Raw genomic sequence first — 133,488 nt, forward strand, 5'->3', positions numbered from 1 at the left:
CCGACGTTCACGTTGTTTTGCTGCTGAACACCGTTGACGATGATGATTCTGAACGGGCCTCGCTCCGTCACCATCTGCACAACTAAGTCCTGATAATTGTTTGTGCCGGGAATTGTGGGTATTGGTGGGATGAGGTACGTTGTGCCGAGTTTGTCTGTAGGTATGACGACAGCAGTCTGCAGACTGTCTTCTTTACGGCTGATGGCTTGAACGGTGATATCTTTGTTGCTGTCAATGGTCAGAGTTTTGTTGGAGATGTTTTGCTTCCCGAGTTCCAGCTTTGCATTCGCGATGAATTTCCAAACAACTCCAGCGTCCAGGACCCGTGGCTCAGACTTGTCGTACTCTTGAACTCGGACTGTTGTCCCGTTTCTCAAAGCAGTGATTATGACCATGTTTGTGGGCGGGCTGGGGTAGTAGCTGGCGATGTTCTCCGGAAACACAACGATAAAGTTTTGGCCAACGGTGTCGTAAGGCACAGGGCCCGTGGACTCTGGTGAAAGAAAACACAGCAGCTGTCTAATGAGGAAGAAACAGAACCGTCTTTGTCCTTCCTTTCTACCACATTTTCAGGAATTCTGGTGAAAATTATTCCAAATAAAAAGAGAATTCTGGATGATTCAGCAGAAATATTCTGAAAATCAAAAACCCTGCCTGATTTAAATTTGGCTTGATCTATCCCAGCATCCTCCTCTGTCACACCAACCCTCTGCATCACCTCTTTCCTCCTGCCTGCAGCTCCATCTTTATCCTCCACCCTCAAACCACCTCGTCCCTCTGACTCATTTCTGATCCTGTCCTTCCCGCTCATGAACATCGAGCCCGTGTCTTTGTCATCGTGCTACGACGTTTGTGTCCATGCATCACAGCAGGTCTCACTGACTCACAGAATAAACTGTGCAGGTGATCGAGTGGGTAAATGTAAATGACATCAAGAACATGTAAAAACACGGACAAAAGATCACAGATTGCAGACTGTATATTAAAGATGGCCGTGGCCGGCCTTTGACACCTTTTGGCCATCACCATTTTTGTTTTTAAACCACAGCTGATTATCATATTGAACAGCAGCTAAGCTTGAAAACTTCAGTCAGGTGATCATTTCTATAGCAACAAGCAGACTACAGACTGAACACACCCATCGCCGCCTCAGAGGAAGTGTCCATGCCCCTGAAACAGAGCCCTTCACTTCATTGGCTGGTTTGAGAGCAGGTGGGTGGAGCTTCTGTTTATTTTCATAAAGACCAAAGAGCAGAAAAGCTGAAGGCTAACAGGGATGACGTTACACTGACACCCTGCTTTTAAGCCGTGTTGAAGCTCGAGCGACACGTTTAAGCCGAGCACAGAAACTCAGGTACACTCGATCAGCTGAGCAGGAATAGAAAAGCCCCCCCTCTGTTGTTATGAAGACGCAGCATCTGCAGCCCTTTTCCCCTTTATCTGCCCGGGTTGACTGCTTTTCCTTTGCAACCCACCACGACCGTGTGTACATGCTTGTCGTCATAGAAACATGTCTGCGACGTCATTATTATGTGACACAAACACTACAGCAAAGGTGGAGGTCGAAGCGAACGTAAGCCCGCCGCTCGGTCTGTGGCTTTCCTCACACTCGTTGTTTGTTAGCCATTTCCTTCGTTCCCGAGTTTCATAAATGGCGGTTTTGATTTTGGTGAACGAGATGCTACCGACCAGCCAATCGGTGGCGTGCAGTCTGACGACGTCACATTTTAGTGCGTGTTTGGATGGCTTGGAGCCCCGGCTGAGCAGGTGCTGAAATAGTACCGGGTACTATGACCTAATGGGAAACCCTGGAAACCGGGGCGAGTGGATCCGAGGAGGTACTAATGTAGGGGTGGGCAACTCCAGGCCCCGAGGGCCGGTGTCCCTGCAGGTTTTAGATGTGTCCATGAACCAACACAGCTGATTTAAACGGCTAAATTAGCTCCTCAACATGTCTTCAGTTCTCCAGAGGCTGGTAGTGAACTAATCATGTGATTCAGGTGTGTTGACCCAAGGTGAGATCTAAAACCTGCAGGACCCCGGCCCTCGGGGCCTGGGATTGCCCACCCCTGTACTAATGGAAAAGGAGCTTATGTTTCACATCGGGCTGTAAACGTGTTTATTTCTGATGCTCATGTTAACGGTGGCATCTACGCTGAAGCCTCTGGTGGACAGAAGGGGAACTGCAGGTTCACAGTTGGATTATCAGTGTTTCAGATCAAACTGTAAGCATGCAGATTATACTGGAGAATAAAATGATGGGTTCCAACGAGCTGCAGTTTGTTAGTAAAGATGGGTTAATGACAATAATGTCAAGATTAAATGTCAGTAATGAATGTTCGGTTTGAGTTTTGAATTCTTATTATAATTTGGATCCTAAAGCTCTTTTGCAGTGAGCAGGTGGGAGGAGTGATACTCTTCATACAGTCTGTAATATTTCACATGTAGCATCTATGACCCCAAACTGCAGGTGACCCAAAAGAAGCCCAGGTGTGCTGATCGTCGCGTTTACCTGAGCTCCTCGCTCCCAGCAGCAGCAGGAGGACCAAAGGATACATGATGGAGGAAAAACACCAACGTCTCCCTGCGACGTACAAAGACACGTAAAGAAACAAAGGATCACATGAGGTTAATGTCCTGCTGCTGCTTAACTTTGAGTTCAAAATCATCTGAGATATGACGTCACATTTACCTCAGTTTATCATCAAATTACAGAAGTGGCTTTGTGTGCGTTTGATATGAAGCTTCTGTCGACACAAAGGAAAAATATCAGGAAACACTGAAAAACTGCAAACACAAACTCAAACACGTTTAATGCTTAAATAATAAATCAGAAAATAGATCACATGCAATAAAGTCAAATATTTTAAAAGTACAAAAACATTTTATCAAAATACAAATGTATGAAAAAGAAAACCGGGCCGAGCTAATGTTCAATCAAATCTGAAGAAGCGTGAAACAACAAACGGCTCTGTGATCGATCGAGCTGCAAACGGGTCAAAATCAGAATTTGTGCCTTTGAGGAGAAACCCGAGTCTTACCTGCCGGTCTGCGGTCAGCGGCTGACTGTGGGGAGTTTTCCACAGTCACCTTCTTTCCTGTCCTTCAGGTATGGAAACGATCATTTGTGAGTCAAACTCGCAGTGATTTGGAAGACATTTGCATGCCATGCACATCAGTGCAGGTGTGGCTGGGGCCTCGCGACTGTGCGAGCTCCTGCAGCTAAAAGCACCAAATCGATCTGTCAGAGCTTCGATTCATCTTTGATCCTGTCGTCACATCTGAAATGTCTCATCTTGTACTTGGTGTGGTCGTTCGGACAGACAGGAGAGAAGCCGTCAGCTGTTAAACCTGGATGATATTTCCTGTGGTCAGAAACGTCCAACCACGAACTGACCTCGGCTTCAGTCGGCGTGCACATTAAACACGTGCTTTCCTCTGATCAGCTGATGATAATAATCAATCAATCAAAATGTATTCATATAGCACATTTTAAAGACCGCAGTACACCAAAGTGCTTTCCAGTAAAATCCTGATACAGATAAAAAAAATCACAATATAAAATATAAATTACAGATATAAATAAAATAAATAAAATATAAAATAATTACATAATCTGAATGCAGAGCCAGATGTAAATTACCCTAATTAGCCCTGAACGGCAGGTTAAACAAATACGTTTTTAGGCGTGATTTAAAAGACTGAATGGAATCTGATGCACGAACATGAAGAGGAAGAGTATTGCATAACCTGGGTGCAGCAACGGCACGGTCTCCCCTGGTCTTCAGCCGAGACCAGGTTGCACTAAGAGCAGCTGGCCCGATGATCTCAATGCTCTCTGAGGGCTACAGACAGAGATCAGTAGTCAGGTGCCATATTGTTTAGGATTTTATAAGCAAACAATAAAATTTTAAAATCAATTCGGTATTTAATAGGAAGCCAGTGTAAGTTGGCCAGAACAGGAGTGATGGAGTCGTACTTTCTAGTGCCGGTCAAGAGACGTGCTGCGGCATTTTGGACCAGCTGCAATCGCTGAAGAAGAGAAGACTGGAGGCCCGAGTAGAGCGAATTACAATAATCCAGTCTTGAAGTGATGAAAGCATGAATGTGTTTCTCCAGATCTTTGTGTGGTATATAAGGTTTAGCCTTAGAAATTAGGCGTAGTTGGTGAAAGCTGGTTTTTACCACAGTAGAAACCTGTTTATCTAGTTTGAAGGAGCTATCCATGAAAACTCCAAGATTCCTAACAGCATCAGTGAGGTGGTTAGCAACAGGCCCCAGTGTGCCGGTCAGTTGTCCCAGAGGCATATTTCTATCAAAAACGATAATTTCTGTCTTCTTTTCATTTAAAGTAAGAAAGTTACGTGATAACCAGTCTTTGACATCGCTCAGACAATCAAACAGAGGATGTAGTGAAGATGAAACATCCCCAGTCAGGTGGAGGTAGATTTGAATATCATCAGCACAGCAGTGAAAAGAGACTTTATGCTTTTCAAAAATGGAGCCCAAGGGCAGCATGTACAGGGAGAACAACACAGGACCGAGCACCGAGCCCTGGGGCACACCACAGCAAAGAGGGGCAGAAGAAGAGGAATATTTTCCCATCATGACAGAGAACGACCTCTCAGAGAAATATGATTTAAACCATGAGAGATTTCCTTTAAGGCCTACTACTTGTTCCAACCTTGCCAAAAGGATTTCATGGTCAACCGTGTCAAAGGCTGAAGTCAAATCCAATAGAACTGAGACCGCAGAGCGCCCAGAGTCGGCGATGAGAAGGTCATTGAAAACTCTTAGTAGGGCAGTTTCGGTGCTGTGACGCGGTCTAAATCCAGACTGGAGTTTATCACTTATACCGTTTCTCTCTAAGCGGGTCTGTAGTTGCTGAAGCACTAGTTTCTCTAAGACTTTTGACATGAAGGGAGTTTAGAAATCGGCCTGTAATTTGCTAGAGTGTTACGATCAAGGCTGCTTTTCTTGGTAACAGGTTGCACGACTGCATGTTTACAGACAGTCGGAACACAGCCAGATGACAGTGATGAGTCCATTAAAAATAACAATAAAGGTGCTCAGCTCTTTCTTTTAGCAACTCTGCTTCTACACGCAGCGCTTCAGCTATCAGAGTGCAGGCCACCTCCTGCCAAACGCTCTTCCTCTCCACCTTCATCAGGCGCTTCTGTGGACTTGCTCCCCCCCCCCGCGGGGATAATCGAGTCAAACAGTAATTAATGGACGAGGTTATTTTAGGGAAACAAAGGTCTTTGGGAGGAACTGGGACATATTTTAAAATCAGTGACTTTTTTTAACATTTTCTGATGAGAATAGAAAAATCCAGAAAATGTATTATTTTGTCCTGTTATCTGTTCTCACAAATGTGTCCACCCGTCTGTGCCTTTCTTTCCTCTAACAGACGCTCACAGCTAACCTATTTAAACCTGTTTCTCTGCACGTGTTTTCCATGCAGCTCTTTCTTATCCAACACTTGCAGCTGTGTGTAACAGTGGTGTGGCTGTGAGCAGTGTTGTTGCTACAGGCTCTGCTTCCTGATCTCATCTGCAGTCAGTTTGAAAGTCAAATGAGGCTGAGCTCGCTCTGAGCCGTGTTTTACAGTCAGCGTCCATTTAAATGATCCCTGTAACCTGTTTAAAGGACAGCGCGTCCCGTCTGTGCTGTTTAAATTAGTTTGACTGGAATTAAAACAGGAAAGAGTAAATTCAGAAAACAGAGATCAGCTTCCTCATTTTTTTAAACATCATGTAAAAACACTTTCATCTGGATTTGGTATCACAATTAAAATTATTTTTGTGTGTGTGTCCCGTTTGGATCTTTAGCCATCAGAATTGTTGTCTTAAGGCCAAGAAAGATGCCACTGCAAAGCTCTCTCAAAAACATTTTGAGAGAGCTTTGCAGATTATTTTAAGGTCTACATTAATAAGGGCTATTGGACGATAGCTTGAAGGAAATACAGGGTTGTCCAGAATTCTTTGTAAAAATCTGGACCTGGAGCCTTATTATTGGGCATACTTATCAGGCTTCCTGGAGTTCACCTGGCGTCAGTGGCGAATCCAGTGCCACTGCTTGGGTGTCTAATAACTTTGGAAGAGTTATGTTGTCGAGAAATTGATCAATTTCGTTTTTAGACGGGTTTATTTGTGGTGTATATAAAGTTTCATAGAAATCCCTAAAAATGTTGTTTATTTTTTTAAGATCATATATTGTGTTCCCAGATAAATCTTTAACAGCACATATAGTTGTTTTTTCTTTATTGATTTTTAACTGGTTAGCAAGAAATTGTCCTGATTTGTTACCGTGTTCATAATTTTGCAGGCGAAGTCTTTGTACTAAGAATTTAGTCTTTTTATTAATAATTTCATTTAATTCTAGTTTTGTCTTGCGTATTTTGTTTAATATTTCTTGATCTTGGTGTGACACAAAGGCTTTTTCACAATTAAATTTAAGCTAAAAACAACAACAAAGTATTACATAATGGGATCGTCACTGGTAGTTCACAATTTGTCCACATGGGGGTGCAGTTTCCCCTCATTAAGATTCAACAATTAATGTCCTCATTACTGCCTGCTGGGTTCCTGTTTCTCTCTCTCTCTTACACACACACACACACACACACACACACACACACACACACACACACACACACACACACACACACACTGTAATCCTCCTTGTTGCCCTGCCTGTTGTGTAACTGTGAGAGCTCTTATCTAACGACTGTCTAACAGCTGCATCACCAAAGACTTCAAAGTCATTGTTGTTAAAAAAATCTCAGGTGTGTTCGAGCTGTGATTATACATCATTACATTATACATTGATGTGTGATAACTCACTTTACCACACATCGACACATCTGTATACATGTAGCACATCAGTATATCTGCTCATCTATATAGCAATATAAACATCTGTATACTCATTTCTACATAATCTGTCATAACTGCTCCCAGCTGTTATCCTAACCGTATCTGTATATAATCTGCTCCTACTGAACTTACTGCTCTTGCAAACTGTATTTTGTTTTCCTGTAGTCATACATGTGTAATGACAATAAAGTTGAATCCTCAAACAGTCACACAGAGAACTCAGACGAATAACTCTCATCATCTCATTCGATATGAAACTCTAAGCAGAGCTCACATTAGTGTCAGACGGAGAACAGCTCACACTGACAGTCGGTAAGCTCGCTCAGCAGCCGCGGAGCAGAAGCCAGGGGGAGTTGCAGTGACGCGCCCGTGAGCTCCGCAGGCAGCCAGCCGTGCCTGAGTGACCGAGCCCCAGGCCGAGAGGCCGGGGGCACCCCACCTCCGAAGTGGCCCGAGCGAGCCCCAGGCTCCAGGCCCCGATAAGCGGCCACCAGGAGAGAGCCGGTGTGTACCTGGACGCCCACCCCCAGACACAAAGAACCACCAACGCACCGATGTCTGAGGGAGTCCACCACTGGCAGGGGAAGTGGTGGTAGGGGGAGATAGGCCTCCAAACCTTGGAGGGCCTGAGATGTCCCCAGAGAGGTGGCGCCTGACACCCAACCTGACATATAGACACAGACATACAGGCACACACAGACACAAACATCCATTCCCACCCTCATGCTCTCATATGCACTCACTCCACACTCAACCAACGTGGAGACAGACATAAAGAGACGTTGTACACACGATCACACTCCCCAAGCGTACTCTACGAACCGGGTCTAGGTACCCCCGCCCCTGGAGGGGGGAACTGCACCCAGACCCAGGTGGTGTTACCCTTTTCCCTGCGGTGGGGAGAGGCAGACCGCCCCGACTCCGCAGCAGCAGGGAGGCCCCACACTCCAGACCGCAGTCGGACGGCCAACTCCTTCACACGCCCCCGTCCTCTGCTGCCTGTTGTGTGCAGACATGTACCTGTAAATATATGCTGCACAGTGCCCTCTGTAGTATTATTGCAGCTGCTTCGTCTCTTTTTCCTTTGAAGTAACTGGCATCGTGCTTTGTGATTGCTCAGAGTTACAGGTTTCTTACTCTCATCGGCTCATCTTTGTTTTCTGTTTCATTCAGGGTTTCAGTTTTTCTCACGTTGGTTTGTTTCTGCATCCAGGACAAAAACAGAACAGTACATATTCCATCTATCACAGTCACGCGCAGGTAAACCTGCTGTGCGTACTCTGCAGGTGTGCACACCTGGAACATCTGTCCGTGTCGTCAGACGCACAGATCAGGTCGAAGCAAAGGTGCCGCCGCGACGTGATGTGAAAAACCTGAAGACTTGAGAGTGAAACACGATCCTAATAACTGCTGTTTTTGTGCAGCTGCTGTAGAGTCGTGATTCATATCAGAGACACCATGTGACCTCTGTGGCGACAGCTGGACGCCGCGGGTGATGGCGAGGCCTCCGTTACTGTCTCGCTGCACGTTATAGTTTTATATGTTTACAGTCAGATACAGTTACGACCTTTGAACTTTGTTCTCACAGACCTGCAAATATCAGCCTTAAATCCTGTGTGTGTGTGTGTGTGTGTGTGTGTGTGTGTGTGTGTGTGTGTGTGTGTGTGTGTGTCTTCTAATCTGTAATCTGCCTCTAGATTACAGTTTGCAGGAAGTCTTAAATAATGACATCATTGTGTGGCTGTGGCCCCGCCCCCTGCATGATATCACTCAGAGCTGGATGGTCTGTGAGAGCAGCAGCATGGCCGCCTTCGTCTCAGTGAGTAATCTTCATTTTATTCCATCTGTTTTGTGTATTTTGTGTCTTCGATCATCGAGAGCTTTTTCTCTGTTTGTTTTTTTCTTTCTTCATATTTAGAACAAAGAGTCTGATATTTGATCCTGTCACTTTTTAATCAGGAGCTTTTCTTATCTCACTGATTTTCAGCAAATAAAAAAGCAAAGTAAGTAAGTTTAAGTTTTAGTAACATTTCATTTATTAAAAGGAAAATAAATTCAAGCTCTGGAAGTTTTATGTTAGTCGACGCTTTTTGGAGATGATTTTTGTACGTTGCTGAGAAACTTTTAGAAAGTGAAGAAAATGTTTCAGGAACATTTTTTATTTTTATATTTGTTTAAAGTTTTGGGCTTTTTAGAAAAAGAGGAGCTTTTTGAGATGGGACGAGTTTAATCTTTGATCTCAATTAAACTCACCAACATGAAATAGTTTTTACAGAAAGTAATCCAGGTAAAAACAAATCACTGAGACTCAGCAGCAGCTTCCTGGTTGTTTTTCTAACCACATCAGGATAATGTGACGATGCTCCACCTTTAAATGGGTCTGACAGATGCTGCTGCGAGGAAGCAGCCTGTATCTGGTGGCCTCTGTGTGCTGCTGCTGGTAAACGAGGTCTAATTAAAGCAGAAGTAGGTCTGTGGCGGCGGCGGCGGCTCCTGGGAGCCGTCCTGCAGACGGAGCGCTCGATTTAGACCCAGCGTCCTCTGAGATCAGCTGATCCAGTCCGTCCTTCACAAACATGTAGATTAAACTTCCTTCCTTGAAACGCAGCGAGCTGTCCTGCTGCTCAGGGCGTGTGACCAGGGACTATTTTCAGCAGCGGAATAATCCACGTTTGGTACGCGTTGTGTGACCAGTTATCCCTCTGAAGGATGTCCTCCTCTCGTTTCAGCTGGTAACATGTCAGCACTGCCCCGTCACCTCCACCCGCCGCGGCCTCATCTACAGAGACTCTCTCTCCGCTCTGTCCAGGAACCTCAGGGCCCCCGGGGGCCCCCGTCAGCCCCCGGGCCCCCGGCCGCAGGGCTTCGGCCTCCAAGGCGGACGCCGCTGCAGGCTCAACAGGTACGGCGCGCACATCTACAGACACAACAAACCAATAAAAACAGATCACCTGATGTAATCGCAGCCGCCGTCCGTCCCCACAGACCTGAGCTCCCAGAATCCACTGCTCTGGCTCGCTCCAAGCAGTCTGGCAGCATGAAGCACCTGGTCCTGGCTCACCTGAGGAGGATGCTGACTCCGAGCCCCGCCCAGCAGCAGAGAGGCCTCCGCCTGCCAGGCTGACCTCTGACCCGCTGCTGGGACGCAGGAGGTGGTCCGGAGTCGCAGTGAGAGCTGCTGGACACCAGAGGGCGACAGAGGTTCAGACTGGGTCTGAGGTGGAGGAGAACTGGTGTGGTTGCCTTTCCCTTTTCCCTCACCTCCACCCAGCACCTGTGGGAGGAGGCCAGACTTACCGAACATCCTCATCCTCCGCAGGGAGGAAGAGCGCAGCAGCTGTCCACAAAGTTCTGAGCAGAAGCTCCTCAGCGTGGTGGGTCTGAGCCCCACGGCACTGTGGGTAATGACTGCAGCTGCTCAAGACACAATTTTCCTGCTGCAAATGAACAAAATGTTAATTATTTGTGTTTCAGAGATTCAGCCGTCGCTGTGATGGCTCAGATCTGTGTGTGTCAAACTGTATTTATTAAACAGACTTTAGACATTCATGTTAAACTTAAGTAAACGAGTTGGATTCAACAGTGTTTCTGTTTCCTGGAGTTACTTTAGGTTCTGTGATCAGTGTTAGATGATTATAGTGTGTAGCTGCAGATCGGAGCAGCTGACTGTCTCGTGTCCTGCAGCAGGAGAATGAACCCACAGCAGCCAAACAGCTGATTGTGTTCAGGCTTCAAAGCTTTATGGTGAGTTTGACACTGAACTGCAGAACCTCTGAAATAAACCCACTTCCTGTTTCTCTGCGTCATTGTTGATTGTTTGCTGGGTAGTGTACAACCGCAGCTCTGAAAAAGTCAGGATGCTGTCAATCAAAGCCAGTGTCGTAAAGTCACATTTGATTCAAATTAGAAAACATTTAAACTGAGGGAAGGATTCGTTACACGAGCTCGTGCTGAGTCTGATGTCAGCGTCACGTCTGTAAAGCAGGACCAGTCTGCGCTCTGACATCGGTCTGTGATGGTCTGCGATGGTCTGTGATGGTCTGTGAGCCGACGACAGCAGCTGTTCCGGTCTGATGGAGGTTTCCAACTGCTCGGCAGGCCCGGCTCTGCTTCGTCCTGTTGTTGTTGCAATGATGCTCCAGATGTTCGCAGCTGGTCAAAGGTCTGGACCGCAGTCTGCAGTTCGGCACGGCCCTGCTCGAACACATCTGGATGTTGCTCTCAAACGTGCTTATACATTTCAGCCTTTCCAGATGTGCCAGCTTCCAGGTCCAGTTCCACAGGCACTGGTTTCTAGTCCCAGTGACTTTTCAGCCTTTGGTTTCCAACATTTTAGAGTTTTGGTTTTCTGGGTTGGATAACGTGGATTTCTGAGACCTGCAGATCATTGCATTCTGTTTTTATTTACATTTGCTACAGCATCCTGACTTTTCCAGAATTGGGATTGTGCACCCACTGGACACTTTATTAGGTACATCTTGCTAGTATCCGCTCTGCTTCCACTCGAGCGTGCTCTGCTGAGATCTGTGGCTGTGGAAGTCGTGTCATGTTTGAGAAACCAGTTTGTGAGGATCTGAGCTTTGTGACACGGAGCGTCACCCTGCTGGAAGCGGGATGGTACACCGTGGGCACATCACTCAGGTAGGCTGTGGAGATGAAACACAGCGTCGCAGCAGCTGCAGCTCATCGATGCAGGTAAACTCTGACCTGCCGTCTGCCAGGTTTAATAAAAATATTAAACTTATCAGCAAACACTACCCCCCCACCCACCCACATCACCAACCTGAGCCACGGTCTGAGGAACCCTCATCACTCAGGACGCACAGACCAAGTCCTGTTGCACTTCCTCTGCGATGTGTGCCTTTCTACAGTTTTTGGATGCATGCCTCCTGTTTGTTATTTCTAGTTTGAATAAACAATGAGAGGCTGCTAAACTCAGATTAATGTTAACGACTGCACTTCATCGTGTGCACTGATGAATGTTACTCCCGCTGCTTCGTCCGCCTTTCTGAAAATAATCGGAAACACGTCTGAGGCAGTTTAAGGTGGAACTGCTCCAGCTCTCCTTTGGCTTTATGTTCACGATTCGCAGCGTGCGCACCGCTGTGATGTCTTTACAGAGAGGCCGAGGACTGAACAATAAAGAGGACAGAGTTATGTAACTCCCAGCAGGTCAAAGGTCGTTTGAAATATTAATTAGAAAGTTGTGCAGGCTCGGGTCTCCTGCTGACAGCTCACGTTTAATCTGCTCTGCTAATGAAAACCAGAACGAGCGGCGCTGCTTTAAACTGCAGAGCGGCAGGAAATGACCTGAGCCTAATGTAGCATGTAAGCAAGGCCCGGATGACTTTGAATAACTACATCACACGTTCAAGTATTGTAACAATCAATATTAAATACACTATTATAGGCTGGTGTGTCACAGGTACAGTGATTACTTTAACCTGTTTGCTCTCTTCTCTCTGGGTCGTTCTTCCACTTCCTGTGTTGGAGACTCGTGTTAAACATCAAAACAACAGGATGTGTCCTCAGTAAACGTTGTCATGGAAATGAGGCGTTCCTCAGGGTTCCGTTCTGGGACCTCTGAGTTTTGAAAGGGTGCGGTGACCTTTGAACCTTTAAAGGAAACCTGTGCTTTTCTTTAGTCCACACATCACAGGGCAGGTGTAGAAGCCGAGCCGTGCTGTCGGCCTGCAGCCATCGTGTGCATCACTGCTGTTACTGCCAGCAGCAGCTCAGCCGTCAGAGCAGAAACTTTGTCTTCTCTCGTTGTTATTTCAATAATCAGACTCAATTAAGAGAAATCATGTAGAAGAACGATGGATGAAGGTCTTTCTTGAAGTTTGTTTTTGGCTTTTTACAGTCATATGATTTAAAAACTTCAGATTTTTTATTTCCTCGGGTTTATTATCAGGTTAGAAATAAAAGAAGCTCAGAAGCGACTGAGAAACTTTGAATTTCTCATGATTAAAACTGTAAACACAACATGGTTGTAAAAAACAGTGACAGCGCCGGCGTGTGTGCCTCGCCGTCACATCCATTTATGCTCTGTGTGTTTCATAGTTTTTGTCACTTTTATTGACCTCATGATTCACAATGACTTGATGATTCGAAGAGTTTCAGTACATCGAGATACGGTTTCATGACTGTTTCTTGTGATAATAATTATTTGCTTCATGAACCCAACACTGCGTCCAGACTTCTCTCACAGGGAGACGCTCGAGTATGAGGGACGTTCTTCGGTGTGTCACGGAGCGCCCAGGCCTCCCGTCTCATCTCCTTTCGTGTCATAATACCAATAAATCCTCTGAGCGCTGACGGCTTCTCAGCTGGACCAGCTGGACCAGCTCTACCAAAGCGTTCCTCTTTGAGTCCGCAGTGATGTGCAGCATCACGTAAAACCACCTCCGCTGTTGTTTTTCTGAAGGAAAACCCTGAAAAAGCCTGCGATGGTTGCCAGGAGCTGTTTTGTGGCTTTGTGGGAACAACAATGACTTTTCTGTAATGAAATAATCTGTCAGGATTACAGAGGCCGACCGCTCCAGCAGGAGGGAAACGCTGCACAAACACTGATCTGCTAATCACAGATAAGCTGTGAGAAGGCCGGTTTGCTGCGAAACTGTGTCAGGGCCGAATCGTCCAGCGTGATTTAATCTCACGGTAACAATTATTCTTTGTTTTCCATCCACAGCTGAACTCCGTTAGGATCTCTCAGAGTTCCCACAGCAGGAGGAAGACTGCTGCCTTCATGAGCCGTCCTACAGAGTGGGAAAAATGCCTATTTTTACAGACACATACGTGAACGGGGGTCATGTTTATAAGTGTACCCACCCTCAGGTGTTCATACAGGGCACTGGCCCTTTAGCATCAAAGACAGGTTTTTGTAACAGCTGTGGATGGCTCTGTATTTCCTCACACCTCGCTTTCTTCCTGAGAACGACTCAAACTGAGGTCAGAAGACTGAGACTGGAGGACCTCCACTAATGGCTCCACTTGGCCTGGCGCTTGTCTGACAGCCCAGCAGTGTTTTCTGATAATGGGCTACATACAGCTTCCATCAGGTCTGCTGCCTCCAAGCTTCACAGTAGAGAAGGAGCTTTTCTTCACTTTTCTCCAAACGTTTCTGGTTGTGACCATAAATCTCACTGTTTTGTTGCGCAGGTGAAGTTTTATAGGCGCATGTTCCTCTGGTCTCTGATGGCACTCACCACCCCGACAAACTCACTTCATTTTAACTCAGTCGGGCATGAGAGCTCGAGTGCACAGAGCTGGGCGACCTCACCATGACCTCGGTCTGAATCTGCATCTGTGTGAGTTTATCAGGTTAACGTGTGATTCAAACGAGCTGCAGGTCTGAATCCATCAAGTGATGAAGACCCTGCAAAGCTTTGTTGAATTTTCAAGATTCAAAGCGTCTTGAATCTTGAAAATTCTGTGAAACGTAGAAGCAGGAAATCACCAGTTTGTTTGCACGTTCTACAGATTAATTAAGAGACGCTATTTTGTTTACTCAAACATGTATTTTATATTATTTTACAATTGAATGTTTTTGTGTAGTAATTTTATTTGTCTTCCCTGTCTGAAACATTTTGAATGATTGTGCATGAATATCAGAGCTGACTGTCGTTATGTGGAGCTTGTTCCTGATTACGTGTTTATGGGGAACAAAACGACAAAGACACAAGAGCAGAAGACATAAAATTAATTTACACTATAACAAAACCCTCTGATTAATGAATTTGACTTGTTTGTCCTTCTTATTCCAAACCAGATTTTTTTGTTGTTGTTACTGAAAATGTGAAATAACAGAGTACGAGAGCAGACTTTATGCAAACACAGACCTGACGCACAAAAACAGCCTTTGAATGAGACACAGCTGGATGTTGACGTTTTTATGGGAGCTCTTTGGACTTTCCTGATTCCTCTGAAAACATCTTTAAACGCTTCTGTCAGAATCTGCTTTAAACATGCATACATGTATACATGCATGCATGCATACATGTATACATGCATGCATGCATACATGCATGCATGCATACATACATACATGCATACATACTGCTGCGTATGCATGCATGTATACATGCATGCATGCATACATGTATACATGCATGCATGCATACATACATACATGCATACATACTGCTGCGTATGCGCAGCAGTGAGCAGCGTTTATAAATATTAATATTGGTTAAATCAGAGTTAGGAAGGAGAAGCATTCTGACCTTTCCCTTGAACGACCACAGCTCAAAAACTCCGCTAACGTGTAATAAAGTATAGGAAATATTAATATTCATCAGCAGAGGTCTGTACGACGAACTGTTATTACATGCTGTTTATTATTTATAATTCTGTTATACTGTCATTGATATCGTGTTTTATATTTAATAGTATTTATCATTTCGGCAGGTCGGAGGTACAGCGGGTGCACAGCGCAGGCTTTCCCTCTGAGACTTTACGATTACCGGTTTAAATGAAGGTAAAACTGCGCGGACTAGTCCGCTTTCTTCGCTGCTTGTTTTTACCGGATTCGTCGGAAAGTTTTCGTTAAAACCAACAAACTGAAGGGAACGCTCACGCTTTGTTACCGGCACGACTCCGCCCACTGCACGCTCCCGCTCGCCGATTGGTGGTAGTAAAACCACCGCCGCCACGTCATTGGAAAGCGGAACTGCCAGTCAAAAAGGGGCGGGACTTACAGCTGGAGTTAATATATTCCAGGCAGACGTAAAGTAGTGGCGGCGGAGAAGCCTTAAGAATAAAGAAGAAGGAGGCGGAGAAGGACCGGGAGCCGGCGGCTACACTCTAAACTCGGATGATCCAGCAGCTCGCGGGTGAAAGGAAGAGGAGCCTGCGCTGGAAATGGAGGAAGAGCGCGAACAGATGAGACCGCTCCTCACATCTGTAAGTTCCCCCTGAAGAGTACCTGTTAGCCGGCGGCTAGCGCCTCCTCCGCGGGCTCGGACGGCTCGCAGCCCGCGGAGAAGTTCTGGACCCAACATGGTGTCCACTGTCAGGGAAGCCTCCGGGCCGCCTCACCAGTCCCCGGTTGTCCCCGGGGAGGCCGCTCACCCGGCCGCAGACAAAAGGCTGGCAGCCGACCGCTTTTGTTTTTTAGGGACCACGCTGCTGCCAGGAAGTGAAGTAATGATGCGCGTTGGGCCAAACTGCATTCAAAAATAGGCTAATTATACGCGAACATGCTCCAGGCAGGTCTGTGAAGCCGCTGCAGTAACACAGAAGGGTGAATTTATCTGTGACGAAGTGAGCTTAAATTCGGCGTGCATCACATCCACACACGGGCTTTACTTTCTTTACTCTCCCCCTTCTTCTTCCGGCTTGTCGGTCTCTCTTCCCACCATCTCCAAACCCGAAATGTGCAGTTTTTACTCCTTTAAACAAGATTAAAATGTCCTTCTCGATAATCAAACTTATCCTTTCATGGCGACTGGAGAGTGCATTTAGGAAAGAGGGGCACGTGTCTACTGTGCGTGCGTGCACTGTGTTTGATTGCTGCCGATCGCACCGGGTAAAATTAGCCGTTTTTCCTATAGACTTTGGCGTAGGCTGCCCACCCCATCAGTTATATGTGGATAAAAAACGTTGATTTTAGGAATGAAGCCGTCAGGACCTGTCAGTTCATTCATACCGCGTGAGGCCCGGGCAGGACAGGCTTACCTCCCTCCTGTGGTACAGTCAGCAGGCCGCGTGGAGATGAGTGTCTGTGTGTGGCGTGATTCACGTTTCGTTTGGAGGACACTATAGCGATGCTGCGCCGTGACCGCTCTCTGTGGAGTGGACTTCATAGTGAGGCTGGACTTTCTTGGCTTGGAGCATCCTGCTCAGGAGGGCTGGATGCTGCCCTGCTGTTACCATGGAGACAGAACCTGAAGCAGGGTGTTTAACTGAACACGTCACCGATGGACCCTGCTGTCTGTCTGTGTGGAAAGGATGCTCCAGACTCATCAAACAGCCAGGCGTCAACTCTCAGCTCGTGCTGTTGTTTCAGGTGTTTAGAGTTTTCTGACAGCTTGCCTCTTCGGGCTCGTCTCATGTTGAATGAGTCTGGTGTGTGACTGGACTGCAGGTGCCACAATGGAGGGTCAGATTTCTTTTATTCTGTTATGAATCCTGCAGCAACTTCGCTGTGCAATATTTCATGCATGTGATGCATTAAAAACACTCACTGCAGGACAAATGGACTTTGTGGTGACTTGTTGTTTGCAGACATGCTGGAGAACACTTTGATGATTCACGTACAAGTTTTTATGTCCTGTTCAGCTGGATAAAACATCTGGGACAGATGGTCTCTCAGAGCTCTGTAGTGTATAAACAGAGTCAGGTTTCATAAACGCTGAGAGGTATGTCATTCAACCCTCACAGCACAGAGCCATTTAAACCATTTACAGCTGAAGAGCGGCTGAGTCCTGTAAGCAAACAGTCCCACTTTTATTTAATTTGTTGTTGTGCATTCAAGTATATTTTTGCTGCCATGTGTGCAGACTGTGCTGCAACTAAAACACTTTCTGTGTAAACGACCATGAATTTTGTCTAAACTCCAAATGCAGGTAGAGTAACGGTTCGATAAACTTGTTTTGTGCGACGAGGCCCATCTGACCAATCAGGGCTGTCGGGGTCAACATCAGCAGGACGTACGTAAGCTGCTCTGTCAGCACATCTAACAGAGCAGGAGAAAGACTTCTTCAGTCGTCACGACGGGTCAGTTTGCTCTGTAGCACCATGTGCACGTCGTTCCAGTGCACGTTCCTGCTCCATGAGAGGATCCAGCTGCTGCAGTGCCTCTTAAACCTTCGGGCTCACCTGCCTGCGACCCAGATCAGCTTTCAGGTCTCATGTGATAAAGCAGCTCAGCCCTGCGTGACGTCAGGTTACTCCAGCCCAGTGCTTCTCGGGCCGGCGGTATCCCCGTTTCTAACATGTTTTCAGCCAAGTGTCCACCGACCAGAACACTTTGATCCACTAGGGTTCATCGTGTCGCCGCTCTGAGACGATGCTGTGCTTCACCGAGGAGCTTTAGTCTCGCTGGTAGAGAAGAGTCGGGCAGATATCTCGATGTCTGGCGTGTGACTGAACTGAGCATACGATGTGCTTCACATGTGTACAGCAGCAGGACACCCCGTGCTGTGTTATAATGGGTCTCTGTGGGAGCTGTGGCAGGCTCGCGGTGCACACACAGAGGATTCGTGTCAAACGCACAAGTCGTGTTGTTTCTCCTGAAACTGACTGTGAAAGATATCAAAGCTGCTTGTCAGTCATCAGAAGTCCCGGTGGCGTCTTGGTCACGTTCTGAAGTTTTGTTGAGGTTCTTGCAAAACTGCACGCCAAGTTTGCACCAAATATTCACGAGTGTGAAAAAGCTCTGTGTTGAGTAGCGTGTGCTCCAGTGTTAGCTTCAGGTAACTAATGAACGAGCACCTTTCTCCACTTCCCTCCGCCCTGTCTCGTGGCTCCTGTTCCAGTGCTGGATGTTCGCATCAAACACGGCCAAACTCCCAATAAGAGCTCCGACGTTTCTGCTCCTGGACCCGTGTGACGAAGAAAGAGGCGAGTCCTCTGTAACTGAGTCATACAAAGCTGCAAGAAAAGAAACGGGCCTGAAGATAAAGAGGTCCAGACTAAGAAGCCCTCACCTGCAGAGCGGGAGTCAAACTGAGCTGCAGATTTAAACATGAAACGCTGCGTCACGGCTCATAAAGCCTCTCCTGGTGAACCTGCAGGTTTGTACCCTCGACCTCCGGTGTTTGTGCGCGTCTTTGTCTCAGCAGATGTGATTCGTGTTTAATGTGCTGCTGACTTCCTGTCTGTGGAGGCTCCGGGGAAGCCGAGGTGCAACTTCATTGTAATGGGCCTCAGCTGTGAACAATGCGAAGGCCGTGTGGCGGCCGCGGCGCTCCCATGGAGCAGGTTATCGTTGGTGCAGATGGAGGAGGAAGTGAAGGCGTCTGGCTCGGTGATATTCGACTCTTTGATCCAGAGCAGCAGCAGGTCCACACAGGTGGGGCCAGACCTGCGCCTGAGCCACAGCTGCTCCACGTATGAGCCACAGTCGGTGTTCACAGTGGGGCCTGAAAGGCTGAGGTGCTGTGTACGTGTGAACTCCTGGCAGGTCAGATTTCCCTGAGCTGTTTCTTTCCGCGGTGGCGGTGATGGCGTTCAGGTGTCGGCTTGCAGCTTTTGTTGCAGGTGTCCACATAGCTGCGAGAGAAAGGCTGCGCTGTGATTTCTGCCCGTGTTTACCGTCACACAGAGAAAGTTGGTCGTTCACGCGTGAGCGCAGACTCGCTCTGAATCGCCGGCACTCGTCTTACATTTGGGCGGCTGGACGTCGTAGGGAGGCAGCAGGTTAGCGACTGGAGAGAATCACGCTCCAAAGATTTTCCTCCTAACTAGGTCATGGTGCACCTGAGGGACTCGTGCTGACATCAGCAGACTCGTCCTCGGGAGGCTCCACGCTCTCCGGTGGGCAGTTAGAGCGAAACCCGGCAGGAAACTCCGTCTGCAGGGAGTTTCCTGTATTACTATAGATGCACTGATGCAGACTGACTCACTTCAATTTTATGCTGCGTGGAGAAGAAGCCCTCAAAGGAAAGAGGAAAGTCTGCGACGTGGAGGTGGGTGTAGGCCTCGCTCACACAGGCGCACAGACCGTACGGGGAGTGTTGGTTGGAGGTTGTTGGAGGTGAAGTCGCTGCAGACGGGGTGCTGCTGATGCAGCTGTGGTGCCACACAGACTGTAAATCCTCCGTGCTTTAATAGAAATGTGGCGCCACCGTGTCAGTGCCGCGTTATCGGCCACATAAACGTGTCTTTCCAGGAGGCTGAAGAAAGTCTCATGTTTGCTTTAGATTATTTCCATCTTGTGAAATAAGAAATACAAATTTGTGCCGATTAGATAAACCGCCAGAGACGAACGCTTTTACTCTTGATCTACGAAACGTTTGGAGGTTTGGTTTTGTGGAGGAAACGTGGTGCTCACAGCGTGGAATATAATCCAGAGTATTCAGGTTGTGACCGATAACCTTTGATGATATCAGGTGATGCATCTCAGTCTGAGCTGGTTGGTGTGAAATAAATTCTGGTGACTTTACTGGACAGGTGTGATAATTAATGAAGAGGATGAAGAGTAGTAACTGATGATGAACATGAAAGAGGGACGGAGGATCAGGGAGCAGCAGTGTGGAGGGTGGTGCACAAAGTGTGTGACGACAGCGGTGAGGTGTGGAGTAGGAGTGACGGACGAGGGCTGGGATTTGGTGACAGACAGGACTCTCTGTGGATGAGGACGCTGGGAGAGTAGAGAGCAGGTGGAGCAGAAGCCCGGAGAGGTGGAGGTCTGCGCCGGAGAGAACGGGGATGAAAGTCAGAAGCAGTCATTCGTGTGTGAATGAGAGGGAGGCGGGTGGAGAGGTGTAGCTGGTGGAGGTCGACCATCCGAACCTCTGCTCCTGCCTGTTCTGATTTCACAGAAATTGCTGGAACTCATTTCCAGATGTGAAGCGTGCAGAGAGAGGCATCCTGGGTAATTAAGTGGCGTTCGGGGCTCAGGTGGTGGTGCGTCGCCCCCTAATTACAGTCCTGATGGTTCAGTGGCAGCTCTGATTGGAGGAACGGCGTCCGTGTGGCCTCGAGCCGGGTCGTGTAGGAGGAAGCTGCTGCTGATTTGCCTCCACGTGGGCGTGTTTTCCTGCTCGCATTTCTGATCGTTTCACTGTGAGACGCGCTGCCTCCTCAGGCCGGGAGCGAGGGTGAGTTTAAAGCTTTGGAGATGTGGGAGCAGCAGATGTGTCGCATTTCATTCCTCAACACGTTCAGCTGTAACTACACCAGCTAAAACAACTAAAACATGATGCTACCTCTTTACTTCTTTGTTTTCTTTGCTAAACAATTCTGGAATTTGTACATGCATGTATCTTAACCCTTTAAGACCGACCATAGAACCAAGTCCACCAGAGCTTATATTATATTTTTACATGCTGTGGAGACATTTTTGGAGCATTTCAAGTTGCTATACATCAATACAACCATTACAGCCTAAATTTTAATAATATGTCTGCATTAAGTGCATAGTAATTACATAAAATGCAAAAAAGTGCAATAAACTACAAAAATATTGAAAATCGTTTTTTTAACATATATTTCTAGTTACAGAAATTTTAGAGGCTTGTCCCTCAAAACTGTAAATACAAAAAAGTTGCACAAACTAGTTTCCCACCACAGGAAATTTATTTTACGTGTCTTCATAGTTTTATTTTTGAAATACACCAATTTTTATACACTGCAGGAAAAACGAAAATAAATATTATAGTGCAAATTTGCAAAAAAAACAGCAAATGCATCAAAATAAACTATTTCCAGCAGTGCAATATGAGTCCTCAGCATCCCAGAAATGACACAGAAAGTCATAAAGTCAAACATAACTTTTAAAAACACCAGTATAGGCTCATAAGGCCACGATGGTAAAAAACTACATTTCCGCAAAATGACATCACTTCCGGTTTCGGGCAGGTCATGGCGGACATGCGATAGTTCGCTGATGGATGTAGGAAGTGTTACAAACAGCTGATCGGATTGGCAAAGCGTGTTTCTGGAATATTATGTATTTGTTGCTGCAAGTGCTTTTATGCAGTTTTTGTAAAGCTATATGTGGAAGGAAACTGTGACCGAGGACAAGCTGATGGCATCAGATGTAAGTACAACTCCTCCAGTTTCATATGCAAAACAAATGATTGCGCTAGCTTACGTGGTTGCAGAGCTACGGGATTTAAAAATAGTTACGCAAAACGGAGCGTGCTGCTCCGACCGGCTTTAAAGGGTTAAATATAGTTTCCCCGTTGTTTAACAGCGGTGCATGGATCAGCTGCCTCACCTGCTCCTCTCATGAGCTCCGCCTATCAGCAAGGTTATTATCGTTAACAAAAACTAACGAAATAACGAAAACTAGAAGTGAAAAAACATTTTCGTTAACGGAAATAAAAATAAAAACAAAAAAGGAAAACTAACTAAAACTGTAATGAGTGTTCACAAAACTAACTAAAATTAACTGAATTTATAGCAAAAATGTGTTTAGTTTTCACTGATGTGTGCGTGTCATACAATAGTCGAGGGTGAAAATGAAGTTTAGTTTCCAGATTTTTCTTGCTGTGTCTCATTATGCCAGCAGGTGGCAGCACGTTAGTCGAGTCGTTTGTGTCGCTGCTCCGCCCACGCGCAGAATCATGTCAGGAAAAGTCGGGAGAAAGCGCCAGAGTCCAATTTGGGATTACTTTGAATATGACTGTGTTTTGGATAAAGCAAGTGTCTTGTAGTGGAAAGAGACAAATTATGAGGGACATTTCTAAAGGGGAAAAATCCCACAAACCTTAAAGTGCACTTGAAAAGCTCACACAAGAAGGCTAACCTAGCTTAGCTTGAGAAGGGAGCACACTCAACCCTCATCCCAGAAACAGAAGCTAACCCAGGCAAGGCAGCGTGATGCATCCCGAGACAACAGGACGGGGATATCTACACAACTGTGTGAGTCAATTGCCTTCAAAGAGTTTATCAATTCACTTGAACCAAAATTACGAACACCCGGTGCTGCAAGAGTTAATAGTCTCATTGGGGCCAAGATATACATTTTATAGTTGCCTGGTATCAATGGTTGTTCATCTGCCTTTATTTATTTATTTATTTATTTAAAGAACCCATAGGTGGGAATGTGAGTTGTCTGTCTCTGCGTGTTAGCCCTGCGACAGACAGGCGACCTGTGCAGGGTCTGGTAGCTGGAATAGCAACATACCCAAGGATGAGCAGAAGAGCATGACTGATATGATGAAACTGGGATTTTGTTGCACTTAATTATTGCAAACAACTAAAACTATAACTGAAACTAATCAAAACTATACTGAAACTAAGGATTTTCAAAAAACTATAAACTAAACTAGCAAACAATTGGTAAAAACTAATTAAAACTGATATAAAATTGAAAATCTGAAGTCAAAACTAAATAAAAATAAAAACTAGAGAAAATTGCAAAACTATTAAAACCCTGCCTATCAGTTCTCCACCCTTGTCATGTTCTAGCTAGAGCGCCCCCTGCAGCTCACAGGAAACTCAAACTGAACACTGCGCTGCAGCAGCCTGGCTGTAAGGACTGAAACAAGAGAATCCACCCCGGAGACTAAACTGACTTAAAAACCAAAGGTCAAAACGAAAGAGAGAAATAAACTATAATCACTATAACAGGAAGGCAGCGACTGAACCTTCAAAATAAGAGTGAGCGGCGTTTTCCAGACATCAGGTGATCACACCGTTGTCTTAGATGGTCGAAGGAGATGAAAACGATGCATCATGATGTCATAAAGCGATTCAACAATCGTATTTATCTGCACAAACCCACCAGCAGGGGGCAGCGTCTGGCTGAGCTCAGTGAGCTGTGAAGCTGCGATCTGCTGTCCTGACTCTGAGGAGGCGTTTGCAGGAACGATCCCAGCTGGGAACTCGTTATTCTCATTATTCCCACATCACGGTCGAGCGTCACGTTCGTCTGTTTCTTTCTGACTTCCTGTTATAGAAGCCACATTGAAACAGAAGAATGGAGGTCCAGCCTTGGTCATCCCTCACAGGCAGACACACATGCCGCCATAACACAATCATGTCACATTTCCGCACTGCGGGGGCCACTCCTCCTCCTCGGACTCACTGAGGCTTTGTTCTGCCATGGCGCCTGATGGTGTCTGAAAGTTAACAGAGCGAACCGCTGCGTGCTGACGTCAGCAGTCGCGTGCAACGATGCATCGGTGGCCACAAGTTTGAATGTGAATGGGAAGCATTTGATCTTTGGGGAACAAAGCCTTTTATTCAGGATCGTCTCCGCATCCTGGTAACTGAATACCTGCTGTTGCACCAAACAACAAGGTTCAAACCATCATTTTAGCCTTCACAAATCTGTGCGAGCTCTTCACTCAGGACGTTTTATCAGTTGCAGGCTTGGCGTGAGGAACGCCAGCATCATCAGTTTTACCCTCTTAAAGCCCCCCTCATTAAAAACAAGGTCAAATACGTATTAAGGCTTGTAGTTTGTATTGTTAGGGGCGTGGCCTTTTTGACTGACAGGTGGATGCTGACACAGGTGGCTGTAGCTGCTAGCTGGCTGCTTGGCTTCACTTCGGCTAACTTTGGACTGCACCTGTGGACCAGGTTTGTGCTGTTGGAGCCTTTATTGACCTAATGTGACCTAGAGCTGGGCGATATATCGAGTTTTTAAAACATATCGATATATTTTTATACGAGATATAAGATGTGACAATATCCTTTATATCGATATAGTCTATGTTACGTTATAATTATAGTTGTGGAGCCGCAAGTTTGCCTCTCTTTCGTCCACTTTTGTCTCTACGCAACGTTACTCCGCCTCGCCTTCACTGAACACAACTCCCCCTCCTACCCCATCGCTTCACGTGCAGGCAGCGACAAGACGGACACGGCAAATCTCCGTTAACGAGTTACTGCGCATCGCCCCATGCGTGGGGCTGGACGGCGTCAACGTGCTAACGAGCTAAACATGCTAACGAGCTAACCGCGCTAACCCTAAAATCCTTTCATTCTCTCAAAAGTTGATAGCGCGCCTTATGTATGAATTCTGGTTGTGCTTGATGGCCGCGAACCGATTTTATGTGGTACACGGCGCTCAGCAATCTGTCACAAATGTTTGAGTACGACTTTGGTAAGCTACGGAGCTGCACCGCTTGATAGATTGTCGGCGCATTACGGCTACCGAAGAGCTTCGCGGAGTGATACGTACTGTGCTTCAACGTAATATTACCGTACTGTGTGTGTATAAGGACCATAAATGGCACCTGTAAGAGACGTGGTTATGAAGCGGATTTCAAACTCCAGGCTGTCAGTCACGCAGTAAAACTTGGGAACAGAGCTGCTGTGAAATCTGTCTGTCTTTGTTATTACGCTCAGCGTCTTTTAGTTTACATTTTGACTGCACAATTGTGAGCTCTTTGTTTAGCACAAAAACAACCTTGTTTTCTTTTATTTATGGAGCATGATTATTTAATGAATGCTCATAATTTAATTTTGAGTAATTTTTCATGTACATCTGTGCTGTATGTTAATAAAAGTGCCTGTGTGACATCTGGGACACAGCTTTGACTAAGAACTCTCTTTTTGTTCTTACTTTATGGCTTAAAAAAAAATATATCGAGATATATATCTTATATCTCCATCCAGCTAAAAAATATCGAGATATGAATTTTGGGTCATATCGCCCAGCCCTAATGTGACCAATGAAATGGCTGCTATGAGGTCGCTGTGCTAACACGCTTCAGTTCTGGTGAAATTCTACTTGATTTATTTTTACTGAGCTCTAATCGGCCGTTATCTTGTCTGTGGATGCTAATTAGCATTAGCTGATAGCTTGCCCCTCCCCCCTCTGTTTCCAAATATGGCACTTCTGGCAATAATGCTAAACTCTGGGCTTCCTAATGTGAGTGATGTCATGCTGCTGCTTTCTGATTGGCCCTCTCAAGTACTTTGATCTGAACGGAGTACTTCCCTTTCAGAGTACTTTCTGTCTAAATCAGCCTCCTTTGGCAGCCCCACACACACACACACACACACACACACACACACACACACACACTGGGTGAGCCCAGACCACGGTCAATAATAGACTCACTAGCTGTGAAATTAGCCAATCAGAAAGCTGCGGTGGGGCATCAGCACACAGTTTAAACACAAGGTACACTGTGTGTGTGTGTGTGTGTGTGTGGTGTGAATTTTCCCACAGTTGCTGATGTGTTTAGTAAATGCTGCTGCAGTCCAGATGTTTTTCCTCCCTGCTGGTTCTCCTAATATGGCAGCATCAGCACAGACTCTCTCTGGTCTCAGGGGAGTCGTGTGTGTGTGTGTGTGTGTGTGTGTGTGTGTGTCATTATATTTTCATTGCAAAGATTTCCAAAAACATTCTTCCTCCCTGTTGCACTTCCTCTTTCTTTCTCTCTTTGCTGGAATCATAGCTGAAGCCTGCAGCAGGTTGTGGAGCTTGAGCTTCAAACTTAAATGTTTTCATGCATAAAAGAACATTCGCTCCATGTTCCCTTCTTTCATACTTTTGCCGTATTATTTTTCATCCTGCTGCTTGGTTAATGACGGGTTCTTAGCAGCCAGGAAGCGGCGGCTGGCCGTTATCAGCTGTAGAAACCAAAACTGATACAAGAACATTAAATGTCATGATCTCCAATATAAAGATACAATAAGACATAATAAAATAAACAGGTATTTTTTTAACGTAAATAAATAATGATTCAATAAAATCAGCAGAAAGCCTGTTTAAATAAAAGCGCTTAAACCTGCTCTTTGTGACGGCGCCTCAGGTGGACGTCAGAGGAACTGCAGCTCCGATTGAACAAAGTCCCAGTTTAAGACCCCAAAAAGTCATGGTCCCAGTTTGAAGGACAAATATCTGCCACCGTTCTTCATGTGGGTGTTTGTAGCACGTACATGTATGTGTATTTCCACATGCTGCTCAGCGCCGCTGCTGTGGGGCCTTAAGGGCAGATTTGAACCACCTGACCTGCTCTGTTCCTTTGTGCCAGCGCAGCTCGTCTCTCCTTAAGTAATCCGAGTCCCATGGGACCGTTTGCCGTTCCTCCTGTTGTCTTCCGACCTTTGACCTCGCTCTACGGTTGCTTTTTAATCTCGGTGATGCAGGAAGCCGATTCTCCTGACCTGGGAGTCCCTGTGGGAGAGTCGGGGTGGGTAAATTCGATTTGCTCGCAGGGAGAATCGGCAGCGCTGGAAAGAGTAAATGAAGCCGTCTCGTGTTTCTCAGCATGGACAGCGTCCCGTTTCACCACCGGGACGGCATTCAGCCTGGAGTTTTGCATCTGAAAACAATAAATGGAGCGATACTGCGTACGTGCCTCTGAGGCCACACCAGTTCTTTTCCACTCAGCTCAGGAATTCTAATGAGAACCGAGAACAAGCTGCTGCATGAACACATCAACACATGACCAAGGAGCTTTTACATTTCCTCCACAATGCACTCATCTGGCCTCTGACAACCACAAGTGGCCGACTCGGCCACGTGACCAGAGCAGAGAAACTCCACATGTGAAATGGAAACAGACTTTCCTGACTTCCTCACTTCTCGGCCTTAAACGCAGTGACCAGCTTCCCTGCTGCCGTGCTCCTCTCAGCAGCTCACGCTCGTCTTTTAAGGTCAGTAAAGGATCGTCAGCTGACCCCACGGCTCGTCTCGCCACAGAGGGTTTCCTCCCATGCATGTCGTCTCTGCCCTACAGGCAGCTGCTTTTAGTTTGAGAGGAACTCATTTGAAAAGCTTCCTCACACAGACAGTGGACTGGTGGAGCCCAAAAACTGGGACGACAGAGGGAGAAATGCTGGACCGAACGAGACTCTGAGCATTAGGCTGAGACAGTAAATCAGAGTTTTGTCAGAAGCACCACACCCTGCACTTCCCCCAGCATCCAGCAGGGGCTCCAGCGGGCTCAGGCCCCACGTTAAACATGTGTACAGCCTGATACCAACTGTTGGGTCTCTGTGGATCAGCTGTCCCCAACCCCCGGGTCATGGTCCGGGCCGTGAGAGTTGAGACTCGGTCGTGAAATTTTATGGTTTTCAGGGTTTTAATCGTGTGCTCGGTCTCCCTGGGTCTCTCCCGTGTTGTAGTTGTGCGTCTTATTTTGAAAGAAATATTTATGTGTTGCCATAGCGACCTGAGAGCATTAAGGGGCTGAGCGGAGGACGCTGCTAATAAAGTTACACAATCACACAGCAAATTTGCGTTTATTATTATATTTACAAAACCCCACAGTGTTTGTCTCGGTTGTTGTATTTATCTGCCACACCGGAAAGGCCGCAATGCTGTGGACGATTCCCAGCTTGTCCCTGTATTTTCTAACTCGCCTGCTTAAAGGCTTAAAGTTTGCATTGTGACTGGCAGCAGCCAACAGCCTGCACTGTGGACTTTGTGACAAACTGCCTAAACTAACAAGAACTAGTTTCAACTTGCACCTCTTTATATAATTGAATAAATGGGGATGTATATGTGTTTATCTTTTCAGTAACGATGTATTGAATTGAATATGTTTGTTATTTGTGCAGCTTCACAGCAGTGACCTGAGGCGGTTGTTTCAACTATGAGGAGTTTGTAACATAACGACTTGTCATGTAAATTCATTAAATAAACAAATCATAAATACATAAGGAAATAAATGCGCTAGACAATAAAATAATATGGAAATAAAAAATGGGAAGTGGCAACTTTAAAGAAGTAAAACGTAATTACAGGCGTCAGTAAGCGTACAGCAGTAAGTACAGGAGGTGAATCATTAGAGGCGTAATCATCTTATTTGGTTCATTTCATGTTGATTTGAACATCTGTGACTATAAAGGAGTCTCGTGTGTGTGACCTCTGACCTGGAAAGTAAACACTGCGGGTACGGACGTGTCGGGGTGGAAAACGGGGCGGCTGAGGCCGGTTTCAGGTCAGCAGTTTCAGTTTGCTCTCGCTCTGTTTGCCTTTTTTTCCTGCTCAGAAATGTGGATGACGCCTCTGTCAGCAGATGCCCCGCCTCCTTTTTTTTCAGTGTTTTTTTTTTTTTTTTTCTTGCTGTGTTTGCAGACTTCCAGGCTGGCTGCTCGCTCAGTGAAGCAACAGCTCTGCTATAAATACTTGAATCGTATCCGAGGCTCTGCTGGCAGCTCGCTGTCTGGATTCACTTACTGTCCCGGGGACACTCGCACATCCACGCTGTGTTCGAGCTGCAGACGTACAGACCTGGTGGATTTGATTTTCACAGCTCTGTGGGACACTTCCACCACAGTTTTTCTCTCGTGTGGCAGGATTTCTTTGACCCTGAGGAGTCTGTGTTTTTGGACTGAGCAGCTATGGGAGACTTCTGGGGAGACATTGCCAGTCAGAGGGTGGCCCGGGCCATGTCTCTGGTATGTATCTGCTTATAGAAGCAGTTTCTGTTTCACGTCATCAGATTGAAAAGTGGGTTTCTGATGTTGATAGTCGGGCAGCTTCTCCTTTGGTCGGCTGTTCGTGGTTGTGACTGAGCTCTGAGCAAAGGTGACGAGCGTTAGTGGTTTCCATGTGTCTGTTGGTCGCGCAGCGTTGAAGGAAATGAGTTTAACAGGAAAAGAGCTGAAAGCGTGTGTGCAACAGCGACAACACAAATGGCAACATCCTGCCTCTGCACACACGCAGTGTCGATCGTAGCCCAGACTCCGCTCTGATGTTTAGAGTCCACCGGCCGCTGCATCGGCGACCGGCCGACTGCTCTGCATCTAAACGCAGCCACAGGTGCACCTCGAGAGCGGCGGGTGTCTGCTGCGTTGCAACATCTGGCCACATCTGTTTTGCACGGTATCCGCTCACAGGTACCGGCTCACCTTCAGCTCGAGCCGTCGGTGGACAGGATCCATCCTCAGGAAGCAGATCTCTCCTGATCTCGCCCTCGTCTGGTGACGTGGGCGTCTCTCGCCGTGTAGCTGAGCTACAGAACAGAAGAAAAGCTGCGTAAGCGCCGGCTCTCGTAATGTTTCCCCGTCTTTGTGTGAGGCGCACAAGTGCAGTCAGACTGCAATGATGGACCCAGCTGAGGTTACCACATGTCGGTTTGTAACTCTGACCCCTCGTGGCTGCTGCGCACGTGAAGCCCCACACAGAAGTGACGCAGTCAAAGGTAAGAGGTCATGCTCGTGGGGAATGACGCGCTGGATGTTTCGTACTGCCTCGCTCTCTAAAGCTGAAAGCCGATCTTGAAGTGTGAGCGATGTTCTCGATCCTTCGGGGACAATTTATATTTTTACAAGCCTTGAAGTGAAAGTTTGTGTATTGCTCCGCTCCGGTGTCCAGGATCCAGAGTTCATCTCTGAGGTCAGAAGGTCAGACCTGGCCGTCTTCTCCAGGTCTCTGCAGTGCTGATTTCCACCGAGGGCCGGGCGATCGAGTTTAGTTTGAGTCTGGACGCCGCAGCTGGAAGCGGCGGCTGTGTTTTCAGTGTGTGTGCTCGGTGAGGAAAGAAGGGAGCCTCGTCTTTTCCTTCCTTTAAGTTTAGTGTAAATTAGTAGAAAGTCCTTTCACTCTTACACACAGGACAGTTTATTAGGTACAGCGGTTGAACTGTTCTTTAACGCAAATTTCTAATCGGCCAATCACAAGGCAGCACAAGCCGACCTGCTGAAGTTCAAAGTGATAAAGGTGACTTGAAGCTCTCCTGGTCTGAATCTTTGTGCTGTGATGTTCGGATGTTGTACATCACCACGGTAACTGAACCGGCTCTTATACAACACTTGTACGTACAACCACAGCATCAGTGGTGCAGGCCGGTGGCGTGGTGGGTCGCGGTGAGCCCCACGATACAAACGGAGCATCATTTAAACTTGCGGACCAGCGTCTTCTGATTGGCTGCTTCCAGCAGGATAACACACAACTTCACCAAACTCTGATCAGGCCAGCTGATGGATGTTGCAACAGCTGTGCGATGATGTCATATTGACGTGGACCAGTCTCTGAGGAGCACGAGTATAGTGTAACTAATAATGTGGCCGGCGAGTGTATATTTGTCAGCTGAGGTCAACTTTGCACACCCCCCCCCCCCCCCCCCCCCCCCCCCTCGGTTCACTTCCCAGAAGCATCTCTGAGAGTTTCGTAGCTTCTCAGATGTTGTGAAAGAGAAGAAGAGTCCACGTGTGTGCGCTTCCTGTGGGCCGATGTGGCATTGGCAGCGTGCGCTAACAGTGTTTGTAATGACAGGAAACGGGAACCCGTGTGTGTGTGTGCGATCTATCTTTAACCCTGCTGAACCGGATGGATCTGTCGCTCTGCTCTCAGGCACTTGCAGCTTATTTGGACCGAGAGCTGCAGGCGTGTACGCTTTCACCACATCAGGCTTGGGAGGCTCCTCCTCCTCGTATGTTTGGGTCTGTCAGCGCCTCAGATCTGTTCCTGCGGGGCGTCCAGCTCTTACTATAAATAAACACAAACATTTTACTGACGTCTAAGTTCATCCCTGTGATGTAGAGGTATCAGCATGACATCTAAGAAAGCCTGCTGATGATTTTTATGGCTGAATGTTTTTGGCAACGTCCTGCTCCAGCAGGCAGGATCGGTGCGCCCCTGACCGCGCTGCCGCGTCCCTGACCGCGCTGCCGCGTCCCTGACCGCGCTGCCGCGCCCCTGACCGCGCTGCCGCGTCGTATCCACTGACAGCAGAGCTCCGACGTAACCACTAAAGTAACCAAATTGTTGTTTTCCCGGGAAATTTAAAGTAACAATGTAACTAAACAGCTAACCCTTGAGCAGTAACCATAGTAACACTGGTCCTGACATGAGATGTCACACCTGCGACGACGTTGGTCTTCCTGTTATCAGTAACTCGTCCTCTGTTTCTCAGCCCAAAGTGACGACACCTGGCTCTTACTCTCAGACATGTTCGGGCTTGTTGTGTTTCTGAATGTCGATGTGTGTTGTTGCTATAGCTGCAACGATATCATGAGCATCATATGCTGTACGATCATATCTGTACAGTAATGGCACGGCTGTGATGGAGCACTCTTAGGGATCTGAAGCGTTCGCTCCGAGTTTAAACGATAAACCGTTGGAGAGCGGCCATCTTTGTTGTCACTTGCCGGCCTCACAGTGACAGCAGGTCAGTGAGAGGCAGGACGTTAGCATCCACCCATCAGAGCAAACACATGAGAGACTGCAGCTGACGTAAATGGGCAGAGGTCAGCTGACTCGCTACCTCGCACCTGCTGGCTCGTCCTGTCTGTAGAAACTCTCGGGGCCTCTCACCAGCTCAGCTTCATCTTCTTCATCTTCCTTCTTTTTTTTCATGACTCAGCTGTGTCTCCACGCACACACAAATGCAGGCACATGAGAGACAAACGATCTTCAACTTTATTCTAGGAGTCTGCAGCGTGCCCAGACCTGTCTGTGAAACTACAGAGGCGCAGCTTCGCTGTTCTCAGACGTGATGAGGAGGGGCGGGGCTAACTGTCAAACTGTGTGATCGTTCGCTAGTGACGATTAATCACTGACAGAACTCGGCGGTGTTTTGAAGCGTCTGCGGTCTGAGTGTCTCTGGGTCGGTTCATTAAACAGAGGAAGGTCTCTGTGTCGATGAGTGATGTAACAGATCCACAGTGATGCGGGCGTGCATCGACCCGCCGTGGTGAGGACTCTGCCGGGTCGTGAGCTGTGGGGAAGGTCACCTGCAGGGTTTCCTTCGGTCTCCTGGCTCGCTCTGCGAGCACGTGCTCGCTTCAGAGATTCTTCATCATTATTGGGATGAACAAGCTGAACTGAAGGGCGAGTTTAAGCTTTCTGCCAAAGGCAGCGTGAGACAGAAGTGCGAGCTTTGCAGCAGGAATGATTGTTGGGAGGCCAAAATGAGCCCAACCTCACACAGACGGCTCAGCGGAGCTCGTATACCTGAGATCAGCTCGGGGTGAGTGTCAGGAGCTCCGACGTGCAGACGGAGAGATGCTGCTGAGCGGGAACGTTTTCCAAAGAGGTCGAACTCAAGCAGCTGCTGCTTTTATGACTGTGTGTGTGTGTGTGTGTGTGTGTGTGCGTGTGCGTGCGTGCGTGCGTGTGCGTGCGCGTGCGTGCGTGCGTGCGTGTGTGTGATGTGCTGCTCTGCAAACAGACAGCTGGTTGTTAAAAAGCAGCCAGTGTGGAGCTGCACTTCCTGTTTGACACACCAACATCAAACTTGTGTGTGTGTCTCTCTCTCGGGGCGGTTGACATAGGTCATTATGGTTAGTGGAGCACGCTCAGTTTAGCGTACGCGGGTACGCGTCCTCTTCTTTCCTGGTTTTTTTTGTTTTGTGTTTGTCTCCATCTCACCCTACTGATGTCCAGCTGTTGCTCCACTTCCTGTTGTACAGTTAGTAACGCATTCCCATCAGCTGTGGGCGGAGCCAGACTCCTTGGCTGACAGTAACTTCCTGCCCGTTCACTGTGACATTGTTTGGTGATTGATTTGAGTGGCGAGGCGTAATCTGCAGCCGATTTTGGTGGAGGCGTGTCGGTGTTTAAAGCTGCAGACGCTGTGATTGCGATGACTCTGCCGGCCTCCCGGTGCCAACTAACACGCCGTGACCTCAGCAGCCGTCCTCACGTCACTCACGGTCTGTCTCCAAAGCCTCGCCGTTGTTTTGAGGCAGACGCGACCGTGTTTACACAGAGTTGGAAAATGAGTTTGATAAACACTCATTTAAACCCACTCTCAGGTCACCTGTGGGTCTGTGTGTGTTCTGCAGGGGAACGATGAGGAGGCCGTGCTGGACCAGGGCAAGACCAGCTCCACCCTTTACACCAACTTTGAGAAAGAGGAACTGGAGAGTGAGTTTATACACCGACACACACAAAGGTGCCTCAGTGTGTGTTTACAGTCAAACACACAGTAACAAAATGACTCAGCCCGCATTTACACACACACACACACACACACAGCCTGAGGCTCGAGAAAATGATGATTTAAAATATTTCAGAAAGAATTATGTCAAACTTGGAAACAGCCGTAAACAGTCTGCAGTGTGTCGACGTCATTTCTGCAGAAAAAGTGGAAATGAAATCTCGTGACGTGTACACGCCAAACATGGAGTGTGACTCACGTGACCTCAGCTCTTATTGTGAGGTGGCGTGTTCAGAAAGAGGAACTAAGGCACGTACGAACCCCCGTGTGGTGCTTGTGCTGCAGCTCCTGTCATTTTCAGCTAAGTCGTTAACCCTTTGAAGCCCAGCTTCTCTGTATGTTTGTACCTGCCGTAGTGCCATCAGTGCAACCGTTATATCCCAGAGTTTCATCATGTGTGTGCATGAAGTCCACAGAAGCTACGTGAACTGCAAAACGGTGCAATTAACTACAGAAACTGTTTTTACAGATATTTCAGAGGTGAATCCCTCAAAACTGTAAATGCAAAACGTTGCATGAAATAGTTTCAAACCGCAGGAAATGGATTTTGTCTTCTTAGTTTCATTTTTGAGATGCAGCAATTTTTATAAACTGCAGGAAAAAACAAAAATAATTATTTTTGTGCACAATTTGCCAAAAACGGCATCAAATCAAACGATTTCCAACAACCGTGCAGTTTGAGTCCCGAGCCTCCCGGAAACCTCTGAAAGGCCCTGCAGGGAAACACGAATAGTGAGGTCACGGTAATTACAAGAAGCATCTTTAACTCAAACGGAGCTTCAGTTCACATCTCGTTAGACGCTGTAGGTTGTTTCCATGTTATTACTAGTTTATTACAGTCCTGTTTTAAACAAACAACTGAGTGAGAGGTCGACACGCAGCCAGAGAAAATCCGATGAACGTTACTGAGGTAAGGAGAAACGGAGCGTGCAGTGCGAGCTGTGCAGCACGCCTCCCGTGTTAGCAGCGCCTTCAGTGTTTCCCTCACGTGTTTGTTTCCAGCGTTCTGTTATCACTGGAGGTGTAGAACAAACTCATGTGACCCCTCTGCTTCTCTCCGTCAGGTCACAGGGCGGTGTACGTTGGCGTGCACGTTCCGCTGGGCCGCCAGAGCCGGAGAAGACACCGTCACCGCGGACATCGACATCACAGGAAGCGCAGAGAGCGCTCGGATCGGGAGGACGGGCGAGAGTCGCCGTCATACGGTCAGGTTTGAACGAGGATAAACAAACACGGGCCAGCTGTAGGACGGCGGCGTGCTGAAGCGTTTGTGTCCCCGCAGACACGCCGTCTCAGAGGGTCCAGTTCATCCTCGGCACCGAGGACGACGACGAGGAGCACATCCCCCACGACCTGTTCACCGAGCTGGATGAGCTCGCCTTCAAAGACGGAGCCATGCAGGAGTGGAAGGAGACGGCCAGGCAGGGCGCTTATGCTCTTTCTCTGCTTTGCGTTCAGACGTTAATCTTTCCAATAACGCTGCAGAGCTGTGAGGAGCGATCCTCCCGCCGTGCAGGGGCGAGGCCTGGTTTGTTCAGCGTTTCTGACTCGGGTTAAAGAGGTTTCCTCTCTAATCCAGACTCTGCAGAGCGCTGTGAGGACGAGGAAGACGAGCCTCACTGGATTTGAGAGGAAACCGATGAAGGCGGGCCGAGTCGTGTGGTTTGGAAACCTTCAGATTAACTTATTTACTCAGCAGAGCAAAGTGGATCAGCCCACATTAGTGTAGCATTATAGCATTAGCACGAATCAGACGCCTGGCGTTCTTCAAATGTCAACACTCGGCTGTGTGTGTGTTTGTTCAGGTGGCTGAAGTTTGAGGAGGACGTTGAGGACGGCGGCGAGCGCTGGAGCAAACCCTACGTGGCGACGCTGTCACTGCACAGCCTGTTCGAGCTGCGCTCCTGCATCCTGAACGGCACCGTGCTGCTCGACATGAGAGCCGGCTCCATCGAGGAGATCGCAGGTCAGAGCGCCGTCGGGAACTCGTCCCATCACTCGATACGCTGCTCCAAAAACGACCTTTGTGTTTAAATCTAGAGGAGGTCGGAACGTGCTAAAACCACACTTGAGCTCTAAATCTAGTTTGGATCAGCTGCTGGAGACGAAGAGCGCCACGATGAAAGCGCAGCTCTCTGGTTTCCTCCTGCTGGTATAAGCTGCCCCTCAGCAGGCTTCCAGGCATCAGCCAATCTCTAGAAAGTTGGTATTCAGGGCGAGTTCTGACGTCTTGTTTCAGAGAGAAGAGGAAGTGAAAGGCTGCTGCGAAGGCGTTTGATAAATGATTCTGCTGCACGCCTTTCATTTCCTCCTCAGAACATAAACCTGCAGTGCGTTTGTGTCCATCAGCTGACCTCTTGTCCTCCTTCCTCGCAGACATGGTGATTGACAGCATGCTGGCGTCCGGTCAGCTGGAGGAGGGCGCGCAGGAGAAGGTGAGGGAGGCCATGCTGAGGCGCCACCACCATCAGAATGAGAAGAAGCTGAGCAACCGCATCCCGCTGGTCCGATCCTTTGCCGACATAGGCAAGAAATACTCGGAGCCAAACTTACTGGAACGCAACGGTGAGACCGCAGCGCTCTTGTCATCCTCGCACCTGCAGGTCAGGAGACGAGCTGCAGGAGGCCAGTTCAGGTTGACCCCTCCTGACCTCTGGCACTGCTCGGGCTCTGCAGGGTTTAGTTCTGCACTGTTTAAAAACCGGGGGGGGGTCTAAATGACCTCAGCGGGTCGGTGGCACGCTGCAAACCAGCGTGGCGGTAGGTTTACGAGTTCTTTACTAAGTAATGCACTGTTTTCTTTCATAGTTCTTTGTCTCTGTTGTCGGGCAGAATGTAGAGTCTGTCCGTCCTGATTGGTCGAGGTAAAGGGGTGACAAGACGACGGGTCTCGTATTGCTGCATGGTGCCGTTGCCGTGGTTTTTGAGTGATTGTGATGAGTGATGGCTCCGGTTGGTTTCTCACCTGCCCGTACCTGAGCTGCTGTGACCTCACCCTGTTTATTATTGACCGGGACTCCCTGACCTGGCCGGACCCGCTGACTCGCTGAGCTAATAACCAGCTAACAGCATGAGCGAAGTCGGCGTTTTCATATCCGCACTCCTGGATCCTGTTTGTGAGAGAGGAATGTTTTAATGCTGCTCGGGCCGAACGCCGTCTGCAGGCGCTGAGCCGTCTGACGTGCGTGTGACCTACGTGACCGATCAGCTGCAGCTTTTACCGTTTGCTCGTTCGTTCAGGAGCTTTTCTTCAGATTGACTCTTTCCTACAGTTTATAAAGCTGAAGACATCAGAGCAGAGCTCAGGGTCAGACTTTGACTGCAGCTGTAATCAGCTTCACGAGGTCATCGCCTCCAGCACGACGCTCCCGGCTCGGTGTGTTTCCTCTGCTCTCCACCACAGTGGACTGAGTGGGCTGATGCCCAGTTACAGCAGCTCTTCCTGCATGTGATGGAGTAAACATTCAGTAATTGGCGTGTTCACTGCAGACGGGTAGTTAGAGCGAGGGTGACCCTCCTGCTGCCTTTACCTGAACAAAGACTGTAACTAAAAGACAGAAAGTGTTTGCTTCTTAAACTTTTCAAACAGGCTGAAAGCGCCAGGTTCATCCTAGCTTGGTGACTGTCCCTCGGGTCCGGAGGCAGCCGGACGACTTCTGTGTCCAACTGACACGATGGGAGGGTGAGGCAGCGACGCCCAAATGTCCTACCGCCTACAAAGTGACCACCCCTGTACAGGTGCGATACCTGAGACGCCCTCAGATGGAGGCGAAACATCGTCCAGAACCCAGAAGTCGCCCGGCTGCCCTCCGCTTGAGCACTTCGGACGACCGGGACAACCGAGAACCGGCACAACCGAGAACCGGCACAGACCGCTCTGCATGAAGCTGCTGTGGCTCGTTCAGGACTAGCAGGACTTGGTTCTAATAAAACGCGCCCTGAGGTTTTGCTGCTGTGTAAATCAAACTGAATTGAATTGGTCCCGGACCGATCCAGATGTCTTGGATTTGATGGTAGGCGTAAAGAAAAGGCGGAGCTTCGTGATTGGTGGAGGAAGGTTTAGCTTTAGAAGGCCGATGTTGGTGTGACGTGCGTCCTAACTCACTGATCCATGCACGCTGGCTTGGTGTTTCCTTCTTCATCATCATGATCTTTCTCCTCCTCTTCCTCCTCAGGGGAGGGTCTGTCCTCCTCTCGTCTCTCTCTCCTCCGTCGTTGCTCCATGGGCTCCGTGGTGGTGCACCCCCCAGAAGAGGAGGAGGAGGAGGTGTTCCACCTGGGAGATGAAGACGACGTGGTTCCCCAAACAGGCAAATACGGCACGGCTTTCCTCCGGCCGTTTCCACGCTCTGACACTGAAGCATGCCCGCTAACGTGCTGATGAAGCTGGAGGCGGATGATTGGACGAATGTTGGCAGACTGGCAGCTTATTTGGGGGCGGGGTTATTTTGCATGTTTTTGGTTTATTTTGCTGCCGTCCGTCTGTTGGAGACTGAGCTGCGTGAATGTTGGACCTGCAGTGTCGTACAGCCGCCTGTCCGAGCCTGGGTTTGTGTTCACATCCAGTCTCGTTCGAGTTTTTCTGTTAACAAACTTTTTTAACAGGTGAAGGTTGAATGGCAGCGTCCTCTGGATCCTCGGTCTCCTTTAGCCTCTGCTGGAGTTAACAAACCGGCCTCTGGTCACACGTGAAGCGCCTCAGATGTTGTTTTCAGCCAATCAGAAAGGAATCAGGCGGCTGCCTATCATTAGCAGGCTGTTAGCTGTTAGCTGCAGCGACTTAGAGTCTGCATGTTTGTTTCCTGTTTGTTTCCCTCGCTCTGACAGGCGGCTCGGGTCCGATCTGAGTCCATTTCCCTCCTTTATGAAACATTAAAGATCTGGAAATCAGGACGTCTGAACTTTTGTGGTCCTACTACACAAAAAAACAAAACCCACCAAAAACTACATGTTTCCTTGTATTGTAAACTTGTTCACCGTCTGTGTCGCCGTCAGAAGCGCGGTCAAATGAAAGTTTATTGCTATAGCACATCTTAGAAGACCATCGATCAGCAGCTCGATCTTAGTGCTCTCCTGGCGTTGTACGAGTGGAGGAGATCAGTTAGGTAGCTAGGCGCCAGGTTATTTCAAATTTTAAAAGTGTGCAAGAGAAATTAAAATCAATCCCGTATTTAACGGGGAGCCAGTGTAAGCTAGCTGGGACTGCAGTGATGTGATCGTACCTTCTGATGCCGGTTCAGAGGCGCGCAGCAGCATTTTGAAGCGACTGCTGAAGGAGAGAGTGGGAGGCCAGTCCAGAAGTGCTGAGAGCGGGGAAAAGTCTTTCAGTGGGACGTGGCGCTTTGCTTTGGCACTTTGGTGTAGCTGATGCTAGGGCTGCTCAGTTAATCGAATTTTAATCTCATTACGATCTGGGCTTTCAACGATTATTAAAGATGACTGAGCCGATTATTAGCCCCTCCCTCGTGCTTTACTCTCGCGCTGCTCCGTGTGGCAAATCGAGCGCACCTCTCTGCGTTTCGAACACGCGTCACAACAATTAAGAGGGAAGCTCAGCAGAAGTTATTTGGAGAGGAGAGTGACGGCCGCTGGTTGAAAAGAGGTAAAAACCTTCAGTGGTGTGGAAACATTACAGGTTCAGTCAGACGTGGATCAAGTGGACACAGTGTGTGAACTTTGCTACGGTGTAGCTGCACCACAGAGCAACACTGCAAAGTTCACGAAACACAGATGTTTATATTTTTCATTTATTTTTATATTGCAAACATTTGCACTATTTTATATTATTTTTTAAAAGTCATTATTCAACACATTGTTATTAAATAAATATCGTCAAATAATCGAGATCTCAATGTCAGTGAAAATAATCGTGATGATCATTTTTGCCATAATCGAGCCGCCCTACTGATAGAAACTAGTGCTTCTCTAATTTGAGGGAGCTATCCAAACATACTCCAGTGTTCCTGACAGTGCGAGAGGGCCGGCTGGCTCAGAGGGCTGTCGCCTCTAAAGCTGTCATTTCTGTTTTATTTTCATTTGGGGTGCGAACATTATGCCACAGCCAGGCTTTAACGTCCCGCAGACAGTCAACACAGGCTGGAGGGGGCAGAGGCATGCAGGTCCAGGGGCAAGTGGATGATTTATTAAAATGCATCCCAGCAGGTCGGCTTGTTTTCTCTGCTGCGTCGCGGTGTTTCTGCGGCAGAGAACTCTGGACGCTCGAGTGACTCCCGGCACTTCCTGTTCATTAATGATCCGTGAAAGAATCAAAACTCGCTGACGCTCGATCACCTGACCACCGACTCATCACTCTGTTCAGGTGCTGAAGCGTGAAAAGCTGACGTGAAGCTGATTTGTGCTGACCGCGTTCGTGGAGCCGAGACTCTGCTGCGCGGCGCTCTGTGACCACAGGCGTGCTGCGCACCAACTAACAATGATGTAACCGAGGAAACCGCGTCACTGCCCGCACCGCGCTCGGCTTCAGCGTGAGCGAGCAGGAATCGCATTCTGAGACTGAACTCCGCGGGTCAGGAGGCGGTGATGTCACGTGTGTCAGTAACACGGCTGTGTGTTTGCAGACAGCTGCTGCAGATGTTGCGTGTGACTCTGTGGTCTTTGTGGCTCTGCAGGTCTGCTGGCGTCGCCTCAGTCGGCCCCCGGAAACCTCGACGACAACAAAAACGCCGAGAGTCGCGGCAACGGCGGCAGCGGCAGCCGGGAGAACAGCACGGTGGACTTCAGCAAGGTAAACGCGGGGCTCCGCCTCACACGCAGGTTGGGTGGTTTATAGGTCGGCTGCTGCTCCCTGCAGCTTTCCAATGTTTGGAGCTTCAGGGAGGTGAGAGATGCTTTAATGATGAGAGGTCAGAGCTGCACCACTGTGACCTCTGACCCCTGCCAGCTACATGAAGCCTCACACATCAGCTGGTGTTCAGATGGGACTGAAACATCCCTGAGCTGTGGGCTGGTGGGTGTAGGAGGCTCCACCCTGACGCTGCTCCGCCTATCAGACGCACTGCGACAGATGCACTAATGTTTAAAACTAATAAATGTCAGAAGCACCGAGATGGATGAAACGTTCAGTCTGTGAGTCTCTGACCCAATCAGAGATGTTTACCTTCAGACGGTGAGCGTCTTCAGAGGTCCGGCCCTTTAAGTGCACAGAGCTGCACAGGAAATGACCACATGAAACTTCTGAAGGGTTAAAAACACGTTTTTAGCTCCGACACCCGGAAATCTGAGGCTGGCGCTACGTCAGAACTAAATCCAGGTTACACGGTGGCCTCGCAGCTCAGGGCAGGTTCCCACAGTAACCTGCCAATGTGGCGGAGTCTAAACTGACTGTCACCGAGCCTCCACTCCTCGAGTCGTAGGCATAACCTGCAGAATTAAAGCTGTGATGGTCCCGAGTGACCTCATGGACGGGTCGCTTTAATTCAGTGGTTTATGTTTGACTTTCACACATGAAAGAGAAGCTGTGGGTGGAGGAACCTGCCACCTGCTTCCTCCACGCCGCGAACGAACACAACGACATCGTCGCAGATTAACGTGCACAGTAATGCGCTGAAAGGCAGCACGAGGCGTTCCTGCACAGCAGAACATCCGTTTGCTTTTGCAAAGTGTTGGAGACGAAAGTGTAAATCGAATGCAGATTTGATCAACTCTGCGCAGATCTGAATCAAGTAGATCAGACTCTGCGTCGGGATCAGCCTGATGTCCGATCCAAGCATCGGATCGTTGCGTCCGTGGTTCAGCAGGTCATCGGGTATCTGCTTACATTAAGGATGAAATCAGGAGACTTGGTCCGTCACAGTAGAAAATCCACAACACAGAGATGAATTCCACTTCCTGCTTCAGTCTGTGACGCTATTGGACGATGGAGCTCAAACTCCAAAGACTTTGGTCTTAAAACCATCCAGTGAGCATCCAGCTGTGCAGCCACACCTGCCTCCAGGTGCAAACAGAACCTGAGCTTTCGGTCACGTGACGGCGAGTCCCCGAACGAGCCAATCAGAAGCTGTGTTGTGTTTCCCAGCAGGACTGCGACTGCGTTTGTTTGCTGCCAGCGGCCAGCAGGAAGCCCGCAGTAAGTCGCATGTCAGTCGCCGGCCCTCGGCCAATCAGTGTAGCCTGTGCTGTGACTCATCGTGGTGGTGCTCTGTGATTGGCTGTCTGTGGCGTTCTGTGACCATCAGCTGTTTCAGTGTTGGATGGAAAAATGTTTTTATTGATTTATTCAATCGAACTTTATTTACACAGGAACTCAGATCCATGACAAACTCATGGATCTGTTCACTCCTCCATCTGCCCCTCCTCCTCCTCCATCTCCTCCTCCTCCTCCTCCACCCTCCTCCTCCACCCTCCTCCTCCTCCTCCTCCACCCTCCTCCTCCATCTGCTCCTCCTCCTCCGCCCTCCTCCTCCATCTGCTCCTCCTCCTCCGCCCCTCCTCCTCCATCTGCTCCTCCTCCTCCGCCCCTCCTCCTCCATCTGCTCCTCCTCCTCCGCCCCTCCTCCTCCTCCTCCTCCTCCATCTGCCCCTCCTCCTCCTCCTCCACCCTCCTCCTCCTCCTCCTCCTCCTCCACCCTCCTCCTCCTCCAGGCTCACTGCAGGTCTCATCTCACAGTTAAACGTGTAAAAGCAGTTTTCATGTTTCAGTCGTTGATGTGAAACTTTGAGCTTTTTTTTCCACATCTTTGCTTCACCTCATGATGTTTCCCGTGGAGGTCAAAGGTGAAGTCTGTGCATTCAGCTGCTTCCTGTCTGTCAGGTGTAAAAATGAGCTGCAGGCAGCTGATCCACTGCTGTGGCTCAGGCAGCCTGCAGCGAGGATCACAGAGGTCCTAGACCAGGAAGTGAAACCAACGAGGAACTACAAAATAAAACGAACACTGTGTGTGTGTGTGTGTGTGTGTGTGTGTGTGTGTGTGTGTGTGTGTGTGTGTGTGTGTCAGGTGGACATGAACTTCATGAAGAAGATTCCTCACGGAGCCGAGGCCTCCAACGTCCTGGTGGGTGAAGTGGACTTCCTGGAGCGGCCCATCATCGCCTTCGTCCGGCTCTGCCCCGCCGTGCTGCTGACCGGCCTCACCGAAGTCCCGGTGCCCACCAGGTAAGCCGCGACCGAGCCGCCCTCGGCACGCCGTTCCGTGCGTTTCCTCTGCTGAAAGACTTCCTGTCCCTGCAGGTTTCTCTTCCTGCTGCTCGGTCCGTTTGGAAAAGGTCCGCAGTACCACGAGATCGGGCGCTCCATCGCCACACTGATGACAGACGAGGTGAGCGACGCTTTCACACACAGACATTACAGGAATAGATGTAAGGATGGCGTCTGAAGCCCAGAGTGAGCCTGTGTGTGTGTTTGGGGTTAAACTACGCCCAGACTGGCAGCAGACTCAGGCAGGAAGTCTCCATGGTCACCCGGTTTGGTCGCCTCCTCGCGTCCTGATAGTTTAAAGGTGAACGGCTCAGTGACGGCGCGTGTCTGTAGAAGCAGCGAGGTCAGCTGGAGCACGCTGATCATCACACGCTTGTTTGCACTGAGCGTGCAGCGTGACGGAGAGCTGCAGGTCTGCAGCTGATGATGGTGTTTAGAGGCCGTGTGGGACGATGAAGGCTCACCGCGCTGCGTTTCAGCCGGCTGTGTTTACCTGTTGTGTGTCTGTGGTTGCTGCTGACGTTGTTCCCGCCTCTGCAGACACAGACGTGTCAGTGTGACGGCGTGCTCGTGAAAAAGCTTCAGGAGGCGTAATCTCGTTTGAAGCGCAGACAAAAAGTTGTTGACGTGTGGCGGCTCTGCTGCAGGTTTTCCACGACGTGGCGTACAAGGCGAGGGACCGCAACGACCTGCTGTCGGGGATCGACGAGTTCCTGGATCAGGTCACCGTGCTGCCGCCGGGAGAATGGGACCCCAGCATCCGCATCGAGCCCCCGAAGAGCGTCCCGTCTCAGGTAAAAGATCCGAACCCGCCACGCCAGCTTTGATCTCTCAGAAGTGACGTCCCCGCCCCCGTCTGTCTCCGCAGGAGAAGAGAAAGATAGCGTCCTTCCCCAATGGCTCCGCCCACAGCTCTGAGATGGGCAAGGAGGCGGAGCATCACGCGGGACCAGAGCTGCAGAGGACGGGGAGGTGAGTGAAGCTCAGCAATATTAATAAATACTGCGAGGAGATTTTCAAATTAAAACAGGAAACGTGTTGAACGTGGGATTATTCCGCTGCCGAGTCCTGGCTCGCTGTGTGTTGGGAATGACGGGGAATCCCTCGTGTGTCCCACAGGATTTTTGGCGGTTTGGTGAACGACGTTCGGAGGAAGGCGCCATTCTACTGGAGCGACATCAGAGACGCCGTGAGCCTGCAGTGCCTGGCCTCCATCCTCTTCCTGTACTGCGCCTGCATGTCGCCCGTCATCACCTTCGGAGGTCTGCTCGGGGAGGCCACCAAAGGGAGCATAGTAAGAACCCCTGTGTGAGCTCATCCTGGGCCCTGATTGGTGCATCCGGGTGTTACTCCCCTCTCTCTCTCTCTCTGATAGAGTGCCATTGAGTCGCTGTTTGGCGCGTCTCTGACGGGCGTGGCCTACTCTCTGTTCGCCGGGCAGCCTCTCACCATCCTGGGCAGCACGGGCCCGGTTCTGGTCTTTGAGAAGATCCTCTTCAAGTTCTGCAGGTGAGTCGTGACCCAAGAGCGGCCAGACAGGTTTGCATGAAAGCTTTGCTCCCATTGGCTGTTCAGGTTGTGATGACATCACAGCGGGCTGCTGAGCAGAGAGAAAAAATGCGTTTGCGTTTGTTTTTAAGGTTTTTCGTGTTTTATTTCCGTCCTTGTGCCTTTGGGTTCGTCTCCTCTGTGTTTGCAATGCTGCGGCTCCCCCTGCAGGCGCATCCAGTGCTGTGCACGGAGCTGCGAGCTGGCAGCGGGTCACTCGCTTAATCTCAGCGTCACAGATTAACGTGATCTGAGGGATTTTTGGAGCAGCTGTGGGAACGTTGTGCTTCGGTGCTCTCAGCTGTTTCATGTTGTTGTATAATTTTTTGGTGGATTAAAAAAAGCTTTTTGTGATGCACAAAGATGTTTTGTAACAGTTGCATAAAAGCCTCGTTTTTTTTAACCTGCTCCATTTTCATCTGGATTACATCATCCATGTTTGTCACGGAGAGCAGAGAAGCTGTTTAAAGGTGAGCCAGAACAGGAAGCGTTTAAACTGCAGCAGTCACAAACCGTCTGTTAATCGAGCTTCACCTCAGTGTTTCAGTCTGAAACCTTCCTGCTTCGTGGCGAGATTGAAAAAGCTGATCCGGAGGATAAACAAAGCAACGACGTCTCTGCCGTCTTTAGAAGTCTCTATGGCTTCAGGAGGAAGTGACGTGTCGCGGAGCCGCTGTAGGGTTTGGGATCACGTGTCGATGCTATAGGGCGTTTGTCGGGGTCACGTAGAGGTCAGGAGAGCTTCAAACAAAGCGGCGCTCAGGAGGTGTGACATCAGTTATTGCAGGGATGTCTGCTGGGTTAGAGAGAGCGAGCTTACAGAAGTGCCCTCGGCTGACCTTTGACCTCCTTTCCTTCCCATCCTCAGTCAGTACCATCTGTCCTACCTGCACCTGAGGACCAGCATCGGACTCTGGACCGCCTTCCTGTGCCTGCTGCTGGTCGCCACGGACGCCAGCTCTCTGGTCTGCTACATCACCCGCTTCACAGAGGAGGCCTTCGCCGCGCTCATCTGCATCATCTTCATCTACGAGGCGCTGGAGAAGCTGGTCCGCCTCGGGGAGCTCTACCCCATCAACATGCACAACCAGCTGGACAACCTGACCTTCTACAGGTGAGGCGACTGTCCGACGTCACCGTGGTCGTTTCAGCTGGAATCTGCTCGGGGCCAGAATCCCGGGCCGGTGCTCCCACGGTTGGAGCTAAGAGGGTGAAGTGGTCATTTAGCTCCGAGTTGACGTGAGCGCTGCTGCTCTGTTTCAGATGTCAGTGTGCTCCACCCGCCAACGCCTCGGCCGAAGTCCTGGGTGTGTGGAGCAAAAAGAACGTGACCCCAGAAAACATCACCTGGGATCAGCTGAGCTCGAAGGTAAGAAATAAACTTTGTTTGCTGTCTGACGCTGCCGTCAGCGGCGCCTTTCAGTCAGAACAAACGAGCAGCAGCCTCTGCTGGTCATCAGAGGAACTGCGGCTGACGCTTCCCTCTCCCCACAGACGTGCAAGGCACTCATGGGGGAGCTGGTCGGCCCGGCGTGCAGCCACAGCGGTCCCTACGTCCCCGACGTCCTCTTCTGGTCCATCATCCTCTTCTTCACCACCTTCTTCCTCTCCTCCTTCCTCAAGCAGTTCAAGACTAAGAGCTACTTCCCCACCAAGGTCAGTGACACCCTGAGAGAGGAGCCGATGGAGTGCTCACAGACTCGGTCCTCTTTAATGTTTCTCACGTGTGATGAAGATAAAGGATTTATTGGATCCACAGGAAAACATCACCACTCGGTTTAATATTTGTGCAGAGCTGGAGGTCTGAGACGTCGCGCTTTACCGTTCGATAAGAAAATATCGATGCTGTTTCCCGCCCGCAGGTTCGATCGACCATCAGCGACTTCGCCGTCTTCCTCACCATCATGATCATGGTGCTGGTGGATTATCTGGTGGGAGTTCCTTCACCCAAACTCAACGTGCCCGACCGCTTCAAGGTAACGCTCGCCTCTCAGCATGCGCAGGTCCAAACGGCCTGCGGGGGCGCCATTTGCCCTTTATTCCAGTAATAATGTAATCCAGCTTCAGTGATGGATGTTGGGGGGAGGTTTAGACTGAGCGAGGGCCCTCGGCAGCTCGCTGTGATAACAGGTCAGAGGTCGTTCACTGGGTTCGGTTCTCATTTAGGTCTCAACTTTGGATTCGTTCTTCATCTTTCACAGTTCGGATCTTTTGAACTGTTTAACTATGAAAACATTAAGTGGTAACATGTAACATATTTAATGTTACAAAAAGTGTAAAATCATCAAGCGTGTGGGCGCCGTCGGCTCACACCTGCTGACACGATGCTCACTCAGAGGTTACCGTAGAAACGGTCTCGCGCTGCTTTCAGCCCACGTCTGAAAATCGGGGGTGGCTGATTTCCCCGCTGGGCCCGAACCCGTGGTGGACGCTGCTGGCCGCCGCCGTCCCCGCGCTGCTCTGCACCATCCTCATCTTCATGGACCAGCAGATCACCGCCGTCATCATCAACAGGAAGGAAAACAAGCTGAAGGTCAGAACTGACGTGAAGCCGCGTGCCGTTGTCCCCGCGGGGTGACGACCTTTACCTCACTGTGTGTGTTTGTGTGTGTGCGGGCTGCAGAAAGGGTGTGGCTATCATCTGGACCTGCTGGTGGTGGCGGTGATGCTGGGCGTGTGCTCCATCATGGGCCTGCCGTGGTTCGTGGCGGCGACGGTGCTCTCAATCTCCCACGTCAACAGCCTGAAGCTGGAGTCGGAGTGCGCGGCGCCTGGCGAGCAGCCCAAGTTCCTCGGTATCAGAGAGCAGCGCGTGACCGGCTTCATGATCTTCTTCCTGATGGGCTGCTCCGTGTTCATGACCTCCGTCCTGAAGGTGAGTCGTCAGACGGTGCGTGCTGCGTTCACGCCTCGCTCCCTCGCTCCCTTCACAGATCGCTTCTTTGCTTTTACAGTTCATCCCGATGCCCGTCCTGTACGGCGTGTTCCTCTACATGGGCGTGTCCTCGCTCAAAGGCATCCAGGTACGTCTCTGCGTCCGAGCGTCCGTCCGGCCGATGGCGGCGTTAAAGCTGGTCTGACCTCTCGTGCGTCTGTCTGTCCCACAGCTCTTTGACCGCATCAAACTGTTCGGCATGCCGGCCAAACACCAGCCCGACCTGATCTACCTGCGCTACGTGCCGCTGTGGAAGGTGCACGTCTTCACCGTGGTGCAGCTGTCCTGCCTCATCGCGCTGTGGGCCATCAAAGCCTCGCCCGCCGCCGTCATTTTCCCCATGATGGTGAGACGCACTGAGAGACACTGCATCTCCTTGTTTCCTTGGTAACGCGGGGACTCACCTCCTGCTGCGTTCTGCAGGTTCTCGCTCTGGTTTTCATCCGGAAGCTTCTGGATTTCTGCTTCACCAAGAGAGAGCTGAGCTGGCTGGACGACCTGATCCCTGAGAGCAAGAAGAAGAAGGAGGACGACAAGAAGAAGGAGAAGGAGGTGAAGGGCGCTGGTGTGTGCACGTGACCCTGCTTCTGTGTCCTCATTGGCTCAACCGTGTGTGTGTGTGTGTGTGTGTCCAGGACGCTCGGCGGATGCTGGAGGAGGTGGAGGAGGAGCTGCCGTACGACAGAGGAGGAGTCCTCAATTTCCCCATCAAAAACCTGAAAAAGCGGTGGGTCTGAACTCAGGCACGCTGACGGCTGCGCGCACTCTGCAGCAGAGGCTAACGTGTTTGTGTTTGACTCAGCAGCGACCCGTCAGAGGTGAACATCTCTGATGAAATGGCCAAAAGCGGCATCTGGAAGTCTGTTTCCAAAAACTCCGACAGCAGCAAAGCTCTGAGGCGCACCTTCAGGTACGCCTGCCTCACCACCAGCGACATCACCTGCGATGCTCTGTGATTGGCTCTCTCTGCACTGTGTTTATGTCCTTAAGTGATGACGTATGAACCCTGCTTCTGCGTTTAATAAGGCTGTTGTGTTTTTAACATGTTCGAATATTTTGTATGTATTTAATCTCAACAAGCCCCTAAAAACAGTGATCAGTGTCGGCCTCTCTCGGTTCATTACCGCTAATCGTTTTAAAGCTCAGTGTTTAAACCTCACGATGTAACTCCAGCCCAGCAGCAGTACATTAATGACTAGCCTCGTATTGTGGATGAATAATCTCAGTTGTTCTCCTGACTGAAGTTTGGTCCGTTTACAGCATCCTGCCATGCGATTGCATTTGTCTCTAACCATGAGGAACCTTCACGTTAACTTTTATCAAGTGGAAAAAGGTTAGCGTTCATCCTCCAGCTTCACTGTGTTTATGCTAACATAGCTGTGTCGCTAGCAATCACGTAGCACATCATTATATAGCAGCTAGCCCAACTTCAGTAACCCTACAAACGTCACTGCTGTTTAGTTTTCTGTCTTCATTTATGCTGGAAGTGATAGCAGAGCTGTACGTTTGGATTGTTTCAGAAATCTCTCAGTCAGAACATGCTATATCATGCTTAGGTGGAAGCTAGCGAGCTAACTTCCTGTTAACTTGTAACTCCTTTAAATTTAATAAATCCTGTTTTCATGGATGTTAAACGTAATTGTTACACCTGGTAAAGCAGCAACGCTGATCATTTTAGTAAAGATGAAAGAATTTAGACAGTTTTTAGCTCGGTGTTCGTTTGACTCTGGACCCGGACACGACTGATGACGTCAGACATAAACAGCAGTCCTGTAACCATTAAAAGTGAGCGCTGGCAGGCGTGTCTGTGCTGTGGAGGGCTGGACGATGTGGAGTAAGAAAAAAAAATGCAATTGTGATGTTTTCAGGCTGGATGTTTTAGACACGATAAACACGGCTTATTCATGTCCCTGCTCTCTGTTTCCATGAAGATGATTTTTTTTTTCCACGTAGACAAAGATTTCTGTTTTCCACTTTTTGTTAATTTTCACGTTCAGGGTCTTTATGTCAGATTATTTTTAGTTTTCATTATAAACTTCAAACACATGAAAACGAGTCGCTGACAGCTCGGTCAGAACAGCGGAGACGAGCTTCCTCCCAGAGCCACAAACCAAACCTCAGAGACGTCACTCCACCTGCTGCTGCCACACCTGTGCTGTGAGCACAATCAGATCTCAGAACTGCCCCAAACTACAGGAAGTGGAAGTAATTTAACGTGTCTGTAAGACGTGTCTGACTCTGGTGCCAGTAAAGTTTCTGTTCTCTTTCAGCCACGACAAGCTGCCGAGCGTCCGGATAAACGTGGAGAACGAGGACGGGCAAAGAGTCGTGAACGCCGAGACGTCGCTATGATCCACCGCCCGGGGCAGGAGGGTGAGGCGGGGGCGCTGCAGCTCCTCCGCGTGCTCTGAGGGAGGCGAAAGGTCGCGGGGGGACCAATCGGGCTTCACCTGAGCGTGCCGTACTTCTGACTCTGCGTTGTCTCGGACGAGGCGAACGTTTTATTTTCTCATCGTTTTAAGGTGAAACATGAGACTCCACTTCTGGAAACGGCTTCCTCAGGTTTCTTCTGCTGCCGTTTTTGTGTTTTTAACTCGGGCGGCCTGTGATTGGCTGCCGAAGCGTCAAACTGAAAAAGAAAGGAGGAAAAAAAACAGCCGCCTGAGTCTCCGGACGGATGTCGTCAGAAATTTTAATTTCATGGTTTGAACTTTTGTTTCAGTGTTCGTGAAACGGGCGAAGCGCCGACACGTTTTAATTTAACCCATCATGCTGATTTAGGGTGTGTGTGTGTGTGTGTGTGTGTGTGTGTGTGTGTGCGCGTGTGTGTGCGCGTGTGTGTGCGTGCGTGCGCGGTCTCTGTACAGCACCTGGTTGCCTACAGCAGAAAAATGAATGACGTCACAGCTGCTATTGTCGTAGTTTCTTTGTAAAGTTTAATAAATCAGTTTGGTGGCGACGATCACAGCGAGTCACGTGACCTCTCTAGTCGTCTCCATCATTTCAGGAGTCGCTGCTGATCTCTGATGGATTTATTTCAACAATTTGACAATAAAGAGATTTGATGCAAAAGCTGCATTTCCTTCCACATCCACCAGAGGCTCCCGCAGTCCTCACAGTATCAGACACAACCTGATAAAATGTCCAACCAGCGTTCAGTCTGACCGAACGGAAACGCCTCCGAGAGGAACATCAGGTGAAACACATGTTAAAAAGGAAACAGAAAATAAGCCTTTAAAAATGTTCACGTTGTTCATGTTTATTGGAGAAGCAAACGTTACAACATTCAGAGTGAAAGTAAATGAGGAAACCGCTGACTCCAGCTGTAGGTCAAACTGATCCTGGACCAGTTACAGCACGGCGAACATGGACAGCAGCATGGCCAGCAGCAGAGCCACGGACAGCCGAGCTCCCTGCGATCCAGCTGGAAAGGAAAGGAGCGTCGTGGTTAACGTGCACGTCACATGATCTGCACTCAGAGCTGAAAGCTAAGCTAGGCTAGTTTTTACCTGGTCTTATTAAACTCTCACTTATGATATGAAATAATTCTTTGATTGGACTGGAGACGCCTTCAAAAGCTGGCTGTAGGTTCAGCATCTTGTATCAGTGGTGATGAGCAGTGGGCGGAGCCAGAGTTTTTAATGTGAATGCCTGACGACCAATGGCACCAAATGATACGGACTTACGACAGGTCTGTAAGCAATGTACAGAATTCTACCTTTTTATAGATGAAATGATTTATTTCATCTTCAAAAGTTGTGAGGTGGCGAGTTGATCTGCGAGAACGTGAACTGACCCTGAACTCAAGCCAGACTTAAAAGACGAGTCTACCTGAACCTTGGATAACAGACCGCTACTCTAGAAGAGCGTCAGATGAGGGCAACACACCTGTGGTAAAAGAGCCTTGCGGCGTTGTGAGCGAAGGCTTGGCCGTAGTGGTGGTGGGGAGCAGCATGTCCTCGGTCACGCTCAGGGACCCGTTGTGCGGCGCTGGTTGGATCTGCAGCAGTTTGCACATCAGAGGGTAGATGTGGATGCTGTCGAACGGCTCGGACAGGTAGCTCCTCTTGAAGCTCGGGCCGAAGGCCCTGAAGATGGTCTTCATGTCCATCTCAGTGTTATGGAAGCCGTGGTCACCTTTATTCACGTAGACGATGAATCTCTGGTGTGAAACGATATGAAGTCGATATACGTTCTCTAGATTTGTTGAATTTTGCTCTTGGTTCTTGGAGGTAAAACGTTGGGGTACTTACAGAGTTCAGGTTGAATCCCAGATCTGCGATGATCACGATGGGAGGCAGACGCTCACTTTTGGCGAGATGGAAGCTTTCTGGAATCTCGTTTTTCTTGTACACCGTGATATTGGGCACGTTGGAGAGGGCGTCAAAAACTTCCTGCTCCTTCCCCGGACGTGGCGTCAGGATGCCAAACCCACCGTAGTCGAGAATTTCAAATTTAGCGACCTCGAATAAATTCAGGTATTTGTTGAGGATGACCTCGTCTACCTGCGGCTTCTTCTTTACTGTGGTCATGCCGTGGTCAGAGGTGATGATGACATTCAGCCCGTCGGTCAGGTTGTGGCGATCGATAGCGTCCTTCAAGTAGCCGATGGTGCGGTCGATCTGACGGATGATCTCTTTCCGGTCCGGCGTGTCCGGCCCTTTGGCGTGGCCCACGTTGTCTGGCTCGCCGTAGTACAGCGTCACCAGGTGGAAGTCCTCCTCGGAGAACCAGCTCATCACCGTGTCGATCTTCTGACGCCACTCGGTCTCATTGTCGTCGGGGTGGCCGGACTCCTCCAGTAGCACTCGATTGACCCCTTGGCCACTGTAGTTGGCTCCGCCTCCGGGGAAGGAGAAGGAAGCTGTTTTCAGACCCTGAAATTAGAATAGTTGAACAGAATGGTAAGCACCACATCGCACTCCTGCTCTGTGATCATGTTATGGCTGCAAACAGCCCAGAAGTGTTGGAAGTAGAGCAGGGCGATATGGCCAAAAATATTTATCACGATATATATTTGAAAATTTGCGATAACGATATAACTGACGATATAATTGATGCGAGACAAAATACAACTCCACAACATTACTAGCGCAAAAAGACAACCTTCCATTTATTTTCACTTAAACAAGAAGCTGGTTTTTATGTACATTAAAGCTTTATAAAAATGTAACAGTGCAAATGCAAATTCCTTGCTGAAAGTTTAACCAAAAGGCATTTCCAGTAGAAATGGGCTGACATATCCTGAGCATAACATGTATAATATCCACTGAAGTTAAAAAGAGGAGCTTTGCAACATTAAACTGCAGTGTGCAGTACGCATTTTTCGGACCATAAGGTGCACGGGATTATAAGGCACATTAAGCGAAACAAAGCAGTCAGATAAATCAAACTTTATTAAACTCATTCTTCTTGCTTCCTCCACTTCTGTACCATTGATTCATTAATGTTGAATTCTCTGGCAGCTGCTCTATTCCCATGTTGTTGCAGGATAAAATGGTAAATGGCCTGCATTTGTATAGCGCTTTACTAGTCCCTAAGGGCCCCAAAGCGCTTTACATTACATTCAGACATTCAGTCATTCACACACACATTCACACACTGGCAATGGCAAGCTACATTGTAGCCACAGCTGCCCTGGGGCGCACTGACAGAGGCGAGGCTGCCGGACACTGGCGCCACCGGGCCCTCTGACCACCACCAGTAGGCAAACATGGGGTTAGTATCTCGCCCAAGGATATTTGGCATACACCCAGGAGGCAGCCTGGGATCGAGCCACCGACCTTCTGATTAGTGGCTGACCTGCTCTGCCACCTGAGCTACAGCCACCCCTAACCTCGTATTGTGGATGGATTATCTCAGTTGTTCTCCTGACTGAAGTTTGGTCCGTTTACAGCATCCTGCCATGCGATTGCATTTGTTTCTAACCATGAAGAACCTTCACGTTAACTTTTATAAGTGGAAAAGTGTTAGTGTTCGTCCTCCAGCTTCACTGTTTATGTTATGCTAACATAGCTGTGTCGCTAGCGATCACGTAGCACATCATTATATACCAGCTAGCCCAACTTCAGTAACCCTACAAACGTCACTGCTGTTTAGTTTTCTGTCTTCATTTATGTTGGAAGTGATAGCAGAGCTGTACGTTTGATTTTTTTCAGAAATCTCTCAGTCAGAACATGCTATATCATGCTTAGGTAACTAGCGAAACTAGCGAGCTAACTTCCGCTAGCTTCCTGCTAACTTCTAACTCCGTTAAATGTAATAACTTTTGTTTTCATGGATGCCTGGAAGTTAAACTTTATAGTTACACCTGGTAAAGCAGCAATGCTGATCGTTTTATTAAAGATGAAAGAATTTAGACAGTTTTTAACTCTAAGTGATGCTGCAGTGTTGTTTGACCTGAAGTATACGGAGTTTAGGACCCAGATTACTCCCAGATTTAAGAGCATCTTAGTCCGACAAATATGACAATAACGACGGCCGCTTGCATGTTCTGCAAAAAAATGTGCTTTGTTGTGTATCTGACGGACAAACACCAAACCAGTTCCACATCACTGAAGTTGCACCATTTTTACAAACCAATTCTGGATCATCTGTTTCACTCAACAATCGGCCACGTGCGTATGAAAACAAAGGCACTGCGCATGCGCGTTTTACTCCCATTCTATCGCGATATTTCATTTTCCTATCGTTGCCTAACATTATACCGGTATTACCGTGAACGGTATAATATGGCCCAGCCCTAGTTGGAAGCACTCTCGCGTTCACAGGAAGCAGCCAGATTTCATCCAGCTTGGTTTCCCGTTTTTTATCAGTGATGTTCCTGAAGAATCCAACTTTTCCTCGAATTAGACAAACATAGAAATCGCACCTTTAGATGTGGTCTACTTTCTACATCTGGTGCTCTCCTGCGTGTTTGGTAAAATAACCACAGTGTCCTCCTGTGTCAGTGCAGCTCATCCTTCACCCCGACTCACCTGGTTCTGAGCGGTGATCCACAGTGGCAGAGCTCCGTTGTCCCACCACTCCGATCTTTTCAGCGTCTCTTTGTGAGGAACTTTCAGGTTCGTCTCTTGGTTGAACATCAAGTTATGGACGACTTCATGATCCTCCACCCATCGGCCTAACGAACACACAGGAAGGTTTTAGCACATTTCACTGCACCGCTCTGGAAACTGAAAGCAGACAGAAAGTAAGATCCTTTATTTGAGAGGGACTATCAGAGGTCGGATATTAGTGATCTTTTTATTTAGGAGTTGGAGACTATGTGAAACGCCGACAGAAGCTGAGCCAGATTTTAGGTTGTGCATGGCCTTCGCTTTCTTTCCCCACAGGTAAGGAGGTAAATAATCTACAGATTGTCTGGAGGGATTTGCACACATCTGTGTTTTACTCTATGTGCAACTTCTGAGACATAAATGCATGAGGTCACAGGCTTGAATCCTGGACAAGCAGCAAAGCAAGCAGAGATGTTTGTGCTGCACAGCCGATCTACACTGTGCAGGCTGAATCAGCAGGTATCACCAACTAAACCAATAAGGAAGCTTTTATTGGCTGAAAGGCCACGAGGGAGATGCATTAGCGAATGTTCCTCCCATCATCACAGGCTGTCCTCCAGGCACAGCTAACAGACCAGACCGTGGGATGGGCGTCACACACAGTCTGCAAAAGGTTCAAGTTGAATGTCAGAAAGTGTGGCGGCGTCAGCAGCTGGTTAACATCATCGTCGCGTGTCCGTGACCCTCGGCTCAGATTAAACCTGTCCCCGGAGCAGCAGTCGCTGGACTCTGGTCCCAGACGGGTTTATTTCCCAGCAGCACCGTCACAGCTTATCTCTCTGGCTTCCTTAACTACATGGACCTAATCTGAGGTCACTGATTTGATGCATTATAAATCAAACTGCTCACATACATGACAGCTAACCCGTCTGATAGTGCCTGTGAAAGCAGTTTTTAAATCATGTATTTATTACAGATTAAAGCTGCACTCAGAGGCGTATTATCAGCAGCACGTACTGATACATCAGCAGTAAACTGACATGTTATGGAGGAGCGTGTCTGCTCCAACTCGCTGATCCTGATGATCACAGTCCAGCTGAGGCCGGTTATCAGCCCGACTCTACTGTGTGTGGCTCCTATCCAGCTGTTTTTAGCACCACGTCTGCACAACCTGTTCTTTGCTGCTCCGGTCTCGTTGTTTTAATGTCTTGGTCACAGAAATTAATATTTTCAAAAAGCCTTAAAATAGTTGTAAAGCAGCTAAAGCAGACGGCTCTCGCAGTTTGTAAATTATAACATTTAAGATATTGATTTTTTTTCTGGAACATCTCTCCCAGATTTTTCCGAATCAGAGAGACTTTATTAATCCCAGGGGGAAACTGAGTTTTCATACCTACAAACATCCAGCATAGGGCTGGGTATCGTCACTGATTTCTAGAATCGATTCAATTCCGATTCACAAGGTCCCGAATCGATTCGATCCACGATTCGATTTAAATCTGGGAAATTTTGACAGTCAGAAATATTATAATTCAGATCAGTACATTTACATATTTCTGTATCAATAAAAAGGAAGCTGACACTCGCAAGACTTTATCAAAGGTGTGAGCATCACAGCAGAGGCCTTTGTGTCAAAGTAGCTGAAGATAAAACAGAAAAACATGAAGGTTTTCCTGTTCTGGGATTTTATAAAAATATTCTGCAGTAGATCAAAAACGAAAGAAAACCATTAATCAACACATGATTGTAATCTGAAGTTACAGAGGTTTTATTAGAGACACGGCGTTTTGCATTTTGAATAATTTTAAAAAGTTTACATTTCTTCAGTATTGAACGGCAGAAATGAGGTTTTCTTTTCAGAAGAATGTAAAAGGAAAAAAACAGCGGCCGACAGCCTGTAAACAACAGTAGACTGGTGCGTAACAAGCAAGCGAATAATGCAGAAAACAGAGAGAGAGAGAGAGAGAGCTGTGCATCGCGGTGGAAGCAAAACAGTGAAAGAGTGAATCATGACGATGTTCATGTGAAGCGTAGTTTGGATCTTCTTTTGCTGCTGGTTCGGTCAATATTGTTTGGAGAGACATCAAACTAACAGCTTTAGAATCGGCTCATAAAGGACGTGAACACAAAGCGCCGACAGATCAGAGTCAGCGAGCTGTCGGCTTCCAGCCCCGACCGTGAGAAAGTCACATCTCACTGATTCTGATCCGCGGGTCGCGCTGTGTGTTTACGTCTTTGTGCAGAAGCCGTGTTCCTGCTCTCATTTACTGTCTTAGCTGTTTGGTGGTTCTTGAAATTTTGTGAGGTTTCACCAGAGATTCTGGCATTTCGGGCAAAATAAATTTATATTAGAAAATCGATTCAGGATTTTAATGAATCGATTTTACGTTATCCAAGCCAGAATCGATTTTAATCGATGAATCGATTATAAAAACCCAGCCCTAATCCAGCACTCATGTAAAGTGCAGAAACAGATATTAGTAGATAAAGACAGAGGTATAAATACAAAAGGACACAAATATATTTCCGTTCATGTTGATCAGACAGATTTCAGCTGCATCATGAGACTCCGTTCGAGTTTTGTTGCTCCTGTACAAACTGGAACTGGCAGGTTTGAGTCTCTCACTCTTATCCTCACTGACCTGCACTGGCTTCCTATCAAATACCGTATTGATTTTAAAATACTATTGCTTACCTTTAAAGTTACACACCACATTGCTCCCAGCTATCTTGTTGAACTTCTCAGCCTCCTAGTAGAGCACTGAGATCTCTTGGGGGAACCAAGGGCACGGTTGGAGACCAGAGGTGATCGTGCTGTTGCCACAGCTGCAGCCAAACTCTGGAATGACCTTCCTACTGCTATTCGTGAGTCTGAATCAGTCCAATCTTTGAAATCGCGATTGAAAACCTTTTTATTCAACCCAGCCTTCCCTAGTTAGTGTCTGTATCCTGCAAATGTTCTTTATGTAGTTTTAATCATTTAAATTTCATTTTGTTGTTGAATAGTCGAGTTGTTTGTATTTTCTTTTACATATTTTCACTGCGCTGTGGCTGATTAGTGCTCTCCACCTGTTGGTGTATTTATTCCCTGTAAATGTTGCCTTTCTATAAATGATTGTGTTACTGTAAAGCACGTTGGTGTACTGCTGGTTTTAAATGTGCTATACAAAGTTGTACTGTATTGTCTTGTACAAATATTAAGTACTTTCAGGTATTTAATATTTGTACTTGTACAGTGTGTGTACTTTCCAGCGCATGCAGTATTCCTAATGCAGTACTGGCTGTGACCGCTGCAACTTTGAAACTAAATTGATATTAAAATGAAGTTGTCATGGTTACCGGTGATGGTGGTGAAGTGGGACGGCGAGGTCATGGTCAGCATCGGAGGGGTGATGTATTTGGCCTTGACCCCGTCCGCAGCCAGCTGGTCCAGGTTCGGCGTGTCCACGTCCTGGTCGTAGTCCCACCTGAAGCCGTCGAAGGAGATCAGCAGCAGCTTGTTACTCGTCATCGCCGCCTTGCTCAGAGGCTTGGCGGCAGCGCAGACGACCGCCGTCAGAACCAGGAGCAGCTGCGGCCTCATCTTCATCTTCACTCCGACTGACTGCAGCTCGGAGCGAGGCTGTAGCTGCTTTACCTGTCCTGCACACCTGTGGACCACCTGGTTAATGTGTAACCGTGTCTGATAGAGATCAGCTGACATGTGTGAAGCACGAAACCTTGGAGCCTCAGCCACTTATCAGGACTTGAGCTGACCTTCTTGAATCGGCTCTGGCTGAAAACCCCATTGCAGAGTAATTACAGAGTCTGAAACCAAAGTGCGCCACCTGTACTCCTGAACTGATAACAGAGCCAAATGCAATAAAAACAGAATAATACACAATGATAAGCAGGAAAAAACACATTTAAATAAGTGTTTAAATAAAGTGTTGGTGACGATGACGTTTATTACAAACTGTAGAATACAATGAAAACGTACAGAGAAGCTGCGAGGAGATGAGTCGTGATTTCTGACAGGAGAGCGGCACGAGTGAAAAGGAAGGTTTAAAGACCGAGGTGAGGCCTGCTGTGAAGGTCTGAGCATGTGCGGAGGAGGGAGGAGAAGAGGAGCTCAGGAGGTTCATGGATGGACGGCAGGAGGAAGAAGAAGAAATCAGGAGAAACGCGAAGTGACCCCGTCCGCTGGTCCTGGGGCGCCTCTGTCAGTGCGCCCCAGGGCAGCTGTGGCTACAATGTAGCTGCCATTGCCAGTGTGTGACTGTGTGTGTGAATGGGTGGATGTAGTGTAAAGCGCTTTGGGGTCCTTAGGGACCGAGTAAAGCGCTATACAAATGCAGGCCATATTTCGTCCTGCAGGGGGCAGTAATGCGCCAGTGGAGGCCGCACTGACAGCGGAAGGATTTCCGGGTTGTTGAGAGGTCGTGGTGCTCGTGCCGCGACGTCCTTGATAGATTTCACTGGAATGCCGTCAATACTTTGACCGGTCAGAGTTCCGATTCCTTCCGCCGGCGCGGAGGCTGTTTGTCCGGGACTCTCAGCAGGTGTGCGTGGAGCGAGCAAACTTCCGGTAACCCCTGTGTGTGTGCGCGTGTGTCCTGAAGCTAGCCGATGTTAAGCGTTAGCCACGCTGTCTACGTATAAACATCAGCGCGTGCACAGGTGTGCTCCTTCCACAGGAGTTTAGTGCAGGGGTGGGCAACTCCAGGCCCCGAGGGCCGGTGTCCTGCAGGTTTTAGATCGCACCCTGGGTCAACACACCTGAACCACATGATTAGGAGAACCTCTGGAGAACTGCAGGAGCTAATTTAGCCTTTAAATCAGCTGTGTTGGTTCAAGGACACCGGCCCCGAGCCTGGAGTTGCCCACCCCAGGTTTAGTGGAACAACTGCACGCGTTCAGTTCTCGTGAGTTTAACAGACGTTAAACGCTGACGCGTGCACGAGGACCCACCGAGAGCTGCTGCGTGCTCGCGCGTAAAAACAAAGGTTTAATCTGCAGTAATTCTAGAGAAGCCACGGAAAGCTCGTGTCCTGCTGCCAAGACGAACCTTTTAGTTTCTTTTCAGCTTCTTTGTAATCAGATGAATTCATGTTTCATATCGAGCAGGTTAGATTATGGTAACACGTCACTGGCTCCCAGTCCTGCACAGTCATCTTTTAAAATGGTTTCCATCAGCTCAAAGCTCTCAGCGGCTTGTTCTCCGAGTACGCCACCAGAACCCGGACACACCTGTCGGCCACCAGCTGCTGGTCTTTGTGCCCAGATCAGATCTCAGAGCTGAGGATGCTTCTAGTTACTGTGGTGCTGTTCTTGGCACACACTTCCTGCTGACCTGAGGTCAGTTAGAGAAACTGTTGTAGCTGTGACCAACCAACACCACCTGTACTGAAACGAGATGGCTGTAAACATGCTGTTAAAAACTTTATAAAGCACTATTTCTTAAATCCAGCTTCACACACAGTCAGTTCTAGAGAGCAGGGCTCCATGATGCAAATGAGCCTTTATACACAACGTGTTTCACGTGCAGTCTAACAGCTGCAGAGCTGCAGTTTTATGTTTTTGTACTGTTACAGGTGCTGACGTGTAATAACAGCCAAACTGACCTCGCAGGGAGGAAGTAAAGTTTCACAGCCGATGAGCGAGTCCAGCTGTCAGTGAGCTGTTTGATTTATAACACGAGACACAAGCCGAGCTTTGCGCCGACGCTCGTCTGACGGACAAAGACGAGGACCGCTCTGTTTCCTGAATAAATGCCAGAGTCCTGTGACGAGTCGTCCCAAACGCGTCGCAAACGTTTGATTTTAAAGTGCTGATGAAAAGTTTGGGCGGAGCTGACGTTAAAAGATGCAACCCGCTGAGGGGTCAGGTGACCCAGCCCAAAATACCAACCTGAAATAATGTTTCAGTATAGTATAATAGTATAATAGTGTTTGATGTGGGCGTGTCAGCTGATGGTTGACGGTCTCCTGACAGATGTTCTCGTCTGATGTTTCAGGAATGGCGTCTCTGTGGAGTCTGAGACCGGCACTGACGTCGCTGATTCAAGGTGTGTGTCAGACATCAGGTGAACAAGCGCCGACTTTATTTCAGTGTTTAACCATAAACCCCTCCCTCTGCAGCGTCCCAGCACGCCTCTGCATGGACCGCCCCCCTCCTGTCCAGGACCATGGCCACGCTCAACCAGATGCATCGCCAAGGGAAGCCCAAAGTCCCTCCCAAAGCCGTTGGAGCCACGTTTGGCCGCCCCCAGCTGAAGGCGGTCATCCTGAAGACGATGATCCGAAAGCCCAAGAAGCCCAACTCCGCCAACAGGAAGTGCGCCCGCGTGCGGCTGTCCAACGGGAAGGAGGCGGTGGTGTTCATTCCCGGGGAGGGGCACAACCTGCAGGAGCACAACGTGGTGCTTGTGCAGGGGGGTCGGACACAGGACTTGCCCGGGGTCAAACTCACCGTGGTGCGGGGCAAATATGACTGCGCTCACGTGGTGAAGAAGAAGCAGTAGACTGACTGTGGGGGGAGGGGTGCAAGGTGTGTGTGGTGACCTCCTGCCAGCGGCGGCGACGGTCCTGAGCTTCACTCAGCTCCATGTTTGTGATGATCTGCTGTCAGTGTCCAGAATTAAAGACACTTCCTGTTCATCCTAAAAAAAACCCCACACTGTTGTTGTTGTCGTCACTTCAGTTTGAGTTGGTGTTTGTTTACAGGACGTGTCGAGGTCACATTTCAGAGGGAAGTCCCTAAAAAACAGGCAGCGCCGCCTTTCACAGAGGCAGCCTCGCCGCCGTGTTGCATATTTGATGAAGAGATGAATAAGCTCAAATATTCAGTTTGCCTTCATGTGGGAGGAAGAATAAAATAAAGGCCTTGGCTTGACCTGTGTGATAACCTGTCCATGAGTTCCAGGTGAGTAACCTCCAGGTTGTTGCAGTCTCACCCGCAGAGTTCACAGGTGACTGTGAAGCTGCTGCAGATGTTGGTGAGGCTGAGGTGAAGTATGATGACGTAGATGGAAACATCTGGCTCCTTTTGTGTCACCTCAAGTGTGCGTGAGCGGACGCCCGCCTCTCGCTGCAGTGTTGTTGTAGTTCACCTTCCGGCCAGCGGCGGCAGCACTGTTGGGTTCAGTTGGGACTCACCTGCTGTCTGGCTCTTCATTTTATTAAAAACATTCTCTGGTTTTCAGTTCTCCTGGAGTCGGTGTGAGTGCTGCTGACAGACAGGTGAGAGCTCCATCCGTACTCCTGTAGGTTAGCTCGCCAAAGGCGGCTGTGAAGCCTTTAAACCGGCGCTCCGCCTCCATCACAGCTAATTAGCGTTAGCATGCGCTAGCCGCACTCACAGCTAAGCATCAGCCGCTCTGCTGTCAGGGATGCTCCTGTAACACCGTCGGGTTTAGATCCTTTTTCGGGCGTTTCTTTGCCCATTCTGTACGGACGAGTGTGTTTGAAGCTCCGGGCTTCTCTCTGAACGCTTTACGTTAACATAGCGGGCTAGCTCCTAGGCTAGCTGATGGGCTAGCTGGCTGTCCGTTTGATGCTCCGAGTTAAAGCACCAAAAACCATCAGCGTGAGCTCCGAGCTGCTGTCTGTGTGATCAGGAAGCTCCGAACACACACTTTAATGCTCACCGTGCGGTAAAGGAAGAAGAAACAGACAGTGAGAGCAGACAAAGACACACAGCGCTGTGCAAAAGTCTTGAGCCACCTCTCATTTCTTTATGTTCTGTGATGAAAATGTGAAATATGTGCAAACACTGAACCACTCGGGCAGCTTCCTCCAGCAGCTCTCCAGCCTGCTGCTTTGGATGTTTCTGCCGGTTGTTCTGTTCCCTGTCAGGATGATCCCACACTGCTTCAGGGGTCCGGGCTCTGGGGAGGCCCATCCATGACTTATGGTGTTCCACAGTGACGGTCCCACACCTGGGGCTCAGGTGGGGCACAGAACAAGAGAAGAGGGCAATTTCTAATTTATTTGGAGCACAAACAAAATTAATTGAACATTTAAAAATAAAACGTACAAATGGATTTCAAACATACTGTTCATGTGGACAATACACATTTGAACAAAGTTTACTTTTTGTATGAAAGATATTTTTGTTGGTTTGTATTTATTTTGTTATAAAGTGACTTTTTAATAGCATGAAGCTTAAAGGTACATTCACATTTTCTGTTCAGTCTCTTTCGTCCTGTAGCGCTGGCACAGTGTCCTGTAACGTTATAATAACAGTGTTCTTACAAACGCACCGATGTGTTTCTTTATCTCAGCTCCCTGTGACCAACAGAGCGCAGCATGCGGTACCCGCGGAGTCGAGCTCGGCTTCCCGTGTCGTTTTGCCGTCGACTGTGCGGCAGCATCACGTTGCTCACGACTGTTCAGTACTTAATCCCACAATTGATCTGAGTCTAAAACTGCCTGTGGCGATCCACTGCATGTGTTTCTATCCAGATGTGCTTTCACTGCGTTGGCAGGTGCTGCCAATCAGATGTTTCTAGATGTTCCTGCATGGTGGATCAAACTCTGATGATCATACTTGATCAGTTTGATCAAAGCTCTCCAACGCTGGCTGACATGCAGCTGAAACCAGGACAGAGCCTCCACCATGTCTCACAGATGGCTGCAGACTCACTTTTGGACCTCCTGACCACCTCGCACATACTGACCATGATTTGAACAGATAAAGGTTAAATTCTCCTTGTTTCCCTTCTGTTGGAGAAGTGGCCCCCAGTAGGGTAGCGGTCTGTGGGGAGGAGGCGTCCAGTGATACGTGGAGAGGTCCGGAGGATGATGAAGTTAAGCTGAGTGATGCTGTGTGCAAATGGAGAGGAGGCGGGGCTGCGGTGTATCGATCTAGCTGATTCAAAGCGACCGATCAGTGAAACATCCGTCAGCGTGGAGCGCCGAGGCTTCTTTTCAGGTCACGAGGACAGAGGAATGAGAGAAGACTCCTGATGATGGTGAGCCACGCTGGCTCATCGGTGTGTCATCAGGACAGAGTGGTGTCGCAGACGCTGACGAACGTTTAAGGTTGATTAATGTTTGCTTCTGTCTCAGTGTGAGGATTCACTCCAGCCGGGCGACGGCGGCTTCATGCGGCTCATCTCAGAGGAAACCAACCAGGCTTCAGGTACGTCTGCACACTAACACTCTGTGGTGCTTTCATTGTGAGCAGGAAGCTTGTGAACAATTGTTTATTGGTCGGAGCGAATGTGGTTCAGGGACCGGAACCACCGTACCAGCAGACTGAGAGACAGCTTTTTCCATCAGGCCATCAGACTGCTGAACACGTCATAGACACCTCAGCTTCACTACTGGAACTTTAACATTATGCACTCCATACTGTATATAAATGCCACTTGTTTTGCACATATTCAACTCTGTATATTTTATATATTTTATTATTATTATTATTATTATTATTATTATTATTATTATTATTTATTTGTTTTTTTTAATTTTTTTTTAACTATTTAATTTGTAAAAATGTGCATACACACACACACACACACACACCCCACACACACACACACACGTAGGAAAATATTTAGTATACACATCCAGAAATGCATACACTATTATATATTGTACATATATTTATTAGTTTCAGGTTGGCCATTCTTGTATTTTGCTCGTTTGTGTTGTTGTGTTTGCACATCTCTGTTGCTTGTGGGGCTCGCACACAAGAATTTCACTCGCATGTGCTGTGCCAGTGTGCCTGCACATGTGATGTGACAATAAAAAGTGATTTGATTTGATTTGATTTGGAAGGTCGCTGGTTCAATCCCCAGCTCTCTCTGTCCTGGTCCTTGTGTCCTTGGGCAAGACTCTTCACCTACTGCCTACTGGTGGTGGTCAGAGGGGCTGATGGTGCGATATGGCAGCCTCTGTCAGTCTGCCCCAGGGCAGCTGTGGCTGCAGCTGTAGCTGCCTCCACCAGTGTGTGAATGTGAGAGTGAGTGAACAGTGGGATTGTAAAGCGCTTTGAGGGTCTCGAAAAGCGCTATATAAATGCAATTATTATTATTTCAGAAGCCTGAAGGAGACGCATCAACACTGAGGAGGAGGAGAGCATGAGGAGATGAATGGAGTGAAGGAGGAGCCTGAGGAAACAGGAGAGGACTGTCAGCAGCTCCCTGCTCAAGGTTAGGGACCCTCGTTGGGTTATTTTAGTGTCAGAGCGGAGTTACGGGGGGAGCGCTGATATCAGGCCAAGGCTGGATCCAACAGCTCTGCAGGTATCAGCAACAGGCTGCAGGAGGAGCGTCTGCCCAGCGTCCTCCTCTACCGCTGCTCTTCTGATTGGTTTTCACGTGATTCATATTGAAAGTTGAAATCCTTTAAAACGTGATTTCTCTTTCTCCCCTTCTTTCCCCCAGTCAAGTCTGTCCCGCATTCAGTAAGTGAAAATAAAATAAACAATAAAAGGTGAATCAAATGGACCATTACGGCAAGGCTGGGATGGTCAATTTGGTAAAGTAAATCTGTTGGGCATCTTTCTTCGCCTTTAGACAATAATTCTGATGCAAAAGAGCCAAACGGGACAGGCAAAAAAAAAGAAAAAAAAAGAAAATAGGAAACAAAATTGAGCTTCTACTTTTCTATAGCAAATAGAAAAATATGCAAGACATTGTGTCCACCTGACTAGTCTATGTTCATTTAATGGGGATTTGAAATACTAAGTTGATCCCACAAAACTTTAAAATATATCTTTATACATTTTTTTTATTCCTCCCAGTTTGCAGATTATGCAACCCCACTGTGTGCCCTTCAACTGCCACAGCAATGTCAGTGTCATTACTGTAAAAGGACATTTTAAAAGCATGTGTAATATTCTTCTGATACATTCTTTCTAGGGTGTGCATAATATTACACGGCTCTTTGCGAGTACAATTACATGGCACTGCCTGGGACTGCGCCATATGAAATGAGAATGATTATGGCCAGTCTGAGTGGTTATGTTGGGGAAAGAACAGCGGGACTGTAACCTTCAGCACTAGGCATTGCTTATCTCTTCTACACACTGGGGAAAATGTGCTAATATAATTACTTTATAAGTATAAAGTATCCATGCTAAGATAATCCCAGTGGTCTCATCACTGTCCTCACCCATTACTATCTTCACATTTCATTCAACAGTCAAAGGTTAGATTTTAAAAATAAACACTCCAACATCAAAAAATAAATAAATAAAAATAATAAAATAAAACGTGATTTTAATGATCATTTATGTGTTTGTGTCCTGCAGGGGCGGGGCTCGATCCAGGTGTGCAGAGTCTCTCTGTACCAGATGAACCGGCTTCAGACAGCGCTCACCGGTCAAAGCGCCGCCACCGGTGCTCGGTATGCGGCCGGGAGTTTTCGCGTCCCTCCCGCCTGGTCGATCACATGACCGCCCACACGGGCGAGAAGCCGTACAGCTGCTCGCTGTGCAGCAAACGCTTCACAAAGAAGATAAACGTGGCGGTCCACCAGCGGGTTCACACCGGAGAGAAGCCGTATTCCTGCCCCGACTGCGGTGTCAGCTACGCCCAGCTCAGCTGCCTGCGGCGTCACCGGCTCGGCCACGCCGCAGAGAAACCCCACTGCTGCTCGGTGTGCGGGAGAGGATTCGTCCAGCGGCGCCACCTCGTCCAGCACGAGCGCACTCACACTGGAGAAAGGCCGTTCCTCTGCTCGCTGTGCCCCAAGAGCTTCGCCTCCAGGACGGGGCTCGTCGACCACCAGAAAACCCACACGGGACAGAACCTGTACTCCTGCTCCGTCTGCGAGAAGGTTTTCTCCACGGCGTCGTCCTTCAGGGATCACGTGAGGCTGCACACGGGGCAGCAGCCGCACCCCTGCTCGCTGTGCGGCAAGAGCTTCAACAGGCCGGGTCTGCTGAGGAAACACCTGCAGAAGCACGCCGAGCAGATCCAGGTGGTCAAAGTCGAAGGTGTCGACGGAGAGGTGAGTGTTACACAGGTGTGGTCACATGACTGCTGGAAGAGTGTGAAAGGAGGGATTGGTCTGTGTGAACAGTTTCCTTAGAAGTGTCACATTTTCCTTTTGTGTCGTGACTTAAAGTAGGCGAGAGGCTCGCTGTGATTGGCTGTTTCTGGCTCACGCGCCGCTCCTCGCAGTTTCTGTCTGTCATAAGCAATAAAATCAGGTTCAAGCTCAACGAACTGAAGCTTAAATTCACTTAGTTTCACTTAGTGTCACGCTTTGCCCTGACCTCCTCCAACTTCACACTGAAATCCTGGGAAAAGAGGCGGGAATTCATTTGGACCAGTCAAGCAGAATTCAGGACTCGGACGGATAACAGGAGAAACACCAAGTCCGAAGTTCTGTTTGGAGGTGGAGCTCACAGCGATCCAATTCAGTTTTAAAGCTCCAAAGGTTCTTTATATTGTACAGTAGACCCTACAACAATACATACAGAGAAAACCCAACAATCATATGACCCCCTATGAGCAGCACTTTGGCGACAGTGGGAAGGAAAAACTCCCTTTTAACAGGAAGAAACCTCCTGCAGAACCAGGCTCAGGGAGGGGCGGGGCCATCTGCTGTGATTGGTTGGGGAGAGAGAAGGAAGACTGACGTTCTCTGAGGAAACATCAGACAATTCCCAGTGAAGTCGAACAGTAACGTGTCCCCCCACAGCTGGAGAACCAGATGTTGAACACCAGGTGTTAACCTGACAGCAGAGCGCTGGGACAGGGTCCCCTCTGCTCTCCTGGTTCCTCTCAGGGATCATTTTGTCTCTTCAACTCCAGGTCGGACTCATTATCGTAGTCGACGCCCTTCTGACCCCCGAGTCTGCGATTCGATTCTCAGGTCTTTATTTTAAGACACAACGTGTCGCCACAGAGGGCGAGATATCGGGTGTCTCGTCTGCACTCAGACAGACATTATCAGCATTACCTCTGTTTATTCTCTGCTTTCTCTTCCCGAGCCTGGTTCTGTCTTCCTCCTTGTAAAGATGTAAAGCTGCTGCTGTGAGTTGGTTTGAGCTAAAAGTTGAAGCTTCAGGTTGTTCTCCGTCTGTCTGAAACTCAGGGGGAGATGAATCTTCACTGCTTCCTGTGTCAGAAGGACTTCTTGTCTGTGGAGAAGCTGCTGCAGCACCGGCAGCTCCACCAGAGGGCGCAGCAGTTCACCTGTGGCGTCTGCGGCCGAGAGTTCAGCCGAGCGTCGCGGCTGAAGGAGCACATGCGCTCTCACACCGGAGAGAGGCCGTACCAGTGCGACGTCTGCATGAAGCGCTTCTCTGTGCTCAGAGTGCTGAGGAAGCATCAGGAGATCCACGGCAGGGAAGAGTGCAGCACCGCCGCCGCTGACGACCAATCACAGCCTTCAGACCAGCCGGTGAGCAGTCAGCCTCGACTTCAGAAACATGCAGAAATTGGAAATAAGTGCAGAATGTAAGAGGATTATTTGACGTCCTCAATGGAGGACGTGTTTGAAATGTAGGAGCCGCAGGTTAGCTTCATAATCTGCTCACAGCTGATGCAGGTAAACTGACCTCAGATCTGCGCTCTGTTCCAGAAAACGGGTGAATCGCTCAGCGGGATGAAAGTGGAGAACGGGAACGCAGACTCGGCGACCGGTGAGAAACTCCAGCTCCTCGTTTCAGACGGGTCGGCCCGTTCGCGCTGCGGCAAAGCAGCTTTTCATTTCATGCCACACGTTATGTTCTCCACAGTTTAGCTGTCCGTCCTTTTAGTCTGTGAGAATCCACGGAGGCTTTTTCTCCTGAATGACTCCAGAGTGTAAACGTTATCCCTGAACATCCGTCACATCTCAGCTAACACCTTTCCTCGGCGCCGGTGTGCTGCTGTTGGATGTTGGCGTGCTCCTGCGTGTCCTACAGCAGATTAGCTGGCGAGGACTCGGGCGTTAGGCAGTGTGGTGAGATCGAGACTGAGCTGTGTGAGTGAATTTAGTGCGGCATGAACTGAGTGATGTTTGGAGAGAGCAGTGAGGTCTGAACAGCTGTGGAGGACGTTTGCAGAGGGTTGTCAGGTCCGGTGATTGTGAATAATTCTGCATCAGGGACCAAAATAAGAAAAAGGATGTGACATTTAAAGTGACTGAGCTTATTGTTGTGTTTTAGAAAGTGGAACAAGTTCCTCTCACACTGGTCAGCGTCACTCGGGTGGGCTGTGGCAGTGGGTAAATCTGTGTGGGTGGGAACAGGCTGAAGGAACCGTGGAGCTCAGGTTTACACTGAAGCGAGCTTTAACGATACGGCACCAGGTGACATGAACAGCTGAGTTACGCACGTCCTTCACTCCCTCTTCCTGTTCGTCCTCAGACGGGAGCACCGATACTCCGAAGGGAAGCTCCTCCCACAGCTGCCTCAGCTGTGGGAGGAGCTTCCCGGGGATGTCGGCTCTCTTGGAGCACGCCAAGGTCCACGACTCGGAGAAGCCGCACCGCTGCCCGGTATGCGCGAAGATCCTCAGCAGCGCGGCCACCCTGCGAGTGCACAGGAAGACCCACATGGCCGACAAGCCGCACGCCTGCAGCATCTGCCCCCGGAGCTTCCTGAAGCCCTGCCTGCTGCGCCAGCACATGAGGACCCACATCAGGGACGGGCTCATCGCCGACCCCGCCGACAAGGTGACGCCCAGACTTCAAACCTCTTTCATCTGAGCGTGCGTTTGACTGAAGGCGGGAGATAGAAACTGCACTCAGATCAGATTTTGTGCATCTTTCAGGTGTTCTGGTTCGACATGAAGATCGAGGGCGGGAAGGTGGAGCTGGGGATGAAGAAGAAGAAGGAGGTGGATGAAGGCGTGAATGAGCAGGTAAGAAAACAGCTGGTCTCAGGTGAACCTGTGTGCAGGTCTGAGGTGCAGAACGAGGTCAGCACAGAACGCAGCAGCTGTAAATGTAAGGCCTCACCGACAGACGCTCCGGTCCTCTGTGTGAACCCGCGTGCTCGCCATTCACATCACGTCACACTGATTTTAAATTACTTCCATTTATCTGGAGACATAATCACGCTAACATTTAACTGTAGTTTGATTTCCTCCTGTCTTTGTCTACTTCTACAGACCTCCGTAGATGTTTTCACCGGAGTTGAGCCCTCTGTTAACAAACCCCGCCCCACTGAGGGGCGGGGCAACAGCGAGGAGCATAAAGAGCCAGACGTGAGCGGGCTGATAAACTCTGATGGTGAGGAAGAGGACTGGAGGCCAGCGCGCGGCAGTGAGTCTTCATCTTTAACTAATTAGTTATTGATTGTTCCCGACTGGCTCTGTGAGGGCAGCGGCAGTTTGGTTTTTTTCTAAATGATGATTGGATGGCTGCATGTTTGACCCTGAAACGCTGACTGCCCTCATAAAGCCTGCAGGCACTCTCCTCTGAGTTCTCTCTGATGTCTCTGACAGACCCTGACGGGCCCACAGACCCTGACGGATCCACAGACCCTGACGGGCCCACAGTTCCTGATGTACCTTTACACCCTGATGGATCCTTAGATTGCGATGGGCCCACAAGTCCTCGCGGACCCTTGAATCCACAGGCCGACAGTGGGGCTGATGGGAAATCACGGCACTGCTGCCCCGTCTGCGGGCGCGACTGTTTCAAAGCGTCGGCGCTGCAGAAGCACCTGCGGATCCACTCGGGCGAGCGTCCCTTTCAGTGCCCCACCTGCAGGAAGAGCTTCATCCAGCACGTGCACATGACAGAGCACCAGAGGATCCACACGGGAGAGAGACCCTACACCTGCAGCATCTGCAGCAAGAGCTTCACCTTCTCCAGCGCGCTGCGCCGGCACCAGCGTCTGCACACCGACGCCCGGCCGTATCAGTGCCCCATCTGTCCCAAGACCTTCAAGCAGCGCAGCTCGCTCAAAGAGCACCAGCTGACGCACTCGGGCGTCCGCTACCAGTGCCCGCTGTGCAGCAAGAGCTTCAGCCGCGCCCTCGAGCTCACCTACCACGTGGACGTGCACTCGGAGGCTCGGCCGTACTTCTGCGACATCTGCCAGAAGAACCTGAGCGGAGCCCGAGTCTTCAGGAAGCACATGAAGAAGCACGAGCTGCAGCCAGCCGGGCTGAGGGAGGCCGGGACCTCCTCGACCAATGAGAGTCTCTGAAAGCGGTGAGAGAGGGAGGCCCGTGCTGGGAAAACCAGTGTGGACAAAAGTCAGCGAGTAACCAGTGAAACCAGTGTGAGTTCAGCCTCAGATATTAGAAGGACTTCAGAGGACGCGCTCAGTTAAATCTGCGTTAAAGGAAAGGTTCTGAGATGCTGTTAGCCCCGCCTCAGCTCACTTCCTGTTGCAGCTGTCATTACATTCCTGTCGTGGACGCAGTGAAGAAACAGGAAGAAGCATGAGCCTTCAGCTTGTATGCTAAGCTAGGCTAACAGCATCCCAAGTAACAGAACGAATCTCTGCCTCCAAACGAGCCACCGGTCCACGATCCGGCCGGCTGATTGGACCACACTGACCCTTTAACCAAAGTGCTTTTGGTGCCTGAACCACAGACGCGTGTCCGGATGTGACCCCTGAACTTTGCCGACAGCTTCTCATTTGGAGGTCACGTGTTTCAAACGAGAGGCGTGGTCACGAAGGGTTTTTCAAACTTTTAGTGCTCGTTGAATATTTGGTGTTACACATCAGCAGCCCTGGTTCTGATTTCATTTCTATAGAGGTAAAACAGCTGATACACGAAGGTCAAAGGTCAGCTACACAGAGGCCTTCGTGCTGTTGTAGAGTCTGAACTAAAAAACTGTCCCTGGACCAGTTTGTACACTTTTAAAGTCACCACGTCTTTAAAGCCTCTGAGCTCACCTGAACCTGAACCTGAGTTTGTTTCCGGAGCTCGAGCAGCTGCGTGTTCCTGCAGAACCACAGATTCCTCCACTACAACCAGGAAACACTAAAAGACGAGTGCTGAACGCTCCAACACTTCATCGCATCCTGAGGAAAGATCTGTGGAATTATGTCAACAACAGAAATATTCCCGTCACACGACTGATATTTTTCTACCAGCAGGTGGCAGTACGCCTCTATGAACTCTATGAAGTTTTATATCTACACTCACTGCCCACTTTATTAGGTACAGCTGCTGAGTTTACAGAGTACAGATCTCTGGAAGAAACTGCTCGGGTGGTGCCCCAGATCAGAGGAGAATGACCAAACTTATATAACTTATTATAACAAAGGTATGCAGAAGAGCGCCTCTGAGCACATCACACCCTGAAGCAGATGAGCTACAGAATATCTGCCACAACATCCAGGATCTCTCTGTCGGGAGGGCGTGATGGTTTCTTGGCACGTCCGTGACAAGTTCACCGTCCTCCAAACGCCTCCACAGTCACCACATGTCATGGATGCGGTCCACAGCTCTGCAGTAAGTCTGTGATGGTGTCACGTCAACACGGAGAGTCTCTGAGGAATGCTTCCAGAACCTCGTCGATGCTGGGAAGAAGAAACAGGGTCCAGTCCTGTACTGGCAAGGTGTAGCTAATAAAGTGGCTGCTGGGTATGATTTATCTTCTCTTGTTACAGCAGCTCAAGTTAAATACAACAACGTGTAACAGGGAGCTTAAATGAGTGGGATTATGTGGCGATCGTGGCTCAAGAGTTGGGAGTTCGCCTTGTAATCGGAAGGTTGCCGGTTCGAGCCCCGGCTCGGACAGACTCGGTCGTTGTGTCCTTGGGCAAGACGCTTCACCCGTTGCCTACTGGTGGTGGTCAGAGGGCCCGGTGGCACCAGTGTCCGGCAGCCTCGCCTCTGTCAGTGCGCCCCAGGGTGGCTGTGGCTACAATGTAGCTGCCATCACCAGTGTGTGGATGTGTGGATGATTGTGTATTGTGTAAAGCGCTTTGGGGTCCTTAGGGACTAGTAAAGCGTCATACAAATACAGGCCATTTACCATTATGTCCATGAATGAAACTGAAATCTCCGCCAGGTGAGAATACCTGTGAGAGTTTCTACGTCACGTCCAACAAACCTTTCACTTCCCCATGAGGGATTTTCCCACGAGTTGTAGATATTTCCTGTGTTTAAATGTTTCCATGTTCAGTCTGTGGGAAGCAGACAGGAATCTGAGGTGTCCCAGCATGGAGAGAGTTTATAATCTGAAACATTAAACTGAGACCTTCACAAACTGTTCGTGCATTTTATTATTTACATATCAAATGCATTTATGGGGTAAACGACCGCCGTCTCTGGGCTGTTCGGTGGTGTGCAGAGCACCACCTCTGATTCTTAGCTACATCTTCGCTCACCCCAACCGGCTGCAGCAGATGGCCCCGCCCCTCCCTGAGCCTGGTTCTGCTGGAGGTTTCTTCCTGTTAAAAAGGAGTTTTTCCTTCCCACTGTCGCCAAAGTGCTGCTCACAGGGGGTCATATGATTGTTGGTGGTTGTTTCTGCTGATGCAGAGTTTTCACTCTACAGTACGAAGCACCTGGGAAGGAAAAACTCCCTTTGAACAGGAAGAAACCGCCCAGCCTCAGGGAGGGGCGGGGCCATCTGCTGCGACCGGTTGGGGTGGGTTTAATGTGTAAGCACACTGTTTTTTTTTCTTTTTGGCGTGCCGTTTTGGACTGTGGGGGTCCATCAGAGAGAGCTTCACCAGATTGGGCATTTGCCAAGAGGCCTGGTACCACTGGATGGCACCGGAATTAAACGATTCTGTAGCAAAGCAGTAGGAGGCCAGGATTGCTCCAAAGCACCAAAACAGGACAGCTCAGCGTGAAGAAGCCGCTCTCAGCTCTTTAAACGCTCCGACGCGTGAAAGCGCCGCCGAACGATTCTAGGACGAGGCGTGGTCTGTTCCACTCCTGATGTGTTTTGGTCATCTAGTGATGTCACGAACATAGATCATTCATGGCAGTGAGACACAAACAAACAAATACCACTGAAGCTCTTCCAGAGTAAAAGCTCTGCTGATCCTGCTGACTCGGCTCCTGTTCATCAGGCGCTGGCTCGTGTCTGTTGCTGTGAGCTTGGAAGAAGCCAAACACCTGCTCACAGAGCCTCACTGACGCCTCCAGGTGTCAGACACCTGCAGCACGGCCTTCAGGCTGCTCGCGTCAACACATCTGGAGATGTTCTGCATATTTTTAGTTCACTGGGTTTTTCCTGAAGTCATATTTATTTAGTTCTCTCTTAATTATGTCCCCCATCTATTTACTTACCATGTTAATTTCACTTCCTGTGTCTCTTCCTCACGTCACCACAGCTTGTGGAGGCCTGGTTACTGCCTGTTACTACAGTTCACAGTGCAGGGGCTAACAGCAGCTAACGTGGTTAACTCGACACGGTGCTGCATCTACTTTTAATTTCTTTTTATTGTTTCTAGCTTCACCTTTTCTTCAACTTCTTCCACAATAATTTTTTTCTACAAGCTGGAACAGCAACTAGGGGAGGGGCCTGTGTCATTAAGGACTCTGATTGGATATTCCAGGCCAACCCTGTGGGCTGGTAATTGGGCCTGCAGCCCGGCTCATCGGCCCAAAAGTGCGCTGGCCCAGGGGGAAGATGCTGTGTGTCCCAGATCAATTTTGTTTTTATAATTATTATTGAAGACATTGTTGAACATCTTTGAAAAGGGGGCAGCTCACAGTACAGAAGCACATGTGGCACAATCGAGCCGATCATGTCAGAGTGTGTCTGTGACGGTGGCGACCCGGGTAGTGAAGATTATTCGAACATTAAAGATTATTAATAACACAACGCAGATTAGTTTGCTTTGCAAATTCCATCAGTTGTATTTAACAGAAATGGATATATATCCTTTGTTTTTGTATCCTTATTTAACAGATTTTTGACGTCTTGGACTTTGAGTTCTTAATTCAAATTCATCGTCTTGATTTTATTTTTGTACATATTAAAAATGATAAGCAACATCTTTGCAGGAGGTCTCCTCTCTCCAGGAGCTCACTGCTGGTGGGGGAGAGGTGTAGGAGAGGTGGAGAATGAGCTCAACCTGGGTGTTTATTGTCTAGTGTAGTCTGAGAGATGATTGGATGATGGGTCGGGTGCAGTTTTCTCTGCAATGGGGTCGGGTGGGGCTGCCCGGGGTTATGTGGGGCTGGGCGGTGCCGCTGCCGGGTGCCCCAGATGGGCTCCGGATGGGCCTGGGCCCCCTGGCCTTGGTGGACTCCAGGGAGCGGGGGTGCCTACTGGGGTCAGCGGGGCAGCTGGCCCCGGGGAGGGGCCACTTCCCCTTCCTTTCTTCCCTCCCCATCCTCAGGTGCCTCCCTCTTCCCGCTCCACCACACCCACACACATGCAGGGCTTGGGGTGCAGGTGTGTCACTAGGGTGGGGCACTCCCCCTCTGGACGCCTGTGCCTCAATTTTATTCCGCAACCTAGACATCCACATTACTCACGCTCTCACATAACACCTACATATAGGGTCTTGGGGCTGGGCACGCTACACGGCATCCAGAGGATGGTCTGTGTATTCAAACCCACCTCTGGCGCCGGTGCCCACCTCTCAATTTGAAACACGTATAGACACTGAGGGTTTGGGGAGGAGCCATGCTGCTCTCTGGCAGGAAGCACCGTGACCAACGTTCCCTGTAATGTTTCACGTGTCTGAACACACAAACTCCCTGAGCGGACACTCGGACCACTGTGAGCGACAGCAGACGTGCACTGTGGTCACGCCAGCATCGAATCATCCAAGTTACATGTTTATTAAAATAATCAAATTACAGCATTAAAGGCTGGGAGGAGGTTTGTCTTTGTTCACAGGCTTTCGAGCGTTTTCCTTATCAAACGCAGTTTTTACCGTTTCTTCCTGCAGTAAATATAAACAACGACAGTATTCGGGGGGAAAAACCAAACATTGCAGATATTTTATCATAACTCTGGTTTTACGCGGCCGATCAACACAATTTAAAAACTGGTATAAAGTCCACACTTTGTCCGTCAGATGTTCCGTCTGTCCTGCTCACATCTCCAATGGTTGTACACGTTGTCATTAACGTGGCTTCACTCCACATCAGCCGCTTTGCTAAAACACCGGTGTCGCACATAAGGACGCTGTCAGAGCCTGTCAGCGACGTTGATTGGCTGCGTATATACGAATGTGAATCGCATCATTGGCTGGACTTTGGGATGAGGTGGCATCGTTCTGATCCCATACGGGAGCAGCCAGTCACTGACTCACACTGCAGAACAGGATTGTTAAAGTTTAAGTTTCAATTCAGGTTGGATTTTTTTGTGCGCAGAGACGTGCCAGCAGTGCGCAATTGCGCACGCGCGCAGCTTAGAGGGAGCATTGACCATGCGCTCCTGTGTTTTAAATGCACTTTAGAACAGCACGCAGCAACACTACATATCAGTGTCTTCACTCACCCCTGTTCTCTGTTAACCGTCGGGGCTGGGAGGAGGTGCTGGCCGTCAGATTGGGGTCTGGGATGCGGGGCCTACCTGCTAATGGAGATAAGGGGGCGGTCTGCTTGTCTCCACTTCAGGGAAAAGGGTTACATCTCCTGGGTCTAGGTACGGTTTGCCCCTTTGTGGCGAGAGTACCTGGACCTGGGATGTAGAGAAAGTTTGGGGAGTGTCTGTCTCCATGTCAGGTGAGCGCCGAGGATTTGTTTATGTGTATATGGGGGTGGGAATGCATGTTTGTGTCTGCGTGCGCCTGTTCGTCTATATGTCAGGTTGGGTCTTAGACTCCACCTCTCTGGGAACATCTCAGGCTCTCCGAGGTATGGAGGCTTATCTCCCCTCACCACTCTCCCTGAATAAAATAAATACATAATTATAATAAAGGTCAATCAAATGGACCAACATGGCACGGCCATGATGATCCGCTTGGCATCTTTCTTCAGGGAATAGTTCTGATGGCTAACGATCCAAACGGGACAGGGAAAAAGATCAGCAGTTCCCTCAGGAGTCCTGAGCTAATACATAAAGTATAAGTAACTGAAAATACTGAGCATATCACACAAGTACTGGAGTAGAAGTACTCACAGCTGCTGCGTCTTCATTTAATTATTTATTCAATTTAATAAAAGCGAAGCTGCGGCGTCGTCAGGCAGGTGGGTATTCCCCTCACGGGCAGGGGGCGTGGTCAGAGCCCCGGGGGCGGGGTCAGCGGATACCGTGCCATCCCGCAGGATAAAAGCTGGTCCCGACAGCCTACGGGAGGCTCAGCTGACCGCTCCAGGACCAGGCACGATCACGTGACCTTCTCACCTTCAGCTTGATTATCTGAAATGCTCAGAGAGTTTCTGATGTCTTCAGACGAGATGATTATGACCAACCACACAGCAGCAAACACCACCGGAGCCGAGGACTGGACGCAGGTGAGCTCATCGCGATCAGCACCTCCTGTGCTCTCAGAATCACTGCGCACATTCAAGCACTTTAACGAGCTCAGCAGCTTTACATGCGGCTGGATAAACGGTGTGACGTGGAAATAAACTCGAACTATGTGTTATTGTGGGATCTACAACAATACAATAACAATAAACAACAACAGTCGTGATTTGGTGCTGCATGAATAAAGATAAGCTGTTTTCCATACTCGTATTATTAGATTATATTGATGTAGACGCGTGATGCCGCAGCTCGTTCTGTGCCTTAAAGGGACAGTACACCGCGCTGCTACTCTGTGTGAACAGACCATCCAAGTGTGATTTACTCTGAGCCACGTCCAGGATGTGTTCGGCTTGTTTTCTGTGGTGAGTCTCGGTTTGTTCCGTCTGCACTCGGAGACTCCGTCAGTTCAACATCTGCCAAAAGTCCAGTAAAACAATCAGCTCGTACTTTTGTGCTGCTGCACTAAATCGAGCATCTCTCACTGAAGGAAGTGAAATAAATTCACAAATTTCACTTCCAATAAAAGCTTTGAAGTGCTCGCGCTCACCGCTGAACAATAATAACCTGATGGTTTAATGCAGAAGCAGAGAAAGCAGTCATCATAAACACACACTGGGTTCCTCTCACTCTTCATTTGGTGCGCAACTCATTAGAGACAGACTCAGTGATGAGAAACAGGGTCGCTGTATGAAGAGTTCCATTAAGTAATGATGAGTCATATTTATATGTATTTATTCTCTTGTACATAATCATGGATTTGTTTATTTTAAAATGTCTATTGATCTTGATCATAATTAAATATATATTATATGTATTATATTTATATAAAGTAAATATAAACATTTACTTAAAACATTTTATTCATATTTATACTTTGATGTATTCTCACAGACTGTATTTAAAAGATGGGTGATTCTTAAAACAGGAAGTTAGCATTTTCTCGTGCACAGGGTCTATTCCCCGAGTTATGTGACGCGTCCATCGGAGTGTGAGAGCGTCAGATAAAATGACTTTCGTGAATGTTGAAAGCTGTCACCTGCTAACTGCTGCTCACTAACGTCCAGATAAATCTGCGAATTACACTTAGCAGTGAGGTTACCACGGTAACGTCACTGCTGCAGCCTCTGCTGGACGTCAGAGGAACTGCAGTTTGTGATGTTTGGACCGTGTTTAGTTTTATTCTGTGTAGGAGGAGGCCGCGGTCAGCGGTCACTTTGAGGGTTGTGCGCACTCGCCGTTATCTTGTTGGTCTTTTTGTGTGTTGAAAACTGAATTTCAACCCTCATCGGTGTAAGACGGTTAAACTGACATCTTAAAAAGAAGTAATAATGAGACTACAACGGTTTCCTTTTTCTCCTCTCGGAGTGAATTTCTGAACTTCCTCTGGGGTTTTTTGTGTTTCCCCCACAGTTTGTTTGTCTCTATTTTTAACACTTTCACTCCCACATCTGCAGCTGATGTTAACTGACCTCACCGAGAGACGAACACTCACTGCAGCATCGATTAAAGCACAATCGCTTTAAGAGTCACGCAGCTCTAAGAGCTCGAATAAGTAACAAAAGAGCGTTTGATGTTTGTGCTTCATCGTGAAGAAATGTGAAGTTTGCAGTGTGTGTGTCTGTGTGCGCGTGTGCAGACACCTCAGTGTGTGTCTGTGTGTGTCAGCCTGCTGACCGCCTGCCTGTTTCCCTGCAGGTGTACGTCGTGGTCAGTTGGATCCAGCTCGTCATGGCTGTGCTCAGGTCAGTGTCTTCATCCTCCACAGGCACAGCTGGAAAGTAAAGAAAAGCCATTCATGAGTAATTTAGAGCTTATTTGACTTCAGTCAAGTTCAGCAGCAGTAACTGTCGTCATTACTGTTTTTATCAGGAGTAAAACTGGAAACATGACTGGGAAAGTCAAGATACTCTAACTACATTTTAGTGACACATACATTTGACCTTTTGATATGTAACGTAGGCAAACTGAGTAGGTGACCCACAGAGCTACTGTCTAAAACCTGAACACCTACACGCTGTTTTTTACTGTAAAACTCTGAAATCCTGCATTTTTAATAATCCGAGTCGTCGTCTCGGCCGGACTGTTGGACGTTCCTGTACAGAGGCTTGTTTGTAATGGGCTGCGTCAGAGCACATTAGGCTTTTATTGCTGGTTCATTTACCCAGTGTGGGACCAGTGGGAAAGACCTGAGGGGTCAGAGGTCACAGCGCTCAGACAATAGAGGCAGGCGCAGTTCCAATCAGCTGTTTTTCTTTCACGCCATCTTTATTAAACACCGAGCTCTTCCAGTGAGGTTCCACTCATCATGTGTGTTTGTGTTTGCAGCATTCTGGGTTCAGGCTCCATCATCTGCTGCCTGATGTTACGGGGACTCAGCCGGAAGCCCGAGGTCAGCCGCTTCTCTGTTCTCTGACGCTTTGCACAAACTGTGTGAGATAAACTGTGGTCTGAACTTTAAAGTTAAAATAATTAAGAGGAAGTGCTTATAAAAGCTGGACGTGGCCGCTGTGAAATCACCCTTTGTGTTATCGAGTTCTCTTTTCCAAACCTCAGCCCGAGCCGCTGATTTGAAACTAGGCGTGATGAGAGGGGGCTGAACGCTGACACTGTGCCTATTGTTCAACGCTGCAACGAGGTCAGATTTCCCCGGCGCAGAGGCATCACTTTAGGACACTCAGATGTAAAGATGTACTGTCATTCACATGTTTACATTCAGTTCTGCTTTCTAACCTTCATGTGGATAAGAATGAAAACATTACGTAACCGCTGGGTGCACTCATCGTTTTATACAGAAGAGTCTCTAAGTAGGACAAAGACACCCGATCAGCCACAAAGAAGCCCCGCCCTTCTCGAGTCCTAATGAGGTTCATAAAACCGCCGTCGTGTTTATTGAGTGAGACGCGAAACCCACCAGAAAGGTCTTCAGGTGAACAGGAGACTCGTTTTCTCCTAAGCTTCTGTCCAATCAGACTTGCCTCTACAACCAGGAGTCGCCCCCTGCTGGTCATCTACATTAGCCTCGCTCCGTCCTCCGTCCAGCTTTTAAAATCCTTTCTCAGCACGCTGTAATCCGTGTGTGTGTGTGTGTGTGTGTGTGTGTGTGTGTGTGTGTGTGTGTGTGTGTGTGTGTGTGTGTGTGTGTGTGTGTGTGTGTGTGTGTGTGTGTGCAGCTGCAGCCTCTGATGCTGCTCAGCGTCGCAGACCTGCTGCTCGCCGTGTGCTGGCTGATCGGCTCCATCCTGTTCTTTAAAGACTGCACAAGCCGGAGCACGCACTGTTACTACCTGCACATCGTGGAACAGGTGAAACAACACTACACTGGACTGCTGTGGTTATACTGTAAGACAAGGTGACCCACGGAGTACAATCAAACTGAAAGTCCCGAGGGTCCCGAGGGTTTGTGTGTGTGCGGACCCCAGGCCAACTTTATTGATAAAGCTACTAAAATAAAATAAACAGAGACCGATCGCTGGCACGAACTCCGATCTGACGGAGCAGCAGCTCTGACAACACGACGCCACACACGATTTTCCAGATGGGTTAGGTGATTCCAGCGCGGTGGTCAGACCACACTGGTAACACTTCCACCTTCATCACGTGACCCCAACATGTTCAAAACCAAGCTCCGCTTCAGACGGGCTGCCTTTGTTCTCTTTACTTTGTTTCAGGGGAAAGTTTTCAGAGTGAAGCGTGGAGCTGCCGAGGGATTTCCATATTCTCAAAGCAAAGTGTTTCCTGAGAAGTCAGCCAAAGTCGACCCCACACACAACTGAAATAGCATGTTCCAAGAACCAAAAAAACAAGAACTTTCACACAATAAAGTCAAATGTTTAACACGTGGAGCACATTTACAGCTAAAAGCAGTCATCAGATTATATCCATAGTTATCAGAAAAGAGTTTTTTAACCACACAAGAGTAAGTTTACCAAGAGGATTTGTGCTAAAGGGCAAATCACCGAAAAAAGGAAAAGGAAGTGGCAGGAAAAAGGTCGGGGCAGCAATCGTGATGAAAAATTGAAAGAGAAACAAACATAAATTCAATCAGCTCCAGGGAAACAAAACTAAAGAGAAACTGGGAGAGCTGCAGAGCTGAGCTGCGTCTCGTCCGGATCGTAACCTGCTGAGCTTCTCTCCTCTAAATGTTTCATCATCAGTGACTCATCCAGCTCGTTCAGTCCCGTTTACATCAAATAAAACTGGGTGCGGTTTTACCTCTGTTTCTATGACAACCAATCCAGCACCTGAGGACGAGCGGGTAAATGACAGCTGTGTCCCAAAACGTCGGCTGCATCCTCCGGAGGCCGCGTTTGAAGGCCGATCACGTCACAGCCAGGCGACGAAGGCTGTCCCAATTCGTCGACTCCTTCAAATGCGTCCTTCATTTCCCCGAATTTGAAGGATGGGTCGGGTGTGTCCTTCGTGGCACACCATATCCCAGAATTCATAGCGCGGCCCAGCCAAATTTCAGCTGCCAACAATGGCGGCTGCTGCTAAGTTTTAAAATTACTCTTATTAATCTTTCTGGGTCACAAAATAAACTTTTAGCATATTTCCAGGCGAGAAAGTAGCTGTGTAAACTTCAAATATCTGCTCGGTTTATCAAGACATCGCATATTTGCAAAAGTGCGCCGACGTTTTCGGAGACGTCTGTTACCCACCAGCTCGATAGCAAGCCGGGGGGTTCAATGGTCACTCCAGCCGGCGAGAGCAGCGGACTCCCGGCTTCATCGTTTTCAGACCCCCGCTCTGTCGCTACTCAGGTTAAACATGATATTTAAGTCACTCGGAGAACTTAAAAATGTAATTGTTTTCCTTTTTTCTGTGTTTTATTTGTTCCGGAGTAAATCGTTTGGCTGAGATCAAAGTTATTAGACTATTAGATTAAATAAAACTTTATTAATCCATCGGGTTGGTTCCTCCAGGGTTTTCACACAGCTGAATAAACGTCAAACAGAAAACTGATTAAACAGAAGTGTGAGACGGTCGAGAGTTTACGCCAGTGTCCTGTTATATTTTAGACAGCAAGGAGCAGACAGCCGAGTTTATTAAACTCCACCCACACAGCGCTGACGCTGATCTGAAGGCTGGACCGTCCCATTTCACCGTCTCGCACCTCGAAGGACCCGGCCCACGTAGACCGCGAAGGCCGGGTCCTCCGAAGGATGCGGCCGACGTTTTGGGACACAGCTGACGTCTCTGTTGCCAAATATCTATCGAGTGAGCTATTCTGGCCCAGATGACCAGGTCCAGATCCTGAACTGGGTCATTCTGGGATGAAATGGAGCAGCAGAACCAGGACAGAACACAGCCTGGAAGCAGAAAAACATTCCTGACCCACATCTCCCACTCAGAGCAACAACCCCGGGTCAGCTGCCCCTTTTGGCTCTCGCGCTCTATTAAAGTCTGAAAAGGGGGCGGGGTGTCAGGTGACCTGTTTAGAAAATCAGCGCGGCGAACGTGAGCGAGGATTTGGCTCATCACAAACTCTGTTTCAGGTTTTCTACATGGCCTCCTTCTTCTACACCCTCTACTACATTTGGAACCTCTACAAAGGAATCAAGGAGAAGTACTGCAGCTGCATGGATGGATACTCTGTACAGGTACAGACACATCTGTCCAGCTGCCAGGGCAGCAAAACACACACAACAGGTAGTAAACAAAGCTTTCAGGGTTTTGTTTGCAGCTCATAAAGCTTTAGAATAACACAAAGGGCAAACCTGACAGGGTCAAACTCTGCGCGGCCCACAGCTCCCAGAGGCTCGGTAAAAGTAGAATGGTGGGGAAACCTAAGAGGATAAAAAGATGCTCCAGTGTCCTGACGGGGCACAGACCTCCCCATGTTTGGTCCTGATGCTTCAAAATAGTTTTGATCTGGTACCTGATCACTTCGGTGCAGCATGAACAGCTTTGTTTGTCTCAGTAAACATGAGGCTTTAAAATGATTTTAAAGGGCCTTGAAAAGCTTATGCACACATCCAGACTGGACGTCTGTAACTGCTCTACTCGGGCCTCCAACACTCTTCTCTTTACCAGCTTCAGTTAATTCAAAATGCAGCTGCGCGTCTCTTAACAGCTACGAGAATCTACGAACGCATCACTCCAATTTTAGCCAAACTACATTGGCTCCCTGTCAAATATCGCATAGATTTTAAAATTCTTTTGTTCGCTTTTAAAATTCTGAATAATTTAGCGCCCAGCTCTCTCTCTGCGCACTTAGATCGGCCAATCACAGGCTCCCAGCACAACCTAGGTCTCGGTGACCGGGCCGTTGCAACCGTGGCACCCAGACTCTGGAATAACCTCCCTGTTCATGTTCGTACCGCCGAGTCGATCCAGTCTTTTAAATCACGTCCTGAAACGTATCTTTGTACTGTGGCTGTTGGTTCTAACGAGTTGGCTGTTCTAGCTTGTTGTTGTCGCCTGTCTCATGCTTTTACTGTGAAGCACTGTGGTCAACACTGTTGTTTTAACATGTGCTCTATAAATACATTCTGATGTGATATTTTGCATCCTTGTGCAGGTTTCCAACCGAGTGAGCACGGCGGGTAAAATCGTTGCTCTGGTTTCATGGTGAGTGAGCACCAAAGCCTCACTCTGTGGATGCATGCAAACACACACACGGTGGTACTGATAACAGTGTGTCCTGCTCTGTGTGTCTGCAGTCTGCTTCCTGTGCTGCTGATGCTGCCGGTAATCATAGAGGGGAACATCAGCCACTGTCAGGCCAACCTTACCGAACCCTACAGGTGAGGCCAGAACACAAAGTGTTCACGCCGCGAGCAAATCCACCGATTGCTTCCACGCAGAAGCTCAGTGGGCTTTTTTCCACATCCGACCAGGTGTCTGATGATGCACACCGGAGCGCTGTTCCTGATGTCGGACGAGCAGCCGATGAGCCGAAGCTGCCTGTACCTGCACACCTACCACATCACCGTCTTCCTCATCACCGTGCTCGTCACCCTCCTCAGCATCACGGTGAGTTCACGCTCGTCGCACAGACGCGTCTTATTCTACGAACATCACGTGGAGGTGACCTCCCCTCTCCCCCCCCGCAGGTCCTCGTGGTCAAAGCGCGCTGTATTTACAGGCGCATCGTGACCTCTAACGGTTACCTGGGCAGCGAGCAGCGGGCCTCGTTCAGCGTGATGGACCGGAGGATGGTCCTGTACCCGCTGGTCTTCGTCTTCTGCTGGGGTCCAGGTTTGTTCGGCGCGGACTCTGATTGGTTCTTGTTGGCGACAGACGCAGTCAGCGAGGTTTCAGCGTGTCTTTGTTTGTTGTGTTGTTTCCTCAGCGGTGATCCTGGCGTTTCTGCGAGTGGCGGATCCCGCGGCGTGCCAGGGCAAAGCCGGGGTGGTGCTGTACATCCTGCAGGTGAGTCGGTACCAGAGAAACACGACGGCGTTTACGCTCTGAGCTCGTTCAGCCTGTTTTTGGTGGCGTGTCGTCTTTTCCTGTTGAACAGTTTGTTTGATTTGGATCTTTTGACAGCAGTCGAACATTTTGTGGTTGAATTTGTGTGTCGGGCTCATTTTGTGGTCTTTGAATGTTCTCTTTGTGTAACTGTGTCTCTCATTAAGCTTCCTTTTTGTGCCGTCTCGACTGCTTCACTGGTCTTTTGTTGCTTTCTGTGCGAGTCATCACGTAGGATATCTCAGGCTCATCGTTGTGGTTCTTTTTGTCGTACTCACACGCCTCTCTCAGGTTGTTTCACGTGTCTTTCGTGCAGTGACCCGAGCGTGTCTTGTGTCCTCAGGCGTTAACCTCGGCCTCTCAGGGCTTCTTTAACTGTCTGGTCTACGGATGGATTCGCGTGTACCTGCGGCGAGCCCGCAGGACGTTTTCGTCTCGAGACGCGGACACTCAGACGCCTCTGCTGCGAGCGCAGAAGAGGAGAGGCTACCAGACCCTGCAGACGCTCGCCTGAGACACACTGAGACCGAGGGCGTGTCTCTGCCAGCTGCCTCGAGAGGAGAGTCTGAACTTTCGCTTTCCTCGAGGGGGGAAACACTTTGTTTCTGCATCAAACTTCCACCTATGATCCTGAACCACTGAGGCGAGAAAAAAGGGAAGAAGCAGGAGGGGGGGGGGCTTTACACCGAGAGGAAGAGCGACGCCGAAAACAGGATTTGAAAGAGACGCGACATCGTCACCTGTGAGCTCCGTCGCACGGACGGGCCTCACAGGGGTTTGTTCAGGCAGCTCACATGACCCCTGCTGGTCACCGGCGCACAGTGAAAATGAAGACGCGTTTCTTTGGACGTTTGTATGTTTTATGAAATGTGCAAATGACAGAAAATTATTCCTTGTGTTTAAAAAAACAGATTTAATCTCTGAGACTTTTTGTAAATATGCTCCTTTAATCACATCTGAATTTGTTTTCCTTTTATTTCTGTTGACTGCATTAAAATAGAGATTTCTACAGAACGCAGTCGTCGTTTCCTTCCTGTCATTTGCGGCTCCATTTCCACTCTTAGACTCCAGATGCTTTTCCTTACTCTTCTTAGATCAGCTCATCTGTCTGACACCAGCTCTCTTTAGACCCTCCCTTCCCCTGTGGTGGGTCTGCGCCTCCACAGGCCCCACTGGTTTAGAAACTTATTCTCAACAACAACACAATCAGCGATCGATCGATTTTACTTGCTAGCAAGGGAAGGCTGGTTGGAACAGGCTCTTGGAGCTCAACGCTCCTCACCCGACTCAACCCAACTTCTTCAGAGAGGAGCCTTCCTCACAGCTGTTTACTGAAAACAGTTACACAACAGTAAACACAAGCACCTCCCCTCACAAACCCCCCTATGGTTCTAAAAGATAAGGCTGTGTGTGTGTGTGTGTGTGTGTGTGTGTGTGTGTGTGTGTGTGTGTCATGGTTGTGCGTTTGTGTGACCTGCTGATCACAGAAGGACCATAAAAGCAGGAAGCTTACCACACAGGAAACAGATCTGCCTAATAAAGCCTCCCCCAGCACCAGAGTAGCTGGGGGAGGTGGTCAGGATCAAAGGAATGTCTTTGATCATATAGTTTAAACTAAGACTTACAAATTTAAGAAACACAATGACAACAATTAACAACTTGACTCCAACACCCTGCCTGCTTTCTTTTGATTGGGAAGCTTGTGGAAGCCTGCTGAGGGGCTACGTGTGCTCAGTGCCTGTAGAACAGGGGTGTCGAGGGCCGGTGTCCTGCAGGTTTTAATATCACCCTGGGCCAACACACCTGATTCACATGATTAGTTCATTAGCAGGCCTCTGGAGCACTTCAGGACATGTTGAGGAGCTCGTTTAGCCGTTAAATCAGCTGTGATGGATCAAGGACTCGTCTAACAGCTGCAGGACTCCGGCCCTGAGGCTGAGTTGGACGCCTGTGCTGTAGAAGATGACTGTGTCAGGAAATCTGTGACAGTAGGAAAAACACTTGAAGCGTTTGGCTTACAGCGATAGTTTGCTGCCTCAGTGTTTTTATCATAGAATGAAACATTTTTAATATTTATTTGAAAGAAATAAGGAATATGTCTCCTCTAACGCCTGTAAGGAAAAGAAAATTCAAAGGTTTTCTGAATTTGAAAAGTGGACATCTGTTCCACGTGGAGGTTCAACGAGCAGCATCGGCTGGGCTCACAGGACCAGAGCGTTTTACATTCATGACAGTCTTCTGATCTTTCCTGGAGGCAAAGATGAACGAACACATAATTATGTGTATGTAGGACAGCGTGCTGTGTTTAGAGACGCTCCATTGGAGTCATAGACGAGCAGCTCTGTCGAGTCTGATGTGCAGGACTCCTGCGTCTGCACACGGTAAGGATGTAAGGATGCATCCTCGGCGTGTGTGTGTTTGCACGAGCGGAGATTCCTCAGATGTGTGACGTCAGAGGCTTTCTGCGCCTGCTGACCAACCGAGGCCGTCGCACCACACTACCATCGCTTCTTTCACGTCGCTGCCTGACCTCACTCATTATGGGATGTCCCGTTCAGAGGGATCCCTGCCAATTCCCATCGTCTGCTGCGGGCGTTTCACGGCAATCTGCACAATAATCAGTTTGCTCTTCAGGCCGACGTCAGCGTCTCTGAAGTGTTGGCGTCCGTGACGTGACTGCAGAAGAATCTGAGCCCCGTGGGAGAGTTTGCAGAGCTTCACTTCACGAAGAACTAAAGAGGCTTCAAAAGGTCTCCGGGTGAATGTTTACCGCCACGTTCACACCGACACACAGGAAGTGTTTGATTTGAAATGTTGGTTTGCTCTCGTGACATTAATGAGCTCGTTTGGATTTACGTCATGAATGATTCACAGCCTGTGAACACGAATACAGTGCAGAGACAACAGAGTCAGAATACTAAAAGACTGAACGGAAACACGTGCACACACAGACGGAAACTGGTTTAGCATTAATGTTTTATTTATGACACTGATGTGTTGTTACGCAGTGATTGGGACGTATGTTGCTCTAAGGCAGCAGTAGGCAACTGCAGGCCTCGAGTGCCGCGTCCTGCAGGTGTTAGATGTGTCCTTGATCCATCACAGCTGATTTAAAGGGCGAAATGACTCCTCAGCATTTCCTGAAGTTCTCCAGAGGCCTGCTAATGAGCTAATCATGTGATTCAGGTGTGTTGACCCAGGGTGCGATCTAAAACCTGCAGGACACCGGCCCTTGGGGCCTGGAGTTGCCCACCGCTGCTCTGAGGAGTTTATCATAATGGGCATGTCTGAACTTAGAAACAAACACCAGGGGGCGCTGCAGGCTGTGTGTAGTCTTCGTTAAAACTGCACAGATTTAATGTATCAGGATCTTTACCAGGTAGTAAACTGAGAACAGCACATGACATCTTACACCGTGTGGTCGTTCAGATGCAGATTCAGTGAAGTTTGAGTTCATGAAGCGGACTGTGTGAACGCTGGAACAACAACATCCACCTGTGACGCTGTCTGGGAGCTTTCACCTGTATCATGAAGAAATCAGGTTTACTGCAGCATCATTGTAATAGAAGCTACAGTTGAAGAGGGCGTTGTAGGTTTGTCCTCCACGTTTCACAAAAGCAGCAACTTTCTTCCTCCCGTTAAACTGTCTGCTCAGGTGAAACAAGGGCTGCAGGGAACGCACACTTTAGTGCTTCATTCTGCCTCCATACTGCTCATCATTCACTGAAACACACATTTTACTCCACAGAGGAAATATCTTTATGTTCAGCAACTCATCACTCTTTTAAAAATGTCTGGCTCAAAGCTTCAGTTCAAACTCTGACTTACCTTCCAGGCTGAGCTCATGTGCCGAGCGCTGGTCACCACCGTGTCAGAGGAGATGCCGTAGTCCTGACCTTTGTGGATCAGCCACTGAGCTCCATCAGCGAGCGTCACTCTGAGGGAAGAGAAAACGTAACGAGTCTGACGCTGCGCTCATCAAACATCTGAGAGTCTGAGATTCGAGCTGTCAAAGCGCATCTGTGAACTCAAGGAAGCAAAGGAACGAATCTGAGGATGTAGGAAGTGCAGCGGAGCCTGGACAGAGTAAGAAATGCGACAGTTGGACGCAATCTGAGCCTTTTCAAAGAATAGCAAAGAGTTGTGATGTCAAAGCTTCGGCCAGGCCGTGGTTTGTCTTTGTTTTGTAGCAAAGGTTAAAAACGTTTCTAGCCTGGAAACATAAAAACCAGTCTGGGCTCAGGTATGATGACCCATCACTGCAGCCATCAGCAGGAGCTGCTGCAAAGTGGAACTGAAGAAAACTGAAGGAATCTCAGGCAGCGTCTTTTTCTGCGGCGACGGTGGATTCCAGATGGACATCAGCGGTAGTGAAAGCAGCAGGTTTTTAAATAAATACGGTGAGCGTGTAGCCTGCCCTGACGCCGGTGTGGCTGAGCGGTCCAAACGTGGACTGGATCCAAGCGGTCGGACCATCCATTCAGCTTTGTACACTGGAGAGTTGTAGAGATCTGTGAGCTGCTGACCCGACAGGTCGTAGTTGCTGTATCCTCCTGTCAGAAGGAAACGCTGAGTTTGATGTAATCTGTGTTCTGTACAACCAGCCACGCAGCTGCTTTTAAACCTCACCACAACATTAAAACTTTTTACCAGACGAGGAGTCCACGGTCAGGGCCGTCAGAGTCAGCGCACAGAGGAGCACTTTGAAGGAACCCATCGTGGACATTTGTCCCGTCACAGCTCAGAGAGACGTTTGATAGTCCTGACAGACTCCCTGCTTGGACTCAGTTATCTCTGCTGTTTGTCTCTTGGCAGATGAGCCGGAGTTTCCACGCTGCTGCTCGTAAACAGGTTTCATCACATCAGCAGAAAGAGCTCAACCTGCACGTATGAAAGGATTTACTGACGTGGATTTCTAGACTGTAACTAAAATATGCTGAAATTTTATGACACATTTAGGACAAAATTTGTACCTTTTTATATTTAAATCTAAATGTTACGGGGAACTAAATATTTAGCTAATATGCAAATTTACTGGTCAAAGAAAATATCAAAATAAAAGCTTTACAAAAACCTCCTGTGGTGGACTGACGGGCACGTCTCAGCAACACGAGCTGCTTCACTGCTCGCCGCTTTGTGCAGTAGTGCCCCCTCAGCAGCCTCCACTTCTGGAGCTCCATAAATATTTGTATAGAGACTTATTTTCTAATGGACATTAGCACAGTGACATGAAACCAGTCAGCTGTAGCTGAAGTGCAGCCTTTCAGCTTTAATTCAGTGGGTTGGACAAACGGATTAAAAATGGGAGAAACTGGAGTACTGTTAGCACAATCCCTTTGTTTTAGAGGCTCTAAAGAATTTGGACGAATGAAGTAACTGAAAATAAAATGATTGTTTCTATTATTTTATTCCAAACCCTTTGCTGGCACTGACAGCCTGAATGCTGGTTTCCTGCTGTTTAATGCTCTGCCACAGCTTTACTGCACCAACCTGCAGCTGATGTTTGTTTGTGGCCTTTCTGTCCAAAGTTCAGAGTGAAATGCTGAGCGGGGTTAGGATCAGGTGACGGACTTGGACATTGAAGAAAATTCAACTCCTGAGGTGCTTCGGTGGATGTTGTGAGTCATTGTCCATCTGTACTATGAAACCAGTCCCGGTTTGGCTGCATTTAGCAGGACGTGAGCAGACAGTCTGTCTCTGAACACCTCAGATTCATTCAGCTGCTTCTGTCCTGTGTCACATCGTCAATAAACACTAGTGTCCCAGTGCCACTGGCAGCCGTGCACGCCCACAGCATCACACTGCCTGTGCTGTGTTGTGCAGATTGTGTGGCGTGCTCTGGATCGTGAGCTGTTCCACACCTACTTTTTTCTTGATCTTGGTTTCATGTTTCCAAAGAAAGTTTTTCCAGAACAGCGCTGGCTTTGTTAGATGTTCATTTTAGTTATGTCCAACCTAACCTTTCTATTCTGGAGGCTTGTGAGTGGGTTACACCATGCAGTGAACTTACAGTCTTCTCTTTATGGTGGACTTGGATATATCGATGTGCCTTCCTCCTCCTGGAGAGCTTTGTTGGTTGGCTGTTGTTGTCAGTTTCTCTTCACCATGGAAATGATTCTGCGATCATCCACGGCTGTGGTCTTCCGTGGACGGCCGGCTGCTTTTACACTGCTGAGGTCACCAGTGCTTTCTTTCTGCTCAGCATGTACCAAACTGCCACTCCTAACCAGAGATGACGCGTTACTGTAATCTGATTACTTGACCAACACTGCTCCTAACACTGTAGACATTTCTCAGATGGTTTTTCTGCTCTCTTTGACCGCATGTTGTCTGTTCACAGTAAAACTTTCCAAATGCAAGCACCACACCTCAAAGCAGCTCCAGGCATTTCATCTGCTTAATTACGACGTAACGAGGGAACTGGCCACACCCACCTATGAAATAGCCTCTGAGTCACTTGTCCAATTACTTTTGGTCCCTTTAAAAAGAGGCTGCCACATGTTAAGAAGTCTTCAAATGGGGGTTTCCTACATTTCCCACAATGCAGCAAACTGTGTTAGAACTGAAGAAAGTTAACCACCACCGATGGCGGAGGTTTTTCTGGTTTTGGCCCCAGAGCTCTGTGCGCCCGCTGAATATTCAGAGCAGAATCCGAGCGAAAGCTCAGCCCTCAGCAAGTCCTCCACACACTGCAGCACAGAGTTTCCTTCAGAGCCTCTTTTAGGCCAAAAATGCGAATGTTGTTCCGTTGGCCTTCCGAGTCAGCCAGTTTCATCTGAATATTCCGTTGTTGCTGGAGCGACTGGATTAGAGCGTCTTTTCCATCTCTTCCAGTCTTTTCTCAGCTTCTTGAGTCTGGTCTCATGGCTAGCTAGCTCATTCGCTGTTTCTGCCAGTTTTATATTAATGTCTTTCTTGAAACTGTCGAATTCGTCCTTCATTTCTTGTGTGATGTCTTTCTTAAACGTGGCAAACTCAGTTTTAAACTCTGCTTTAAGTGAGTGAATTTCCTTAATGATGTCCTGGAAGTCTGCGTGAGGGTGGCTAGCTGCATCTCCTTCCATCTGCTCGCCTTGCACGCTGTTCTCGGACATGTCTGCGCTGCCTCCTCTTGCCAGCTCCGCTTGTTTCACAAAGTCCTTAATGTTTCCTTGTCTTTTTGACCTTCTTCCACCTTCCATGGCATTTATTACACGGTTTAGCGGTGGAAATATTCGAATTCTGGTTTTCTTTCGAGTTTTGACCGGGAGCTGCAAGCTTATGCTGCCATCTTCCTTACGTCCCCCTGGTGGTCTCCCAAATTTTTTAAAATTTTCATTGTAAGTGGGCTAAAGCAGTTAATTGAAAGTAGTCTAACAGAAATGTAAATGCTGTAATTTGATTAGTTTAATAAAACATGTAACTTGGATGATTCGATGCTGGCGTGACCACAGTGCACGTCTGCTGTCGCTCACAGTGGTCCAAGGACCGCTCGGGGAGTTTGTGTGTTCAGACACGTGAAACATTACAGGGAACGTTGGTCACTGCAGCTCAGATAAAATAATTATTGTGGGTGATTTTAACATCCATGTAGATGCTAAGAATGACAGCCTCAACATGGCATTTAATCTGTTATTAGACTGTAAAAGAACCCACCCACCACTTTAATCACACTCTAGATCTTGTTTTAACACGTGGCATAGAAACTGAACATTTAACAGTGTTTCCTGAAAACCCTCTGCTGTCTGATCGTTTTCATGGATGTTAAAATCACCCACAATAATTATTCTATCTGAGCTGAGCACTAAATCAGAGAAAAAGTCTGAGAAATCCGACAGGAACTCTTTTGAAGACCCAGCTGAATAAGAATCAGAAGGAGGAGTTGAGAGGGCACGCCTTATTTCCTGCTCAACTGGTTACCTGTCACAGGTATGAGTGTCGCAGTCCTGGGTCGGTGACCGAATGTTTTCTGGTATGTATTATTAGTAGTAGTCAATTTCATTATGATGTGTCATTGTTAGTCTGTATTCAGTCAGTCTGCATCTCTGTGTACTTCCTGTTTTACTTTGTTAGTCTCCCGTCTGTTTTGCTCTTCCCTGTTTTGTCTGTGCCAGCCGTGTTCCCAGGTGTTTCCTCTTTGCCCTGTTCTCCACTTGTATTTAGTGTCTGCTTCTTCCTATGCTCTTCGTCACATTGTGCCCTCTTTGTGCTGCGTCTCCTCCCTTCGTGGCCCAAGTATTCTTAGTTTCTAGGTGCCTGTTCCCCAGTTCTGCATTTGAAGTTTTGGTTTGTTTTTGTCACGTCTATTGTAATGAGGAGTTTCCCTCGAAATAAAGCTGCGTCCTAAGTTAACTCTCTGTTCTGCATTGTGGGTCCTTTGTCTTTCCTGCACACAGCACGCTGCCTCTGAGCTGCTTCACTTTCACTTTGCTTGAACTGCCTCCCTCTCCTGCGTTGCTGGTAGGTCCTTCGTTCCCTCACACTGCAGGTCATTACATCACACAGGTGTAAACAGGTTTTCTATTTGCAGGTTGTATCCGTACAGGTCGCCTCCTTCCTGAACCTGACAGTCAGGTCACCCTTTCACTTTGGCGTGTTCGTGCTTCTCAGGAATGTTAGGCCTGGATTGGTGCTCAGACTCTCCTCCTGCTGCTGATCAGCCTTTTTGTTGTTACTGTGACCTGTTACTTTAGACGTGTTTTGGCTTTAGTAATGCTGCTAAGTGTTTGCAGAGATGCAGATGAAGAACGTGGATTTTATTGAATTATTATGAAGCACGGGTGGATCTAGAGACATTTTCTTAGGCTGGCATGGAAATGAAATGGGGGGGGGGGGGGTCAAATCAAAGCCTTTTTAAACACATATGTTACATATGGTTACAATGGTTCACATGCACTGAATCTGCACGTTTGTGTAACTGAATTATTTTCTTTAGCCCACATAATGAAACACCTCAGTTACACGTGTGAGTTTGGATGTTATGTACTGTGTAGCCTGTATAATAAATAAATATGTAGCCCAGTAAAGCTACACAACATGGGGCGGTTCATTTACAAACACAAGTCTAACTGAAGCTTCACACTTTGTTAGAAAAATCTGATTGTTGCTTAAATTTACACAAAATGTCAGAAATCTGCACCGTCATGAACAAAAAGCTCATTTTTCATGATTTGTTGGGTTCACCCTCTGGGGAGCACGACATAACCACACACTTTTCACTACTTTGTGTTTCACCCTTACATCTTTTGTTACCTCGCCTTGTTTGGTATCATTCAGCTGTAGTAACACAACTGATCTGAAATCACACAAAAACATCAAATCCTAGTCGTAGTTATATTCGCTTTACTGTAAAAACCACAAATATGTTTAGTGAATAATTTTACTAAAGTTGAAATGCAAATATAAACTGTCACATTTTAAAAACTATTTATCTAAAAGTCAGTGCGTCCGGCGTGTCTTAGTACAAACATTTAAAACTACTGAAACTACAATGAGAGAACAAGCAGGTGTCACAATAAGATGCCGCACGAATCATTGGTGTCAGTGAAGAAAATGAGTTTGTGGCCACGAGACAGAGAACAGCACAGGGACAAAGCTGCAGGCCTGACAGCAGGACGTGCATCACTGCTCCTGTTTCCACCTGGAGACAGTGTTTGCCCTGCAGCCTTTGTCACATTCATTAGTGCCCTCACTGACACACAACACACACACAACACGCTGACTACACACTCCATGCTAAACATCTCAAAACTCTCTCACTCGCTGCCATCACTCCCAAAACTTCGTCCTAAACAACTAAATCTCACGTGTTGCCTTTTTTCTTTCTTTACTCTTTGTGTGACAATAGTATTCAGGAAAAAGCAAAGCTTTTGTATATATTTCATCCTAACTCTGGGTTTAGTCACCTGTCATTAAAATGTAAAAATAGGAAGTCCGAACGTTCAACACAAGAAGGAATAGAGACTCAGCGCGGCTGCAGCTTGTTGCTATGTCAGCTGAAATCAGTCATGTGATTCGCAGCGCACTGAGAGTTAATAACACTCACCTTCAGTCCATTTCCACAGTGTCATAACCAACCAGCTGTGTGAAATCCACGGTGTTGTTCAAAAAGTGCTCTGGAACAATAATAGGCATCGGTTGCTACTGACAACAAGAAATATAGTGGCTCCACGCTGTGGGCTGAACCATTTGTTAATGGTAGAGGCGGGGGAGTGGGGGTAACACTGTGCAATATATTCAGCTTTAGAGTTTATATTCAGTCTTAACTGTAGCTCGGCTCAAAGTGTTAATGCGAGTTGGGAGTTCGTCTTGTAATCGGAAGGTTGCCGGTTCGAGCCCCGGCTCGGACGGTCTCTGTCGTTGTGTCCTTGGGCAAGACACTTCACCCGTTGCCTACTGGTGGTGGTCAGAGGGCCCGGTGGCGCCAGTGTCCGGCAGCCTTGCCTCTGTCAGTGCGCCCCAGGGTGGCTGTGGCTACAATGTAGCTGCCATCACCAGTGTGTGAATGTGTGGATGACTGGATGTGTAAAGTGCTTTGGGGTCCTTAGGGACGAGTAAAGCGCTATATAAATACAGGCCATTTACCATTTAATGCTGTCTTATATACATATACATCACTGTCATATGCTAAACTAGGGTGGCAAGAGATCATTTCACTGTGAGTCCATCAGACACCTTTGCTGTAGTTTGATGTTTACTCTCTGCTTCCTTTATAGTGATCTACTCTGCAGAGGATTTGATGTCCAACCAACCATACACCATGGAGATGTCCTACTATGAATATGAATATAATGTCAGTGACTACCTAGATTATGATGGTTTTTGTGTTTTTCACAACAACCCGAATGTGGTGAAGGTGATCGGCCTGTACATCCACTCCATCTTCTGCATCCTGGGCCTCGTGGGGAACAGCATGGTCATTGTCACCTACGCCTTCTACAAGAGGATCAAGTGCATGACTGACATCTACCTGATCAACGTGGCCATCGCCGACCTGCTGTTTGTGCTGGCGCTACCATTCATTGTCTACAACGAGCTGTGGTCGTGGCCGATGGGGCAGGTGGCCTGCAAGCTGCTGCGCGGCTCCTACAGCGTGAACCTGTACAGCGGCATGCTGCTGTTCGCCTGCATCAGCACCGACCGCTACATCGCCATCGCCCAGGCTCGGCGCAGGCGCTGGCTGTCATACAGGTCCATCATCTGCGCCATCATCTGGATCTTCACTATACTCGTGTCCATCCCCACCTTCTACTTCTATCAGTGATACGAGCCGTCACACATGAATCACATCATATTCGACGATGATAACCAAACTGGTTTCCAGAGGACTCCTGCGTACGTCTGTGAGCTCAAGTTTGAAGGCCCAGCCATGGCGGTGAGGGTGGACGTCCCCATCACTCAGATCAGCGTGGGTTTCTTCCTGCCACTCTTCATCACGATCTTCTGCTTCAGTGGCATCATCATCACCCTGCTTAAGACCAAGAATCTCCAGCACCACAGAGAGGTGTGGGAGATGCTGGTGGTTGTGGCCGTGTTCATCATCTGCCACCTGCCCTACAACATAGTGCTGCTGTACAACACGGTCACCATGTTTCAGGAGTACTCGTGTGATGAGGCGGACATGCTGGAGATGGCCCTGACAGCGTCGCAGACCATTGCTTACTTGCACTGCTGCCTGAACCCGATGCTGTACGCCTTGGTGGGGCTGAACTTCAGGAACCAGTTCAGGAGGATCTTCAGGGACCTTTGGTGTCTCGGAAAGGCCCCACGCCGCTTCTCCAGAGTCACCTCCGACTTCTACATGTCCTCCACTCTGCGCTCGATGGATTGGTCCAGCAACAGTGGCGCTTCTTTCACTATGTGAAGACATCCGTGGGTTGATCTCTGAAGATCCAGGTCTCTAACACCGAACGCGATTCACGTCTGTCGCACCGACGAGATTCCTCAAGATAAAGAGATCTAACGCCGAGCTGCACCTCTTATTCTGATTCATTATTTTGATCGTGAAATATCCAAACTCCTGCATTTTCTTTCTTTTGTCATTATTTTGTGAGTGATGACTGTCAGTGTTTTGTCACCTGAAACGGCGGCTGAACGTGCAGAACCGCGAAAACACGTCTGATTTGAACTCGTCTGATCTCTCCTTCATGGAGGCCTCCTCGTGTACCTTCGACCTTTTTCAGCACTGCTGCTGTTTTAAGGACGCCCTGGCGCCGTGCGCAGCTCTGCTGACGGTGTGACTCTGGGCGGTGAATCACTGTGTTTCATGCATGTTTTAGCTGACCTGGAGGTCAGAGTGCGTCTCTTCACCAATGTTCACATTCTTATAATAAAAATGCACTAAAATGTTGGTCAAACAAGAAAAATATTCAATACTCAATTACCCAGTTTATTTTTCCAAGGACAGTTTTTGCTGCTCTTAACTGATTCAAGCAGTCGTTTTGTTTTTGCACAGCCCAGCAGAAGTCTGTGCAAAAATATATGCAGAAAAGAGTCTCACATGTGTGTGACAGTAATGCACTCGAAATACTTTGGTATTGTTGCCTCTGTGTGTGTGTGTGTGTGTGTGTGTGTGTGTGTGTGTGTGTGTGTGTGTGTGTGTGTGTGTGTGTGTGTGTGTGTGTGTGTGTGTGTGTGGGGCAAGGTGTTTCTGCGCAGTGTACCAGGGGCACGGAGAAAAGTTGTCGTACCATAGGCACGAGCAGTGTGTGTGTGTGTGTGTGTGTGTGTGTGTGTGTGTGTGTGTGTGTGTGTGTGTGTGTGTGTATTAAACAAATAAATAAATTCCCCACTCGCCCCTGCGGGCGGTTTATCCTTCAAGCTCGGGTCCTCTACCAGAGGCCTGGGAGCTTGAGGGTCCTGCAGTATCTCAGCTGTTCCCAGGACTGCGCTCTTCTGGACAGAGATCTCCGATGTTGTTCCGGGGATCTGCTGGAGCCACTCACCTAGCTTGGGAGTCACCGCACCTAGTGCTCCGATCACCACGGAGACCACCGTTACCTTCACCCTCCACGTCTTCTCCAGCTCTTGGTATTTCTCGAGCTTTCCTTTCAGTCCAGCTTTGTCCAGCCACTGGTAGGATTTCTGGATATCAGCCTCCTCTATCTGCCGGTGGTACATACCGTGCAGGGGCCTGTCCTTCCATGATGGTTCCTCGTCTCCCTCCTCTTTCTTGGGTTTCTGCTGCCTGAGGTATTCACTGAGCACTCGGTCGGTTGGGGCCATCTTTGTGATGTATTCGTGGATGTTTGTTGTCTCATCCTGGACTGTGGTGCTGACACTCACCAGTCCCCGGCCCCCTTCCTTCCGCTTAGCGTACAGCCTCATGTAAGCTTACATATATGTATATACAGGGAGTGCAGAATTATTAGGCAAGTTGTATTTTTGAGGAATAATGTTATTATTGAACAACAACCATGTTCTCAATGAACCCAAAAAACTCATTAATATCAAAGCTGAATGTTTGTGGAAGTAGTTTTTAGTTTGTTTTTAGTTTGAGCTATTTTAGGGGGATATCTGTGTGTGCAGGTGACTATTACTGTGCATAATTATTAGGCAACTTAACAAAAAACAAATATATACCCATTTCAATTATTTATTTTTACCAGTGAAACCAATATAACATCTCCACATTCACAAATATACATTTCTGACATTCAAAAACCAAACAAAAACAAATCAGCGACCAATATAGCCACCTTTCTTTGCAAGGACACTCAAAAGCCTGCCATCCATGGATTCTGTCAGTGTTTTGATCTGTTCACCATCAACATTGCGTGCAGCAGCAACCACAGCCTCCCAGACACTGTTCAGAGAGGTGTACTGTTTTCCCTCCTTGTAAATCTCACATTTGATGATGGACCACAGGTTCTCAATGGGGTTCAGATCAGGTGAACAAGGAGGCCATGTCATTAGTTTTTCTTCTTTTATACCCTTTCTTGCCAGCCACGCTGTGGAGTACTTGGACGCGTGTGATGGAGCATTGTCCTGCATGAAAATCATGTTTTTCTTGAAGGATGCAGACTTCTTCCTGTACCACTGCTTGAAGAAGGTGTCTTCCAGAAACTGGCAGCTTGACTCCATCCTCAACCCGAAAAGGCCCCACAAGCTCATCTTTGATGATACCAGCCCAAACCAGTACTCCACCTCCACCTTGCTGGCGTCTGAGTGGGACTGGAGCTCTCTGCCCTTTACCAATCCAGCCACGGGCCCATCCATCTGGCCCATCAAGACTCACTCTCATGTCATCAGTCCATAAAACCTTAGAAAAACCAGTCTTGAGATATTTCTTGGCCCAGTCTTGACGTTTCAGCTTGTGTGTCTTGTTCAGTGGTGGTCGTCTTTCAGCCTTTCTTACCTTGGCCATGTCTCTGAGTATTGCACACCTTGTGCTTTTGGGCACTCCAGTGATGTTGCAGCTCTGAAATATGGCCAAACTGGTGGCAAGTGGCATCTTGGCAGCTGCACGCTTGACTTTTCTCAGTTCATGGGCAGTTATTTTGCACCTTGGTTTTTCCACACGCTTCTTGCGACCCTGTTGACTATTTTGAATGAAACGCTTGATTGTTCGATGATCACGCTTCAGAAGCTTTGCAATTTTGAGACTGCTGCATCCCTCTGCAAGATCTCTCACTATTTTTGACTATTCTGAGCCTGTCAAGTCCTTCTTTTGACCCATTTTGCCAAAGGAAAGGACGTTGCCTAATAATTATGCACACCTGATATAGGGTGTTGATGTCATTAGACCACACCCCTTCTCATTACAGAGATGCACATCACCTAATATGCTTAATTGGTAGTAGGCTTTCGAGCCTATACAGCTTGGAGTAAGACAACATGCATGAAGAGGATGATGTGGACAAAATACTCATTTGCCTAATAATTCTGCACTCCCTGTATATACACACATATACATACATGTCTACCAGTCTGTGGTGCAGAGGGGGGGTTGGCAGCATCAGTGCCAAAGATGTCAGCATGTAACAGGATCAGCAAACTGGTTCATGAGACTGGAACCATCACTGGCCAGAATCTGGAGGTATTTGAGTGATGAGGGACATTAGAGTCACTGATCCCATCATGGACCGCCCATCTTACTCACTCCACTCCACAGTACCGAGGCAGCAGAGCTCCTTCTCCCTCAGACTGATTCAAACCGTGTGTACATGGACACATACAAACCAAACCAGGCCATAAAGAATGCTTGAGTCCCTTGAGACCTTCTCTATCAAACTGCGGTCCTTATTGCGACAGGTGCTGCTGTTTCTCAGAGGCGATTTGAACTATTTGCTAGATTTATGCTTTCCCAGTCTTTTCCCATCCGGGGTCATATTACCCAGGGCCGGGTTGCGGGGGCAACAACCTAAGCAGAGACCTCCCTCTCCTAGCCACCTCCTCTAGCTTTTCCGGGGGAACACTGAGGTGTTCCCAGGCCAGCCGAGAGACATAGACTCTCCAGCGTGTCCCGGGTCCCCTCCCGGTGGGACATGCCACCTCAGCTGGCTCCGTCTGATGCAGAGATGTAGCGCTCTACGCCCCATCTCCCCGTTATCAGTTCAGTCAAAAAATCCTCACAGATGTTGAGCTGCATACAGATACAGACAGAAGAACTCGATCATGTGTTTCTCAGTGAGTTTGATGTCTTCAGGCCAAACTAGTTTCTCTGCTAGAAAACAAACTGATGTTGAACAGCCCCACTGAAGCTCTGCTGTGTCTGTGAGAGCAGCTCAGCGAAGCTGCTCTCACAGACACAGCAGCAGAATCATCTTAGACATCAGTTTACAGCACAAACAGGCTCTTACTCTTTGCCTGAGGGTCCAGGATCAGTACTGAAGCCTGGAGGAGGATTTTTGGACCGATCGCTCTTCATAGACAGACGGCTGGATCCTGGAGACTCTGCTGTGTCCTCGTCTTCCTCCAAACCGCTCATGTTCAGTCAGTCTGACAGAGAAACCAACAACACTGACTGTGAGTGCAGAACAAGAGTCAGACAAACAAGTCTGTACAAGACTCGCGCCCAAGACTGGGAAACAAAGAAGTGTGAAGGTCAGAGGATAATGAATCCAGAGACAGTCCAGCATTGAGCTGATCCTTCCATATTTCCCCTCCAGCTCACAGAGGCACAGCTGACTCAGAGACTTTGACCACAGAAGAAAAAGAAAATGGGACTAATGCTGTGTTTCTACTTCCTGCTCTGTCGACTGTGGAAATACAGTTTCGTGACTCTGGCAGAGGAATCCACGTGGTCACATGACAGGATGTGCACATTGATAACGTACTTCAGAGAGGTGGGCCTAAGTTTGTGTCTGGGCATATCTTTGTAATCAAATGCAGACAGTGCTGTTCATGCAATGTTATTCATGTGAGACCAACGTTGAGTTTGTGCTGCAGGAGGACACGGATGCACAGTGAAGTGAAGGAACCTGCACACGAGCGCCCCATTCTGTCATCAACAACATTTTTCCCATACACTGTCATTTGAATCAATAGTTCGTCCCATAGAAACTTTCACAGGATGACAGATAATCATCTCACCTGATGGCAACAAGTTAAGATCTGACCCGATCCCTCAGAACACTCCCTCATCGTATGATGTGTCCACTGAGCTCAGCTGATAAATGTCTTCATCGATAGTTCTGCATTTGGACTTTAGATACCGAGCACAGACACCAGGGGGCGTCCAATCAAAACGCTCGAGCCCTGCAAAGCCTGAGCCATGAAATAACTGCCAGGAAATTAAATGAAATCTTAAAAATGTCATTTGTAAATAAAGAAGTATTAGTTTTAATGTGAGAATGTCCCTCCCACTTTGCTTCATGTCTGTGTTCAGTTACCTGTCCCCAGGTGAGGGGCGCACCCTACTATCAGCAACAGGGGGCGGAGTCCACTACAAGCCTCCCTGCAGGTGTTAATGATGTTTTTTCCTGAAGGGGTAAAATAACTTGAAACATCTGCCAAACTAAAACTCGAGGAGTTTCAGTCCACAAGAATCGCTGTGATTCTCTTACCTCTGCAGAGAGGAAGATGACTCGGAGACTCTGAGGATAGAAGGAGGATGAACACTCACCTGGTTTTCCTCCTCCTCTATCACGGAGTCTGAATACTTCCTGTTTCTCCCTCACCTGTACAGAATGGCTCCTCCCCTCTGTAGTTCCAGGTAAACATGTGGTAAAACACAGGATGTATGTAACACAGACCTAAGGGTGCTATCTTTATCTTTAAATTACTTACTGATGGAGTTTTCTAATAGCTTTGATGAAGCCGGGGGTCCCTGAGCCCAAATAATGATTTAATAATCATCAACCCCAATCCGTTTGACACTGAAAGGTTTTATTCGTTTATGATTTTATGAAACCTCCATCCTCTGAACAGGCTCTCAGTCACACACAGACATGTGTAAGAACTGATATAATTTCATCTTGTTTTCAGTAGTCACTGTGTGAACAGCATTTCCCATAAGCCCACAGACATCCAGGGTTACAGCTGTCAGTGTAATGTGAAGAGAGGAAGTGGTGGTGTCTCTGTTCCACAGCAGGGACCTTAGTTCCCACAGACATGCAGACTGTCATCTTTCCTCGTGTCAGAGACGCCTTTAAGAAAGGAGATCCGTAGACATTCTTGTGTATATGAATGTGTGCAGACGTTTGTCTGAAGCTTACAGTTAGTGGGGTGTTTGTTGTGAAGTCTGGAGCCTCCAAGTGGAAGAAAAGACACATCACAGTCTGTGTGAGGGTGGCCTTTATTATCAGGAACTTTGAATCATGTTTACTGGTTCATCATTCGACAGGATCCCAGGTGGCAGTTATCAGAGACTAAGTTGTAGTTGGGTCCTCCAGCACTCACGAAGTCTGAAACTGTCTTTGAACCCTGGAATTCTCTAGAACTGACAGGCTGCAGACAAAAACGAGACAGAAGGTCAGAAAGAATCAAAAGTAAATGTTTGGATTAAAACTCTCACTGAAAGTTTCACGTCAACACAAATTCCAAGAAGAATCAGCGTGCAGGAAATAAAGTGTCTGTTTGTAATCGGGAGTCTGCAGGATCTCGTTTTGGGTTGTTTTTGCCAAACATCTCCTTTTCACTTTGGTCTGGTTCCAATGGTTTCTGTTGGCCACCAGTATACACACCAGCAACGAGCTGAAGGTATTTACTTTTTTTGTCTGTTTTTCCTGACTGTTTGTGGACTTGTTGAACACAATAGAGCCACGTTTCAGAGTTTATGATTAGACTGTAATTAAATGGACATGCTGGTTGTATGTTTGAAGTTTACCGTCCAGGCCGAGCTCATGTGTCGAGCATCAGTCACGACCGTCTGAGAGGATAATCCGAATCCGCCTCCTTTATGGATCAGCCACTGAGAGCCATCATCTAGCGTCACCCTACAAAAGAACGAGAGGTTTGAAGATGCTGCTCTTTGATTTTCACGTTGACGGCTGTCAGAACAATGTTTGTTATTCCAGCACATGTGACGTGTCGACCTCAGTTGGTCTAACACATCTGCTTGCTTTCTGCACAATGAAATCACAACAGCACAGTGATCAGAACGATGCATTTAAGGGTTTCAGCTGTTTGTACAAACTGGAATATGCATTAAAAAAGCTCCACTGTTGTCTTAATGGAACAGTATGATGTTTGTGCCGCCATCCAAAGAAAACATCTGGAGCTTTATTGAATACAAAAATACGACAAACAAGCAAGCACAGGAAACTGTGACTCTACAGTAACAGTCTCCTCAGTTCCCACACTTACAGTGCCAAACGGCACAGAGGGAACATTTTTGTTTGTTATGTTTCAGAATTAAAGTCAAACTAACTAAAGATCTTCAAAAGCATTGAGATTATTGGTTTCAACTTCTGTTTGTTTGTGGAAATGTTTCTGTGTTCAGTGCGGACCGACCGAACCCCGGAGTGGCTGAGTGGTCCCAGTATAACTGGCGTCCCCTCCAGCGGCCTCTTCATCCTCTCAGCCGTCATCACCGGCGAGTTGTAGAGACGGGTCAGGTCCTGACCGGACAGGTCGTAGTTGTAGTTGCTGTACCCGGCTGACAGAAGGAAACGGGAGGTTTATTGAAACTATGCTCTACAAACATCACGCAGCACCACTGCGAGCGGCTTTAAGCCACACGGCGCTTAAACAAATGAAATACTCACGGCCAGACGAGGCGTCCACAGTCAGAGCCAGCAGGGTCAGCGCAGAGAGCAGCGCTTTGAGGGAAGCCATCGCGGGTTTGTCTCAGTCACAGACGTGCACGTAGCAGATGTGAAATGGTCGACTGCGTTGTGACAACAGACACGGACTGGCTGGAAACAGGGTTTATTCCTATAAAACAGAGTGCAGCAGCAAAATCAGTGTCACACAGCGGCAGCAGGCTTCTCCTCACCCAGTGTGGAGTCCGTACAGCTCTGCTTGCATCATATAAAAGAAAATACAACTTATCAAAATAATAATTTTCACAACCGCCACTTCAAAATCAAATATTACAGTGGGGTAAAACAGAGACAATTATGGAATCACTAACAATAACGTATAACATTCAAATTCCCATTAAAATAGGTCAATTGCATAATACATATTCAAACAACTTTTTAACTCTTCCCAACATGGCTGAAGATACTGCTCAGAGCACAGCCTCGGGACATGAGCTCATTATACACATAAAACAAAAACTACACATTTACACATACCTATAAAACAGAGTGCAGCAGCAAAATCAGTGTCACACAGCGGCAGCAGGCTTCTCCTCACCCTGTTTAACACAAGTCAGTTCCACACAAACGGATGATACAACAGATAAAGCGCAGTTCCAAATATCATTTTTCTCACTCAAAGCGATTGAAAACACTTTGAGAGCTTTTAACCCTAGGAGCCAATACTTAACAAAGACAAATACACCGAATTTATATGGATAATTTAGTACAGGGAGAAGAGCTACAGAAAGCGTGCCTCACCAGTGTGGAGTCCGTACAGTAGTGATGTGCGGATCGATCCTGAAATATCGATTCCTCCGATACCAATCATTTATGTTCTAGAATCGATTCTCACATTAAAATATCGATATTTTAGTAATTTAGAGTAAATTTGTAGTTTATCATTAACAGGAACACAGTGGAAAGAAACTATAACATTCGGATTGCCTACATTCAAAGGAACTACTTCCTCTTCCGCCTTTCATAGTCATGTGCGAAATACGGCTGTATAAATGTCTCGCAGCCCCTTGGCGTGCGCACTCACGACAATGGCTGAGCGTAATTGTGCGGACGTATTTTACCTCCACAAACAGCTGAGCCGTGGTTTGCAATAAATGTGGCAAAAAAAGTGAGGTGTTGTGGCTATACTTGCCAACCTTGAGACCTCAGAATTAGGGAGACATTCAAAAGGGCTGTTTGGGCGGATAAATATATTTTACAGGGTTTATTTATCGGATAAAATACGTTAAATGTCACCGTTATTATTGGCCGGCCCGGAAACAGCGGGGGTGTCCAAATTCAGAGGCTGCTTCCACCTGAGGATCCGGCCTTCGCGGTCTAAAGAAAGCCGGGTAGTACGTCACGAGCTCCCTCGGTGGAGTGAAACTGCCGTCTTCTCCTTGCTATCTAAAATATAACCGGGCGCTGACGTAAACTCTTCTGTTTAATCAGTTTTCTGTTTGACGTTTATTCAGCTGTGTGAAAACCCCGGAGGAACCCTCCCGAGGGAATAATAAAGTTTAATTTAATTTAATCTAATCTAATAACTTTAATCTCAGCCAAACCGATTTACTCACGAACAAATAAAACACTGAAAAAGCCAAACAAGAACATTTTTAAGTTATCAAAGTGACTTGTACATCATGTTTAACCCGAGTGGTGAAAGACCGCGGGGGTTTGAAGACGATGTGTCGGCTCAGATATTTGAAGTTTACACAGCTACATTCTCACCTGAAAATATGTTAAAAGTTTTTTTGCGACCCAGAAAGAGAAATAAGAGTGATATTAAAACTAAGTCGCTGCCGTCATTGTTGGAAACTGGAATTGGCTGGGCCGCGCTATGAATTCTGCGATATGGTTTTTCAACTTTGTTGTCCGGGTGGAAAATCTGGAGAAAGGTGGGATTCTCCCGGAAAAATCGGGGGGGTTGGCATGTATGGTTGTGGCAACATCACTAACCTTGTCAAACACCTCAGAGTAAATCATATCACAAAATATGACGAGCGTATGTTGAGGCGAACTGAAGAGGAGGAGAGGGACAGGTGCTGCTAGGGTGAGAGTCTCTCACGGAGTCCTTTAGTCCTCCAGGCAGGCAAGGTGTTCAAATAGCACAACTTTAGTTTTTTTATTTCTATATGATGAACTCTGCATTATTAAGTGATAAGAAGAAGGTATTCTGATGTCCTGTAATCATTATGACGCTATAATTTGAGATACAATAAATAAAATCCGTTTTGTACAAAGTATCGGATCAGTATCGTCGATACCACCCTGAATATTACTTGGTATCGGATCGGAAAGGAAATCAGTGGTATCGCACATCACTACCGTACAGCTCTGGCTAGGAAACCCCACACCCGCAATGTGGCCGCAGGTGGCGTTACACTGATTAATGTCCCACTTCAACAATAACACACGGAACCTTAGTTCCACAAAAATAAAGTTCACACAATAAAAAAGTATAACCTATGTACAATACAGTTTTGAGAATGTTCACAATTCGTACATTATATCTCAGCTACATGCAGCTGAAGTTTCATAGTCCCGACAGCGTGACGGTCTCCCCCCTGCGCTCGTGTTTGTCTCTTGGCAGACGAGCTGGGATTTCCACACTGCTGATGGCAAACAGCAGTTTTCATCATCAGCAGGTCATCGCAGCACTCTGCAGAGAATCAGTTTTCTGTGAGCTGCAGTTCCTCCTTGATGGGCCTCAGACATCCAAAGGGCATGAGCGATTACTGGGCTAATCATTTATTTATGTTCCTGTTTTATTCATCGATTTACTGTCTGAAGTCCACCTCAGCTGCAGGTTATAAACACCATGAACATTTTTCCTTTTGTGAGGAGCTCCTGAATCTTCCTCAGTCATGAGGAGCCCAGGCCCTCACTGCCAGAGGAACTCGGGCTGTTCCCACAGTCATCCCGTCCGTGTCCATGTCAGCCCGACAGTTAGAGCAGCTTTGAAGTCTGAAAGGACTCGGGCTGGATCAATGAGCTGCGAGCTTTTGGGGTGTGAACGAGAGTTTGTAAGTGAATTTCGATGCACTCGTTTGGGTAAAACTGCTTCTACAGTCACCTGCAGTGCAGCTAAACTCTCCTCACCAGCTTAGCTGCAGCCGTCCCCGTCCAAAGCTCAACGTTCATGCTGGATGGCGTGACTTCAAAATTTCCTGAGCTGCCAAAAAGCAAACAAACAACCTACACAAAGCTTCTGTCCCAAACAATTATCCCTAATTTTCTGCTCACAGGTTTAAACAGGAGTCAGTGGGTTATGAGCTTCAGAGTAAAGCAGTGTGTATGGGGCTGATGTGCACGCTGCACGAAGATCAGAAACAATGCAAACCCAGCTCACAGGGAAAGGAATCGTTTTTCTACGAACGATTGTTGCAGGGAACCCACTGTCCTGTCTGGCAGTGTGGAAATCAGAATTGTTGTCTGAAGGCCAAACAAAATGCTCAACATGTACATTTGCCCAAGTGGACCATGATGGCATTTACTATAATGGATAATAGATTTAATCTGTTGATATTCAAAGATCTGTTCTTGTTAACCCCATGATGTCCAACTAATCTGTGCAACGGCATAAAGTCTGTTCCTTTGAATATATGTTCCAAGGATTTAATTCCTTTAAAACTCCAGTCAGGGAAGTTGTTCATATTATTGTTCCTTAGTGTGTCAGGACTGTTCCAGATGTTTGTGTGATCATGTGATCAATGAAGACCCAGTGATTTTTACAAACTCCCAGCATGCTGTCAGAGAGGAGCTGATGTTGATGCTTTTAAAGCAAACATGTCATTTTATGTTTCAATGAGTAGTACGTCCGAAATGCCTGTTCTGTCTCTAGACAGGGATCATCTACGGGGGCATCTTTTAACATTCCTCAGATGTATCGTAGCCTGTTGGCTAAGAAGTCTCCCGTTGAAATAAGTTGACATAACATAAAACGTAAAACTGAACACTGCGGTTTTCGTCCCGGTCGTGGAACATTTGGAGAAGGCGTTCGACCGTGTCCCTCGGAGTATCCTGTGGGAGGTGCTTCAGGAGTATGTGGTGTCTGGCCTGTAGCTTCGGGCACATTTGATCCTTATGCAGCCGTTGCAGGAGCTTGGTCTGCATAGCTGGCAGTGTGTCAGACTCATTTCTGGTGGGTGTTGGACTCCACCAGGGCTGCCCTTTGTCACAGATTCTGTTAATAATTTTTATGGACAGAATTTCTAGGTGTAGCCAAGTGGTGGAAGGTTTCCACTTGGGTGGTCTCAGGATCTCAGGTGCCAGCTTCAGTTTGGATTCAGGAGACAGACACTATCTCTACTTTCAAGATTAGGCTTCAAACTTTCCTTTTTGCTAAAGCATATAGTTAGGGCTGGACCAGGTGACCCTGAATCCTCCCTTAGTTATGCTGCAATAGACGTAGGCTGCCGGGGATTCCCATGATGCACTGAGTTTTTCCTTTCCAGTCACCTTTCTCACTCACTATGTGTTAACAGACCTCTCTGCACCGAATCATATCTGTTATTAACCTCTGTCTCTCTTCCACAGCATCTCTTTATCCTGTCTTCCTTCTCTCACCCCAACCAATCACAGCAGATGGCCCCGCCCCTCTCTGAGCCTGGTTCTGCTGGAGGTTTCTTCCTGTTAAAAGGGAGTTTTTCCTTCCCACTGTCGCCAAAGTGCTGCTCATAGGGGGTCATATGATTGTTGGGTTTTTCTCTGTATCTATGAAGCGCCTTGAGGCGACTTTTGTTGTGATTTGGCGCTATATAAATAAAATTGAATTGAATTGAATTTTTTGGAGATGATGTGGTTCTGTTTGTGGTTCTGTTTGTGGTTCTGTTTGTGGTTCTGTTTGTGGTTCTGTTCAGGTGATGACCTTCGGCTCGCACTGGAGTGGTTCACAGCCAAGTGTGAAGGGCTGGGAATGAGAATCAGCACCTCTAAATCTGTGGCCATGGTCCTCAGCTCAAAAACGGTGGAGTGCTCTTGGTAGTGACCGAAAGAACAAGATCACGGATACAAGATGTGGAAATGAGCTTCCTCCGAAGGTTGGCTGGCCTCTTCCTTAGAGATAGGGGGAGGAGTTCAGCCTTTCGGTAGGGGCTCAGAGTAGAGCCGCTGCTGCTCCACATCGAAAGGGTCCAGATACAGATTCAGTGTTCATTAACGGATCCACCCCGTTCCACTCCCTCTGCCCTGCCTCCACCTCTATGGCGGTGGGTGCATCCTACAGAAGTGGTGTGAATCTGCCTGCTCCTGTTAGCAGCGATGTGATCACGCTGTGATTGTCCCCGTTAAACACCAGATCGCTTTTCATGTTGTCAGAACTCGATTTTATATTCCTGACAGAAACTCGGCTTCGACCTGGTCAGTCTTCTTGTTTCTCAGAACTCCTTCCTCCCGATTGGTCACTTCTCATCTCTCTGGTAAAGGTGGAGGTCTAGCTTCAATATTTAAAAATGAATTTCACTGTTGGGAACTTTCACCTGTTTTCTACCCCAGCTGTGACTGAACTCCACAGCTGCACTGTGGTGGATCATCCACTGAAATGCTTTAAGGATATTAATCTTGATTTTGCTGACTTGCTGGGGAGTCTTATAATAATAATAATAATAATAATAATAAACTTTATTTATAAAGCACACTTAAAAACCAAGGGTATGCCAAGGTGCTTAACAAGTAAGATAGAGTATAGGAGGAGGATAATAGAAATAGGACCAAAGCAAGTACTAAGTATGCAAGCAGGTAGCTGTCAGTGACACACAGGAAAGCAACAGGTACAGAGCAAGCAAGAATTTAAATGAGCATAAAAGTGCATGCTATAAAGTCATAAAAGAAATATTAACTAGAGGGAAAGGCAAGATTGAATAAGTGGGTTTTTAGTCGTGATTTGAACAGTGCAATGGAATCAGATGCGCGGAGGTCGAGAGGAAGGTTATTCCACAGTACCAGGGCAGGCGGAGCAAACGCACGGTCACCCCGAGACTTCAGCCGAGATCTGGGTTGGGTCAGAAGTAGTTGAGTGGCAGATCTGAGTGTTCTAGCAGGAGTATGTGGCTTAAGAAGTTCACTAAGATAACTTGGTGCTAATTTATTAATAGTTTTGAATGTAAGGAGTAATATTCTGAATTGAATACGGTACTTTATGGGCAGCCAATGCAGGCTAGCTAGGACAGGGGTAATATGGCAAAATTTCCTGGTACCAGTCAAGAGGCAGGCTGCTGCATTTGGACTGTTTGCAGTCTAAGAAGAAGAGAAGAGGGAAGACCGTAGTACAAAGAGTTACAATGATCCAGGATATGACCATGTTTTAATTGTTGGTGATTTAAAAGGCCTTCCTCGCCCTTATCGACACTCAGTGGGTGAGCGAGCCAACTCATGGAAAAGGTCACACACTCGATCTGGTGCTGTCAAACGGCCTGAATGTTTGAAATCAAAGACTGTGGGATCATTTCCCTGTGATGCTTAATATGATGTTGTGTAATCCGGAGTTGAACAGCGAGTCAGTTAAATGCATTGACCGCTGTTCACTTTTCCTTTCATTATCTCTGCTCTTTACGATGCCAGCCTACCCGTTAAAGAGCTAGCTGATCTGTAACCCTAACGCACTCTAGGATGAGGGACTCTGCTGCTCCGCTCAGGACTAAACGCAGTAAATCATCAACCTTGGCTGGAATAACCCACCTACACTCTCAGTCGTCACACAGAGAGAAAGTAGAAGAAGGACAAACTCCAGGTGTCTTCGGGCATCCTACACGACTACTTATCAAAATATCAGGTCACTTTTAAAGCTGCAAAATCTGCTTTTCTGTCCAACGTCCTTTCTACCAACACTCACAAGCCCCGAGTTCTCTTTAATATTGGTAATTAACCCTGGTGCCACTGTTCCTACAGAGGCTTCCTCTGCACTTTGTGATAACTTTGCAATACTTCAGTGTTAGACCTAGATCCACCTTCTAAGTGCTCTACTGTTTGTCAGCAGTCTGGGACTTTCATTGTCTTACAGGAAGTAATCAGTGAATTGATATGGGCTCAAATTGTGGTCATAAATATTTTGTACTTGTAAATCAGGATTTGTGTGTGTAAAAAAGATTTGTGTGGACTTAGCCAAAAAAATCTGTGTGAAACTCTGCACTCAAGTTTCAAGTTACAAGTACGAATTTTCCTTTCATCTCATTGGCCAATGTCATGTCAATCACAAATTTAACTATCCAATCAGAGAACAGGTGGGTTTGGCTATTGGAGGAGGGTTTCATGGAGCTTCAGGTCTTTGAAGGGAATAAATGGCCTTTTACATGCCAGCCCAGCGTTTTCTTTCATCACCACGAAGGAAAACAGTCTGTGGTCGTCCGAGTTTGGTGATTTTTGTGTCACAGGTCTGCGTGTTTAATACAGGGACTTCCACAGCCTTTTCAACAGCGCTGCGAACCTCAGGGGGGCAGTGTTGTGGAAATGACAGTCTTCACTAGTGGGGATACTTACAAAGCTTTCTTCATTATGAATTAGCATACATGTTTTTATTGAACATTTGAAGAACCAGCAAAAAGAAACAGAAACTCTTGTAGAGGACATAAAGTTAGAGATAGAAACGACAAGGAGCAGGTGCATCTAGTACAGGTAGAGCTGCTGCACACAGAGCCCAGCAGCCAGCAACAAATCCTGGATCCTTGGCTTTTAGTTAGCAGTTAGCATTAGCAGCACATGCTGCGTCCGATGTGAAAGGACTTTTATGCTGCGCACTGTGACTCACAGCAATGGTCCCGGGTCAGCCCTGACTTTGTGTTAAACTAATCCTAAAGTAATGATGTATTTCTAACCACTGATATAGCACAACTTTATCCTTTCAACAGCTGCTGAAAGTTAGGGGACCTAGCTGCTATCGGATATTTATATAGAGATCCTCCAGCTTCAAACTGTATCACCCTTCAAGGACCTGCAGTTCAAAAAAGCCAAACCCATCTGTTCTCTGATTGGATAGTTAAATTTATGATTGACATGACATTGGCCAATCAGACGAAAGGAAGAAAAATAGGGTCAAAATTCGTACTTGTAACTTGAAACTTGAGTGCAGAGTTTCACACACAAGTCCTGATTTACAAGTACAAAATATTTATGACCACAATTTGAGCCCATAAATTATTAAGACCTTCATATCCCCCTCAGGATGTCCTCCCTTCCCACCTTTTCAAGGAAGCTCTTCATGTTACTGGGGCTAGTATTTTACTTTTAATTAATGCTTCCTTGTCATTAGGTTGTGTACCAGCTGCTTTCAAACATGCTGTTGTGCAAACCAAAAAAAAACAAAAATCTGGATCCAAATGTTCTTTCTAACTACAGGCCAATTTTGGAAACTCCTAGATTTTGGAAGAGGTTGTTTTCAGGCACTTTGTGACATTTCTGAAGAGTTCCAGTCTGGTTTTAAATCTCGTCACAGTGCTGAGACGGCACCTTTACGAGTTTGTATTGACCTTCTTTTTACTGTTGGCTCAGGTTGTTCTGCTGTTTTAGTCCTTTCAGGTTTGGCTGAGCCTTTGACACAGTTGATCATAACATTCGTTTATTGTGACTTGAACACGTTGTTGGTCTTGAGTCACAGTTTTATGATGGTTTAAATCATACCTGTCAGAGCAGTCTTTTTCTGTTGCTATTAGAGAATACTCCTCCTAGTGTGGTGTACCACCTCCTGCTTGTCATCATTCCCAGACTGCAAGGAATTTCAGAGTGTTTTTAAATCGCTCTTAGAAATTAGATAAGAAAGTGTCCACAGGTGAGAAGATCTGTTTTTATCAGCTACCTGAAATTGCCAAGACGAAGCCTCATCTTTCTCTTAAAGGTTTAGAAAAACATATTCATGCCTTCATCACCTCTGCAGCTCTCTTTATTTGAGCGTTGAACACTTAGTCCGAAATGCAGCTGCTTGTCTTTTAACAGCTGTTAGAAGTCATGATCACATCACTCCAGTTTCATATGAAGTGGCTGCATTATTAGCTTATTACCTGTTAGCTAACGGTGCCACGAGAGAAAATGAGCGACATCAAGAAAAGAAGCAAAATCTGGAACCGTTTCAATTTCATTAACAGCAGGCAGAGTGTAGAGTCTGCAAGAAAAGGATATCATAGAGAGCCACAAACAACCTGCGCAGGCACCTGAGAGCTGTCCACCCATCAGTGCAAGGGGAAGATAAAACACAGTCAGTTGAGTGTGATATCAATGAAGGTGCCAGTGTGTCTACTGCTGCTGCATCTGGAGCATCTTGCAGTACACACCACAACCACCTAAACCAACCCAGAGCTCTATGAGACCCAGCAAGACAGAACTCAGCTGATAAAGACCTGCAAACATGACTGCACTTTATTTCCAACTATTTTCAGTTGCGGATGTTAAAGGATTCAGAAAAAATATTCATTTTGTGGATAATTTTATATTGTTGTTGATAATAAATTAACTAAAGCAACAAAACAACCTGAAGAGCCGGTTGTGAGCTGAAAGAGCCGGCTCCCTAAACCCCCCAGAATTCCCATCACTAGTGCCGGTGTTTCCAGATGAGTCTTCAATCCCGCCCACTCACATTTCAAAATTATCAACTGCAGACGAGTGGGCGGAGCTTCATATCTGACAGGAAATTACCTCACTTCTTTATTAGAAGAAAAGAAAATTTGAAAACATTTTAAATGTAAATAAAACACTCACATTTTTTAAATGCCCAACAAATTCATTATTTTTAAATCAAATTGTTTTTTAAATGTTTAAAATGTTTATGTAATGTTTGAAAGAGGAAATAAAAGCAACCACAAAAACAACAACAAAGCAATAACACAAAAACGTCGAGGCCATTTTACTTTTATTCCTTTGTCTCCTCAGAATCAGTCCAGCTGTTACGTCAGACTAATGTCTTTATGTTTGGGGTCAAACTGACCTGAAACCTTCCAAACATGACTGCCATATCATTTAAATAAATCAGTAAAATTAACTTAATTTTTTAAGTAGCAGGTACTTAATATGCAAAATAGTTGAACTTGTTTAAAAATAATAAGTTAAATTAAACTTAAATGGAACAAAATGTAAAATGAACTGAGTATAAATGTTTTTTAAAAATCAAGTTAGCATTACTTAATTTATTTAAGTACTTTGGGCGTTTGGGTTCACAGTGCGGTGGTCGTGGCACTCCCAGATGGCAGCAGCCTCCCCAACACACCTCAAACACCGAGGTTAAAATATTTGCAGGTGATTTGAATGTTCTGGCTGATTTGTGTAAGCGCAGCATAAAGTCTCATATTTCTTTCCCAAGGAGGTCAAAGTTGCAGCTTCCTGCCATCAGGTGTACAGTGAGTTATTGTGCTGATCGACAAAGACTTCCTGGCTGCCGAACAGGCTGGAGCTGCTGGAGCTGACGCCACCGATCGCGGGCAGGTAGGAATGATGGAGGATGGGCAGCTGGACCGACAGACGGCGCCGCATGCTGACAGAAATCACAGACAGGAAGAGAAGCAGTAAAACTTTTTCCACTTCAAATATTCACGCGCCTCTAATGTGTCATTTTTCTGTTAAATACATTTATTAAGGACACTGATTGGCTTAAGTTTATATTTATGCAAGAAAACTGCACTGAAATTTGGAAAATGTCATTATTCACAGAAATATGTTCATCTTCAGATGAGGACAGGGCGCTGTGGGAATGCGACTAAGTAACCCCAGCAGAAGGGGTTACATGAAGGGGATCTCTGGAATATTTGATACCCGACATGCAAACTGACAGCGAAACATCTGGTAACTCGGTGTACAGACATCGGCAAGACGTAAATGCTGTCACAAGTAGAGGTCGATAAGGTACAACACAAATTCTACAGCAAGGGGGAGCCAGTGTTCACAGAGATGCTTGATGAACAGTCACAAGGAGTAGCATCGAGAAGGAAACTAGAGGCCACGATCAAGGTAGAACGGAGCAATTTCGTCAGCTATCAGAGCTGCAGAAAGGTGTGATGAAGAAAAGGACACCTAAGAAGTACAGCAAGCAGTCCATACCTGAGGCCTTGGAAACTGCCAAGCAAAGACTCACAGCTTTGGCTAAAGCGGTGCGCCAGAGAGATGGAAAGCAGGAGAATAAACCAGCTGTTCTCCACAGACCCGTCCAAGGTGTACTCTCAGTGGCAGGGGACCAATATGAGAACAACACCACCGAGGCTGGAGATGGAGCAATACTGGAAGAGTATATGGGTGAAGGACGCAGAACATAACAAGAAGGCCTTAGTGGATCTAAGAGCAGAGCATGGCAACCTCCCTGAACAGGGACCAGTAACCATCACAGTGGCAGACATACCAAAAAGGGTCTCCAGTATGATGAGTTGGACATGACAGACACCTATACTGGCAAAAGAAGCTGACTGCACTCCATTAGCATCAATTAGCACAAACGAACTGCCTGCTAATCAATGAGAGACGCCTGGAATGGCTAACTGAAGGCGGGACACTCCTGATGCCAAAGGAGCCCAGAAGGAACTGGCCCATCCAACTACCGGCCAATAACCTGACTCAGGACCATGTGGAAGAACCTGCGAGGCATCATAGTGGATGAACAGACACATGGCTCAATACGTGGATGGAGAAACACCAGCTACTAACAGACCGAGCAGTCACCCAAGACTGCAAGACCAGACTGACCAACCTGTGCACTGCCTTGGTTTGACTTCAAGAAGGCCCATGACTCGATGCCCCTCACTGCCTAATGCCAACACCTGTACAAGATCAACAGGACCCTGAGAGCCTTCATCAGGAACTCAATGGGGATGTGGCGTACAACACTAGAGGCCAACTCCAAGCCCATAGCACAAGTCACCATCAAGTGTGGGATCTACCAAGGAGATGCTCTGTCCCCACTGCTGTTCTGCATAGGCCTGAACCCCCTCAGTGAGATCATTAACAAGACTGGCTACGGATACCGACTACGGAACGGAGCAGTTGTCAGCCACCTCCTGTACATAGATGACATCAAGCTGTATGCCAAGAGTGAACGAGACATCGATTCACTGATCCACACTACCAGGCTATACAGCAATGACATTGGAATGTCGTTCGGACTGGAGAAGTGTAGTCGGATGGTAACAAAGAGAGGGAAGATACTCTAAACTTCCAGAAGTGCAATCCCATAGACATAGAGGACAGCTACAAGTACCTGGGCATCCCACAGGTAGATGGGAACCATGAAGAGGCCGCTAGGAAAGCTGCAACTACCAAGTTCCTGCAGAGGGTCAGGCAGGTCCTGAAATAGACGCCACTAACATCAAAACAAGGAAGCTCCTCACCATGCATGGAGGGTTTCACCCTAAAGCCAGCACCCTGAGGCTGTACGCTAAGTGAAAAGAAGGACATGGAGGCAGTAAGCGTCACTACCACAGGATGAGACAACTAGCATACACAAGTAAATCAGGAAGATGGCCCCAACCGACCGCGTGCTCAGTGAGCCAAGATCCTGTGGGACTTCCAGATAATGTCAATGTAATTATCGATACACGTTTGACTTTACAGACACATGAGCAAGAAAATGTTTGCTATGTTTCCCTCAGGTGTTTTGTGTGTTGGACTCACTGTTCGGGTGAGTTGATGTCTTTCAGGGTCGAAGCTTCGCTCTCGCTGTTTCTGTTTTTCGCACAGATCTGAGCTTCATGAGTCACTGATCCGATTTCGGCTGCTTCACGGGAAAAATGCTTTTATGTACTTATCAGGAATCACACACTGACAGAGTACATATGTTTAACTCTCAGAGCGAGTGATGATTACCGTGTTTGTCTCTCATCAGACGCTGAAACGTCCCCGATGTCTCAGAAAGCTCCATTCTGATGATTTCTATTTCCACATCCAGCTGCAAACAAACAAACCACACACGTAAAAATGCACATCTGGGAATAAAACATTAAAATCCAACCAATATTTAATGAAGTGCAGACAGCTTCTGTCTCAGTGAAGCTCCGTTTAAGTAGTTAAACACGCTTAAGCCTATAATTTGCTATAGCTCCGCCTCTCTACTCCACCACAGTGAGTTTTAAATAACAGATCAAAGTCCAGATGTTCAACTTTAATTTAAGGAATTAAAAAAAAACTTTGCATGAACTGTTTAGTAATTAGAGACATTTTCTTACACCGATCTCTGTTTTCAGAGGCAGTGCAGGTTCTTCCTGCAGCACCTTCAGCTGGTTTGTGTGTCTCTGCCTTCATTTTTGTATTTAATAACTCTACTGCACTAAGAACATCTGGATGACTTGCATATGGAAGAAAACCCCATTTCATGCCGTGACAAACTCTTGGGTTGCTTTGTGCAGTTTGATTTGCTCGTTATCCACGTGCACTGTGAAGCTCTGTGTGAATGTGAGCAGAGAGTTCAGCCCTGCGCACTTCACAGTTCATCCCACTGCTTCGGTCACATCAGCAGTAATCAGCAGTGAGCTGGCTCCAGGCAGCCATGCATGCCCGTATCATCACGCTGCCTCCGCCATCGTGAGTGTAACCAGCCTTTTGCAGCTTGCTGTGAACTTCATGAAGCTGTTTCCTGCTTGTAGACTCGGACAATGACACGCCACCTCTTTCAAAGTGTTCTTGGCTTGGTTACATTTTGTGATGTTTGTGTATGAAAGCGATAAAATACTATTTCAACACTTTGAATAAACATCAGTGATTTTATCTGCTTCATTTCCCCTGACATAACAGGATCAAAGTGAAGCTGCTCATTGGTCCAGTAAAGTTTAACTCTCAGCGTCAGTGACTGTGGAAGCCTGCACTTCACTCACGTCTTCATTATTAGATTTAAAATCTATGTGTGGTAGAAGTTTTTGATAGTTTTGATTGTGTACAGATGCAAAACGACAAAAACTGTCTTTGTCCAACTAATTATGGATCTAAGTGGAAGCGGAGAAAAAGCTCGCCAAATCTTCAAACTACATCAAATTTAATTTGAAGGAAGGAAAAACAGGCGTCGGTTATAAAACTGTTCCTTCTGTGTTGTGCTTCTATTCTCTCGCCGCGGCTGACACGCTTCACCTGTGCACTTTCACTCCTGAGCTGCTGATTCAACCTGCTCAGCTGATCTTCATCTTCCTGTGCAGCATCACCCTGCAGCCCGGACGCCTGCTGCAGGCCGCCGCCGCTCCAGCACACAAACACAATCTGCAAGTAGACAAAGGTCAGTCATCATCGTTCATGTGTGATGAAGGAGGAGCCACGAAAACAGTGGTGTCTGCATCTGTCTGCAACCTAACAGCTGACTGCCCTTCAGCCTGTCATGGCCTCCTGTTGGGTAACATTTGCTCATTGCCATAGAAAACAAGCAAGAGTCCAACACGCAGCATCGGTCCTGCCAGATGTGCAGCATCTGTTGGTGTGACCTAAACTGCGGACATCTCTCGATCGTGAGTCTTTTACCCTCAGCGGGTTTGCGTTTGACTCAAAGTCTAAATGAAAGAATGAAAATACGAGGCGTGACGCTGACCTTCGGTCCAAACCACCCGCTCAGGATGAAGAGGTTGCAGCAGAGGATGAGGATGCTGCTCACACAGAACTGAACTGGAGGATTGTGGGACATCAGCAGCGATCCCAACACTCCTGACACGCTGAACGCCGTCAGGGCAAACGTGCTCAGCGCCAGGTGTTTGCCGCTGCCCGCCGGCTCGTTGACCTCTGCGGTCCAGATGTTCAGGGCCAGGAAACATCCGAGAAGCTGAAGACAAAACATCAGGTTTTATCAAAGCGCAGAAATCCAGTGACCCTCATGATGAGCTGCTGATGCTCTGATCCTGCAGCTCTGTCTTGGATGGACTCTGTTAAACTTGGATCACAGCTGCCATAAAAATCTGGTTTCAATCAGCTGATGATTAACAGTTTTAAAACTGGAAAAGTTACAACATTACTGATATTAGAGCATCTTTGTTATTTTTGTTCTGAAACTTATCACAAAACAAACTCAAACTGAGAAATCTGTGAGATCACAATCACTGATTGGTTTTCTAATTGATTATCAATAAATCAAACCTCTAATTTGTCACACATGTCTCAAAACCAATTACATGGATGCTAATTTATAAAATTCACATTTTAAATATCAGCATAAAAATATTTATTTGCTTTTTTTAAATATATACTACTTGCCCAGGACGAAGTCTATTTTTATGGCATGTGATGAACAGTATGGCCGCATGGGGGTGCTAATGAGGCTACAAACTGTTTTCTTCTTGCTCATTATTCAGTGAACTGTGCATGTGTTTTAACGTCCAGGAATAGAAATGTTGATGTTAGGAAACTTATGTTCTTATATTTAAAAAAAAAACAATTTGTTTTTTTTTATTATAAATCTTATTTATTGTGATGCTAAAGAGGCTCTGCAAAGATAAAGAAGAAAATAAATAGAGGTAGGACGGCTCAAAATAGGACTTCTTCCATCTGCAACAATTTATATTTGGTGCTAAGGCTCTGTTCATTGTACATGAGAAGCAGAGGTGGTAAAACAGAGCAGTAGAGTGGTCCATACAGGGTGTGCCTGTATTATTATTATTAATAATAATAATAATAGTAGTTCTTAAAGATTGCAACTTGGCCTAAACTGCAGCGTAACATCAGATATTTGATAAGAACTTTGAGTCTGACCAGCAGAGGTGCTTTGTATCCATAGACCACAGTGAGCCACAGCTCCATGTTAACACTGCTGCAGCGTTCAGAGTACGGCCGGATGATGACGTCCTCCTCAGCAGCGTCGCCCTGAAAGACCAGAACAGTTGGTTTGCGTCAGTCCACACAAACAAATGATCTTCAGTTTACATCTGCAGCAGGGGCCAGGGTCCACTCAGCAGCAGTAAGGGTGGATATGGATGGATGGACGGATTTCTCAAAGCAGTAAAACAGTAAATATATTTTTATTTCTAATTTTCACTAAATCACTGACTGATAAACAATAGTGGTGATGAAAGCTCAGATGCATTTCCCATCAACCCCTTTGCTGTGATTTACAGTAAATATTTGCATTTAAAGACCTCTGTGTTGTGCTGAAGCACCACCCATCTGAGGGGGTCCAGGATTTGCCAGGAGGTTAAAACAAGCGTGTCCACCAGGAATAACCAGAATAGGACGCAGCCTGCTGACGGCGCTCGGCTCTGCTGTGGGACGTACAGAGAAACAATCAGAAACAAGCCTTCAGGGATTTCATAGTTTTATAGTCTGAGGCTCACAGGAGTTCAGAAACTACGAGCAGACTATAGCAGCTGATTTACCTTCTGATTGATGCTGGACACCGAGTAGACCCTCCACGCTTTAGTGAAGAGCGCAGCGAAGCCCACAGTGTGCCCCACGGCGAGAGTCCACAGACGGACCTGCAGGACCCAGAATATCATTTATCATCTCTCACAGTTAGTGAAACCTCCAGCAATCATAAACTGCAGTTCATCTAACATCCAGCAGAGGCAGGAGTGAGGCCGGGTACGCCCCCACCCTCCCACAGTTTAAGGTGTGAATGTGAGGTGAATGGTTGTGTGTCTCTGTGTGCGACAGGCTGGCGACCAGTTCAGGGTGTGCCTGCTGGGATGGATGGATAGACAGATATTAAGGAGGAATTTTCATAATTGATTATGATTATTAAATATTTCAAGGAGCACCGTTCACACCACATACTTTAATCCTTTTTGCATCACCCTGAGCTAAAAACTGCTCTGCGTGTCTTTGTGATTGAGTCAAACTCTCTGGTAAAAACTCCAAACCACGAATACTCGATTTTTCCAGCCTCGTGCTGTTTCTGGGACAGAGCTGTGTGTTTTCAGTTCGCGGTCGCCGTGTAAGACTCAGGTCAGGCGGAACTCACAGAACAAAGAACCCCAAACATCCAGTCCGACAGCGAGGCTTCGTCCAGGCCGGAGAACAGCACCGAGGAGGAGGAGAGCAGGACGCCCAGCAGGAGCAGCTCGTCCTGGGATGCACCGCCCGAGCCGAGCCGCCTGCGGGCAGAGGGCGCTCAGTTTCTCACTGTTTGCTGTAACGTGTCGGTGAACTTACAGACGTCGTACCGGCGTTTGTGGTTGACGATGACGAAGAAAAGGACGATCAGAGCGATGATGACGGTCACACCGGCAGCCGATGATATGACGATGTACAGGCGGAGGCTGATGTGACGGTGCTGCAGAAGGACAGCAGGCTGGTCTGTAGCTGGTCCTGGACCTGCAGCATCAGCACATCTGATCAGTGTTTATCTTTGGTTCATCGTCACCGAGCAGCAGGTCGGCTTTAACGGTGCAATTCACCGCAGCTTTACATTTTAACTCTTCATCTCTTCCAGTTTTGATGCCTTTCAAAATAAAATGTAAGTTTAGTTTCTGACCTTTGAACCTGAGCAGGTGGTGCATCAGGCGGAGTTGTTGGGTGCTGGTATTGAACTCCCCCACCAGGACACCACTGCTGACTGAGCACACACACACATCATGGATTCATCACTGACTGATGGTGATATAGCACGAAATCATTGTTTACATCAAATTAACTTCAGGATCTTTGGCACCTTGAAACTGGAGCAGCTCGATCGACGTCATTCTCTCCCCGTTCCGAAAGAAAACCGGACCCTGAAAGCACAAACATGTTCACGGTGAGGCGAGTTGGTCTTCAAGCCTTTCAGCTGGACGTCTACGCTCTGTTTTGAAAGGCCTGATGACCACGTGTGGTCAGTGACGCTCGTTACTGTGTGTCTGCTCACTGTGACTCCTTCGAACCGCGTGCTCCTCACGGCCTCCAGCAACATCCTCGCCACCTCCTCCTCGCTGACCGTCACGTTCCTCCGAGGGCTGTATTTCTCTCTCTGTTTCGCCGCCTGCGTCGCCTGGCTCAGAGCTTTGGCAACGACCCAAACGGCATCATAGGCGAAGGAGTGCAGCGAGCTGACCTCTGACCCCTCCTGGATCAGCTGCCTGAGATAGGAGTCCTGGTAGTCCTGAGGAGTCTGCAGGACAAGGCCACCATTAAAGGACCTGCTTTATTCTAAGGATGATCAAAAGTCCAAAAGTTGTCCTTTGATTAAAGCTCAGTTTGGTTCTTCTCTGTGAAGAGTGCTATATCTAAATAAAAGTTATTATATTTGCATTATTATTACTAGTATTTCAGGCTAACTCTCCATCTGTCCTGCACAGATTCGGGGGGCTGCGAGGAACCTGAAGCCGTAACCTGCAGTTCCACTAATGACCACTTGAGGCCGACTTTGAGTGAGTCAGTGCCCATAAATTTGACTCCCATGTTTTTGGCTTCATTTGTAGATGAAACCCTCACAGTCTGTAGGTTCAGTTTGCTGAAAAGCTCCTCCCTCGTATCCCAGCGTAATCATTTCTCGCTCCAAAAGCCAAAAAGCATCAGTGGGGCCATCTTTTGTACCCAGTGTGAGGGAGAGCAGTGGCCTAAAGCCGCTGCCTGCGGCTCTACAAGCCTGACTGTTGCATGTTTGTTTCAAACTGTTTCTGACCCGTCCAGAGACTCCCGGCGTGTTGGCGTTGCCGAGCTCTCGGACCTGCAGCCGGATGGACCCGTCTGCCGCCACCAGGAGGCTGTTGGCCGTACAGCCAGAAAACTTCCACCCCAGCCTCCACCCAGCTGCTCCTCCGCCAGCTACGAGCCACTGGTACCGAGCTCCAAACAGGTTCAGTCTGTACGCCTGAGGAAACAAGACAACAGGCTCTTATTATCCACCAGGTCAGGTCCGTGTCCATCACAGGCTTCTACGCTAAAATCTGGAAAAGCCAGAAATGTTATTACAGAAACCCTGGAAGATTAAAAGGCCCTTAAAGTGTGTCCACATACTTTTGGCTCTGTAGAGTACTTACACAGCAGAACACCTCAGACACAGACTCATCTTCCAGCTGTGCGATGATGATGCGAACGTCCTCATCCTTCAAAATAAGAGCGAGTAATAATCCTTGAGTTTGGGATGAGGCTCAGCTGCTTTGACGGCACTAAGAGACTGAAGTGAGCAAAAGTAAAGGGACGCCTGTACCTTCAGTTTCTTCAGGCGGCCGCAGACGTCTCCAGAGAGGCTTTCTGCGACGGCGACGTGAACGCCGGCTCTCAGCAGCTGTCTGATCAGGTCCTTCTTCATCTGCACAAATAAAAGTAGTCGGACGTCTCACAGCTGCTTCGTCATGAGGCTGTTATTCCCTAACATTCACAGACCCGTCCCTCTCCTTCATTGTACTGTGAGTACTTCATAAGTGAAAAAACTGCAAGTTCACTTTAAGCCTTAAAGGTTTCCTCAGAGTTCAGATTCCTTCAACTTAAATCGGCCGGTTAGTTTGACCCACATTGAAAATAAGAAACAACATAAAAGGCAGAAGAGACGAAGTACTCACACGTGAATCTGAAAACAAAGAATTTCTTTCTTTAAAAACACGACTAAGATTGTTTCATTATCCACCCCTCCTACTCTGCTGCAGTGGCAGAGCTCATCGTGCTCTCCTGGCTCCTGCTTTTAGGTTTTAGTGCAGCTACGATTCAGAGAAATGAAATAAATATAAGAGGCACTGATGATGTTGGTTAAGTCCACGATATCAGAGTTTCATGAAAATCTTCATTATTTCAGAGTCACCATTGTAGACTGTATATAAAAGATGGACATGGCTATTGTGACGTCGGCCCCTGGTTACAACAGCCTGTTTCTGAAGGTTCAGCTGTTTTCATCATTGAGATCTTAGGTTTTCTAGGTGGAGGTGAGAGGCCGTGTCCTCCGGCCTCTCACCTCCACCTCGCGCGCTCTCACGGTAAAGGATTGGTAACCAGAATGCAACGCCGCATTAATTCCAGCCCTCCTGACTCTTAGGAGAACCAGCAGGTCATCAGAAAGATGTTCAGTGAGGTCAGAGATCAGGTGCACAGTAGTTTCATGTTCTCACGGTAAACGCGCCCCCTGCTGGGCATTAGAAAGAGTGCATGCTTAAGGCTGAAGCTACGCCCCACGTTCACCTCGGAGAGTCTGGGTCCTTCCTGCGTGACCACGCCGACTCTGGTCCACTTGTAGCGCTGCAGCAGCTTCACGGCGGCCTGGTTCAGCGCTCGGTCTGACGGCACCGTGCTGAACAGGTTTCTGTACAACTTCCTGTTGGACAGGCCGGGAGCCGAGGCCGCAAAAGACACCTGGGAAAGCAGAAGTTACCTGTCATATACACGGCTGCATTACGTCACCACTGTGAGGCTGAGGTCAGCACCTGCACCAGGCCGAGCGCCGGAAGAGCGCGAGCGATGAGCGCCGTTACAGGTGGACACACCCCTCCAAACAGCAGCAGGTACTTCGGCCCCGCCCACATGGCATCAAACAGGGCTTTGAGCGCTTTAGCAGGGTCGCACTGGAAGACAGGTGAGAATAGCTGTGACACGGGTCGAGTTCATGCATGTTTCAGCTGCGAGAACATGGAGCAGCCTCAGAGGTTCAACGGAAACATCATTCAGCTTTGCAGCACCACCTGTGCCAGGTGTAGGCTTCCAACAATGGACCTGAATATGACCTGAAATATTTTTAGAAGTCCAAAAAGGTTGATTCTGTTCATGTGGACGTTTTCAAACACTTCATCATCACCCAAGTTCCTCAGTCTCAGCTGACCGCAGGTTCTACTGAGTGTCCGCGTCAGCGTGACGGCTGTGAGGTCACTTCCTTTATCATTAATAAGCACATTTTCATGGCCACTGGTCAAAGGTCACGAGCAGCGCTCGCAGATAGTTGGGGAACGGCTCCAGTAACATCACTGAAAACGTCCAGATGAACAGAATTACTTTTGGGACGTCCTCACCTGGATGACGCATCAAGAAACTCTTTGGATAACTTTTCCTTTTCCGTTCAGATCTTTTAGTTGTTTGTTCATTACATGCATGTGGTCGCTTTAGAGTCCACATCTGAAAAACGTGCATGTTTGATAGTTTCAGAGATACGAGGCTGAGAGTAAAATCTGCTGCTACGGATCTATTTTTGGTGTATTTATTTATTGATTTCTGTTTTGCTTTGCAGTGTGAAATTCTGCAGTGAAAGAAAAAGAGAATAATAACAGACGTATTTGTTCCAACACGGGAAAAAAGATCAGTTAGAAAATTGCCCATATTTAATAGCCTTTGCAGATAAATAAACACGGGCACAGCTTCGGAGTGAAGCTAACGCTTAACCTCCTTTATCTTTAACTTTCTTTATATGACCAGCAGATGGCGACTCATCTAATTACATAGACGTTTATGAGCTCTGAGCTCAGTAACACTTTCCTGGTCTAAAACATGCTTTTTTAAATTATTGTCCCATTAGAGTTTAAAAAGGACCAGAGAGCAGGAGCTGGAGCCTGGTGAGCACGTGCTGTTGCTCAATCATCTCGTCTGGTTTCAAGAAGCTAAAGCAGTTTTTAGAACAGAGTTGTGCCCCCATAGAGGCAGCGAATCACCGGGTCTGAGACCCACCTGTGAGTCCAGCCGCTGGAGCTGGATCTCGTAGTTCCCCAGCGGTGGCGGTTGTTTCTTTAGGTCCTGCAGAGCCAGTCTTACAGCCGGAGCCACGTCTGCCGTCAGATTCTCTCCGCCCAACCTGGAGCTTCCCGGCATCAGCCACAGCATGGGCAGAGGGTGCCGACCCTGAGCCGGCTCCAGCCCCATCGTCAGCCAGAAGACCAGGAGCAACCCCAACCCCTCCTGTACCTGTCCAAACCGGCCCATTCCCCACTCCGGCCGCAGACGGCTGCAGGAAAACGGAGTAATCCTCTTGTGCTGTGAGCAGCTGAGAGGCTGAGGAGGCCGACCGAAGAGATAAAAGGATCAAGAGCAACACAAGATGCCACCGGGATCACCAGCAGACTGCTCACACACGCACACACACACACACACACACACACGCACACACACACACACACACGCACACACACACACACACGCACACACACACACACACACGCGCGCGCGCACGCACGCACACACACGCACACACACACGCACACACGCGCACGCACACACACGCACACACACACACACACACACACAGCTTCAAGCCTGCATGCTGAACTCAGGGAGGCAGATTCAAAGGCTTGTATGGAGAACAGCAGAGTTCAACAAGCTCAGTTTCTCTTTGAATCCACTTCCTGTTTGGTTCTGTGGTCCCGGGTCAGTGTCACTTCCTGTCCCCGCCCTCTTTAGTTTCACTTTTGTTCAGTTACCTGGTCAGCATACACACCTGCCCGGCAGCTGCATGTCGGCACTCCTTATGTGCCATCATGTGACCCGGTTTCGTCACCATGCCGACCGCCTCCACCTGCTCGGCTCCTGCTTTGGATTAAAGATTTAGATTTTGTAAATCTGTAAAGGAGACGACAGCTGGCCAACCTCCTGAGATGACCTCTAGGCTTTGGTCCTCCATTCAATTCCAGTACCTTTATTTATAAAACACCAAATCCCAGCAACAGTTACCAGGGCCGGTGTCCTGCAGGTTTGAGATCTGACCCTGGGTCAACACACCTGCATGACACGATTAGTTCATTACCAGACCTCTGAAGAACTTCAAGACATGCTGAGGAGGTCATTTAGCCGTTTAAACCAGCTGACACATCTAAAACCTGCAGGACGCCGGCCCTCGAGTTCCCCACCAAGTAAGGAAACCAGAGGGCTGCAGCTCCTCGGGGGAGGACGGATCAGTAAGTCTAGTGCAGAGTCCACAACCCATGCTGTGTTTTTGTCACTTCCTGCAGATGCAGCACTTATTGAAAACCCTAAAATCACCTGTTTTGTAAGGTTTCGATCACTGAACAAAGTATGTGTGTGCGACCTCGGCTGCCTGTGGGATCAAACATCCAAAGCACTGACTGAACTCAGTTTTCTCTGGAAATCCAAGTAATGAAGTCCAATAAAAACAGCTCCCTGTGAGAGCCAGTTTGATGTGAGCACTGACATTTTGTGGGTTCAGCACTTACACACACTGTGTGTGTGTGTGTGTGTGTGTGTGTGTGTGTGTGTGTGTGTGTGTGTGTGTGAGTGTGAGTGAGAGAGAGAGAGAGAGAGGTGGCAGGAAACTGTTGTTAAAGACGCAGCGATCAGGCGGCTCGTCTCCAGCTGGTCAGCCTCACATGTCTGGACGCTCTCGTCTGACACGCTAATGTGGAAGCTCCACGCTGAGAGCAAAGAGAGCTCAAACACAACAAACCTAAGCAGACACTTGATTTTTGAAGAAAGGCTAAGTAGCTATTTTGATCAAAATTGCAAATCAGTTTGTAAAAAGGGTCACCAGCACCTTTATTGCCTTAGGAAACTTGTTCATTTCCACATTGACCAAAAAATTTTAACTTTGTTTTATCGTTCTTTTATTGAGTCTGTTTTATCCTTTTGTTTGGTGGCATGGTATGCTCAGACCTCTGTCACAGAGAAAAACTCTCTAAATCAGATAGTGAGATGGTCCAGTCGTCTGATAGGTGAGCCACAGTCTTGTTTAGCCTCCCTGTACTCTAAGCAGGTACAGAGGATGGCTTTATCAATCCTTAAAAATGGTTCCCATCCTCTAAGGGGTGAATTTCAGCTTCTTCCCTCAGGACGGAGGTTTCTATTTCCGAGATGCAGGACAAAGCGTTATAAAAATAGCTTTGTCCCCGTTGCTGTCACTGAATTAAATAAGAACTGTTTTTGATTCGAAATTTAAAGTATGTGTCACAGTGAGTTTTATATATTTACTAGGTATGTGTGTTTTTAAAGGGATGTCAAATGCTGTCATTTTTCTGTAAAGCAAATTTACCTTGCCTTTGGGTATAAATAAAGTTACCTTACCTTACTAAAGCTATCCAGAGCTCAGCAGCCTCGGTACGAGCAAAGGATCAAAACTGTTAGGGAGGGTGGCCGTCAAAGGAGGCGTCAGGTCAAGGCGAGCTGCGTGCAGAGAAGCTGCATCGCCCACGTTTAGCAAAGCAGCATCATTATGAAATGTGGCCCCAGCTCTGCACAGCAGGGCCTCCTCTCCATCTCTTATCACGTTATTCGGCTGGTTGCTAATTAAAAGCTAATCGAGCACAAATAAATTCAGCCGTGATCCCAGAAACTGAAATTAAAGGGAGAAAATAAACCTGGTTTTACCACTTTAATAACCCACAAACAAACTTTTTCTTCTTGTAAATAAAATCATTTATTTTACAAACAGCAAAGTTCAGTGTGAGAAACACTCGCCTCCTGCTTTCTTATCAGCTCACACACAAATTAAACTCGGGGACTCTGAAACTTAAAGCTGATTTAACTCTGCGGGACATCTTCTCAGACGTGTGCAGTTTCCGGCTCTTCTTAGATTCAAACGGACACAAACTCCCCGTTCGTGGTCGCAGCCGTGATGAGAGCTGCGTCTCCAGCTACGACTTTTCAGGAGGACAAAGTTTCCGAGCTCCAAGCAGCTGCTTCAGAAATCTGAATCAACTCTGTCCTTTGGCCGCCTCTCTCGACCGACCGCTCTGACGGCCGGATCCTTTCCCTCTGCCGCCACCGCCCCCTCCTCGCTTTCTCCTGTGTCCAGGTCTCTGCCCGCTGAACCCTCCGCCCTCCTCCCTGTTGGCCGCCTGCGTCCACAGGGCGTCGTAGCGGCCCGGCGCCTGGTACCCCGGCTGGTTGGAGTCCAGCGGCTCTCTGGAGAGGAGGATCCAGATGACAGGCAGGTTCCTGCTGACCGTGAGGCTGTCGAGGCCAGCGGCGGGCTCCAGCGGCTCCCACACCTCCTCCACAGTGCCGTACAGGAGCTTGGTGAGCTGGTGCAGCCCTTTCACACGCCGCTTCACGATCTCCGCGCACGTGATGGCTTTGGAGACGCCCTTCCCGCTCGCGGTGAAGACAACATGTCTGCAGAGCGGCCGGCCCGGGGCCTCCTGCAGTGCTTCTACGCCGCCTTCCTCGGGTTGAGGTCGTACTTCCTCGTCAGCCGCTCGGGTTTTGGCCTCCATGCGGCTCAGAGCGTAGCGCAGCAGGTTGCGGATCTTGCTGCCATCTTTGACGTGGATCTCCGGCGTGTCGGCGGCGAGGCCGGGGAACGGACAGACGCACGGCTGCTCCACGGTGCGAGCTTTGCTGTAATTCTCCATCTGCAGAAACACAGACGACAGACAGGCGTTACACCGACCGCAGTGCTGCAGTCACTGTGATGGAGGCCGGCCCCGAAGCCAAGCGTGGGCCCGAGTGCAGAGCGATCTCTGTGCTCGCCGTCTAAACTTAAAGCACTTTAGCTGAGGATGGTTTGTGTCACACATCCAAACCTTTATTTTAGGAGCGATTGCAGTCCAGCACATCCTCCCAGAGAAGTCACATTACCCTCCTTCCTGCTTCAAATCAACTGTGTTTATACAGCAACCATTAAAGAAATAACTGCCCTCTGTAAGTGACAGCTCTGAACAGTGACAAAGGTCTGACAGAGCTGCTGCTGCTGTGAGCCGAGCAGACACTTTCTACCTTCCTGTCCGTGTTTCAGAACCTACTCAACACCAAGCAGCTGCTCCACCCAAGTGTCCTGCTCCTGCATCATGAGGTGGAGGCTTCCTCAGCTGCAGGGTCACTGCTGCTCAGACTGAATCATAGAGCTGGTGCTAAGTGAGGACGCGTGGCAAACATTAACTTGGTGAATGGTTTCACTGGTAGGTTAGTCGGCAGATTAGTACTTTTAAAGCGCAAAATAGAAAAATATAACAACGATGTGACATCATTAGAAACAACCTGAGAAAGAGCTGCAGGGGTGAGAAACACGCCTGTGGGGTCTGCACGGAGCTCAGTCGGGGGACAGCACGGACGCGGACTCAGTGCAGCCACATTTTCACCCGGTCCAGTAAAACCAGCAGGGCTCCAGTGTAGATAAGGGAGAGTTTATTGAGCAAACGACAGGAGAAGTTCAGCCATGAACCAGTTTGTTTCTGTGAGAGCGAAGCTTCAAACCTGTCAGAGGTTTTAACGGAGACTGGCGCGATAACTTCAAGCTGCTTTTGCGCCCTGAGGCTGGAGCCGAGGACACTAAACTTCCCTCGGTGTGGCCGCTCAGCTTTCCCGACACGCACCGCGGCTGCTCCGCTAGCTTAGCACTGCGGCGCTAGCTACAATGCTCCGAGCTAACCGGGGAAGCTAACGGAGACAAACCGCCTACATTCACAGTCAACGTTACACGCTTATAGCTTACCGTAGTCTTCTCTCACACTACCGCATGTTTACTTCAGCTGCACCGCTTAACTCTACCGTAACACGATACGAACTGTCGTAAACTGCTGTGACGCCCTGTAGTTCAACTGTTCACCTGGACGTTTTCAGTGGGACAAACGTCATCACCAGGTGACTTGTTCAGTCTCAGCTGACTGCAGGTTTCCAACCTCATAAACAGGACATCTGCATAATGACTGTGAGCTCAGTTCCTTGATCAATAATATGCAAATTATTATGACAATTGATCATCAACCACTGATCAAAGACCATTTTGCAAATATCCTGTTAAAAAACGCAACAAATTAAAAAACCGCAACAATATGATATGTTTAATATGCTGCTGAGAATATAGCCCAGAAGAAGCGTATAGTATAGCTTTTATTTTGAAAAGAGCCATTTCTCTGTAATAAACTCTCTTTTCCAAAGATGAGGGATTCCTCCATCAGATAGATTTATTATTTTTTAAATTAGTTTGTTGTTTCAGCAACATTACATATAAAAACTGTACTTTTGAGTTAAAATATATATTTATAATTTTAATCAATGACAAATTAAAAAGGCATGAACATTTTTTGTATCGAAAAAATATCGAACCGTGAATTTTGTGTATCGTTGCACCCCTAGTAATTATATCTATAATTATAAATGTGCTATACACGAGAGCCCTGCGACACCCATATGGAAAAGATATACATAAATCTTATAAAGTTTGTATCTGTCTTGTGTGAAACTTGTATGAAAAGCATATAAGTGTGAAAACAGATATGATCCCTTGAAAAATTATATAATGAAACTTGTATGTTTCTGATACTTACTAAAACAATGTATGAAAGTAATGCGAAAGTGGCCACTTTCATGAGTAAATCATATACGTTTTTACTGTTTCTTTTCCGTATGGGCAGGCTGCCGCCTCTCACCCTGTTCACACAGAATTTCTGCAGAATTTCCTCAGAAAACAAATGTTCTGCTCCCAACATGAATTCTTCCCATCCAGCTCTCTCTGTGTCACACACACACACACACACACACACACACACACACACACACACACACACACACACACACACACACCTTTTATTGTAAGAAGTGATTCATGTTTAACTCTACAGTTTCCTTTTGCTCATTAAATCTCTGTTAGTTGCTTTGGAGCTAACGTCCAGAGCAACTAAGCTTCAACTGCTTTTTACACAATTCGTTTCTAGACTGTTTGTTTGCTCTGCAGTGTTACACATTAACATAGACGAGGGTTCGGGAACATTACAGTTAGCAGCCCTTCCTCCATGAGCTCCATCAGAACCATGAGGGAAAATATGACTGAGTGGGACTGCAGAAGCTTTGTGAAGCCTTGGAGCAGCTTTTGTTTTGGACAGCAGCCTCGCTGTGATGGTCCCAGTGTGGAATTCATCTGGATTCATTCTGCTTGTGTTCAGGCAGAATTTCTGCAGAATTTCCTCTGAAAACAAATATTCTCCTTCCAACATGAACACTTGCCATCCAGCCCTCTTTCTCTCACACACAGTGTTTTCCAGTGTGAGCAGGATCAGAGCAGACATGTGTCTTTAGTCTTCAGCATTCAGCCAAATAGCTGGTTAGAGTGCAAAGTTTGGGTGCAGGATTTTCAGGACTGCCTTAACCTGCAGTCTGTCTAATGGCCAGCAGGTGAAGACAGGTGATGTTAGGGCTGTTCGATATAACCATATATATCAGATGACGATATAAAAACGTTCTTTCATTTTACACTATCGTTTGTTTTGTGGTGTCGCAAAATAAACTGTTTACAGCAATATTTTTTCATGTTTTGATGGTCACTGTAGTGGCTATATTCATTTCTTAAAGTTCTCTCTTTCTCTTATATTTAATACAACCACACTACGGACGGACAAGCGCCTGTTTTAATGCGTTGTCGTTAGCAACAACGACGGTAACACCATCGCGTGTCCGCTTGTTTATGTTCCACATAAACCTTTCACAATAAAGCTCAAGATCCTGTGGAAACCTTTCAAAATAAACTGAATCACGTGAAAGAGCAGAGACGGATGAGAAGCAAAAAAGAGCCGCCAGGTGCCAACAAATAGACCTTAGACTCAAACATTAGAACAGGCTTTTCCCCGCAGCACGCCGTGTACAAACCGGATTCCAAAAAAGCTGGGACACTAATCAAATTGTGAATAAAAACTGAATGCAATGATGTGGAGATGGCAAATGTCAATATTTTATTCAGAATAGAACGTAGATGACAGATCAAAAGTTCAATCCGAGAAACATTTGAAAGGAAAAATATGTTGATTCAAAATTTCACAGTGTCAACAAATCCCAAAAAAGTATTATAGATTTTTTGATAAATAACAACTTGACAGATATTTGGAGAGTAAGAAATCCAGGAATTAAGAGCTTTTCCTGGTTTAAACCAAATGGAGCTTGTAAGTCTAGAATAGACTATTGGCTAGGAAGTGACATCATTCTTAGCCACACTGTAAAAGTTGTGATGTCAAATGCACCTCTATCTGATCATTGCTTTATTGAACTGTGCTTAGAATCGGAAATTAGACAATCAAATAAAAGAACTTATTGGAAGTTCAATGCCAAACTTTTACAAAATGAAGACTACTGCAACATAGTCAAAAAAAATTATAAAAGATATTATGGCTGATCATCTAATTGTAGGATATATCAGTAAATGGGAATTCATTAAATTCAAAATTAGAGAATTTAGTATTCAATTCAGTAAAACCATAAGTCAAAAGCAAAGAGAATATGAATGTAAATTATTCCAAGAAATTACTTATTGCTGTAGTAAAGATGATCTAAATATCCAAGAAAGGAGTAAACTTATGGAGTTGCAAACTAAATTAGATCAGCTCTACCTAAATAAAGCAGAAGGAGCTTTTGTGCGTTCATGGGCCAAGTGGATTGAGGAGGGGGAAAGAAATTCTTCATATTTTTTTAATTTAGAAAAGAGCAGACAGAAAAGAAATTTTATATCTTCTCTGTTAATTGATGGCATTGAATGTGACGACCCTAAAATTTTGGAGAATGAAACTTATACATTCTATTCCAATTTATACTCCTCACAGTTCTCTCAAGCAGATTGTGATGTCTTTTTTGATCAAATAGATAATCTGATCCCTAAAATTGATGAATCGTTTAAGGGATTATGTGAATCTGACTTCAGAATTGAAGAGTTAGATGCATCTGTTAAGAAAATGGCACTTAATAAATCCCCTGGTCCAGATGGGCTTACAGTTAATTTCTTCCAGTTTTTTTGGGAAGACTTACGGGAAATTTTATTCAAAGCTATACTGGCCAGTATTGAAAAGGGAGAATTGATGTCTAGCATGAAACAAGGATTAATTACATTAATTCCTAAACCAAACAAAGATAAACGACAATTGGATAACTTAAGGCCCATAACTTTATTAAATACAGATTATAAAATTTTCTCTAGCTCAGTTGCAACAAGGCTCAAACAAGGGGTTTCAAGTATAATTAGTGAGACACAATCAGGGTTTTTGAAAGACAGGAACATTCATAATAATATCAGATTGGTTTTAGACTTACTGGACTACAATGATCTGATTAGTGATGACAGTTTTATTCTTTTCTTGGACTTTTATAAAGCTTTCGATTCAGTAGAACATCCTTTTATTTTAGAAACACTAACTCTAATCTAACACTAATTATTAACCAAAATGGATAGTTTATCTAGATTTATATATCCAGCTTACTCTTTATCAATATCGAATAAAGTTATTAAAACAATTAATAGCTTGAATTTTAATTTTATTTGGAGGAATAAGTGCCATTATATATCTAAAGATGATTTGGTTAAACCATACATTGAAGGCGGTGGAGACGCAATTGATTTTGATATAATGAATGGTGTTTTGAAACTTAAATGGTTAAAATCCTTCCTAAATAATCCACACTCCATTTGGTTTTTTATACCAAGTAAGGTCTTTAACACACTGGGGGGTATCGACTTTCTCCTAAAGTGTGACTTTGAAATTACTAAGCTACCTTCTAAACTCTCTGAATTCCATAAACAGGTCCTTCTTTATTGGAAAATGTTATTTAAACATAATTTCACTCCACATAATAGCCCAATTTGGAACAATAGATATATGCTGATGAACAGAAAATCTATTTTTATTCAAGATTGGTTATCAAAAGGTGTTTGGGCAATTGCCCATTTTGTAGATGAGGAAGGACATGTTGACATCAAGATTTTTGCCAGAAATTTAATATCCAATGTTCTAAAAGTAAATTTAATCGGGTTATAAAATCCATTCCATTGTCACTTAAAAACATAGTTGTAAATGATATAATATATTCTGACATCTCCCCCAAGTTAAGGCAATTATATATAGATGGTATTCGATTTTGTGATGTTAAATGCAACAATAAGTTTCTTAGATCTTCATTAAGGAGTCTTTATTCTCCAAATTTACTTAGACGTAATTACATATTAAAAGATTTCCAAAGGAAAGAAATTGAAAA

The 133,488-nt window shown here is 47.5% G+C and overlaps 9 protein-coding genes and 1 pseudogene across 22 annotated transcripts in view; 5 read left to right on the plus strand and 5 right to left on the minus strand.

Moving 5' to 3' along the window:
- Nucleotides 1-2,558, minus strand: part of LOC146660011 (uncharacterized) — a 5,763-nt gene extending 3,205 nt beyond the window's left edge. Inside the window, exons 1-2 of the mRNA XM_085421944.1 lie at nt 2,513-2,558; nt 1-493 (exon numbers count right to left, since the gene is read on the minus strand). The exon at nt 1-493 is cut by the window's left edge and continues 662 nt beyond it. Of these exons, the coding sequence (XP_085278070.1) occupies nt 1-493; nt 2,513-2,558 (539 nt within the window). The remainder of the gene's footprint in view (nt 494-2,512) is intronic.
- A 13,013-nt stretch (nt 2,559-15,571) lies between these two features.
- On the plus strand, nt 15,572-49,950 carry LOC146660012 (sodium bicarbonate cotransporter 3-like). Of its 4 annotated transcripts, none has more exons than XM_085424009.1 (25): nt 15,572-15,782; nt 33,192-33,273; nt 34,411-34,551; nt 34,629-34,767; nt 35,152-35,312; nt 35,723-35,911; nt 39,976-40,091; nt 42,301-42,458; nt 42,534-42,621; nt 43,148-43,294; nt 43,369-43,472; nt 43,620-43,794; nt 43,876-44,009; nt 44,917-45,162; nt 45,312-45,417; nt 45,543-45,704; nt 45,911-46,024; nt 46,420-46,581; nt 46,672-46,923; nt 47,003-47,071; nt 47,156-47,329; nt 47,407-47,535; nt 47,619-47,710; nt 47,786-47,893; nt 49,254-49,950. In XM_085424009.1, the coding sequence occupies exons 1-25, from the start codon at nt 15,741-15,743 to the stop codon at nt 49,333-49,335; spliced, it is 3,372 nt and encodes a 1,123-aa protein (XP_085280135.1). In that variant the 5' UTR covers nt 15,572-15,740; the 3' UTR covers nt 49,336-49,950. The 4 variants fall into 4 exon arrangements, with proteins under 4 accessions (XP_085280135.1, XP_085280136.1, XP_085280133.1 ...); XM_085424007.1 differs by lacking the exon at nt 15,572-15,782 and adding an exon at nt 28,555-28,859; XM_085424008.1 differs by lacking the exon at nt 15,572-15,782 and adding an exon at nt 28,556-28,859 and having other exon boundaries at nt 47,789-47,893.
- Nucleotides 49,951-50,233: 283 nt separating this feature from the next.
- On the minus strand, nt 50,234-57,860 carry LOC146660013 (ectonucleotide pyrophosphatase/phosphodiesterase family member 7). Its single transcript, XM_085424016.1, has 5 exons — nt 57,321-57,860; nt 53,961-54,106; nt 51,237-51,860; nt 50,872-51,145; nt 50,234-50,407 (listed from the first exon to the last, which is right to left on the minus strand). The coding sequence occupies exons 1-5, from the start codon at nt 57,682-57,684 to the stop codon at nt 50,334-50,336; spliced, it is 1,482 nt and encodes a 493-aa protein (XP_085280142.1). The 5' UTR covers nt 57,685-57,860; the 3' UTR covers nt 50,234-50,333.
- Nucleotides 57,861-58,367: 507 nt separating this feature from the next.
- mrps12 (mitochondrial ribosomal protein S12) lies at nt 58,368-60,631 on the plus strand. 2 transcript variants are annotated; one of them, XM_085424018.1, is made up of 3 exons: nt 58,368-58,522; nt 59,977-60,027; nt 60,101-60,631. In XM_085424018.1, exons 2-3 carry the CDS (start codon nt 59,979-59,981, stop codon nt 60,481-60,483), a joined length of 432 nt encoding a protein of 143 aa, XP_085280144.1. In that variant the 5' UTR covers nt 58,368-58,522; nt 59,977-59,978; the 3' UTR covers nt 60,484-60,631. The 2 variants fall into 2 exon arrangements, with proteins under 2 accessions (XP_085280144.1, XP_085280143.1); XM_085424017.1 differs by having other exon boundaries at nt 58,370-58,548.
- Nucleotides 60,632-61,065: 434 nt separating this feature from the next.
- LOC146660015 (uncharacterized) lies at nt 61,066-72,098 on the plus strand. Of its 4 annotated transcripts, none has more exons than XM_085424013.1 (11): nt 61,066-61,201; nt 62,696-62,934; nt 63,032-63,104; nt 64,007-64,119; nt 65,223-65,923; nt 67,016-67,324; nt 67,505-67,565; nt 68,274-68,581; nt 68,680-68,769; nt 69,019-69,172; nt 69,355-72,098. In XM_085424013.1, the coding sequence occupies exons 4-11, from the start codon at nt 64,056-64,058 to the stop codon at nt 70,062-70,064; spliced, it is 2,397 nt and encodes a 798-aa protein (XP_085280139.1). In that variant the 5' UTR covers nt 61,066-61,201; nt 62,696-62,934; nt 63,032-63,104; nt 64,007-64,055; the 3' UTR covers nt 70,065-72,098. The 4 variants fall into 4 exon arrangements, with proteins under 4 accessions (XP_085280139.1, XP_085280138.1, XP_085280140.1 ...); XM_085424014.1 differs by having other exon boundaries at nt 61,089-61,201; nt 62,693-62,934; XM_085424011.1 differs by having other exon boundaries at nt 61,101-61,201; nt 62,449-62,934.
- Nucleotides 72,099-75,959: 3,861 nt separating this feature from the next.
- On the plus strand, nt 75,960-84,706 carry tmem116 (transmembrane protein 116). Of its 3 annotated transcripts, XM_085424019.1 has the most exons (11): nt 75,963-76,248; nt 77,960-78,006; nt 78,590-78,653; nt 79,435-79,566; nt 81,760-81,864; nt 82,785-82,834; nt 82,927-83,010; nt 83,104-83,239; nt 83,320-83,464; nt 83,559-83,638; nt 84,021-84,705. In XM_085424019.1, the coding sequence occupies exons 1-11, from the start codon at nt 76,159-76,161 to the stop codon at nt 84,189-84,191; spliced, it is 1,104 nt and encodes a 367-aa protein (XP_085280145.1). In that variant the 5' UTR covers nt 75,963-76,158; the 3' UTR covers nt 84,192-84,705. The 3 variants fall into 3 exon arrangements, with proteins under 3 accessions (XP_085280146.1, XP_085280145.1, XP_085280147.1); XM_085424020.1 differs by lacking the exon at nt 79,435-79,566 and having other exon boundaries at nt 75,960-76,248; nt 84,021-84,706; XM_085424021.1 differs by lacking the exons at nt 75,963-76,248; nt 77,960-78,006 and having other exon boundaries at nt 78,603-78,694.
- A 6,876-nt stretch (nt 84,707-91,582) lies between these two features.
- On the plus strand, nt 91,583-95,780 carry LOC146660017 (C-C chemokine receptor type 6-like; annotated as a pseudogene). Its single transcript, XR_014913684.1, has 2 exons — nt 91,583-91,628; nt 94,372-95,780. The product of XR_014913684.1 is annotated as a C-C chemokine receptor type 6-like (transcript).
- A 5,597-nt stretch (nt 95,781-101,377) lies between these two features.
- Nucleotides 101,378-103,820, minus strand: LOC146660018 (uncharacterized). 3 transcript variants are annotated; one of them, XM_085424023.1, is made up of 5 exons: nt 103,603-103,820; nt 102,805-103,400; nt 102,551-102,695; nt 101,925-102,033; nt 101,378-101,545 (listed from the first exon to the last, which is right to left on the minus strand). In XM_085424023.1, the coding sequence occupies exons 2-5, from the start codon at nt 102,872-102,874 to the stop codon at nt 101,420-101,422; spliced, it is 450 nt and encodes a 149-aa protein (XP_085280149.1). In that variant the 5' UTR covers nt 102,875-103,400; nt 103,603-103,820; the 3' UTR covers nt 101,378-101,419. The 3 variants fall into 3 exon arrangements, with proteins under 3 accessions (XP_085280149.1, XP_085280151.1, XP_085280148.1); XM_085424025.1 differs by lacking the exon at nt 103,603-103,820 and having other exon boundaries at nt 102,805-103,056; nt 103,339-103,596; XM_085424022.1 differs by lacking the exon at nt 103,603-103,820 and having other exon boundaries at nt 102,805-103,596.
- An 8,805-nt stretch (nt 103,821-112,625) lies between these two features.
- LOC146660019 (gamma-aminobutyric acid type B receptor subunit 2-like) lies at nt 112,626-127,021 on the minus strand. The gene is made up of 19 exons (XM_085424026.1): nt 124,264-127,021; nt 123,036-123,173; nt 122,794-122,964; nt 121,832-121,933; nt 121,662-121,727; nt 121,304-121,492; nt 120,548-120,790; nt 120,356-120,416; nt 120,179-120,259; nt 119,868-120,018; nt 119,666-119,798; nt 119,082-119,180; nt 118,845-118,967; nt 118,462-118,572; nt 117,311-117,538; nt 116,863-116,988; nt 115,609-115,690; nt 115,417-115,519; nt 112,626-113,293 (listed from the first exon to the last, which is right to left on the minus strand). The coding sequence occupies exons 1-19, from the start codon at nt 124,513-124,515 to the stop codon at nt 113,149-113,151; spliced, it is 2,604 nt and encodes an 867-aa protein (XP_085280152.1). The 5' UTR covers nt 124,516-127,021; the 3' UTR covers nt 112,626-113,148.
- A 137-nt stretch (nt 127,022-127,158) lies between these two features.
- On the minus strand, nt 127,159-129,114 carry rpp25l (ribonuclease P/MRP 25 subunit-like). Of its 2 annotated transcripts, none has more exons than XM_085424027.1 (2): nt 128,972-129,114; nt 127,159-127,892 (listed from the first exon to the last, which is right to left on the minus strand). In XM_085424027.1, the coding sequence occupies exon 2, from the start codon at nt 127,890-127,892 to the stop codon at nt 127,233-127,235; it is 660 nt and encodes a 219-aa protein (XP_085280153.1). In that variant the 5' UTR covers nt 128,972-129,114; the 3' UTR covers nt 127,159-127,232. The 2 variants fall into 2 exon arrangements, with proteins under 2 accessions (XP_085280153.1, XP_085280154.1); XM_085424028.1 differs by lacking the exon at nt 128,972-129,114 and adding an exon at nt 128,518-128,964.
- Between the last annotated feature and the right edge of the window lie 4,374 nt (nt 129,115-133,488).

The sequence above is a fragment of the Rhamphochromis longiceps genome, linkage group LG11 (assembly GCF_057381845.1).
Source record: "Rhamphochromis longiceps isolate RC_006_pf linkage group LG11, R_longiceps_female_GT1.1, whole genome shotgun sequence".
In the NCBI taxonomy this organism is placed as follows: Eukaryota; Metazoa; Chordata; class Actinopteri; order Cichliformes; family Cichlidae; genus Rhamphochromis; species Rhamphochromis longiceps.

Coding starts and splice junctions, on each gene's coding strand:
- LOC146660012 (XM_085424007.1), top strand. CDS start 28,803: ATGGGAGACTTCTGGGGAGACATTGCCAGTCAGAGGGTGGCCCGGGCC. Junction 42,622..43,147: donor CCACACTGATGACAGACGAG/GTGAGCGACGCT, acceptor GCTCTGCTGCAG/GTTTTCCACGACGTGGCGTA. Junction 46,924..47,002: donor TCATGACCTCCGTCCTGAAG/GTGAGTCGTCAG, acceptor TTGCTTTTACAG/TTCATCCCGATGCCCGTCCT.
- LOC146660013 (XM_085424016.1), bottom strand. CDS start 57,684: ATGTCAGCTGATCTCTATCAGACACGGTTACACATTAACCAGGTGGTC. Junction 51,861..53,960: donor GGATCACCGCTCAGAACCAG/GTGAGTCGGGGT, acceptor TTCTAATTTCAG/GGTCTGAAAACAGCTTCCTT. Junction 50,408..50,871: donor GCAAGGCTCTTTTACCACAG/GTGTGTTGCCCT, acceptor TTTCCTTTCCAG/CTGGATCGCAGGGAGCTCGG.
- mrps12 (XM_085424018.1), top strand. CDS start 59,979: ATGGCGTCTCTGTGGAGTCTGAGACCGGCACTGACGTCGCTGATTCAA. Junction 60,028..60,100: donor ACTGACGTCGCTGATTCAAG/GTGTGTGTCAGA, acceptor CTCCCTCTGCAG/CGTCCCAGCACGCCTCTGCA.
- LOC146660015 (XM_085424013.1), top strand. CDS start 64,056: ATGAATGGAGTGAAGGAGGAGCCTGAGGAAACAGGAGAGGACTGTCAG. Junction 67,325..67,504: donor CACAGCCTTCAGACCAGCCG/GTGAGCAGTCAG, acceptor GCTCTGTTCCAG/AAAACGGGTGAATCGCTCAG. Junction 68,770..69,018: donor ATGAAGGCGTGAATGAGCAG/GTAAGAAAACAG, acceptor CTACTTCTACAG/ACCTCCGTAGATGTTTTCAC.
- tmem116 (XM_085424019.1), top strand. CDS start 76,159: ATGCTCAGAGAGTTTCTGATGTCTTCAGACGAGATGATTATGACCAAC. Junction 79,567..81,759: donor ACCTGCACATCGTGGAACAG/GTGAAACAACAC, acceptor ACTCTGTTTCAG/GTTTTCTACATGGCCTCCTT. Junction 83,639..84,020: donor TGGTGCTGTACATCCTGCAG/GTGAGTCGGTAC, acceptor TTGTGTCCTCAG/GCGTTAACCTCGGCCTCTCA.
- LOC146660018 (XM_085424023.1), bottom strand. CDS start 102,874: ATGGCTTCCCTCAAAGCGCTGCTCTCTGCGCTGACCCTGCTGGCTCTG. Junction 102,034..102,550: donor CTCAGCCACTCCGGGGTTCG/GTCGGTCCGCAC, acceptor GTTCTTTTGTAG/GGTGACGCTAGATGATGGCT. Junction 101,546..101,924: donor ACATGAGCTCGGCCTGGACG/GTAAACTTCAAA, acceptor TTTTGTCTGCAG/CCTGTCAGTTCTAGAGAATT.
- LOC146660019 (XM_085424026.1), bottom strand. CDS start 124,515: ATGGGCCGGTTTGGACAGGTACAGGAGGGGTTGGGGTTGCTCCTGGTC. Junction 120,417..120,547: donor CGCGGTTCGAAGGAGTCACA/GTGAGCAGACAC, acceptor TTGTGCTTTCAG/GGTCCGGTTTTCTTTCGGAA. Junction 119,799..119,867: donor ATCGTCAACCACAAACGCCG/GTACGACGTCTG, acceptor CTCTGCCCGCAG/GCGGCTCGGCTCGGGCGGTG.
- rpp25l (XM_085424027.1), bottom strand. CDS start 127,892: ATGGAGAATTACAGCAAAGCTCGCACCGTGGAGCAGCCGTGCGTCTGT.